Here is a 144,179-nt window from a genome sequence, read left to right as displayed (position 1 = left end):
TAGAATAAGAACTTAGCTGGAAAAACTTCATCACATCATGGTTTGTATCATCATTGCCCACCCTATGCCAAAAAGACTGGCTGTCACTCACCTGAAGGAATTCCTCTTTTTTTGAGAGCACTTGAGGATACCAGTTCCCAGAATTACTCAGAAAATGCCATTTTCCTTGGGTTCCTGGCCTCTTTGCCAAGTCAATCTTCTTGAAACTGTCAGATTTGTTTCAGTTCACCTCAGACAAATTTAAAAATAAAAGCCTTAAGATTTATTCCTACAAAACAAAACATTTTTTCTTGATTATGATACCTAAAACACACTTGAAAACATAAAGCATAAAATAAATTGGTATTTAACACAAACCTGATATAAATGCTTTCTTCCTTTAGACACATTCAGTGGAAGTTCAGCACCTTCTAAAGAAAAGCTGTAGACAAGAGTTTGAACATTTGCAGATCCATCAGAGGCAGTGTCCAAACTACAAACTGAAAAACATTACTCAGAAGAATTGTCTTTCAGATAGGGACCTCTCTGAGTTTTTATTCAGAAACAGAAGCTAAAAGGGCAGCAGCTCAATAACATTAATTATCTGAAACATTTTCATTTCCAGATGACCTAAAAGGTTAGCTTGGAAGTTAGCAATCTATCCTTCATAAATATGCCTTTTTAACTTTTAATATTACTTTAATTTTTCTTGAAGACTATTCCTGTCATACCAGAAAACAGCGATGACAAAGCTGGCCCTTAGGACACTCCCTGTTCTTCTCTGTTAGTCTGGGGAATACAGCTGTCTCCAAAATAGATACCCAGAATGCACAAGCTACTTTCATATTATTGTTTAACTATTTGAAGTATGTTAGGTGATGTATTAGGTACTCAAATGTACTCACATGTCTGACTCTGCCAAACACCATTCTCAAACTAAACTCTTAGTCTTTGCAAACCAAGTATTCACTTCACTTTAAAACTTAAATCCACTGGTCTCAAAGCACTCCTACCAGATTAATCTTCATAAAGAACACAGTGGAGCTTTCATTTTCTCTCATAAGAGCAAACAATGGTATCCCCTATTCTTCTAAGAGCCACAAATGCACACTCAACTCAATCATCTCCTCTGGGGAATTAAAACCCACAACACTTGCTTCTCTGGAGAATCTTCTAACTAATGAGATTTATCTGACCAGCTAAGAGCAAGGACATAAATCAACAAAGAGCAAGGGCATAAATCAATGGCCTAATAAGTTAGGACTCCTGCTCCTGTGCCTGGATTCTAGTAAAGAACATGCCCTCAGCCTCTGAGGAAAACATGGAAAAAGTTTCTGAAGGAAAAAAGAAAAATAAAATCCACCTTTCCCAGCTGAATACTCCTACCAGTATTAGTGAGAGTCATACACCCTGAGATTCTCACCGTTATCAGTTAAAATTCTCCTTTGTAACAGCTGAGAGACAAGGGACAAAGAGCCCTCCACCAGCACCATGGGAGCTGCCAGAGTCACTGTTGTATTGCTTGTGCCACCTCCTGGTTCTGGGCTCCAGCTGAGATGGTGGAAGGGAGGACAGCACAAACCAGTACCAATCTGAACCAGGGATGCAGAAGCAGCAATTCCTTAGATGTCATCACAGCTCTGAGAGTCTGTGCTGCGATTTGCTCTTCTGGAAAGGAGGATTGGGAGAACCAGCTGCTCAGCCCCTGCAAACATAGCTCAAGGCATAAAACCACTTCCTGATCAATACAACTTTGATGCTTTTGTTAACTGTGATCAATCCCATTTTCCCCCAGGTACCTGCTGACAAACCAGACTTTTAGGGAATAAAGCTTGCCAAATTTATTATAGAACAGTATTGCCCTCCTGTGGCCAAAGACTATTCCATAGAAGCAAATCTTATGAGGGTTTCTTGGTATTTATTTATTTGTTACTTTCTTTCTCATACACAGCCTGCTACCCACCTTTCTGAAAGGAACTGACAACTGGGAGACTCACCTGCAAGCCTCTCCAAAACCTAGATCCAAAGCAGCTTTGGGCATGTCAAGGCATAGAAGCTGAACAGAAAAGTAAGAGTAGACATCATCACAGTCCCTCTGGCTCCTGACATTTCACCTGATGATGCTCTTCACATCAGAAATTATTATCTGCATTCATCTTCAGTGGTGATGTTTGATAGTGACAGCATTTCTTTCTGTGCATCTTCTTCTATCTTATATTTACTTCTACCTTGTATTTACTGCCTTTTTAATTATCAAAAAGAAGAATGTGCCCATTTTCAGACTAAGAGAGAATCTATTCCTCCACAAGTACCTGCTTGAACAAGTGTACAAGGGAACAAGTGTGGACCTTCCAGACCTCCCTCAGACCCATGTAAGAAAACCCATTTTCTCTGATTTAAAAATCTTTCAGATCAGGTCCTGAATGACTTAGCAAACACAATGTAAGAGTTTGCAGACACTCACAGCAGTAACAGAGACTACAATGGGACTGACACATCTCCACACAACACCCAAGTCCCCAGGCTACAGAACTGATGTGCAAAGCAGATGAGATCATCCCACCCTTGAATACATAAAGTTCTTTCTGAAATCCCCATAACTTAGCCAACAAAAGTATAGCTTAACCAATAAAATTATATTTTTTTCTTGGATTAAACACTTGGAGATAATAAAAACCTGTTAAATACTGAGCAGTCACACACCTGAGAAAACACTGTTGCAATAAAGGATTTACATAAATGAAGGGACAAATGTAGCTTAAAGCAGTATAAATTTTTCACCATTATGTCAAAGTGTTGAAAACCAAGATACAGTTTCTGTGGAGATTAATTTCACTGAACATATTTCATGGAATGGGTTTGGCCCAATCTATTTTACCTGCCAACAGTCAGTTAATATGACTCAGCTTTTCTGCCCAGCTGTCGAAGGCTGAAAATATCAGGATAAGCAGCTCCATCTTCCTTTTCTGATTGCCAGCTATGCAGTACAAGAATGATTTATCTTTCCTTTTCACAAGATGTGTGTCTTTAATCAAGGCTCATTTCAATTTATACATATGTTCCAGTATCTTCTACTGGATTTTTGTGTTGCTCCATTCAAATTAAAGAAACCAGTCACAAATAATCCATATAGCAAGAGAAAGTTTGGGAATACATCTGTGCTCAAAATATGCAGAAATACTGTAAGTTATTTCTGGAAAAAAAACAGCCCAAAATAGGGGACAAGTTGGAATCCTTTGTTGGGCCACAACAAAGTTCCTTAGACACAGCCACAGTTTTTCAATGCACTGGAATGCAGCTAACAATGCCCACTTGAAAAAAGAACTTTGTTCTGGTTAAAATAAAAAGCCCTTCTTACTTACTTAACTTCAGGTAAGTACTGACAGCAAATTTTAGTTGCTGCCTAATTTACAAACAATTAATTTTAATAATCATCTCAAGAGAAACAGCATCTGTTTAGGATTAGGTTCCAGAATGGTCTGTAGAATGTGATGAGAAATGAGGACTTCATACCTAGCTGAGTACATAGAGACAGGGACAGCAGGATAAGGAATAATTCTCAATCTCTTGGAAGTATCTGAAAAGGTTTTTTTACCTATGATTCCCTTCCAAGAACATTTTGTACAGACCAAGCAGTGGAACTGCAGTCTGTAAGGAAGGAGAATATTTGAAAAGATTTTATCCACAAGATGACAGTGAACATAGCTCCACTGCTGATGAATTCTGTGTACTGAAGGTTAAGAGTCACAGACTTGCTAGCATTTGGTTTAACTGGGCAGAGCAACTGTCTTCTGGATGGAGGTACAAAAAACAACAGCATTTTTCCAGCTCAAGCTCCACCGTAGTCTTGTGGTAAGGATGTGCACTGGCCACACCTTTCAGCCAAGTGTCCTGTAGGTCAGGTGAAGAAGGACACCAGATTTCTTCTAGGAACCCTGGAGACATTTCCTTTTGTGTACCTTCTTCCTAACCCTATGACAATGAACAGCCACATTTGGATGTTGCTACTCACTCCCAAGCGCAGTAAATTTTTGAGTGTTCATTTTAATTTTCTATCTTTTCTGATCAGTTTTTATTTTGGAAGCTATATAGAAAAACAAAAATTAGTAAGTGGCTCATATTTAGATTCCCATTTATTTTTGGCTGCTGGATTTGTCATCTGTAGTGCTCAATATTAGTTATGCCACATGTAACACTCTCCAGAATCATTCTTTTCATTTAACCACATATGCCCAGAAAACAATTTTCTTGACAATTACCCTGATTTATTTTCTTATGGTTGCCCATCTTGCAGAAGCAACAGAATCCAACTGAAAAAGTGAGGATAACAGGAGGCCACAAGCTAGTGCAGGCTTTCCTGCCTTTCCTCTTGCCTTCTGACCCAGACTATGGCAAAGAAAGTCAGTTCATCATCCCTCCCATAGCACACACTCACCATTTCTCTTCTATTTGTAAGCTCAGTACTCCTTGCTGTGCTGTAAAACCCTGCCAGCTCTCCTTTGCAGCACGTCTCTACCTGGACAGTGTGTACTTCAGGCAAGGAACAAATCTCTTCTTCTAAGAAGGACTCCTGAGTCCTTTCTCCTGTTGTACACAGGAACATACAAATCTATGACAATTGCTCCCATTCCTGAGAATGGTATGACCTCATCTCCCTCTACAATTATTGTCCTTTTGGGTTCATTCCTCTTGACCAGATGTCCAGCCACTGCTGCTCAGGCTTTGTACATCTGAATGTCTCATAGCTGATAAGGACAACAAAATACCCTGAAATCAGTGTTTGGCTGGTGAAGTCCTTCTAACTCAACTGCAGTCTCTCCCTCCTCGAGGAATTCTCTGTGATGCCCACTAGGAAGCACTAAGATCTCAGATATAGCAAGGGATGTAGCTTTTTTCCTAGCTGAGATCCTCCCTTTGAACCTTCAATAGGAAGAGTAGTTATTCCAGCTGGACTGGAAGAATCCATCTGCTTATTTGCTCCGTTTGCTACCGTTTCCATGACCCTTTTTCTGCCTAAATAGCTGAAAATTCAGGAACAGTAATGAGAATGAAATGTAATGAGAATGAAAACTACTCCTTTTAACATTCTCAAGTGTTAATGCCGGAGCTTGTAATCCTCTAAAACCACTGCTGAAGGTTGTTCCCCAAACATTAAATTCCCCATATAACAGTAAGTTGAAAAATATTGCTGTTTCTCTTCACAAATTCTGATAACAAACATGCCAGAAAATAGGGATGTTTCTGTATGTCTCAACAGATATAAAAAAAAGATACTGAGCTACATCTCATATATATAATAATGCAAACTGCAACATACAACTCTTCCTTGCACATCTAGGAAAAGAGAGCCGGGAGTTTTGAAAGATAGAGGTGTTTGGTGAAGTTTGAAAGCTGTATATACAATGGAAAAAGAATGGGAGAAAAATAATGTACCAATTATGAATATAAACTTAGAAGGCCATGATGTCAACACTAAAGGGAAAAAATGAAGGGAGCTCATGAAAGTATGTAACCAAGGAATAGCATGACCTAAGGGAGATAGGAATGGGAAGAAGAAGAAAGTAAGCAAAGCAGAGAAGCAATAGGCAAAAATTATTCAAGGCATCAGGACACAACAGGTACACCTGCTGAAGGCTTCCTACTGTCACAGCTCATCGTGAAAATCAGCACAGCAGAAGCCATTGGCATTGCTGTCCTATATTTTTGAGGAGAAATGGGGACCAAGTGAAACTGCAACCATACTTGGAAGGAGCCCTTAACTAAATTCCTGACAAAAAGGACACAATTGCTCTGACAGAAAACTGATGTAAAGGAGCACATCTGCCTGGTTTGCTTCTATACTGCACTGTCAAATTCCAGAAAGGATGATTCAGGAGGAATGGAGTTACAATCAATTATCTATAATAGGATGATGAGAGAAAAATACAGCACTTAAGTACATGGTTTTCAAGGAGATAGCATTGACATTCTTCAGAATACTTTTTGTTATTTCATGTTCTGTTCTACTGAACAGCTCTTGCATTCTTTTTTTTAACTAGACCCAACCATTAATTTTTTTTATTAGACCCAACCATTAATTCCACTGATGGGCTTCATCTCAGACAGGAGCAGCATTTTACAAGCAGGTAAGATACCTGTTAGCAATTCATTTGTTTATTTTACATGCACTGTTTATTTTATACTAATAATCTACAGCCCAAATTCTATTCAAAAATTGCCTATATACTTCTATTAAAAATGCAAGTGGTCTCACAACAGTACAGTTCATGGATTATAAAACATTAGTGCCAGAATTATAAATCAAAGATGCTTTCTGGGATTCTGAGTTCTTGAGAAACCATCTCTCATTTCAAATCTTATTCACATTCAGTATCTAACTACTGAACATATTCAGTACCTAAACTCCATCTCATTGAAACAAGTCAAGATTCTACCCAAAAAATCCTTATTCCCTGCGCACTTATGAAAAAAAAGGGAAAAAAAAGAGCCTTTAAAACATGTGTTGAGAATTGGATAGAAAGGAAAGATGGATTCACCTCTGAAGCCAAAAGTCATCTAAAGCTTCAGTCAGGAACACTAAAACAAAGATCCAAGAATGCCACTGAGTTCTTTGGTTCTTCTCAAAACCAGTCATGGTTCACTTTAATCAGCTGCAAAGATCATTTTTGAAAGGGCAGAATTGATGAGTTAGTTTTCATGCACTTATCTTCAGCATCAGGCTTAAACAATTCAGCTGAGGAAGTAATTTCAGAAGGAAAACAGCAATAGTAAGCTGTTATAACTTCTGAAAATTAACTACTCGTGAGGGATGTTTTGTAATAATATAATACCAACACTTGCTTTTTTCTTCCACTAAAATTAGGTGCATAGAGGAAATCATCCACTTTATGAGAATACATATTTTAAAATAAATTCCAAACTGGTTAGTTCTCTCTGATGTTCCAGTAATTCACATTAAAGACATAGGTAAGAAGGGAATGTAAAAACAAGCATTTCCCTAGTTCATCTTTTCAGCATGTTATGCAATTCATTTTCTTCAGTCTGACATTGTTTAACTTTCTTCTTGAATGCACAGAATTAAATCCAAGGAAAATAAAAAAGCTATTTCAGAAAAAGAAAACAGTTACATAATTAACTTAATTTAAATGCACGAAAAATGTCTCATTCACACTAAAACAGATTAGTTTTCCTGCAATTCATACCTGGAACAAAGCAGACACAAAACTACAGATTCTGGAAAAGGACACATTCTTTGGGTTTGATTGGGCAGGACAGGGACCCTGCAAAGAATCATGGAGACAGGAGCTGTGTTGCAGCCTGCTCTTCTGTGAGCTGAAAATGGAGTTTTCCCAGAGAAGGCAATGTCCTGTGTACAGATGTCAGCCTCTGGGCCGCTGAGGGATGGGCATGGAAAGTGCTTTTAAGACAACTGTGACTTTCCATACCAGTGAGCTATTGCAGATGCCTTAAGGGAATATCAGAGGAATCCAGGTCCTTTTAGCCCTGCTGAAGCAGTCAAAATTGATATCTAAAAGCTGATTCTGACCTTGGTCTGAGATTTACAGAACAGCACACAGTGAAAGAAAAGGTTTAATCCCTTGACAAACAGGATTGTGTCTTCAGTGAGAGAGCTCAGCTCAATTATTCCAGATACATATCTTCGTCCTGGAAAACTTAAAGCACATCTGAATAAATTCTCTTTAAGGTGAATTCAAGTACAAGGAACTACGTACCTCTCTAAAAAAATCAATGTGTAAGAACCACAAAGATGCCCTCTCTCTTATCTCTGAAAGAAATTAAAAGAAATCGTTTCCCTCCTTGTTTACAAAACCATACTGAGAGATGGATGCCAGGCACAGAGAATGTTTTGTGTCACCAAGTAAAGACAACCAGGCATCTCCAAAGCCATCTTGATTTATAAAGCTCCTGTGTTATCAATTCCTAGCATTAACCCAGGAGAGTTTGTCAAGAATGAACCTGGATCTGTATGGAGCCAAAGAGCCTTCAAACTATTAATACCTAATCTGAAATATAGAAAATCCCTGCAGGTGCAAGTAGAGCCAGTAGGATTACACACAGTGTTATGGCATCTTTGTGGCTCTTCACAAGACCAGGCTGTAGCTCACTGCTGAGTGAGTTCAGTTTGTTCATCCTGGAGAAGAAAATGCTCTTGGGGAATCTTACAGCAGCTTCCAGTACCTAGAGAGGTCCTGTAGGGGGACTCTTAATCAAGGGAGTTTAGCAATAGATAAAATTGCTACTCCCTGCTTTTCTTCCCTTTTGACAGTCTTTCCCTGATTTTCCTCAGCGCTTTTGTTATGAGCCAGCCTGGTTCTTGGCAGGTTTAGGTTCTGACCAGTCCATGCCAGGGACCCAATGGAATCTGAAAGTCACAACATGGTGGCTGGTGCTTCCCCTTTTGTGGTTTCCTTGCCCTCACCAGCTCAACAAATCTGGGTACTTCTGACAATGTCCTTGTTATGATGCACTCATTTTCTTTCCATTTCCCCATTATGATGCTCTTATTTTCTTAAAGTTTCCCCATCTGAGGCCCATCTATGTGATCCCAGCACTGCTGAGTCCTCTCAGAAGCCAGGTATGCTCTCCCTTCCCAGAAGATAGCCCCATCCCCATTGACGAGACCCCAAAGTCCACACGCAGAGCTGGGAGTGGGTGCTGCCAGAGCAGCAGGTGAGATACTCCCGTGCACCTCTCCCCCACAGAAATAAAGCATCAGGTCCCCAAGTAGGAAGGTGAGTGCAGAACATCCCCCTGAGCACCTGCCAGAACAGATTTTAGCTGGTGCCCATCTGTGCAAGCAGAGGCCCCTGAACTGTGGAAGGTGCTTTGGCCTGTCCCTCCTCCAGTTCCTGGTATTAACCCCCCAGGCACCCCAGCAGAGTTCTGGGGGTGACACTGGGGCTGTCTCCCAGCATTGTTCAGGTTGTGCCAGCGAGCTGGCAGCAAGGTCACTGTGCCAGCAGGACAGGCTCAGTGTCCACAAGAACGGATTGGTGAGTCCCCAGAGCTGACACTCCATGGCCCCTAGCACCACATCTCCAACAGTCCCTGGCACATACCCTCTTTTCCACTCCTGCAGTATCAGACCAGAAAGCTGAACCAGACAGGGACCAATGAAGAGGGATTCTACAACTTTCTCCTGATAACCAGCAGGAGCTGGCAAAGTTGGCAAAGAAGGTGAGGTTAGAGGTGCTCATGCCCCATGTCTGGCAGTGCACTGGCCAACAACCCACCAGGGATGCTCTGGCAGCCAGCTGTAAACTACCCACCAGACCCTCATTTACCAAAAAATGGCTCATTTCTGCTGAAGTTAAGATATTTTGAGAGGGTACATGATTTTATCAGTGGTTTCTGTGGCCAGTGGTTCTCACTAGCCAGACAGCCAGCAGTGGGCAAGAAGTAACCAGGCTCCCCAGGGCAGTGTGGCACTGACACCAGCTGCCTCTGTGCCATCCCCTCAAGGGTTGCACCTGCACCTGGGGGAGGGGGGGGCACCTCGGTCACACCACTACAGCAAAATTCTTGCTTGACAAAGATAGGATATAATCAATTCCCAAGGACCCCAACAGTGCACACTCAGAAAGCAAGCTACAAAAATTGCTACTTCCTCTTTCTTTTCCTATGTCTGGCTTTGTTCTGGTTTTCCTCAGAACTCTGGCCAGTGAATTTCATGTCCCAGCCTGGCTCTTAACCAACAGGTTGGGACATTGCAGCAGTAGCAGGGCTCATGTCACGGGGGCTTGGGCTCTGGCCATTCCCATCAGACACTCAAATGGAATCTGAAAGTCGCAGATCTGTGGCCAGCACTTCCCCTTCTGTGGTTTTCTTGATCTCTCCAGCTCATCAAAATTGGAAAATCTTGGCATAATTTCCCTGTCATCATGCACTCATTTTCTCTCCTTGAAACTCTGGGTGAATAGGAGGGAAGTAGCAGCAGGGACTGAGCAATGTGTAGAGGAAAACCCTGCAGCCACCCCAGCTCCAGCTATGCTTGTGTTCCCTCAGCACCATGAAGTTCACAGAAACAAACTGTAGGATCATTTATGTTGGAAAAGATCTTTAAGATCATCAAGTCCAATGTTAACCCAGTATTGCAAAGTCCAGGACTAAACTATGTCCCTAAGCATCACATTTACACATCTTTTAAATGTCTTTAGGGATGGTGACTCCACCACTTCCCCTGGCAACCTGTTCCAGTGCTGGACAACCACCTCAGAGAAGAACATTTTCATAGCATGCCCTGGTTCAATGTGATGCCATTTCATCTCACCCTGTCACTTGTTACCTGAGAGAAGAAAGCAACCTCCAGCTCACTACAGCCCTCCTTTCAAGAAGTTGCAGAGAGTAGTAAGGTTCTCCCTCAGGGGGGGCCTCCCTTTTTACTGTCAAACAAACCCAGCTCTTCATAAGACTTACTCTCTCTAATCTGAAAATAACAGCCCTGTGACTGGCAGTTCCCTTTCTGCAGTTTCTTTGCCTTATGTAATTTTCCTGGAATGATACACTCATTTTCTTTCTTGAAACCCTGTGCCCACCCAGTAGTGGGGGCATAAAAGGAGATCAGCAGGAGCAGGGGCTACCGTGCAGAGGAGAGCCCGACAGACACCCCAGCTCCAGCCTCGCTCGTGGCTCCCTCAGCCCTCCCAGCATCATGAGAGTCCTTGCAGCCACCCTGGCTGGTCTGTTCCTTGTGGCCATCTGCTCCCTGGCTGAGGCTGATGGCAGAGTCTCCAGGAATGCTGCACTTTCCAAGAACGGTAGGCTTTCCTTCCCCAGGAGAGAGCCCCTTCCCCACTGATGAGTCCCTCATGGCCATGGAGAAGGCTGGGAGCAGATGGCCATCACCAATGCAGGGACTAAGCCTCAGAGACGGAAGTTTTCAGGGGGTGTGCCTGGAGGACAGGTGATGGCAAATCTCCTGGGAGCCACAGGCAGAGTCTCTGCTGCAGTGTGGGGTCTCACTGGGCCCATCTTTCTGCCTCACAGAAGCCACCTCCTGCTGCCTGATGTACACTTCACGCCCCATCCCACGGCGCATGATCCACTCTGCCTACAGGACCAACACCAGGTGCCCAATGCAAGCCGTGGTGTAAGTACCCAACATTACCAGGGTCTAGGGTGCACAAGCCAGGCCAGCACACCAAGGGTGTCCAAGGACAGGGAAGGGCATGGACAGGGACAACCAGGGTGCTACGAGCAGGACCTAGTGCAGGCACCCTGATGCCCTGGCTGAGTGCCTCAACACTATTTTTTTCCCCAACAGCCTGGTCACCAGGAAGGGGAGGGAGGTGTGTGCAAATCCCGAGGCTCTCTGGGTGCAGAAATACCTGGAGGACTTGGAGCTTCTGGAGCACTGACTCTTCCCTGCTTCTGCCCCTGGGCAGTGGGCTCAGCCCCCAGCACGAGGCGGGCAATGAGTGCTTGAGCTGCATCCTTCTTCAAAGGGAAAATTAATTACAATTGCCATACACTTGTTTGACCAAATTTTGTTTGCCTCAATGCTTGAATAAACTGGCTTGTCAAATCCTTTGGGTGTCTCTGAAGTCCCTGCTGGAGCTCTAACATGACAGAAAGGACCCTTGGGGAGCATCCTGCCCTCGCCACTCCCTGTTTTGCTACCCACTGTGCAGAGTGGTCCCATGACAGCTCCCACAGTACTTCCCTCTCCCCAGCCTGGACTCAGCTTCTGCATCCCAGCATGACCCAGACATACCTGTAGGGTGACACTGGAATCTCATCTATTTCTTGGTGCCCTTCCCACACAGCACATGTGGAGTTCAGTAACAAACCCCCTGGGCAAGGCAGCATTGCTGGGCTTCTGTGTCCAGCTCTTTGACATATTTTCCCCAAAGACTAGAGGATTGGGACAGTCTTTGACTACCCGACATCCCCACTCCCAGCCCCCTCCTACCTTACAGCCCCCTGCACTGGTGGAGCTGAGGTCCCAGTGCTCCTAGGTGCTGCTGTCCCCACACACACAAACTGTGCCACAGTGCTGCCAGAGGAGCAGGCAGGAGCAGGCAGCATTGTCCCCACCACTGACACCACCTCTGTACTCACACCACTGCCCAGCACTGGGGACACGAGTGGGACATCTCTGCATCTCTGTCACCATACCAGCTCTGCCCCTGAGCCACGCTCTGCCCTGCACCACTTCTGCTTGGGCCAGAATACACAGAACTATTCCAAAAACTGGTCACTTGAGGTCACAGAAGTGAGGGCACTGGAGAATGCTATCCAACAAGCCAAGCTAAGCAAACGAATGGTGCTGCAGCCCCTCTCTGTATATAAATATATATTAAATAAATATATATATATTATATGAATATAAAATTTTATATTACTTAAAAGGCAAAAATGACAGTCCAGTAAAAATCCTCCCTGGGGCACTGTTTTCACAAAGTTCATTATAGTTTAGGCAATCTATTTGTTCTTATATATACACCAACCCTGGATTAAATACTGTGCATTTTCACAGCATTGTGGAACTCTTTTCTTAATACAACTTGACTTAAACCCCTCCCAAAACTGCCTGTTGACCAGTGCACTCTTTGCCCAGCTCCTTGAGGACACACTGAGGTAGGAGGTTGGGACTCTCCTGCCCAAGAGGTGCACTCTGAGCACACACCACCCAGCCTAGAGCCATTCCCACACCTCATCCCTCAATATCAACCCAACCTCTGTGTCCCTGCCTTTCTCACATCTCTCCTGCCCTCACCACCATCCATCCTGTCAGGAAAATTAATCCATAAACACCAGAAGTTTGTATCCAAAAAGGAGACAAAGGAGTCCTTTTTGCTTTATTTAAATAAAGGGAGAAGCCATGGGGCATCCCCTGGGATCTCTCAAATTTTTGGAGGACACAGCCTCCCCTTTTTCCTGTTTTCCCGGCCGCATTTCCCTCTCTCTTTCCCCATGGGCTGAGGTACTTGAGAGGTACAGAGTTCCCGGAACACCTGATACCTGGGATTCCCCTCTAACGTATAATCCTCCGTTTTAATTTTTAATTCTTATAGAATTCATCGCTTTTTCCCCATCGCTTCTTTCATCTTTCAATATCCAGTTTCATTTACCAGCAAACCTACAGTTTGTTTGTAAAGGCAAATATCTTTTCCCATTCATCAATCAGTGGAATCCATCCCATTGCTAGTTTTATCTCTCAGTGCTAGTCTTATCTGCCAGCAGACCCACAGCTCGTCTGTAAAGACAAATCCGACAATGCTCTCAATCCCTCCGCGCTATCCTGGGTACAGGTGTCCTTCTCTGCCACCGCCAAGGAACCACGGGGGAACCGCTCCACACTCTTGCCTTCCGTCCTCCCCGAGCTGCTTTTGTCTCTTTCTGTGAGCACTCGGACACTATGTTGGTATCTGAAAACTTTGCTGGTGAGAGCAGCGGCGCTCGAACCCACCGCGGCCCCTTGTTCTCGCACAGCTGACATCAACACCGAGTGTTGGGGGCCGAACTACCCACCAAACGCGCCACGTTCAGCATATTTTGTGAAGCAAGCACTGAGGAGAGCGGCAGGAAGACAAACAGCTCAAACCGAACCCTTCTGACGCTCCCCAGACCCCAGCCCACACTCTGGATTTCCGACCCTACCGGCCTGGGCCCGGCCCCAGCAGCCCCGACGGCCCCGGCCCGGCCCGGCCCTGCCGCACGGCATCTCGGGAGTTGTAGTTCCCCGCGCGCCGCGACATGGCGGCCATGCGGGCGCTGCCGGCCCTCACCGCCGCGCTGCTCCTGGCTGCCGCCGGCCAGGCCAGCAAGTACTCCCGGGAGGCCAACGAGGGGCTGGCGGCCGGCGGCGGCAAGCGGCGGGAGGCCGGGGAGTTCCGGGTGGTGAAGCTGAACCAGGTCTGGGAGAAGGCGCAGCGGGTGAGTGGCGCGGGGCGATGGCGGTGCGCGGAGGGGGCTCCCAGGTCGGGCCCGGCCGCTTCAGACACTCATTGCTCGTCAGGGAGATGGGGAGGAGCGGGGACCTGTGTGCGGGGAGACACCGGGGCTGTCTGGCCGCGGCTCGGGGCTGCGGCGGCTTTTGTTGCGTTCTCGGGCACGGCTGTTCCCCGTCACAGCTCAGGGCGGCTGGCCCTCCTCCCGGGACGGGGATGCGTGCCTGAGTCCTGCAGCTGTTTAAATCCAGCGGCTCAAGCACATGCCCAGGAAGGGGGAGAGACAGGGAAGCCCCTGGTGCCTGGAGGATCTGCGGCTGGCTCCAGAGCTCGCTGGCTGACTCTTTAGCCGTGCTGCTCAGGACTGCGGTGCTCTCGGCTGTCCGAAGGCCGTGGCCTCGGTTCCTGCCCTGCACAGGACAGAAGTTCACTGCAGGAGAAGAGGGAATCCTCCGTCCTGGCGGTTGTGTCGCCTGCATTCACATCAAGTGATGTAGACAAATGCAAGAGGACCAGCAAAAGGCTATCACCGTTCTTAGATGAAAGCCTTAATTTTGACAGCGATACTTGAGTTTCTCTCACAAAAAAAATATTTTATTAGAGTGAAAATACAATCAAATTATTTCATTACAATTTCATTACATTTACTTAGAACTAAAAAGAACAGCTCCAACAGGAGGAGAAGAATGCATTGCACATATCCCCTGAATATTGTGGATCATGGGAATTAGGGTCATGACTGGCAAAGGTTCAGTTCTTTCAGGCAAAGAAATATAGTTAATATTAACTTGGGATCTTCTGCATCCTGAATAGTCTTAGCTATTGAATTGGAAGTAAGGCACCCCTGTACGTGATCAAGCTTTTTCTTTTACTTTAGCACATACTAAGAGCCATAAATAAAGTGGTTCCTTCTAAGTGCTTTGTTCTGTAAAGCAGTTCCCCAAAAGGAGATGGTAAAGAAGACAACAGGGACACTACTTTGCTTTAGTATTAGAGGGATCAGAAGTTTTAATGTGTTCTATAAGTATTACATTTACCTGTGATTCTAACTACTCTAGATTTTAGTCATTTCAGTAAGCAAAGTACAAAATGCAGAGAAAAAAATAGTTTAAAAATCAAAATAATTATATGTGGTGGCACAAGATTAATTAATAGGACAGCCTGTGATGGAAGCATAAACAGTAATGTAGATAGTTTCCTAAATTCCTGTCAATAGGAAGTGCATTAGCTCAAAGTAATGACACTTTTCCTAGTTACTTAAAAATAACCTACTGACACACAAAGGAGCAGCTGAATCTTTTCAGTATCATTCTGGTGTTTAAAAACACTACTGAGTTCTGAGTTTGTGTTTATTAAACATGCCACTGAAAATGAGAATTTTTATAATCTGTAAGCTGGTTTTAATGATTAAAAAAACCTCCAATACATAAACTTGTCCTAGGACTGGCGAGCCCAGGTGGTCTCAAGCTAGATCTGAGCTCCCAGTAGTTGGAGAGGTTTTATCACCTCTGGGCTTCTCCTCACCTCACCTTCTGTTGATGTGCACGTAGACACAGACAAAAGTAGTTCTGAAGTATTAAGATGGTTTGTTACATTTCTTTGTTTTAAACTGAATAACTAAGGTTAAAATCTGGAAGTTCAGGATGAACTCACAGCGGTGATGCTTGCCCAGCCACCTATTAGTCATTGTTCCTGTTTTATCTGTAGCTCACAAAATTTCAAGCTGACCTAGCATTCATTTAAACTAATGTTTGGGTTTTTTCCTATCTTCAGCCTCATTGTCTTACCTTTTTTTTCTAGTGTGTCAGACAGGAATACCTCTAGGTTTTGTATGTTTTAATGCACATAAACCATATTAATACGTTATCTGAGATTTTATTTTTTTTTATTTTGATCATAGTAAAAATTGTGGCTCTTTGACCTGCAAGGCCATCATCAGTAACCTGATAGACTTAAAAACTGTACTAACCAATAAAGTTTTTCAACTGTATGGTTGGAAGATGGTCCACAAGAAAGCACATGTGGTGTCAATAGCATGTTGTTTGAGAAGAATTGCTGTGCTGTACTGGTTGTTGTATATCTGTACTGGTTCCTGAGGTAGCTCTGAATCAAAAGGGGAGTCCACAAAACTAAATACAAACCTTTCTCTGTTCTTGGTAGCTCCATCTCTCTGCTGTGAAACTGGCAGAGTTGCACAGTGATCTAAAAATACAAGAAAAGGACGAGCTAAGCTGGAAAAAACTGAAGGCTGAAGGGCTGGATGAAGATGGAGAGAAGGAAGCCAAGCTCAGACGCAACTTAAATGGTAAAGTCTGCCTTGGAAAGAAAGGGTTTAAACTTTGCATCAGACACATGAATGGTTAGACACTCGTGTTTAAACTATTAAATAACAGGTTGTCATTCTGGATAGAGTACACAACAAGTTCTGTGGAGGTCAGCAGGGGAGCTGCAGGAGCCTAACAGAGTCCTTTGGTCCCAGTAATTTCCGAAGAGGTCATTGAACCTGGGACCACTGTGTCTTGAGCTGTTAGCTTTTCCTCCATGAGCTGCAAAGTCCAGCTCTGCAAGTCACAGGTGTAGCCCATCTCTCACCTTCCATATATCCATAGCTGGTTCTCATGTTTCTGTATCTTCTATTCCCTTGCAGTCATTATGACTAAATATGGAATGAATGGGAAGAAAGACTCTCAACTAGTTGATACCAACTACATTAAAGATGGCACAGAAAGTGACACACTAGATGATCCAAGACTGGAAAAATTATGGAGCAAGGTGAGATTTTCAGGAACTGGAGTGTAGGAAATCAGTATTTCTTCACTGAACTCTTAGCTGTGTCTTCTGAGAGCACTCAGACTTGGAAATAGTTTTACTTCTCTTGGTCAAGTACTGACCAAGCTGCCTTGCTCTGTAGCTCGCATCTTCGTGCCCTGAGGGCACTCCACCTGCATTCAGACCATCCAGCTGTGGCAGGTTGTCTTGGGCAAATAAAATACCCACATTAATCTAAAGGGTGGAGCCTCGGTCCCCTGAGGTCAAAGAGAGTATTTCCTCACATTTGCCTGACCTCATGACTTCCTTAGTGTGATTGTCATACTGTGTGGTAGTATATATATGGTGTTTTTCCCAGTTTTCTTATTGTTGTATATGGATGTTTTTAAAAAGATGCATTTAAAATAGAACCATTTTGAAGACCTGCCTAGAAGTGAAATGTATTGTGGAGAAAGGTTTTAAATAAGGACTTTCTCAACCTAGTATTTAACTGAAAATTTCCAGGATTTGCATTCATGCATAAAAAGTGGAATATGTACTGTCAAGTTTAGGCAGTTAAAACTGGCAAAGTCATAATCTTCAGAAATTAAATAATTCAAATTTTAAGAAGCAGCTAGACAGGTAAACCTAAAGAATTCTCCCATGAGTCTACTGCAGTGGTAATAAAGCAGAAAAAAAAATATTCCCTGGATTTTAAAATGTTACTGTAGCTAGATACAGCTCTGGCAAAGAGCATGATGTCCTGTGCTTTGGGAAACAGTAAAATGCAATAGGAGAAATATTCTCTAAGCAATAAAAAAAAGGGATCTGCATAGGTTTCAAAAACATCCACTTTTGATCAGGCATTGCAGCAACTATGCCACCAGATTTGGTGGACAGTGCCTCAGCTGTGTGAGCAGTGATTCCTTAATAGTTAGAGAGCAAGTGCACAGCAGTGATAAAATCTTCATATGCCAGTGGAGTGAGGTGAAGTAAAGACTGTGTTTAATATCAGGCTGCATCCCTCATGCAGATGATTCCCTTACAGTTGTCTATGGAGCTCCATGGCCCTTATTTCTGTATTAATTTTTTCCCATGGAATAGAAATGCCAGACACCTTTCACTGAGTAGTCCATAGCAGGTCCAGTTTTATAAGTCTGAAGCAAACTTCTTTTGACTTGATTAAGGGCATCTTATCCATCAGCATCTAAATCCTGACCACATACAAATATTAAGAGAATTAAAAAAAAAAAAAGATCTAAAGAAATGCTGCACTTAATAATTTTCTAAATGTGCTGAGAAGTGGGAAGATGTTTTGGCAGTTGAGGGCACTTGAAAGCACTTGACCTGGAAAGCATAATAAGCTCATGTTTCTTTCAGGCCAAGACCTCTGGGAAGTTCTCTGATGAGGAGCTGGATAAGCTTTGGCGAGAATTTAAGCATCACAAAGAAAAGATTCGTGAATACAATATTCTGCTGGAGACTGTGAGCAGAACAGAAGGTGCCTGAACATTTGTCTGACAAGATCAGTACAACTCTTTTTCTCTGCCCATTGTTTCCATTGCTTCCAAATTTCTTTGAAACTCCTGACATTTCTATCAGAACCACTTGCAGATCCTGGCATTTTCAGATACTTCCTGGGTTTAGTTGCATTAGCTGCCAAAATTCTTGCCGACTAATGAAAATGTTGCCATTTTGGTTTTCTGATTCTGCCTGCATTTCATGCAGGGAAGATGCCATCAGATTAACAATGATGGCTGTTGTAGTTTACAAGAAATTATGTAGCAAACATAAATCCAATGCTGCAAAATGGGGTTCCGAGGTCTGCAGAACATGCATGTTTTATCTCACCAGCAGGGAGCACAAGAGGAGATATTTGTCTTAGCCACAAAGCCTGAAGTTTATTAGAGCATCAAGGATCTGAACCCAGCTTGCTATACTAATCCGAGCTAAAATTGTAGAGCTGAAAAATTCTAAAGCTGACAGTTTGATGTTTGCATTACACAGTCCAATCTGGAAGCTGCTGAAATTCATTTCACCATCAGATGTCTTGGTTCATGAAATGTCTAGGGAAGAACTCATTAAACGTCCTTTTCCCATTTTCTTGGGATATTGCTAACCTGGGAAAATAAGAGCATTTCCTTACTATAATTGGATGGCTAGTAGGGTTTATAAGGCATTTCTGTAACATCATCCTCCAGAGCACCAAGGAACATTGATCTGAGTACTGACCTGCAAAAGGAATTACTTCATAAAAGTCTGGTTTTGATGTGTTATTTGCACTCAAATCCCAAGAACTTAGCATCTTTTATTCACCTCAGATTTGGGGGACTTCTGGAGTTTTTGACCTATTAAGATTTGGCCCACAATCAATAACCCTTACTTGTTCTTCAACAGATATCCACAAAAATCTTATCAATCCGTCTGAGGAGAACCTGGTGAAAGAAGAAATCTTACACAACAAACACAGAGAGCTCAAGGAGAGGTTAAGAAGCATCAATCAGGGGTTTGAGCGTTTGCGTAAAGTCAGTCACCAGGGGTATGACACGACCAGTGGTATGTTACAGTGGGGTTTGTGCTTATTTGGGATTCATTTTCTTTTAAAAAATTAAAATCAGTGGGCAAGTAAAAGGGTACAGTCACAGTGTTACAGTGCTTTGTGTACCACAGTGGGCTGAAGAGGTACAGCCAGCCAGTGCTATTTAGAACCAAACCCTGGAAGCCTAATGGAAGGATACAGTCAGTGTGTTAAGAGGATAGCTCTGTCTTCCATGCCCCCATGAGAGGGGATATTGTCACAGGAGGGCAAGTAAATGAGACAACATGCAGGGCAAGCAATGCCTTTATCCAGTTCCTTGAGTTTTTTTTTTTTCTTTCAAAAACCTACTTGTTTTACCTAGTACTAGTATCTGGCTTTATCCTGTACTTGGATACTTCTCCCTTTTCATCTAAATAGATCTATTAGAAATGCAGTGTTTAATGTCTCTGTTCCTAATATCCATATATATGTGAGAAAGCATCTCTTCATCTTTCATAGAAGTTGGGCATTAAAAGCATTGTGTCCAGATTTTCATTTAGTTATATGTTTGTTTAGAATTTGAAGAACCAAGAGTGATTGATTTGTGGGACATGGCCAAATCAGCTAATTTCACTGAGAAAGAACTTGAATCTTTTCGGGTAAGCAGAATTCCAGTGACTTCTCTTGCAGAAAATTATTTTGCCACATAAAGAAACACTCAGTGTTACTCTGATTGCAGCCACTTCTGTATTATCCTCCAGATACCATTAAACAAAAGTCATGCTGCCTTTTTAATACTTCGAATGTACATGTGTGTAACTAATCATATGCTGGTTCTGTTACAATCAGCAGAATGAAAATTCTGAATCATCTCAAAACAAGTGTTGCATATTTTGAATATGAAAGACCAGGCCCTTCTTTTTTGTTGTCAATACACCAGATTTACCCCTCTTACCCAATGTCTTAATTATGTCCTTGGGAAGCACTGTAATCTGTATACCCAGCACTTTTCCTCTCATGCCTATTTCTTCTACTCTTAACTTCCCGTGTTGGAGCTGTGTTGAGCTGACACAAAACTATTGTGATAAAGAGTGCTTTTCAAGGAAATAATAGAAATTCAGTCCTATGCACTTCATGCCACTTTTATTCAATTCAAGTTGTATAGAGAAAAGATTTGATTTTTTTTTTATCTGACTCTGCCTGTTTATCAGATTTTAAAAAGATTTTTTTAAAAAATTTGTCTCTCTCCTCTCAGTCTACTGTTCTTATGCCTGAAGTTTTACATGGTGTTCACTGCTCTCATCTGGTAGCACCTCACAGCCACCCATAGTCTCCTTTGGAAGACTCTGCAGTGGGTCATTTTCAGGACCTGCTTTCAAAATCATTAGTCTGGTGGTGATGGTAATGGATTGTCCAGACATTCTTAAGAAGCAGGGAACTGAACAAACTTTCTGTGCCTGACTTAGTTAAAGTTTATCATTAGGAGTGTCTTGGCAAGAGAAAGGGAGGCTTGGAAGGAAGCTCCTCTGAAGTTGTGTGTATTTGTTATCTTAGGAGGAGCTGAAACATTTTGAAGCAAAAATTGAAAAGCACCATCATTACCAGAAACAATTAGAGATTTCACAGCAGAAACTGAAGCACGTAGAGGGAACTGGAGACAAGGATCATCTGAACAGAAACAGAGAGAAATATGCCATGCTGCAAGAAAAGACAAAAGAACTAGGATATAAGGTCTGTATAAATCCAGTGTTACATAGATGTTGAAAGTTAACTCAGTAGCAGAGGGGAAGTAGATTATCCAGTGCTGATTTTTCATGCAAGCTGAATGGCTTCCAGAAGGGGTGTTCAAGGCACATCTGTTCTCCATGTTTAGTACAGCATACACATAATTGTGCAAAATTCTAAAAGGCCTGAAATCTTCCTGTTTTCTACTCTTTCTGTTGTTACAAATACTCTTAGCAAAATCTGAATATATTACTATATTGACAATTTATTGTTATCCTGAAATTTGTTTCATATGTTTTGTTTTCCTGGTAGGTAAAGAAGCACTTGCAAGATTTATCCAGCAGAATCTCTCAAGGTCTTCAACACAATGAACTATAAAAATTTGTTCTGCTTCATCTGAGCAGTCTATTAGCAATTAACATGGATTTTTGAACAGGACTTACCAAGGAATCCTTCTGAAATAGTAAGGATTGAACAGATGTGTTCTGTAAGAATTTGTCTACTTAATTACCAATTTTTATTTGCACTACAAAATTAAATGATTAGATTAAAAATTTAGGTTGCACATCTTGGATCGTATAAATCTTACATCTGAATCAAGTAGCAGCCTTTGAAATAATCAGTTTTGTCAAAAGGAAAAAATATGTGAACTCTTCAAAGGATTCCTGCTAGTAAAAAATGACTAATCTTATAGTCAGATAAGGTATTCTGATCAATGAAAGCAAACACTGAGGTACAGGAAGATTAAACAGAAGCCAGAAAAGTCTTTATTTCAATGCTTGGCCTGTTACATTTCCTACTTAAGGTAACAAAAATATTTTTACTGACTTGGAGCAGTGGCTCAGAGCTGCCCTGCTGCACTGTGTATGAATCTTTCATGTGAGAGGGGGAGGAAGAGTAAGGAGGGAACAAGTACTGAGGTCAATTTGTACAGTTTAGTTATTGACTATCACACGTGTGTACGATTATTGTGTTCATGGTTGCTTTGGTTTTGCTACACTTGGTCATTAAAAAAATCAAAACAAAGTACTTCTGAGGTGTTTTTTTTATACCTTCCCTTTCATATAGCGAGAAGTAAGCAGACCTGGTTTTTGAGCATGTTGCTAATTCTTGTGATGTTCATTCACACATCAGTTTTTAAGAGAGGAGGGGTAGCTTTGCACCACAAGGATGTGTTTCTGCATTCTGAATAGGCCAAAGGATTTCTAAAGCATCTTATCTCTGAGCATATATTCCAGCACAGTGTCCAGTAAAGATTATTATCACTTCCCTTTTCAAGACCAGATTTTTCTGGTCAGAGCTTTGGTAGACATCAGACACCTGGGTTGAAATTGTCCATAATAACAATGCTGACCCTTTATTTCAAATTAAACTGTTCCAGGAACAAGGCCAAGACCAAGGTCCAGTGTGGGTGAATGATTACTGCTGCTAGGTTGAGGATCTCTATCACTCACAGATGGCAGTGCTGAGGTATGCTGGATCAGGCAGGTGTCCTCAAGCCTTGCTTTCCCTGCCTGTTGCATGAGAAATGCTGAAGAGACCCATTCAGTCAGAACAGGCCACCCGTCCTGGGTCATCAGGAATTAAAAGTAACGTGATTCTTTACTTAAAAACTGTATCTTCATGTGTAAGTGATCTGAACCAAAACTGTGGTAGCAGTCTTGAGATTTTATTTGAAGCCAGAATCTTTTTTTTTTTCTTTTTTTACTTTTTAAATTTAATGTTAGCTGAGAGTTATTTATATTCCAGAGAATCACTGTCCATCATAATAACAGGCCACCACTAATATTAGCAGTCTCCTCAGAGACAGTTCTCTTCATGTAGTTTATGGTATACCTTTGGTTGGCAAGCTAAAAAAAGTAAATCAAAAAATAGCTACAAGCCATTTAGGAGAAAACTGCTTTGTTTTTTTGTTTTTTTTTATTTTTAATGTTGCATGCTATTTTACACACTATTTCTTCCGCAGACTATGGCTTTAAGGGCTGTTCAGCTTATGTATCAGAGCAGTAGCTGTATTATCTCATGAGTCTGTCTTAATCAATTCCCTGTGATTGCAGAATAGTAATGTATTCTACATTATGTTAGAAAGCAAAGGCTTCACTCTGTCCTTCAGTTTCCCCTCCGACAGGGGTGAGAACTCAGTCTGTGAGCCACAGGTCAGACAGGTGTCTAGTGTGGGTGTGGAGGGTCCCATGTTGAGATGGGCTGGACTGGCATCACCACCAGTCCCTTATTAGAAAACTCTTTGTGCCTTCTTTCAGTGTACTTCTTTCTGACTTGGACTCCTTCCCTTACAGGCAGCTTCACACAGCACTGACTCCTCTCCTCTCTGCAAGTTGCCTTCTGTATAACCGGCTAAGCCTTAACCTGTCCCTTTCCCAGCTGCCTAGCCCTGTCTGTCCCTTACACAGCATCTTACCTTTATCTGTCCCTTGCACAGCCACATGTCCCTTCCTCCTTACAGCACAGCCAGCAGACTCTCAGTCTCTAACTCAAACTGCAGCTGTAACTAGTAGCCAGCTAACCTACTCTTTTTGTAACACCCAAAACTCATTGGGCAGGTACATCTGTTCCCACTCCTCAGCAATTAGTACAGCTGTAATTCAGCGGGAGAGATTCCCTTCTGTACTATCCTGCCAATCTTCCTACAGTTCCACAGCAGTGGTCCCTGGGTGAAGAATTTGGACATGTGCAATAGATGCATCAGCAGAGGAGAGGAGCTACACAGAGCACTGAGCCACTGCTGCTGAGCAGTCCTGGCTGGGTTGTAGGGAATGGAGCAGTTTCATGGAGCACATTCAGATCCTGCTGCTGAGGGGGACGTGCTGCCCACAGGAAAGCAGCATATCTCAGGCTGCAATGAAGGCAGGCACAGCAGCTGTGTGCTCCACACAAGAGGGCACAGCACAAAGCTGCGTTTCTTCTTCAGTGTGTACCTGAAGTAGAAAATGCTTATCCAAGAATTTCTGAAGAAGCAGAAGGTGCTGGATTCATGGAATGAATAACCAAGGTCTGATGAGTTACTGAAAAATAGCAGAGGTGCTTCAGCAGAGGCTTTAAAGTGGCCATGGCTGAACCAGGCAGTGGCTGTACTGTGTCTTTACCTACTGCATCATGACAGTAATTGGGCTCAAAGGCCAGGTGGGCTCAAGCAGAGAGGAATGCTTGGCAACTGCTGCAGAGCACAAGAGGCTAATAAAATACTTGTATGTCACAGTAATTTAAAACTGGGAACAAGTCACAGCTCATCAGAGGCAAAGGTTGGAGACTGGGGTCAGCACAGTCACCTCAGTTCAGTTAGTGAACAGAGCTGTTAATGAGTCATAGGGCCCAAAGACTGGGCCCACAAACCTAGAGAACAAAAATGAAAAGGCTGTTGCTGCCCCTGCACCCAACTTCCCCCTGAAATTGTCTGTGGCTGAGTTAGTCTACAACAGCATAAGGGAAAAACATGAGCAATAGTCTCTGTTCCTGTCAAAGCTCCTCAGGGCTTTCCCTCCTTTTTTAAGATTTGGGACAGGCTAGGGAGGTATAAAGTCTGATTCCACTCTAGTTTCTATGGTGTGCACCTCACATGCATCAATATATGCCCAATTCAGTTCATTGTTGCAGTTTTAATCCTCCAAAGATTGTTCATATGGTCAAAATAACAAGAGTGGATAATGTTTGAGACATTAAAGGTTAAAAACTAACTTGAGTCACCACTCCTGTGTTTCTGTAAATAGCAACAAAAATTCAAAGACAAGAAAAAAGGTATAAAAGAGATATACCTACAGTTCTGTACCCTGTGAGAGGTGAATAATGGAGTTCATAGGTTGCATTGAAGAGGCATCTGGAAAGAACTAACACTTTTATACAGTGGTTCAATCTTCCTTAATAGGTGTTCTATCTGATCCTTTTATAATTTTTCAAATTATCAAGTTTTTAACCTACTCTGAGAAACAATTTGAAATACAAAAGTATGAGCCAAAGGAAAGGAGAAAATAACTGCATTTCTCAGGAAAAGAAATCAGAACATTTCATATTTTATAGTTGGTCAAATTCTGCCCTGGCAAGAACCTCAATGTAAGTAAACATGTCAGTGACTTCATGTAGGACAGATTTTATTTGTTAAAAAGGGGGGTGGAAGGTGAGGGAAATAAATACATAAGGCATTAAATGCAACAAAAATAACCAAGTCTTTCTTTAAAAAAGTACATCCTACATGTTGGTACAGCAGCTAAGATGGCATCATTCTACCAAGACAGATAAGGAACAGCACTGTAGCATATTTATTGCTGCAATCATTTCCCCTCTCTCCTCCCATGGGATCCTAATAAATGATAGATCTGGCAGTAGCAGGAGTATTTAAATTCACCAAGTAGAGATAATTTATATTTTGTCAGGTGAAGTGCCATCTGCCTTTTCAGATCCTGTTTCTGCAGGTAGGGATCCTTGTGCTCAGAAGCTGGTGGGAGCAGGATCCTTGGCTGGGCTCTCCTGCTTGCTGTGTGTCCAGTTCTCCCTGTGAGGCTCCCTCAAGCCAGGGTTAATGCAGATTAAGGTAAAAAGCAAGAGACAGAGAAATCACCTTAGCTTCCAGAACATGCTGCTTCAACAGCTGGTCTTGACTGAGCATTTACCAGTAAGTAGTACACAGAAAGTTCTAAAATACTTTTTTTTTTCATTTTATAGCATTTAATGATAATAGAAAAAATAAAGTAAATTAAATCAATAAATAGAATGGATTATTGTTTTCAATACAAACAGACCTACCTTCATAATGGAGAGCTGGGTGCTGTATTTTCTGTATGCATTATGTTATCTAACACAGTGCTTCTAAATACCAGAACCAACATTTCCAAGTTCATCATACAGTTAACATGTATTTCAGTCCATTCACCTGGTGCCCGTTGAGAAAGAGAAAGAAAGAAAAAGTCTGCATGGATTTCTTTTACTGGTATCTACTGGCATAAAATGGAAGCATTCATAAAATCTGTCCAGTAGAGCCAAAATAAATTCATAAGTTTTCTTCCACAGTAAATATTTCAAGCTGAGCCATATTTGATATAGCAACAATTGCAACCCAAGTGCTTTTATCAATAGCCCTTAAAGCATTTTCATATCCAAGTGTTCAAGTATATTATCCTGCCACTCAACAAAAGCACTCTCCTAAATCAGAAAGAGTGCACAGATATTGATGCCTAATATGTGAACTTTGTTCCTTCACTGATGCATTAATTTATCACAAAAGGTGTCCATTTTAATAAAACTAACCATTTCAGTCTCAAAGGTTGCCTCTCAATAACTGGTCTACTGTAACTTAAACCTGCCAATTTCTATAGGCGAACTGAGCGTTAAATCACTTTGAAATAAGTCTCCTACTAAAATAAAGCACTGTTTAATGTTCTACAGTTGTAATTTTCCAGACACTTTAAAGAGAGGAGGGAGCTACACTATTTTAAAAATAAACACACTGAGAACTGAGTGTGAGAACTGGAACCTCACATATGAAAACCAATAATTTACAGTGCCTGGCATTGGATCCTTTAGTCCAACCTCAAAATTTAAATTCAAGAAGACATCTGAACCAAAACCATTAACTAAATGGTCCTTCAGTGGGGAAAGAGTCCATTTTCCAACCATTTCAGATCCAAGTTCTGGGTCTCACATGTACAATTGTGATGGTTATGTCTTAAACAATATTTGCATTAGCCTCAGTTTGCTGGTGTCACTAAACCATTGCCACCAGTTTGTTGTTTCAGGCCTTGTACAAACTGATCCTCATTCTTTGCAGAACTGCAAAGAACTGCAAAACAAAGTTTTTATTTATTATTATTAACTCAGGACAGGAGCACGATTTTCCAGAGATGTTCTTAGGAACGCCATATGTACAAACAGCTGTACTAGAATTTTTGAAAGAACAAAACAGCCAGTGTAACCAAATAGGACAGTCAGAATTCCAAATCAAAGTGCTGCCACAGTACATGACTAGGATTACAGAAGGAACAGGAGTGACTGTTTGGCCACAAGCATACCATGAGAAAAACATGAATTTTTATTAGCTCCTTCCAACCTAGGAACAGAGCAACTCACCCTGTTCAGCTCTGACCGCTTACAGCAGAGACAGAGCAGGGTGCAGTTAGTTTGGCAGTGTTGCTGCTTGGCCACCAGGTTTTCTGTTCTCCAGTTTTCTGTCTCTTCCTGCAGTGCTCAAGGCAAGCTCCGTGCTGATGGACAGAGCAGGGCTTCCATCACAGTCCACACTGCAGATGTGGCCAGCTGCAGGCTGTAACTTGAACCTTGGCAATTCCCCAGCCTGAGCAACAACAAGGAGGGTCTAAGCTGAAATGTTGCCTCTGTAAAGGAGAGCTTGTCCAGAGGAAGACATGCTGAACAGTCTGCTGTCTGTAGAGCTCCAGACCAGCACACTGGGGGCTGTCACTGCAGGAAAGGCATTCCCACTATCACTTAGGGTCACTTATGGTCATTTATGGTCACTACTGTCATGCATTCACCATAGAAAGCACAGAGACAGCAAATCCAAAATCAAGTCTGGGCTTTCTGAAGACTGATCTGTCTCCACCAAACACCTCAGCCACTGCAAACGACACTGCTGCAGCTGAACACAGAATCAGGGGCACCCTTCTCTCAGGTCACGGTGCTCTCTGTTTCACAGTACTTTATGCTCTTTACGTCTTCTGGTGCTGCCCTTCTGCCAGTGGACAGCTGCTGCTTTCCGGCTCTCTGCTGACACCTACCTACTTCATCAAATTCTCAGGAAGATACTTTTCTGTGCTCCAGTTTGTGACCAGTACTGCTGGCTGTTGGCAGTAAAAGGCCAAAGTGTTACAGCAGCCAAAGGCAGGCCATGGGGTACATCCTCCAAATGTGGCAGAGACATGGGGGAATCTCTGTGATTCATTACATAATGAAACTCCAGCATCCAAAGACCAGGTTCCCTTCTGAACATCTAATCAGCTCTATTTTCTCTATATGGACTATCCATAAATTGCCAGCTCAGCCCACAGATGAGTAAAATTTAACTTATACAATAGCAGATGCTAGGGCTTTTTATTTATTTATTTTTCTTTTTAAGGATTTCACAACTATATAATGTAGAGAAAAATTACTGTCATGCTAAATCTGCTTTCTGATCCCATCCCCTCCCCCAACTGCACATTCCTCAAATAAGTTGACATGTATTATTTCAGTAAAATGGTGATGTTACATACGCCTCTGTGTACACAGTGGGATAATAAATTTGAATTATTTCTAGATACTCTGATGCAGGCGAATGCTTGAAAGTATGTGTTTCAAAGTTCACTCACCCTCAAGTTTTTATGAAATTCGAAGTTCACATGGCAGCTGCACTTTCCTAAACCTACTTACTGTCTTACAAAGCTGTTCCTCGTGTAAGAATCCAGGCCAAGATTACGTGTATTGCATGTGTTTCCAGCCTTTCAGAGAAACTTGAGACTGATTTAGCAATAGCCAACTGATATCACTCACAGTGAGGCTTCTCTGAAGCCTGTCATAGATGGGATGGGAAGAATAGAATAGAATAGAATAGAATAGAATAGAATAGAATAGAATAGAATAGAATAGAATAGAATAGAATAGAATAATTTCAACTGGGAGGGAGCAGTATCAACCAACTAATCCCTCTGCCTGACCAATTCAGGGCTGACCAAAAGTTAAAGCATGTTATTAAGGGTATTTTCCAAATGCCTCTTAAGCACTGACAGGCCTAGGGCAAGAATCACCTCTCTGGGAAGCCTATTCCAGTGTCTGACCAGCCTCTTGGTAAAGAAATGCTTCCCAAAGTCCATTCTAAACCTCCCATGGTGCAGTTTTGAACCATTCCTATCTGGATACCAGCAAGAAGAGCTCAGCACCTTCTCTGCTTGCTGTTAGGAAGCTGCAGAGAGCAATGAGCCCTTTTGCTCCAAACACAAACCCAGAGCCTTCAGCCTCCCCTCACAGCACTGCCAGCCCTTTCACCAGCTTTGCTGTTCTCTGGACACATTCAGGGACCTTCCCTTGCTTCTTAAATTGTGGGGCCAAGCACTGCACACAGCACTCAAGATAAGGCTGTACCAAAGCTCAACACACATTCACCTCTTTTTCCCAGCTGTTTGTGCTGTGTTTGGTGCAGACCTGCTCCTTACAAAAATTCCTTTCAATTACTTTTAACTCTCCCAGCCTTACTCTGCTTTGCTTGTTCTAAGTGCTCTATGAGATTACATTAATATTTCCTTTCAACCTAGATTGTAGAACATTGTTTGTATGACTGCTCAAATGAGAGCTCAGGTTCTTCCCAAAGAAAAGATGACATAAAAATGTAACAGCATTGTCAGCTTAAAACGAAAAAACAAAAACCAAAAAAACACCACAACATAATTTTAACAGCAATTAATAAAATACTGTGTCTTCCTCCCATGGTTATTTTAGCAAGTATGTGCCTTCCAGACAAACTAGAAGAGAAACTTACCAAAGGCTGCATGTTTCAGCATCTCACAAAAAGTGTAATCACTCAAATTTCAAATTCAAATATAGTTTACCAAGTTACACTAAGTAACACTGTTTTGTTTAGAGCAGAAAGGAAAAATGAGAATTTTTTTTCCAAGCTGTTTGCTAAAAACAACTCTCAGGGCAGATTTTCACAAACATTTACATGCCTAAAGACACCTACTGGCATTTTCCACAATTAGGTACCGGACTGCTATTAAAACCCAGACAATTATTTGCATTGTTGGGAAATTAAATCCCTCCAAACTCTAGCCCTCCATCCTGCAGCGTGTTACCTTGGAGAAAATTCCATCACCCAAATATTTGCATATAAAACTGCTCCATAGCAGCTTATAAACAATGCCATTAGCCCCACTGAGGCAGCAGTTACATTTGGCAGTAGGTCTGTCAGGAAGAGGCACATACACAGCACACCAATGCTTATGCCCAAACAACTGCACACACTGACAGATTTTTCTTGTCATCAAGAGCACTTCTGCCACAATAAAGCTCTTCAAGAATACCTTACAAAAGTATCAGCCACATTAGATTGTTTTGTTCTTCTGGTAATTAATACTTTGTACTCCTGGTAAAAACAGGAGGAGATCTGACTCTGATAGAATGCTAAATTAAAATTAGAAAATCCTTCTTTTGATTGTCAGAAGTTACAAGTTGCATTTATTTCCAAAAGTGGTAAACTTTTGATTTTTGATATTTTAATTTTTTTTTTTTTTTTTTTTTTTTTTTTTTTTTTGCAAAGAGCTGGATTCATCCTATAGAAATCACAAACTGTATTTTAGATCACTCATCCACATGTTTTATGCAAGGTGTGTGAACAAGCACAAGACTGCTCGTAGGACTATGGTTTGATGTTCTTTGCCCCCAGTTCACCAGTGGAAGTTGAAGGCACATGATTTTATTTATTTAGGAATAAAGGTTTCCATTTCTGTGAGCTCCTGTTTTTTATATGAGAAAGCTCTAATTTCTTCAACAGAAATGTCAAGCCTATAACCTGACAGGGATGTACAACCTGCAAGGTACTACCAAAACAGCAACAAATTATTGTTAATAGATGCAACAGCATGGTTTGGCCTCCTAGTTCAGATCTTAATATAACTTAGTGCATGAGAATATAAAGTGAATTTTAAAACTAAGTGAAAGTCATCTGTTCAATTTGTCCTATTCAAGTGAAGAAAAAATAATTTAAAAGAAACTGAAATTACTATGACATACACAAACACATGTGCACAGAGAACTATGTGTATAGTCATAGATTCATAGCCCTGCTCAACCTGAAAAATACATTTTTTTAAATTGTGATTCCTCTGTGAGGCCAGCAGCAATGTGATGACCTTTACTATTGTGTCAAATCCTTACCCATACTACAAGTCCCAGATTTAATGCAAGCAACATTCAGAAAGGCAGCCTTTGTAGAGACCTTGGGTAATACATTTTCCTGGTAAAGAGATTTTTGCAATAGAAATATTGTCATTTCATTATACATTGTAATGGAAAACACTGCATTTCCATGCATCAGTCAAGCTATGCTCATCCTAAATATTAAATAGTCATAAAACAAGAGATTAAACCTTGCAAGTCCTCCAGTGGAGGATCCTTGACTGAAGAACAGTCAGATAAACCCGGCCCCAGGAAGCCCAGGCCATTCCAGTTGTACTGAAATTTAAAAAGCACTGTCCACTTGTCAAAGAAAAATCTTTTAAACTCAGAATCTCATAAGAAATATATCTTTTCCCTTCAGAAATATGCTAGGTGCTAGGTGGGTGGATCAACAGAAAAATACATCTGAACACGGGACAGATAGGAATGGGAATTGTCAACTCTCAAACACTTTTTCTTTTTTTTGAGAGAGATTTCTGATATTTTACATTACTATTGAGGCTACATTCAAATAAATTTATAGGTTAAATTCTGCCTCAAAAACAAAACCCCACCTCTCTTTTTAAGTCACTTAGTGAAACCCTCACTGGCACAGAACTTCCACCAACCAATATAAATTATAATGCATATCTAGGAAACAGAAATTGGCTGTATTATTGGATCTTAAGAGGACACGATCAAAAAATCATAAAACCCAAGATATCAAGAAATATTCTGGAAGCCAAAGCTGATATGTTATCAGAAAAAAAATTGTTTTCTTCATAAGTACATTCCTTTGTTAGTCTAGTGTCATTGACATACATTTAATATAATACTTTATTTAAATAACATATGAGGACAAGAAAAAGAACAGAGGAATTACATAGACAACACAATATGGGAAACTAAGTTTTGAATCATAAAATCTCACTGTACAAAAGCAAGAGGTGGAAGACTTGTGGTTAAGCCTATTTTACAAGATAAAATCCTGTTGTGCCTCAATTCTGTAGCATTTCTGGAGACATCATTCTCTTACACTGAACCGGTTTTATGCTACTTAGGGACAGTAGAGAATTTTTCAATAAAACTTTAGATTTAAGGTGGATTCTGGTTTTACATTAGGAATAGTTTTTGTGACATAAAGGACTCAATTTTGAAAAGTGAATGTTTCTTTAAAATACTTTGGTTTTAAAATATGGTGCATGAGAAAACTGAGACCTGATTTTCAATGTGATACATATGTTCAACTCCAGGAAAATTTATAAGAATTACAGGTATCCAGCAACTATAAAATCCAAGTCATGGTTTTACCTAGGCTTTTTAAGAACAGAAGCACCCAAGTGCCCCTTCACATTACTTTGGTTTATAGACATAATTAAATAACTTGTTCATGTGCTCTTGTCCATTTGCATGCACATGTGCATCCCTGACACTACAGCTTTTACATCTGAGCAACTTTAGCCAAAGCTGCAGGACTTGGTGAGGTATAAAACTGAATTACCCATAGGTATAGTTGAGCGTGTTCATAAATAAGCACATAAATTGAAAAAAAAAACGTACCTGCAAAAAGAGCAGGCACTGAATTTTCTTGCTTTTGTAAGAGTCCATCGATATATTGATAGAGGTTCCAAATATTTTATACACTCAGATATATACATATATCAGTTATGTGTGCTTACATACAGACACATGCAAACATGTGTACACTTACAACACACACACTCACATTCCCTATCTACACACATTCAAGTTCTTTATTTTCAAAGAAAATGCCACCATTTAATAAACACTGAAATTGGTTCCAGGTTTGCCATGAATTTAGAGTTATAGAAAAAGTTAAGTTACATCTGCCATTACATATGACAAAAAAATCTGGACTTTACAACCAAATTAAAATAAAAGGAAAGAGCAAACACACCCCTCATGCCACCAGCTTTCCAATTAGGAATCAAGATATCGGAATGAATCTCGTATAACTGCAAGAAGCAATGGCAGCGTTTTGTGTGAGTGGTTTTTTTACAATAAATGTGAATCTTTTGGAAGGTGAATTAGTATGAATTTGTGGTGAGCACAAAGTTCTTTCCTAGACAGGTCACTGCTGGGCTCCTTTCTTCTTCTGCTCCAGCTCCTGCAGGCGTTCCTCGCGACACTGCGCGTGCTGCGTCCCCACTTTGTGCGCGGTCTCGGTGGCTGCAATGTCAATCTGGACATAACGGGATGATCCACCCCCTGAAACAGCAAACAGAATCCTGTAGAAGACTACACCCTCACATATTCCTGAATAAAAAGCTGTTGTGACACTTCCTCCACAGATATCCTGGATTATATTTGTTCAGTCTTAGAGAAAGCTGTATAAAGGGAGTAAGGGGTGTCTTGGGTTGCAATACAGGATGTGACCAGGGCTGTGCATTCTATCACCATCTGTTAAAACCAGGTGAGACATTGTTCTTTATCTTTTCCACAACCCATCCTTCCTCCAGGGAGATATCTTCTGTTAATGTGCCATTGAGTCCCACTGCATCACTGATAAAATTACATCATCCCATTGGGAGATGCTCTGCCCACGGGGAGGAGCCAAGCATTTCCTACCTAGATAAAATCTGAGATTTAGAACATCAGAGCAGCCTTTTCCCACTGGATTCCAATGGAAAACCAGATCCTTCTACATCAACACTGGACCTTTGGCAGAAAACTGCACCCTTCTACAGGACCACTGCTCCAAGAGAACCACATCTGTCACTGCAGGAGGACTGCAGCCACCATTTAATGGGACTGCTACCAACACCCTGACTGATGGGGTGTTTGATTGTATTCTGACTCTGTCAGTGTTCTGGGTTTGCTCTTTGTAATACTGTTTTTCTATTTTAATTTTCTTAGTAAAGAACTGTTATTCCTATTGTCATATTTTTGCCCGAGAGCCCCTTAATTTCAAAATTACAGTAATTTGAAGGGAGGGGGTTTATATCCTCCATTTCAAAAAGAGGCTCCTGCCCTTCTTAGCAGACAACTGTCTTTCAAACCAAGACAGGGGAAAACCACCTCTAAAACAAAACACCTCGAAAGCTTTGTTATCTGCCTGTTCTAGTTGTCTGGCTTTCCTCAATAAGCAAATGAACCACTTGCATTTCTGCCCCAGTTTCAAATCTGCACCCCTGATCTCGGCTCTCCCTCTTCTGGGAGGCTTCCTCCCCAGGCTACGAATCAGGAATTGAACAACACCTGATACCTGAACAGAAAACCCTTATGGCAGCTGACACTGTTCTTTGTCTGGATTAGGCACCCTATGAACGTTTATCAGACCACCCACCTTCAGCCTCACACAGAATGACACCTCAGCTCACTTTTCTTGGCAATGGGGGAGGCAGAAGCCACTCAGTCTGTTAGGCAGTAAAATACTTCCCTAAGGCTAGAGGCTGGGAAAACTTTAATAAGAAAAAATAAAATCTTTATGATCATTACAGTCACTTTGAAAGTTACACAATTTGAGATCGGGGAGGAAGTTGGCATTTTAGGAAAATTTATAGCATTTAACTTTTCATTTTTAATGCCTTGGTTCATTGTCTTTAAAATTAAGAGAAAATATTGCTTTTACATTTCAACACAATGTTGTAAAGAGAACTACATTAGGTCTGGGAGAAGCTTAGAATTACATAATGAAAACCATAAAAACGTTTTAAAAGCAACAGGGAAAGTGCTAGCATTTCAAAGTTAATAAAATTGCTGAAATTAGAAATATAAAAATGAAAATCTTTATAGCTGAGAAGTATACGTGGAAAACCCATCAATATCAAATTCTAGCAATTAAATGCCAGATTCTGATGAGGGTCTTGCTGTAGCAAGGACTGCATCTCTAAATGACAGCATTTGGCAGATCTTTTGCATATTTATGTGCTAATTGCCCAAGGTAAGCATTAGAAGTAAAATATCCAATCCAAACAAAATTAATTTTTAAAAAACCAACAAAAACATTAAAAATTTAAATCATTTGCTTTCTGTCTGTAGCACTTCCACATGTCCTCATGGAGAGCAGATAGAAGAACATTCTGTTCTGTACTGAACCATTTGCTGCATGGCTCCAGAGCCAGTATCTTCAGGAGCAAGCCCTGTACACCCACACCCGTTTCTGAAGCCAAGAAAGAAAAATGAGGTAAGTGTAGTCCTAATATGCAATGAAAATCCTGAGAACAGAAGAAAATTACTGTCTTTCAAACTCCAGAGTTTGAAATGTTCACTTTAGAAGGAATGCACATGCAATCACCTGTCAAAGGGATGCAACATCTTATAGAAATTCATTACTCAAAAATCTTTTCCACGTAGAGATGCCAATTTAAATAATTGCCTCAGAAACATAACAGGGATCAACTCCTCTGTTAGCAGAAACCTGTGGGTAGATCATGGAATCATTAAGGTTGGAGAAGACCTCCAAATCAAGTCCAAGCTTTGACCAAGCACCACCATCAACTAAGCCATAGCACTAAGTGCCACAGCCAGTCATTTCTTGAACAGTTCCAGGAACTCCATCACTTCCCTGGGAGGCCTGTTCCAATGCCTGACCATCCTGTCAGTGAAAAAATTCTTCCTGACTGATGTCCAACCTGAACCTCCCCTTGGGCAGCTTGAGGCCATCCATGTCCTCTCCTTTCACTGCTGCCTGGGAGAAGAGGCTGACCCCCACGCAGCTACAACCTCCTTTCAGGTAGTTGTAAGAGTGATAAGGTCCCCCCAAGCCTCCTTCTCTCCAGGCTGAACACCCCCAGGTCCCTCATCTGCTCCCTATATGAAATCAGGATTCCACATAGCCCCATGCATTCTGCATATTCTTTGCTGTTTAAAAGTATCATAGACTTCCTTACCTCTTATGCTTGTGCTAGATTCTTGAAGTTCCAGTTCCATGTAGTGAAGCTGTTTTTTGGAAGTAGGGCTGACAGGAATATTAACATAAGTGGCTGTCTCACTGTGGGGTCGATCTGGTGTGGGGACATCAGCTGAATAACCTACAGCCCCTTCTGAAATGAGTAACAGGTCATAACAGGGCTGTTTGCAGTGATCCAGTTCACACAGGCACACTGAAAGCAAACACTGAGCAGCAATAACTCTGCTTGCCAAACTGCACATTCCTCAGTGGTAGATGGGACATGAGAAAACTACATCTTCTACTTCAAATATCCTGAGACAATGATCACGTCAGGATGTATGCAGAAGGCCACAGACCACAGACAGGGATCTTTCTGTGTTGTGACAGAAGGCAAACACTGCAGATATTTCTAACAGCAGCACTATCTCACAAGGCTTCCAGCTCTACCTTAGGTTAGTAAAGCTTTATATGAAATAGTTTGTTCTAGGAAGATGTGAGGTACTGCAAGACAGAAAGCAAAATCAGTAGAGGTTCTTAAAGCATGTCCCAAAAACTGTTTTTGACTGAAGAATTGTGTCAAGAAAAGGGATGGCAAACTTGAGGATACAACGTTGACAGCTTCCCTGTGCAGGACTGAAAAAGATAGGAATTATGCCAAGTGAGGACAACAAGGTATTAAAGGACTTTCATTGAAGGAAAAAAATAGTGGGAAAACCCTTCTAAATAGCAAAGATCACAAGAACTTTAGAGAAAATCCCGCAGAGTTTTCTAGAAATTTCTAAAATTAGACATAGACTAACACCTACTAGGGCACAGTTCCTATAAAACAATTTTTACTTAAAAACAACTTTTTTGGTCTACTGGTTTAATCCTCAAGAGCTCATCTTGCCCTGCTTACAATTATTTTAATCTTGTCTGCCTGTTCAGTCCAGTTGGAGTCCTTAGCCTTAAAGACTTTGTACTCTTAAATCAGTTTGAGACAGAGAAATGCAGAGGGAAAATAGTATCATTTTGAGGTTCTCCTTTTTCAAGAAGGTCTCCTCTTAAGCCCTTCCTTGTCCCCACAAAGAACTCATATTAAATCTTTTTTTTGGTCCAAGCCACTGCTTTTCATTTTTGCCCATTTAGGCACTACTGAGAAGTGAATGGAGAGGCAGTAGGATATCAAGACATTTTGGAGCATAGAGAATAATTACTTCTTACATCCAGACAATAGCAGCAGTGAATAACCATTGAGAGAAACTTTTTCATCTTCTTGGAAGTATAATGAGTAGCAGATATAACTTATACAATGTTCGGCAACAGTATCGGTATGTTCCAGGATAATGGAATCTCTCCAGGCTTAAGCTGTTTAAATCAAAGGAGTCTAGTATACAGTCCAAAAATCGAAAAGACTGGAAATCTGGCAAATTTCCTCACAAATTTTCATTTAAAAAACATAGGAAAATCCGAAAAGTGTACAAACATTTTTCTGTCAGTCAGACTTCAAGTTGTGGTTGCAAAGCAAGACGTTAAGAACAAAATGACAAAATCAATGGAGAACCAAATGCAGAAGGAATTTTTTATACTGTCATGAAAATCATTCTCAGAAATTATTTTCAATTATTGTGTCCAAAGTACTGCAAAGGAATTTGGCCTGATTGAGCAAAAGGGGACTCAGAAAAATCATAGCATTGAAAACCTGCAGAATTTGCAAGTGACAATCTTAAGTACAGAGTCACGAACAGTCATGAAGGAAAAGATAATTTTTGGTCTTTCTGTGTGCTGTTGAAGTGATGTAACAGAAGTGCTAAGTGAAGCATCCTCAAAGTTAGCTAGCATGAAAACTTGCAAGATCCCCTACAGAACTGAACAGTTAACAGGTTTAAGAAGGCTGAATATCATACCTGTTGCAAACAAGCCAAGTGATTTTCCTGAGAACTAAAAAGCTACATATAGAGATTTGGTAGGGTTTTGTGCAAGAAAAGCAAAAGAAACACACAGAGGAGAAAAAAAAAAAGCTGGCAACAGTTGAATATTCTTCTCAAAACAGGAAGTAGAAGAATAAAAAATAAAAAACAAAAAATTAAAAAACCAGTTGAGCAAACTGGAACGGAAGGAAAGGAAAAGCCTTCCATTGTTCAGTCAGTGGCATCTCAATAGAAACTGCACATTCTTTGCAAACATAGGAATGCTTGGTTTTCATTTTTCCTTTAAAAAAAACAAACAAACAAACAAAAATCTTTATTAGGCACTGAAAACTGGCTTTTATTTGTTTGAAGAGAAGGGTTTGTTTAAAAAGCACAAAACACTGAAATGTTCCTACTAATGAAAACATGGTGCACAGAGTGAGCCATGGATAGCGCTTTGGGTGCTTTTTCCCTTCTGGGTGGACAGAGGCAGGAGGTGCTTCAAGAGGGGTCAGTGGGCCAGTATTTGAGAACATTGGGAAAGGAGCATTTGAGAGAAAAACAGACCACAATGCATGGTTACAGCATCCTGAAAGAATTGCTAGAATATCATGATTGCTTGGAGAGAAAGGGGGAAACTCTAGGAATCAAAAAAGATACTCAAGCAAGTATCAAGAGAAGAGTGAAAATGCAATGGCCCTCAACTGAGGGGAAAAGAAAGGAAAAGATTATAACTGGGGAGGGAAGAAGAAAGTTATATATTTGAAACTGGTGTTGCAGTCTTTCTTTCAGCAAGTGTTAGTTATTAATATTTTCTACCCAATATAGGCACTGTTCTCAGGAATGAACGATAAATCACACAGAAAGAAAGCAGCACTATAAATACAGCCCAAAGATAAATGTGTTAGCATGCATGTAAAGCTGACATGTTCAAAGGGCAACACTTCAAAAATTACACTTAGAAGAGATCGCAGCAATTTAAAGAAAAATAAAAATAAAAAAGGAAAATGTAAAAGAAACAAGAGGTGTTAGTGACCTCTGACACAAAAATCTGTACTCACCAGGTTCCTCAGAACTAGTTGGAGTTCCAGGTTCTGAAGGAAGTGGTAACATCTCATACCCACCTTTAGGACCTAGAATTCAGGAACACTGTTAATGGCTTTGGATTTAGGAATTTGTACAATACAATCAAAGCCTATGATTTGCTGGTTTTGAGTTGCAGCCTTTTAAACTAAATCATACTGAATAATATCAGAAAGCACAAACAGCAGCTAGTGCTGGCTTTTCTCTAACAGTGATGTCAGCATTTCTTCATGAACATAACATCAAAGAAATAAAATTTAGGACACTTTTACAACTATTCACACTGAAGGCCACTGAAGTCAACAGCAGTGCATCAGTGTGGGAGCAGAGGTATCTTGCATGCATGAATCAGGGAGCAATGCGTGGGTGATCTTGGGAGCATCTGGAAGACTCTTGTTAAAATTCCACCTCCAGCATGATGGATAACTTCTTGATTTCTGAAAAACCATTGAAAATGCTTAAACTAGCCCTTACAAAGATAACTTGGCTTTCCAAGTGCAAATCGCCATCTTCACAAAGAAGCCAGGCTGCACATCACTGGCCTTCCCCAAGCATGAAGCTGACAAGAGATGCCCACATTTCTTCACAATCTCAGACTCCATCTCAGTTAAAACCAGGCAAGTAAAAATGCTGTGTCCATAGAATGAACATATTGCAATTAATTTTGAATGACAGACACACATAATTCTATCTGCTGGGAGTGCTTTTTTCCTCCATTTTCATGAAGAAGTATATTTAAATGTGGTGGGTCTTTTTTCCCAGCATATCATTGTTAGAGTACAGGACTTCTCATGGCCTGAGGTGAATTTTTTTTGGTGGGTGCCCTTTGTTAAAGTGATGGCAGCATTTTACTGCTGTGAATAAGATTACTGCTTATACTCTGTCACTTATCTCATCTGTCACTGCCTCTTCTAAACTTATCCCATCTGTCAATGCCTTTCTGACAAAAACTACTCAAAGCAAAAAACCCAAAGAAATAGGTAAGCCTTACAATAGTGAATCAAATCATACCTTACCTTTAATATTTTCTGAAGTTTAAAATAATTTAAGTTTAATTTAGTTTCAATTTACATGCACACACATATCTCATGATTACTTTTACCTACCAGCTTGGAGACTGTGCCCTCTATGCACTTTCAAAGACCCAGAAGCTGCCATGACAGAAGCACCACCTGTTTACAAAGACAGAAATTCACATTAAATCTAAATACCTGTTTCATTTTTAGTAGATGTTTCTGAAATATCTAGAAGAAGAAAAAAATACCCACAAAAAATTACAAGTCATTGTTCTTCATTTAGGCAATTTTAAAAATTGTTAAATTATTTATCCTGAGTTTGTGGGATTAAAATCTAATTTTGTTGTTTTCCTTCTTTAGAGAGGACGGATGCCTTCTGTAAAACCTAAGGATGCTGTCTCTCCCTGTTTGTGGTGAGTACTACCTTCCTCACAGGGAAAGCTGCCTTCAGCTAAGAAGTAAAACGCCAGTGAGAAATGAGTTGGGAGATGCCTTTACAATCCATAATGTGGCTTTAGCAACAAAAAACTTTCAAGTGTTCATTGAAATCTGGTCAGATTGGATCCAAATCTATCTAAGTGAATGAGAAAACTGCCACATTTCAGCAGTCCACCATCCATGTTCAGACATGGATACACCAGGCCAGGGGCAAGGGAACACAAGGGATCTGCTCTATGGGGATTGAATCAAGGTCACAGCACATTGTGAAGCACCCTCCCAGTGTTCCAGCCAGGAAAGCTTTACCATGGACACACCAGGTGGCACAGCCAGCCTCCCTTCCCCAGCCTAATTTTGGTCAGCAGGAAGCTGTACTAGGGAAATTTGAGAAAACAAGAGCCATCAACTCAGAAAGCTGCAGGGTGGTACCCATGCAGCGTGGCTTGTCAGCACACCCACATTCCTTCTTAACCAGCAAACTCAGCAGCAGCAGCATTCCCACGTGTTGGATGCAGGGTTACATCACCCCCATCCAGCCCTGAATCTCTGCTGTTGTCACTGTGGACACCTCAGCAGAGTTGAGTGGCATTTGCTTCCTGGCATGAATAATTGTGAGGGAACTTCTTGTGCAGTAGATGGAACTGAAGAGGAATCGGGTGGGAGGCTGTGGGTATGAGTAACCCTGCCACTGGTGACAGGGAGGCTCTGCCATGTGCTGCAGGATGCTGGGGTTAACATATAAAATTAACACTCTTCCAAGATGATGAATAGTCTCTGAGCAGGTGAGACACTGCTCTGCAAATTGTTTTTAAAATAGTGTGCAAAAATTACCATAGCTCTTATGCAACACAAAGAAATTCTGCAAGATAAATATTCTGAAATATCTAAGAAAACTGCATGGCCTGGGAATCTAAAGAAAATGGCAATTTCTTTTTTCTCCTCTCTCTTTTTTCAGCCCCAGGCTACGTGATTTACTTCTATTTTCACTGTAACTCATCTTCCTTTTTCTTACATTAATTCATCCTCCCTCTGCATTAAAAACATCAGAATTGTTTTATGAAGCCAAAAACCTCACCTTACTTTGAAGAAAGACTGCAGCCTTATGGTAATTCCAGCTTCATCACAAAACCTGTGTGGAGTTGGGTTTTTATTCCCTCAAAAACTTTGCAATTCAGCAGAAATTATTCCAAAGGCATTGTGGATTTTTAAGCAACATTTTTTAGGATTTGTGAAGAACACCCAGGACAGGAAAGGAGATTTGAAACAGTAAGATATTCCAATCCATTTATGGTCAAGTTTAAATTTTCTCATTCAGAGCGTATTTAAAAGAATCATGTTAATGTTTCAGGATTTGACCTGTTGCATTTTCCTCATTTTCAAATCTGGCAACTAAAAAATATTTACATAGTCAAATCTCTCAGGGAATTTTTTTGACGTTTTGAACTGCATCATATAAACACATGTCAACAGAGATCAACCTAGATATTTTCTTCCTTCTTCTTTTCAGCTACTGTATAAACTGGTTTGTTTCTTATTCATGAATTCTAGGATAACACTTGAGGAATGGAAAAAGCAAGTTAGCAAGATAAATTTCTGAGCAAATAAAGTATCCAGCAGGAGACAGACACTCCCTTCCATTATTCTTTTCAAGGGATTTTTAAGATTTTTTTTTTTTCCAGTTTCCTCTGCCATCCAGTTCCGTGTGGCTCACTTGCTCAATTGTTTGCCAGAACTGAGCATCTCTTCAAGAGAGTTACTTCTCTTCTACTTCCCTCAATATTTAAGAGGAAGAAGGTATTCAAAATGTGACAAAATTAAAATAATCTACAGGATATTTTGAATTCCAACATTTGATTAGACTCAAAAGTTTATTGTAGCTCAGTGAAGACAACAATTTGAAATATTTTTCTAACTTCATAATCATTGCATTATGCCCATTCCTCAAAAATAAGGAAGTTTACAGCACATCTGCTTCAAGAAAGAGCCATGAAAAAAAAACAAACCTAAACAGAGGGAAGATGGAACATAAACTATAAACTGAGCCCAGAGAGTTTACATTTTCAAATCTTCTGACCTCTCATTGCATGACCAGTGAGGAGACACACACAGCCCTGCACTGCATTTACCAAGTGACCACTTGTCATTGCCCAGCCTCTACTCTGCCTTCCAGGGGTAGCTCACAAACTCTTCAGGTCTGGGCTATTAAATTTCCTGACACTGAGTCTGGACAGAAGAAAACATCACATTCTGTGCTAAAACCCTGCTTCTTGTTGAATTAAAACTTTATATGGAGAACTTTGACCCACTCACCCAAGCAACGTTCCCATCTCCTCCTCTGAAAACAGATACCTTGCTTAAAACAGCATCCAAAGGCCAAAGTGCCTGATTGACAGGAGAAACACTGCAAGTACACCAGGAGCTTTTTTCATGTAAATGTAATAGGAGACTTCCTGCTGCTGTATATTTGCCCTGCAAAACTTCCCTGTTTGTTCTCTTTGATTTTCAAAGTAATTTAATATATTTTCTGCTATACAAATGGCATTGTCAGCAAGACAAAAAAGCTGAAGGGGATACTTAAGAATGTTTACTTGCTCTACAGATTTCCTCACATTCAGACATACCTCCTGTCTCTCTTTCTTGTCTGCCTGCCTCAAGTCCCTACCCATCTAAGGAAACTTTAATACAGATTCAGTGTTCATAATCAGCATTAAGGTGATATTTTAGCTGAATTTCCATCCACAGCATTGTTTTATGTTTATTCCTTAATTCATCCCCTCAGAACATTTCCCATCAAGCATTGTGTAGGTTTGGTATTGCAAGCAGAGGCTGTCAGAGAACAAGACTGTCTGTTGCAATGCTGACGAATTTGCTCCTATGGAATAAGGGGGGAAATGGAAGAGAGATAATTTACAAGTCAAAAAGCAATATTGAAAGTGCACTGCTTCCCTGGGAGCATATTTGCTACTTGCCCATTCAGCTATGGGCTGTTAGAAAGCCAGAGCCCGTGGCACAGAGGTACAGGGAGATCAGACCTCCCTCCAGGGAAGTTTAATTTGAGTATTGAAACACTCAGGGTTGGGCCTGGCTCATGGGAATGCCCAGGCAACCAGCTCCCCTGTGGGAACTGGGAAAGGATGAAGGTTTCTGAAATATGGTGCACAACTATTCTGCAAGCTATTCCAGCTCCCAGCCTCCCTTCTCTAAATAGGAGTCTTAGGATTCAGTCTGCTCAGCTCATTTGGAAGAGCTTGGCAGTAAGGACAGAAATAGTGGCATTTCCCTATGGACAAAAATAGTGGCATTTCCCCTCCATGCACAACAGCCTCATGGCTTAAACATCATTCGTAAAAGAAGATTGCTGTGACAGACTTCTACTCAACTGAGAAAATACAAATATTTTGAAGGAAACCATTCACCCTTATGAGTAAGAGCTGGAGGCTCCTTATCTAAGGTGTTGCAATGGAATAGAAAGGAGAACAAAATTTAAATGAGGCCTAAATTACAATGAGAAACAGCACAACTGCTAGGAAATAGATTGTGAATGTAAGAATAGCAGAGGACTTTGGATGATTCAAGGTGGATTAAGGATTCTCACTGCAGAACTGAACAAACATCTGTCAGACATACACAGAAGAGCATCCAAACCTCAGGGCAGAGACTCTCTCTTGACAACTGCTTCAGTCCTATTTTTCCTACAGTACTATGGTTTATAGTACCAGAAAGATAATGAATATAATGACAAGCTTTTCAGCTCACCATTCTGGGAAGGAATGTGCAGTCTATTGTTTCACCTCTCAACACTGAATGTGGATCTTATCTCCTTGGATATGTGGATCCCTTAACTCAAAGCATGAAAGCAGTTCCTGAGAAAAAGACCTCCATGCATATCTCTGAAATTACAACCCCCAGATCAAGCTACAGGATTTCTTAAGCAGTCATGAGAGTCTCAATACATGAGAACTGCTCACATAAAATGCACTAAACTTGGGTGTCTCCAGAATCCATCAGTCTCAGGAAATCTGAATCATATTTTTGAACCTCTATGCTATACCCTGAACCTATATGTATCATGGTATTTTGAGGTCCATCATAACTATAAATGCAGTCTATTATACTTAAGAGTACACGTTCACACATGAGGTTACATTACAACTCCAAAGAATCCCTTACCTTTGTCTGTAGTACAAAGCTATGATAACAATGGGAACATTTTCCTCCTACAAACTCAAGTAATCTAATTCAGGCTCTCTTTCTAATCAATATTTACAAAGCTATTTATAACAAAGGCAACCAAATTATTTAAGACAGAATTAAATTATTCACCCCAACTTGTTTTTTTCCATCTAGTAATACAACTTAGAATTGTTGCCATATTTAGAACAATCTTCTGTTTGCCAATAGAATGAAACACAGTTCTCTAAAGTTGCTGAGTCTGTTGCTCAGCATATATAACTAAAAGGAGGAAGAATACCCACACTCTCTACCAATAAATTCAAAAATACACAATTGATCTGTGACTGTTTAATGCTATGTCTTGCTACAGAACTGAGACATTCAAGAGCAAAAATATTGCAGAGAACATGTGGGCACCTGTAACCCAGGAAGGAATGGGTTTGCATTCTACAGCGTATTTGAATGAAAATATGATAAAAATGAAATGTACTTGTGAGTAAGTGAACTGCTATACCAGGAAATTTTATATCTGGGTATTGGGTCATTATGCAATCACTCATGCTAGCAAAGGTATCTTGCCATGTATATGCAGGTTTTGAAAGTAGTTACCTCTAATTAGCGTGCCTTTATTTTATTCTCAACAATGGGCAATAATATCTCATAATAGAAAACCACAGACAAGTTCTAATGCAGTTCCTTTGGTCCAACAGAACAGATTGACTGCTCAGCACCCTGGGAGTGTTAATACCTTGGATTAATACCTTGTTAATAATCCAAGTTAATACCTTGGATTAAATATTCAAATGCTACAGAATTATTTTGAAAGCTTTGCAATGCCAAGTTCAATTATACTTAAAATTTCACACATATGAAAAACAAAACTTTAATATAAAATAATAATAATAAAATAAATATCTAAGGACAATAAAAGTGCTATTTTTATTGGAGACACAGAAAACTTCATCTCTTTTTGTGTTCTGAAAAATAGTTGTAGTACTGAAGAATAAAATTTACTGACATCTTGGAGCATTTGAGAGGTGAAACCCTGCAAAGAAAACTTCAGTCACTGGTTTTAGATGCTGCATTTGCCTAATACATTTATACTTATACCTGCAAGAGTTCTTTTCATAAACTATATTTTCCAAGTGTAGAAGCTAATAAGATGCACCTGCTCAAACTTATTCAGTCTTATACCTTCTTTCTGTTGATATAAAAATCTATCCTGTATTTCTGCAGTTCCAATTTGCTTCGTGATAGGTTTTATCAAAACAGCTAACTCCCTCATATGCATGAATAGTCTAAGTTTTTTGCCAGATATTGTTTGAATCCAAAATTAACTTGACACTGAAATTAGTACAGAAATAACATTCTGCCCACCACATGCAGCAGAAGTTACCTTGTATTCACACACACTTTAATCGTAAGTGTTCTGGTTTCCTTGGTTTGAGTGGAAGACTAGACACTTGAGTACCAGAGGCAAAGATAAAATTAATGATCCAATTTGGGCTTCTACTTACACCTCTATAAATCAAGAGTAATTCCACTGACTTGAGTGGAATAACTAGCAACAAGATCAGCTAAATGCTTCTGGATTTTCTCCTGCTGAGACAGACGAAGGAAGCGAGTTACTTTTAACCTTCTCCAGAGACATCTCCCGATCCTGAGTATCTTACTGGATTTGTTCACACAAGTATCCATCAGTTGCACTGCTTTATACATTTGCCAAGGTTTTTTAAAGTAGTAAAGAAACCCAAGCACAAAGAGCTATTCCATGTCTATTGGAGGTGGGTATCCTATGAAATTTAACCTATCTGATAAATTATCAGTAAACTATTTAAGGAATGGAAAGGCATTTAAGATACTAACCAAATTCTTTGCACAGATCTCTCCAAGGCCTAAGATGGAGAGAAACCACAAAAAACTAAATGCTTATGAAATGTTTTCTTTGACGTAAAATGATAATTCAAAGTTGCCAGACCAGTTTGGCAGCATTAGACAGGGAACTCAGGTGACCAACACATTCTACTGATAGAGAGGCTTACAATGCAAGGATGGTCAGTGCCTTTGCCTAAATAATCTTTCCAGGTCAGATACTCAGTATCCTCTCATTAGTGATTTTGTTGGTCAATCAATAGTTTCATTGACATGAGAGAAGCATCTCCCAGTTGCTTCTAGTCAAGATTCATTCCTGTGATATTGTGTTATTTAGGAAACTGGCTGTACACACTGAACACATAAATCAGGTTTGCCTTTGGTGCTAATACAGCCTAAAAAGAAAAATATATAGCTGTCCTTTGAATATGTAAGTAGAAAAGGTACTAAACAGCTTTTCAAAGAATCTGACAACTTTAAACCTCTTCAGATTAGCAAAAGAAAGGGAAAAACATATATATTAATCTTTTCAACCAAAATTATTACAGATGCCAGTCATGAACTGCAGCAGCAAAACCAACCACAAACAGGACACCTCTCAATATAGTATTTAGCTCTGCTTCCATAAATCTTTTGTTTCTCTTATCACAATTTAGGACTTAAACATCATTGTTAAATAACGCAAATAACTAAATGGCTCCTACCTGATATAGATGGTAAGACTCCAGACTGTAATACTGCTGTTCCCTAAAGAAAACAGAAAATTTTAGAATGAAAAATCTTTACAAGAAGTAGCAACTTGATAGCATATAGGAAGTATATAGAAGTAGAAGGGAGGAGGGGAAGAAATCAGAAATGTGGCCAAGATTTCATTTTTTAAAAAGAAAAATCATCCCATAGCATTTCAGAAAATATTAGATTATTTTGGCAAATATGCAAATATGCCAACAGAAGCTTGATGTGTGAAATTACATCAGATGTGGGATACAGTTAAAGTATCATAGAAATTATAGAAAGACAACAAATAACTAAAAGAATCAGCTTTGATTAGACATAGAAATGAGCCTGAGATAATTAAAAAAATAAAAACAGTGTTTTAAGCTATTTTTTCAGTATTTACGACTGTCTTCATTTCCCTTTTCAGAACATCATATTCCATTATTTCTGCAACTCTGAGGCCTCCTGCTGCAATCCTCTGTAAGGCAGAGACTTCACTCACATTGGTAACTGCAAAGGCAACTTAGCAGAAAGAACAATAGAGAGACATAAAATCTACCTTTTATAATTCTACAAAACACAGCAAAACATGTTTTTGCCTGTAGGAGAACCTTTTTAAATTATTATGGCATCATGTACATTGTTAAGTGCATGGTTTTCAAATGCACAGCATAATGCAGATCTCAACCCACCCAACGATTACATCAAAGGAGAAAAAGGTTAAGTGATCTCACTCAAATTATATGCCTTTGTTACAGCTGCAAAACTAACATGACTATCTACAGCCTGCATGCCTCATAGTATCACTCATAAATATAAGTTAAATAACCATATATAAAGATAAAATCTTTGTGGCCCAGGAGCTGAATGCTGGGGTCTGTGATGCACAGCTCTTGGTTCCAGCCACCCCACCACTACAACACCCACAGTAAGCAGATCTGCACCATTTGTGTATCACACACCATGAGCTGCACGGCCAGGGCTATTTTAGCTCTGGTAGTGAGCTGGCTGCTATCAGATGACATTCATTTTTTTATGTTCTGCTTCCAAATATCTTGGGTAGAGTTCAATGATAGATGTTAGGAGAACCCACTGGTTTGATATGCTGGGTCGTTATTCACAGATTAGCTCGGTTGCCCTAAAGAGCTAAACAGAACTTAAGTCTGGCATTTATTTCTATGTGTACAAATAACCACCATGACACATAATCCTTTTCACAATCAAAATGGGATTTTCTTTTCCCCCTTCTGTGTATATTTGGAATAACTTTGCCTTCCTCTCACTTTTTTGTTTTTTTTCTTTTAAAGTTTCATTATTATATTCAAACTTTCACTCACTTCAAGTTTCATGAAAGTGTGATTGATCACACCAGTTCTCATTAAAAATCCCAAAATCAGCAGCTAAAAATATTGTCCCATATGAAGAGGAGAAGGCTTACCCATCTCTGTACAACTTTTCAATAATTACATACCTAATCCTGCTCTGGTGCTGCTTATGGGAGTTTTAGTCTGTGGGTCCAAGATAAGGCCAAAAAGTCCAGATCATCTAATATAACCTCCACAGCATGGAGCAAAGACACTGTACTGTACAGTTTCCTGGCTATAGAAATTTTGCCAGATTCATAGTGACAAAAAGCACCAGAACAGCTTTGCGAGCTCACCTGCATGGCATAAAAAGGAGCCAGAATCTTGCAAGTTAGGTGGGTAGAAATAAAAAAAGGAAAATATTGTCTTAAAAATAATTCTTCGCATTATTGATTATGATGGATAGCTGATCAATATTAACCAATCATTTTCACAGAGCCAAAATATTTTTATTTCTTATTTTGCCTCCTAAAAAGGAGTAACCCACACTTCCAAGAAAAAGCAGACTAGTTTTGGTGGGTTTCAATGCTGAGCAGGGCTCTATCATCACTGGCAAGAGGAATGAAATGCCAGTCACCTGATAACTGTGTCAACATTTCAGAAACACCTCATCAGCCACAGTTTATGTAATTCCCTTTGTGTATCTTTAGAAATAAAGCTTTTTTTTTTCAGCTCATCTAAGTCTGGCAGCTTTTTATAGCTCCATTATTCTGTGCCTACTGAGAGTTAGAGTTCTCAGCACAGGAAAGATGAACCTCTTGGAGCAGCTCCAGAGGATGGACAGAAAATGATAGAAGGGCCCCATGGAGAACCTCTCCTTTGAGGAAAGGCTGAGAGAGTTGGGATTGTCCAGCCCTTCACTACTTACAAGGCATTATAAGTAAGATGGGGTCAGACTTTTTAGCAGACTGTGTTGGACAAAGGGTAATGGTTTTAAAATAAAAGAGGATAGATTTAAACTAGATATAAGGAATAAATTTCTTACTATGACGGTGGTGAAACACTGGCACAGGTCACCCAGAGAAGCTGTGGATGCCCCATCCCTGAAAACATTCAAGATTAGGCTGTATGGGGCTCAGAGGAACCCGCCCTAGTGAAAAGTGTCCCTACTCACTGCAGAGGGGGTAAACCAGGTGACCTTCAAAGGTCCCTTCCAGCACAAAATACTCAACATTTTGTGGGTCTCTTGATTTAGCCCAAGTATATATATGAAGTTTTGTCCCAGTCTGAGTCCTCAGACTGGAAGAAGAAAGGCTCAACATAAATGAGAGTCTGCCAAATTCTTCTTGTTATGAAACAGGACTTTGTACTTGACAGTAATAGATGCAAATATTTGCATTGTGAGATTTTTATTCTGCACATACCAAAAATGCACTCATAAACAGAGGCTTGACTGCAACATTGGTCAAATGCTTAATTTTCGCAGAGATGATCTAGATTGTTTTTTCTTCTTTCCTTTCCTTTATTTTAAAACTATTATGTAGTAACAAGGCTATGCAAAATACCCAGTTTTTCAAGAGGAAACCATGAAAATCATGACTCAAAATTCCCGAGTCCCTGAAAAGCAGGAACTGTGAAGCAGACTTCTCCAACAAGGAACAATCTCCTCCCTGCTGTGTGTAGCTGTGGCATATCACAATCCTCTGACTGTTTCACATAGTTTGTGTGTAGAGGGAGGTAGCAGATTACAGTCACATAATATAGCTTATTACAATTAAATTGAACTACCAGAAACTTCACAAAGGAGCAAAGGGCTCAAAGAGAGATCCTGAATGAAGATTTTGAAATCAGCATCACAAAGTTTAAAGTGCTTTTATAAAAATGAAAAAGTATGTCAAATATCCTGCAAAACTCAGATATTTCAGCAGCAAAAAGGAACCAGCTCCTAATGAAACTGACAGTTATAGTACTTTTCTTGTAAGGATTAAAGACTATGACTTATTCTATTATGCTAAATTACCGTAAGGTTTAAAGCTTGAATGCTTAGGCTGCCACAAGAGAAACAAAGTTCCCAGGAAAGGTCAATAAATACAGGCACATGGAAAACCTTTAAAGGTCTTCTGCCTTGATGAACCAAACTGCTTGTTTCACCCAGCAGTTGGTCAGGCTCAGAACAAAAGATACAATTTTTTTTTAACTCTATGATCCTTCCTAACAATTCTAAATGAAACCAACTCCTGCTCACAGCATGTTTCAGGTGCAGGGCTCCAATTTCACAAACTCTTGATTACTCAGCTTCATCTGTCGCAAGCCTCCCTACAGAAAAGATTGCTGAAGTCAGTTCAGAAACATCTCCACTTGCTCAGCCAAGCCCAAACATCAGCTATTTTATAAGGCATGAAGCTGGCAAATTCAGTGGCACTGGTAAGCCATGGGCTGTGCCACATTAAAATACACCCCTTAAAATACATCCCTATGGGATAATCAAGCTCCACTCATCTACAAGTTACAAGTCTTGTTTAAAAAGCAAGAGGTGAGGAACAACCAAAAGTATTGTTTAATTCTAGTCCAGATTTGTGTCACTATCTTCTCTTTCTCATGGTTTTTACAGAGGCCTCTGCAGCTGTGACTCTTATGTGCTTCTGTTGGGAGGTGCCTCCTCCTGGTTCTGGGCTTCCCAGCTCTCTGCAGCCAGGAGCCACTTGTCACACAACCATTTACATCAGAACAGGATCATTACCTCCAAAAATGACACAACTTTCCTATAGCATATTCTGAAGATGTCCACTCATGGGAGAGAAAGAAAAACTGGGCTGAGTTCCCCACCACAAAAGCCAGTAGCTGAATCCATCTGCCAGGCAGCAGAAATTCAGATGATGGAATCTCAGTTGCAACACTGAAGGGTCAGATTTCAAGCTCTGCTATGATAATATATGAACCCAGGGGGAAACTGCAGCAACCAGGCACATGATTTGTTCTTGTATTTTGCTTTTCAAAACCAGGCCTAGAATTACTGCCCACCGGACAGTCACACTAGGAGTGTGCTGAACTGGACTGTAATGCAATTACATGGTCACATACCAATTTTTCCATGGGACAGCTGTCTCACTCACTGCACGACAGAGACACATGTGTGAGTACAATCAGGATGGCATGAGCAATGGTAAATCTGTCAATTCCTGAACAGTGAGGAGCTTAACTTTTCAACCTAAACAACATCCTTTTAACATCACACACGCCTCATTATGCACAGAAGTATTCAGACAGAATTCTAGAGGAAGCAACTATGCAATACCATCCAAGGCATATAAAATACCTGGTGTAAACACATCAGTGATGTTTGTGTCTGTCTCCAGGCATTGCTACAAGCCAAGCTTGCATACTTGCTAGACAAAAATATAAGTCAGGAGAATGTACAGCTGGCCCAAAGCAGTAACTCTCACTCCAAGTCAATAGCACAATCTGAAGGCACACAACACCAAACCCTCCTAAACTGTCCTGCCATCAGTATCAGCTAGACAGCTTGTGATTACAGAGGCATGCTCAAATCTACAAGTTATAACACATAAATGAAATAAAGACACTCTGCCACCTCCATCAAACTGAGGGTTTGGGTTTGTCTTACCATTTCTTACTGATTTCATGTGGTTCCTCAAAGATTGGTATGATGGCTCCAGATCAAAGAAAATTATTTAATATTTCTGTGAATTTGAGGGTCTCTTCTCTTTAACCACAGGTAAAATTCAGAAGCACTGGTTTCTATACAGTAGAAGCACTTCATTATTTCATAGAGATTTTGTAGGGATAAATACAGTGACAATCTGCAGAGAGAGAGGCTGCAGTAGCAAACCCTCTAGGGAGAGCTGTATGAAAACTGTAAGCTTTAAGAAAGCTGAGCTTTAAGAACTTAAGAGCTTTAAGAACTTTCTTCACAGCTTGAGCTGTAAGAAACTCAAATGGAAAGATGGACACTAATGATTATGAATATTGCTGAAGAGATGAGCTCATCTAAGATTTTGTAGACTCCACACAGGACAAAGACACTGAAGTACAGAGAACACTTCACTCCTGGTTCATGATACAGGAGGACTTTTCGCAGCAGGAGCCAGGACTAGCCTGAAGAATATTCCACCAGCCAGAGGAAATGGCTACACAAGACATAGCAAGTTGCCTCTGAAATAAATTTTAATCCAATGTATTTGATAAACACATCCAGAATGGTGGAGGAGTTAGAAGACAGGAACTAAAAATGATTATTCATGAAAAATAAAAACACCATATGCAAATGTTACAGGATATATTCCTCAAACTTAACAGTGGGGTCACAGCATCTCCTGATTTCAGGGCACAGAACCCTGAACAAATATGCCTGTGAATTGATGCTAGGTACATAATACAACGTATTCAGCCTTCACTCCCTTATCTTTCATCAGGTATCTCATAATAATCATTCTACCATTCAGGGCATTAAAGACTCTTTACACAATTGCCATTAAAGTAAACCACACTCAGCTCAGAAACAATAAATGCTTTCTCTCCAAATGTGAGATCTAAGAATGAAGGCAAATACCCCAATATAATCAGAAGTTCTGTATGTCATACATTCTTAAGGCCAAACTAAAGACAACCAATTCTTCCAGGTAATTAGAATCATCTACATTATTCCCCCAACTCCTCAGCTGAGCTGTCCTGATTTACAGTAGCAGATGATGTTCTGCAGTTCTATCAAAATGAACAATTTTAATTTAAGCATTAAGACACAGTAAATTTTCCAATTCAAAACAGTGTTGTCAGCTTTTAGAGATGTTTTCATAGAAACATTACATTCCATTTTCCCCTTCCCAGAGCCTTGTTCAGCTCAGTTCCTGTTAATCCACCTCTCCTAAGGCACAGACAGAAACTCCTGCTGCATTGCTCATGCACAAGACCAAACACACACTTTTCTAGACTGCCTAATGTCCAGCAGTGCATCCACAGCATTGCCTTGGCCAGTTCCATTTCCACAGGTGAACACAAGTGCTCTTCCTCAGCTTGAATCACTGTAAACACTGTAGCTTTAGCCATGCAGAGAGGCTGCACCTCTCTTTTAGAAGTTACAAAGCCTTTATTGAAGAAAGGTTTGTGAACAATAAAATTCGACATTAATAGGTTATAGATTTGCATTCTTACAGAAAGACAGTAAAATGACAGGCATCTGTGCCTGCAGCTGTATTTTTCCATGAAAGAATATTTTAAATTTAATTCAGTGTTGATAACTGGTAGGGAAAAACTTTCCTATTTATGTTTAAAAAATACTTTTTTTTTTAGAGCAACTGGCACTTCTAAAGTCTTGTCAAGTGCGATGGAAACAAAGTCATGTACACAAAGTCAGAGGCTTCAATTCTATGTATTCTGGTTTATGTTTCATATATCCCAAATTCCAACAGGGGGTAGCATTACACTTCTGCAAGCACATTTGTTATTTACAATACACTCAGTTTCCCCACATTTGATAGTCTGAGCTTCCTTGTACAACAGATCTGTTAATTTCCATTCATTCTGCACCCAAGGAAACCACATAAGGCAGACACTCCAGCAAAACTCCCCTAACCCTGAAAGTGAGGCTCAGATGGGCCCAAACAGGTATGAAAAACAGCACATTTGACTACTGTGCAAATAATCAGTGTGTGATTCTCAGCTCATTCTTCTTGCTCAGCACATAACACAAATAGGAGAGGCAAGGTGCTCACAGATGGGGTGCAACACCTCATATGACCCACTACCTTTACATTTTAAAGCTCACAAGACTGACTGTGACCCCACTGAGCATCTCAGTACTGCAGAAACACCTGTGAAAACCTGACCAATGGGAAGCACTGTTGTGCATTTTCTCAGAGCAGCACAGCCCAATAGAAACCACAGAATTCTGAGTCAGATCATGAACCCCTTTCAAAATAGTCAAAGTCAGTACAAAAGTGCAGAGCAGGAAGCTTGGAGAGACTGAAAATAAACAAGAAAGACCATCATTTACATATGGACCTTTGGACTCATGCTCACAAAGGGATTCAGGTGGCCTTGCTTTTGGGACTAGCAAAGTAGCAATTTATGGAAAATGGAAAATACACAAAAGTGCATGAAGTATCCTCTTTACCCAAGTTTTCTGCTTACAGCAAGATTTAAAATCCAAGTAAGCTGTTCATGAAGAAAAGGGATCCCTGTTTTGCAAATAAAGAGTTCAACTACAACTCTACAGCTGCAGTGACAGACAGTAAATAGAGAAGGTCTCAAATGAAAACATTTGAAAAGCTGGAAAAGTGAAATCTCAGATCTTAGAGGCAAATTAAACCTGCCCCCATGGGTTCTCTAGAGATGGAGAAAGTTAATGTTAAGATTTAATTACCATTTTGAAACATTCATCTGGGGAAAGCCCTAAGAAAAGTATTTTTCTTCCTCTACTTCCCCAAACACTGTTGCTCCACAGTGTGAGTTTAGCTCCTGATGGCACTAAAAATACACTAGTGCCTGTCTTGTAGCTGATGGAACTATGCCAATTTACATTAGACGAGTTACTTGATTCCTTCCTTCCAGCCCATTCCACATAAAGACACAGAGAAAGGAATCCTTGTTATAACCTGTGCATCCTGTTCCGCAGAGAGAGAACTAGAGTGGGCTTAATTATGGGCCTATGAAGAATAAAAATGAAAGCCTTGCAATATGATCTTCACATTAATTTTCCTCCTTTTTCAACCTCACCTTTAGAGCTATAGTTAGTCAACTTCTCCCAGAAAAAAATTATTAACAAGATAATCAGTGATCATCAGAAGAAAGAAATGGATGGAAGGAGAAGGACAAATAAGGGAGGAAAAGCTCAAAATAGTAAAATTAAGACAAGTGTTTTTCTTTATCCCTGGCCCATCACTGAAATTATGGATTGTCAGAAGTAATGAAACTATAATTAAGTTGCACAGCTTCAAAGGATACAGATAGTTAACTATGCATGGGGGCTGCTCCCAGGCTTCTTCTGTATCAGAGAGCAGTGCAATAAATTATTAGGCACAATTATATCTCTAGTTTTTTTCCAAAGCCTCCTATAGTGGTTATCTCTATAGCATATGTGTTCTGCTTGACTTTGTCTCTCCAGGAATGAGATGAATCGGCAAACTTCATCTGGAAATGTTTTCCTTGTGCTACAGGGGATTCAAGTATACAGTTACTAGCCCTGATATAGCCCACTTAGCACTTCTCTGTCCTTCTAATAAACCAGATCTGGAAAAGGTTTATATTTCCTTAATATTTTCCAGGCTCAAATTTCTAGTACATCCAAAATTGCTTCCAATCAGTATTGAATTAGCAGAGGATTCCACAGAATCCAGACTGCTGCAGAGGATGTGGCTAGGGGAGAGGGAACACAGCCAGAGTTCATGTCCCACTGAGTCCCAGCTGTTGAAACAGTCATTTTAGTTGACTGACAGCTGGCTGCTGCACTTTATCCTGTGAATAGCCCAATATCCTCATGTGACAAGACTTGGGAGCACAAAGTCAACTTTAAAGCCCCTTTTCCATCTACTCTTTGGACTGTGTGGGGCTGAACTTCTGTAGAGAAAGTCCCAAGGTCTGCTTTCTTTCATCTACCCCATTTTCAGAAAAAAAATTAATGTGGAAAGTCATAAAAGATAACTCCAAGGAAAATATGCAAGCAGAGCTTGCAGTAAAGGCATTTTACTGCAGCCTAGAAGCCCTATATATGACTGGTATTCACTGACCCCATCCTGGTGAGTTTCATTTATCATATTAATCACATTTATTTTGACCTTAACATCCTCATTCCAGCCAAGGAAGCTCAGTCTAACTTTGACACACACATACACACAAATTTTGTGTTGTTATATTTATGCATCAAATTTCCCTACAGCTGAACCAGGGGGGACAGAAAAACAACAGAAGCTCCACATAACATTTTTCCTTACATTTCTGTCCTACACTCATGGGTTGAATCACTGGCTGAAGTAAGATAGTTTTTCAAGGCACAAAATGTTATTATACTAGAAGGGATGGCCAGAATGCAAGGAAGCACTTCCCTCTGCAGTGTCATTTAGGAATGGAACAGAAAAGTTTGCATGCAACTGGTAAAAAGAGCTTTTTCCCACTTTAAAAAACATCTCCTCGATCAGGTGAAATAACTGAGGTTTCACTGTGTCACCCTGGTTCTTACCTAGAGTTCCTACATTTCAAAGCTAAGTTTAGCCATAAGCAAGGGAACTCAATTGGGTTAACTGGCTACCAAACACACTGCTCCAGAAGTTTCCTGTAGTCATCTGCTCTCACGCATCTTAAGAGGGAAGAGCTCAGTTTTACCTAATCTCTGTTGGGGCAAAATAGCTTTTCATCTAATAGAGAAAGTTGGGGGGTGGGGGGGAAATCATTGCATCCAAAAAAATTTGCAAAGTTAGATTTTATGCAATGTGCCTCTCCATAAATATTTTAAACAACAATACATTAAGAAAACAAAAAACCCATATAGTTTTTTTCTTCCCTCTGATGTTATAATTTGGCTTGAAGTTCAGGCATATCCTCAAGCATGTTCTTGATACCTTGCTCCGTTCTAATTGCTAAAAAATCTCTCCACCCTCAGGCTAATCCCATTCTTGGAAAGAACTGATCTTCAACTGCCATGTTCTGAGTCTCAGATTTTCTGAATCAACTGAGTGTAAGGGCTCCCATATTCATAACTTTTTTCTGGTAACTGCCATTCTTGAAAGACACCATTCTTCAAGCTCAATTTCACACACAAAAAAACAAATTCTTGAATGAAATAACTTATTGAGTGCCACTGCTTTGTGGTCTTTCATTAAATAGAAAGCAACTTTTCAACTATTTGTTGAAGTCATAAAAATTAGTGATAAACTTGCCACCATTTTAAAACAAAAATTGTGGAGCAGCTGCTTCATCCTGGCAGGTTGATTTTTATCTTTGGCAACTCTCATTAATGACTTCCTTTTCTGTCCACAGTTCTCTTAAAAGGCAAACAAACTTTGTCTCTCTCACTGCCATGTGGATAACATGGCATTTAATATCATCTGTAGCAATTGGACAGAATTTTCAAGATTCAGCGTCCTGTAGAAACACCATCCCATCAGACAACAGCCTTGGGAAGCAAATACAGATAGCATAGACAGAGTGAGGTAAGCTGGTCACAAGAAAACCCTAACACAAAATCCCTGCATCAGCCCAAATCTCAGGGTTCTTACCTCTCTCTATAAAGTGAGATAAAACACCACTTTGCCATCACAAACTCCTGCCAGGAGCCTGTCTGCTGTAGACAAGCAGCTTTAGAGCATGGTGGGCAGGTTTGTCAAATGCATTCAACACTAGGCCAGGCAGAGCAAGAACACCAGATTTCAGTATGGATTCTTTCTGTATTCCCTGAGGTCCAGAGCAGTCAATTCCACTCTTCTACTATGGGACAGGGTTTGAAATCTGCCTGTTTTAAATATCAAAGATCCATCTTACTTATTTTAACTTGCATGCAGCCCCAGTCCCTAATGAAGGGAACATTTTAGCTGATTTCAGTAGCCTTGCTTCTAGGAGTGTCAGAGGAAAGAAACTGAAGTCCATGCAAGATTTCTGCTGAATTCAGAGGCACATTTTGGTCAGAACTGTACAATTGCAGGAGAGGTAAATTTGACAGTCTTAGCTTCCTTATGGAAGAATTTTTAAAGAATTCCCTCTCCTTTCTCCTTAGATAAGTACCCTGGCATTTCAGCAGAAGCATTCAGAATTTTGCATAATAAAGCAATACATAAAATCTCAAGGAACTTTAAAAACAGTCCATCCTGAAAACTGCTAGGCATTTTTGTATCAGAATAGCTAAAGCACATTTACTACCTTCTTTGCCTATGGGAAGCATTCATTCCGTTCTGAACATATAAATATATTTTAGTGATTCATTCCTCAAATTGGTTTCAGTATAATGAAACCATGAAGCAGATTCAGTGGAACAGGTAATAAACCATTTTCTATTCAGTAGATTTGTTGCCACATATCTTCATGCTAACAAATGCCAAAACTGCATTACCCATATGAAGATGCTGTTACCACATTATTACATTTCACAAACATAATAGCTAGAAAAATTATTTGTTCTTTATGACTAAAGTAATGCAACTTGGAATAGGGTCGAATATGACAAAGTCATAGGATTTACCTACACCATAACGCAACCAATACCTTCAGATATAATCTGATTACAAGTAATTACAATTCATTCTGACATGTTATCAACCACACTGAAAATATTTCCATAGATATCTTGAAGTAATAGGTATATTGGGAATCTTGAATTACCAAAACTAATTCCATTCCTCTGTCTTGTTGTGAGCTGTGGACAAGCTTAAGCAAAGTTTCTCTAATGTCATTGGAACACATTTCACCTTCTAATTTGTATACTTCCAGTTTTAAGTGGCTCTGTCAAAAAAGGATGGTTGGAAAGGTCACACCCCTACAGAGCATCTATTTTCAGTCCTCTCATCTACTCACAGTGAGCTGCTGTCAGCCCTCCAGACATCCCATCTAAATGATTGCTATCCTACTGACACTCACCAATTCCTTCTGAGCCATGCAATTACTTTGATATCACTGACTGTTAATCAAAACAAAATATTTCCTGCATAGTCTTTTTAATGTACAACCTTAAAAATAGAATGTTGGCAGACACTACAAACATTTTTCAGAAATCCAAGTCAAGGAATTGAGGTTTCTTGAAAGTAACTTAGTTTATGATCTTCCAGAAGGAAATAAACCATATGGGAATCAAACTTGGGAACCTTCATCCAGGGCTGCTACTGAAGTTATTTGTTTCCCTTGAGTTCAGCTCCACGCAATCTATGCTTTCCTTACATCTTTTTATATTCCCTTCCTCTGAAGGTGAATTTTACTTTCTCGTTTTTAGAAAATGAAGACAGAAAGTGTGTGCTAACACCTTGTAGGATTCTGGGGAATTTTTGAATTTTTCCAGAAATAAATGGATTTCTATTTAAGGGGTGGGGGGAGATAGAAAGAGAAAAAAAAATCCTCCTATTTTCTCATTTTGGCCACATTCCAAGCAATCTGAAAAGTCTCCTTTACAGCTGGATCAAAACCAGAATCCCCAAAAACCCTAAATTCCAAAGGGACTAATTTTTTCCAGCTTTTATTGTCAATGACTCCTCCTTCAAAGCATTTCTTTCTTTCTCTTCAGAAAAGCTACTGTTCCTAACAGAGGAAGAAGTAGGCATTGGTATTAGTATTAATAAATGCTATTATCCAACTTGATTGTATTTAGGGAAGGAAGCCAATTTTCCCATTTGTTCATTGTGATGGGGATAGAAGGCCAATATTGTGGTTTATCAATATCTCCAAGGCTCTCTGACAGAAAAGCAATCCAGCAACCCTTGTGTTTGGTACAGAAGAATTAATTCTGGTGAGTTATGTAGTCTGCATTCCCTCTTGTGAGGAAAGATGCTCTCTTCTCTTGATATTATTATCATTTCACTCACCAGTGCTTCTGTGGCAGGCACTTTTTTTCCCATTACACACCACAAGCTGTTTGCTCCCCTTAATGCCAGATCCCTAGAAGTGCCAACTCTCAGTGTTCCAAATTTAGATTAAAACCCTTATTCTTTGCACGAAAGTTCTGAGGATTCTTTCATGATAGATGGAGAGTACCTTGAGTACAGTTTTTAGATAGAAGATAAGGTAACCTCCTACAGGGCTGAAAGCAAGTCAGATCTGCACTTCCCTGGTAGGATTGGCATGTCTCATGTGTTACTGCGAGATCTCAAATCCAAATTCTTACCCCTTGACCTCCTCCATGCACACCTTTGGAAGAGCCAGATCAACTTATATTAAGCTCTTAGCAGCAACAGCAATTTGGAAAAGGAAGCTGGGTCTCTTCTTGAGCACTTGGGAGTGAAGCCTGCTGCCAAGAAGCATTACAATACTGTACAAGTTAACTGGGGAACGGGGAGGAAAAAAAACCTCTTCCTTTCCTGCAAGCTGACATTAAGCAGTATCTCTACACAGTGCATAAGCAGATCTGGATGGGAGATAAGATCAAGAGGCTGGAGATCATCTCGACAGTAGACTTGGGCTCCTGTCCAAAACTACAAAGAGGAAAACAAAACAAATGTAGCTCTAAGCCTGACACTATATACACCTGTTTTATGCCCCTTTTCTCTCTCACTTTCAACTGGAGAACATACTTTTGCTCATCTTTGACCTGCACAGCACCAGCTGATTTTGTCAGCATAACCAGCTCCAGAAATTACTGCGTTTCATTGTCAAGAGCAGCAATGAGCATGGTTTTCTTCTATTTCAGAAAGCTGCTGTGGAAAAAGTGGTGGGCTTTAAGATGATCTTGAATCTCTGAAAAGTCTGAAGAATAACACTATTTTATTGTAAAAATTTCAGAGCCTTCAGAGCCTTTTACGATAATGGCAATGTAAGTAAGATGCCAGATGGCCAAATCATTGTCCAGTGCAGACACCTCATTTAGTGGTGACACGTGCTAGGAGATGCACATCACTGCTGGCTCATCACAGTCAGGACACACAGAAAAAAACAACTGGAATTAAATACTGAAAGAAAAGAGCACAAAAGCAATATTTCTAATTCATGCAAAAACTCAGCCAGACCGAGATACAGAAACCTCACAAACACATCATTCAGGTCAATAATGACAACTGACTTCCAGGTTCCTCTGAGGTGCAAACTGTTCCTGTTACAGTTCTGGAAGTGTGCTGCCCAACTGCCCAGAGCTCTGAGATTAGAGCAGAAATACAAGCAGAAACAATGCTGTAGATGACAAATGCATCCTTCTCAGCTGAGAATTTAGACTGCTTGTAGCTTTTTTAAAGGTGGGAGGAAGCATAAAATGTTATAGCAGCACACATCAATACTGTAAAAAAAAAATCTTTGAAAAGAGACATAAAAGATGTGCAAATTACAAATAATCATGTTCCTACACTCTCAGAGAAAGCATGGAAATAAACACAGTGCAAGATAAACACATAAGGTTTGCAGTCTCCTGGGGAAAGAGGCAATGACTTCAAACAAAAAAAAAAATATATATATATATATATAAAATGCTAAATTAAGGTTGTAGATAACAATACATTGTGATTTCTTTAGAATCTGTTTTAGTACTACATTAGAAAACTACTTGATTAAAAGCCAAAAAAAATTACAACATTCTCAGTTACAGAGATATGACCATGTAGTCATGCAGCTGCCATTTCTCAGATTTCACTACACAAGTTAACACCTTACAGGCCTCCTCTCTCATCACTTTCAAAAGCAGCATCTACAATGAAAGGAGAAATACCAGCTAACTCTAGGGTTAAGGGGATTGTGCAGGAATTGGAAGATTAAGCCTATATTCCCAAGCCAGTGACAGGCTGCTCATGACCCTGGTGGAATTAGTCCAGGCAAGACAGCAAGAGACCTGACTGTAGGATGCTCTAGAGATCAAGCCCCTTCTCTGCCTGAAGTCACATCAGCTGTGCTTCCTCCTAGACTTAGTCTCTCTCCCTGGACTACAATGCACAAGGGACAAACAGATATTCACGGTTTCTCTAGAACACAGAAACTCTGCACTCACCCAAGGCTGCAGGTGATTAACCAGCTCTGAAAGGGGGATGTGGTGCTGCACGATCGATCAAACACTGGAGTAAAGAGCCAGCTCAAGGATGACAGTAAGGCATGCACATTCCGTCCTGTGGAGTTCTACTGCAAAATAAAGCTCTTTCTACAGGACAGACTAAAAGAGTTAAATATCCTACCACCTAGCCAAGGCAACTCCTCACTTAAACTGAGATCCACGTGCCCCCAAGGCAGGTGCCAGTCTTCCCAATATTGTGTAGGGAAGGGTGCTCAGCCTCTCAGTGCTGTGGATCCTGCTGCCTGGCAAAACCCCTTTTATCCATCAAGACCACAACATTTCTGTATTTCCACTTACTACAGATATTCTGGAGATTCAAAGTTTGAGGCACAGAGTTACTGTGGTAGCAGGAATTATACAAGCATCTCACAGATCATTTGGGTAGATCAGCTCCTAATTTGGGACCAGTGACACCTTGGTATTTTATTAAAATCATCAACTTAAATAGGTGGCTGAATACCAATAGAGATTGATGACAACAGCCACACACAAACTGACAACTTTTCCCCTCTATCATGGCAAGTTAACTACAAAAGCAGTACTCATGACTATATTTCTACATAAATAAGAACTCCCACTGACATAAATATGAGTTTAGCATGAGCTAGACATTTATAAATGTAATTCCTACTAATAGGCACATTTGGAGCTGTCAACAGCGATTTGAGTATATCACTAAGTAGCATGAAGAGACGGTCATAAACACTCCATATTAATTCAACTTGCAAGAAGAAGAAGGTCAGGGGACAAAAAGCAAAGCAAAACAAAACCCAGAACTTGTCATATGGAAAAGGACAAAACCAGTGGGAAAATAATTTTATTTTTCAGACTTCTAAGAAAATTTACAAACAATGGTGGTGTAAAAAAAAAAAAAAAAGGAACACCCTATAAAAAAAAGTTGACATTTCTCAAACTATAGCATCAAAGGAAGTTACAGAGCAACAAGCATACAAGGAAATTCTATTCATCAAATTAGTATTAGTTAAGTAGTTAAAAACGTAGTAAGTCTAATAATAAATCTCTACAGCTTACTCAGAAATTGTAACAATCAATTCTGAGCTTAAATTATACTTACAATAGACAATTAATTCACCTCTGCAATCATCTACAGCACTGAAATCAACTAGGTCAAATTACATAGCAAAGGCACACCTTGGAAATCTGTAAAGGGACATCTTGAGCACAGCACAATTACATACAACAGAAAGCAGATCACCCTGCATGCTTGCTTCTTAGTCACCAGTGTCTAATATGAAATACAATATACAAATAATAGAAGCAATATTTAGTAACTCTTTTCATGCTGGTTCTATTTTTCATGCAGAGTGACAGAAAGGCATCCTTGCCCTGTTTCCTGTTTGAGCCTTGGCACTTTCCCAGGGTCTGTTCTCCCTGTTTTTATCATCATCATCCTTGTCATTAGAGGAGCAGGCAGTTCTTAACAAGTCAATCCCAGTCAGGACCCCCACCATGCCCTCCACATATGTACATCTTCATCCTGCAACCTCCCTCCAGCTCTTCACATGCTGAACTCCAACATGCGCACACAGCATGCCCAGACCTAACTTCCACTTGCCAAACTTTACATACAGGGCACAAAACAAAGAAATGCTTATAGCCCTAATTAGTGCTGCAGACTTTCCTCTACTGGGGTCACTTTAAAAGCCATTAATGCAATTGAATTAACATCTTAACTCAAAATTGCAAGGGAACTCCAAATACTGGCACATTAAAGCTTTTTGAACACAAATTTGAATAAACATGAAAACCTGGTGTTTTTGTCAATTCATAAAACAGCTCTTCCTGGTCCTAACTTAAATATATTCTGTTTAAAGTAGAAGGAATAATAATTATTTTTAGTTACAGCCTATGGATTTGTGCTTTCACTGTGCTCATCAGAAGAAACACCAAAGACAGTGTCCATTAAATACTGCTAAAATAACTCATTCTTGACAGTTCAAGAGAGTGCATCAAACAGTTATTTTTTCTTTCAAAAGTAAAAACAAACCTATGAGTCATTCAATTTAATGAGACTTCTTTTGTGACTGCTTCTAAATGGATTCTTAAAAAAAAAATAGCAGATGTGCATATCTCATACTAAAACAAAAGTTAGTATGAAGGTTGCACCAGTGTTTATCACTGAATTTTTTTAAGTATAGACAATATCAGAAACTCTTGCCAACTTCTCTTATTAGGGAAGCTAGAAACACTGTTAAACCTGACAGCATTTTACAATAAAAGATGCGGGTATTTGTCATTGGGCTCACCAGGCAGTTGTGGTGATACAATTTAGCTTTTCCTGATTTTGAAGACATCCAATGGAATACTCACTTTGAGCTTCCCATCTTCCATAGATATCCAGGGCAAGATCTGATAAGTTCATATCTAAACCAACAATTCAGATCACCCAGAAACATTTAGACCATGTGAGCTAATTGTACCTGAACTACTTCTTTCCTCCTTGCCTATAACAAAGCCAACTTTGAGCTTTCTAAACCCATAGCAGAGCCCTTCCAGAAATCAGTCTTGGTCCAAAATTTTTCCCAAATTCTCCCTAACTACAGGGAGCAGCCACAGGAAGCCAACAGTAGACACATGGCTGTGCACACCACATGCTTCCAGAATTGGGCTGGAGGACTTGTGAGGACCTGTGGTGCAGGTGGCTGGCAAGGGTGGCCTTGAAAGATCATTGATCCTACTGACCACAGCCTTGAAAACTTGTCCCACAAGTGCCTCCCTACCTACCAAGTGCTGCAGGCACATGACACAGTAACATCCAAGGTGCTGTGATGGGGTTGTGCAAGTGTCCCAGGCAGACAGAGCTTTCTAGTTTGCAAATATGTGAAGGCACTCGATGCAAATGCATGAAACACCTCATGAGAAGAAAACAATCCCTCAAATTTATAACCTTTAATTTTTCTTTCATCACCTACTAGGCATTCAAGCCCTTCTCATAGCAGTGGTTTATGTAATCTCACATTTTAATTAAATGCACACACTTCAAAGGCAGTGTTTAATTCCTCATGCAGAAGTCTCTCTTGCTGAATCCTTGCTTCACACATTCCCTAAATTAAGCACTCCCTCTAACTTTCTCAGCCTTTCAACAGATCACTAATACAAGCAGCTTTACCTTCTTCTAGTTTAGCAAACACATTCACAAAAAAAAGAAAAAAACTTCTTCTCCAGCACAGATAAAATCAGATACATTTTCCTGCAATGTATAATTAACGCACAAAGCTTACTGCTATAAAAAGACAAGAATGCAGAGATCGAAAAGAATCTATAAGAATATCAAAGTCTTAGATACTGGCAAATGTGTTTGGAAAGGCAAGTGAACCTCCCCAGTTTAGGAGGGATTTATGGTCACATAAATCTTTATGTGACTGGTGATCAAAAATAAATTTTCCTGCAAAGAAACGGTCCAGTTTGTAGACTGCTAGTGAGTTTTTGTGTACCTGCTCTAAAGTACTTGTCACTGGCCAGTCACATTACTGGATTGCCATGCTGACTTGACTATCTTGTATTTCCCCAGTGAGAAATGGGTCTAACCTGGCTTCTTGTGCAAGACATGTTCAAATTACAGTGACAAAGAAAAGAGAAACATCAATAAAATAAAAGTATGCACTGGGATCTCCTTACGAGCAACACATATTATTTGACCTCCCTTTTTTCTTTGTAAATACCAGCAGCAAGACAGGTCAGTGTCTTTCATGCTTGCTTGCCATTATATGACAAATCCAGTGCCTGCAAAACTTTTCTCTTTCACTTACATGTACCCAAAGCCAAAACTGGCCAATTTAAAAGTAATGATTGTGATCTATATGGTTCAGTGTTTCCTTGACTAGGCACAGATTTTCAGGAAACCATGTGCTAAGCCTTTCCATTTCAGCATAAATAACAGAAAAAGTTATGACCTGCTCAGAGTATAAAGGAAACAGTATTACTTATGACCTACAACTTACGTAACTTGAAATTAATCATGCTATATTAACTAAGGTTCGTTAGCATCCGCTCAGTGTTAGGTATTTACCTTTAGTCCACCACAGATTGGACAAGATGAAAAAAGAGCTCTTGTCATCCCAAGGTGGGGGCTACATGTGTCACAGGGGTCAGCTGAGGCCCCACCAGGTGGTGACAGCTCACTACTTTTGGAGTCTGACACCTGTCCTTGTGGTTTGGTGTCTGACCACCTTGAAACAAAATCCACATATGTCTCATCACTTGAGTCCTTGCTGCTTTCTGTGAGTAAGGATGAAGGCCTCCCTCTGTGCTGGCTGTGCTCAGGTCCCCTCCGTGCCTCCAAGTGTGGTAGTAGCAGTTTTGGGTCACTGGCACCTTGAGCAGGCAGGGCCTGGTCCTTGGGTAGCGTGGAATCTGCACTCTTCAGATGCACTTCTTTAGAAGCTGCCTGTAACACACTCCTGGGTACATCATAAACATGCCTGAGAGAGCTGGGAACCTGATACTCTGATCCCACACCTCTCTGGGACTCACTGTGAGGACAAGTACATAGACTCTGATCTGAAGGAAAGTTCAATGGCAAGCTTAGCAAGGATCCAAACTCATCACCATGGCAAATGTCTAAGCTCCCAGCATAGGAAGAGAAGCTCCCAGAGTAGGAAGAGTGACTACCAGTAGCTATTCCACTGTCAGAAGAACTCTGACGACCTATGTCCTGCAGCTGTCTGGATCGGAGGGGCTTCTGAGGGGGTTTAGTGGTGCCACATGCCCCTTCTGGAAGGGTCTTCTCTGCTCCCAGGTGAATGCCCTTTGCAGCTGCCAGTCCATGGCTCTCCTGAGAGGTGCTGGCTGAAGATTGCTCAGGCCACACTGTCAACCTGCTCCCAACACTGACATCTGAGTGGCTGGTATCTGAAGATGAGCTTGAAATACTCCTATCGTCTCCTAGAAAAGAAGGAAACATATCAACCTATGTTTAAAACACAATTAACAGACTCAAGGATGGCAAGTATGTACAAACAGGAAGGGCCCTGAGATTACATCTGCTTTTTGTAAGTGGAACTGCCATCAGAAAGCCAGAATTCCTGCAATAACTCATAGACTCATGGGAAAAATAAAATGCAACTGTATGTTACCCTGCTGTAATTCTACCACACTGTGGAACATAAAGCATTCAAGGCTAAATTTTTTAAGTTTATGCACTAAGTTTTCCCCTATTCAAACATATTTTACTTTCATACAGTTAATTGGGTTGCTGTACCAAAATACAATCATACATCACTTTACAAATAAAAATAAGAGCAATACTGTTATAAAACTGTTTACTTATCCATGTACAAAAATATCTTGTGATTCATTTATACCCATACTGCAAGATATTTTTCCTCAATTATAGTTGCAATTAAGGCATTTTAAAAGGTAATTACTGCCATCAAAGACAGAATATGAATGAACAAGATTAAACATTGGCATGAAAGGGCACAAGGACAAAACACAAACATCACACAAACAAACAAATTCAAAATCACTTTCTCGTAGCATATACAGAGTCCACAACGTTATTTTCTTTTTTTCTTAATAAAACCAATGTGAAAACAAAGGCAGAAACTGTTTATGAGGTTGGGCAATGATTTCTGATCAGAGGGACTGAATTTAAAAGAAAAACAGGCATGCTTATCCATTAAGTCTCATTTGTTTTCTATCTATTCAGTTAAGTCTAGTAGTTAAGTGCTAATTAAGAAAAACCTCAGGAAGTCTCACTGGAATTCCGTCACAAACCACATTACCCAGCAGTGTCTAGGCCAGAGCAGCCATGGACATGTATATAAGCACATAATTAAGCTACTCACAGGAACATTTTTTAGGCTTGTAGGATTTAATGTCAAGAGCAAAGCACAAGTTTGGATGATCTAACTTCAGCTATTAAACAAGTCAAATGGCAGTTCAGGGCACAGACCCTTTTACAAATCCAATGCTAGACACCAATTCTACTTTGATATACTAACAACTCCAAAAAAGGCACGCACAGATAGCAGAGGAAAGCACAGAAGTCCTATGTTTTACTGCAAAAATCTGCTTTAAGCCTGACGTGTGAACCCTACAAATGAGTCCCTCTTGCAGGCTGCACTGACTATAAGGTACTTAAGCATGTACCAGATTTGATGCAGACGGTTCTTTTTAAGTTTTACATGCAAAAATTCAGTAGGACTCAGCATCCGAAATTGTCTTACTGGGTTAAGAGTGTTTGATTCAAAACTCAGGTTGCTGAATTGAAAACCTCCAATCTACATCAAAGGTCTTCAGACAATGCTATTAAAGAACCGCGTCACAAGAAACATAACAAATCTAATATCTGGACCATTTCTCTATTATTTTTCTTGTAAGTTCCACATCTTATAACACAGGCCATATAACTTTTAAAGCCTGGGCAGGAGGAACATAATGTATTTTTATTTAATTAAAGGTATTTCTTACCTCCACTACCTTGGCGACTTGTATGGGACAGCAAGCTCAAGCGCTTTTCTAACTGCAAAGCTTCATGAGCCAATCTTTCTTCTGAATAGGATGGGTTTGTACTTGGATCTTTAAAAGGAAACAGAAAAGAAATAAAGAAATAAAGGAGGTAACATGGATAATAAATAAAAAATAAGGAAAGAGAAAAAGATACTCTTATGCTTGAAATTGCTGATTGGAAAAACGTATGGGACAATCTGGTTTCAAGTGCATCCTGGACATGTGCTACATAGTAAGTTAGAAGTGTCAAAGATTTTCAGAGATCATAACCAATGTCTGTAATAGTTACCACCAGGGACAGAACACTGAAGAGCCCAGCACCAAAGTCAATAGCTACAGAAATAATTAGCATCCAGCAAGACTAGAGAACTTGAAAGCTAATTTAACCCACATAAAATCTGTCCTGAATTCACTGGATTCACTGAGAATTTTAACATGCAGAAAGACCAAATTTTTCATCCTAGAAATTTACAAATCTACATCATAAAGTCAGAATCACAGTGATTAAACTGACATCTTCCAATCCAGATCATCTATTTACAGAGTCTTTGCTTTCAAGCTGGATGTTCAGAAGGTCATTAAGTTCAGATGTCAGAGATAAAATAAGCAACCTGTTGGCTCTCTGCCTTCATGTTTAATACAAGACAAGTAAGGATGATATAAACCACTTCTAAAATGTACTGTCATGGATTTTCCCCATATGTTTTAGCAAGTTTGCTATTCCAGCTGAGATTATTTCACTGAAGGCAATTCATTATATTCCAAAAAAAAAAAAAAAATAGAAAGACCCAAAGCTAAACAGAATGTGGAAGAAGTCTATCAAACAGGCCAGTTTCCTCTAAATAATTTTATTTTCAGCAGGTACAACAATAAAACCAGATGTTGGAAGTAATCATAATCATTATCCAAAGAGAAACCTTATGGATTCCTTCAAATAGCACTGGTGGGTGTGTCAGGTTCAGCAGCTGCAGAGGATATGAACTTCTTCATCAGAAACTTCAGTAATTCTTATTAATACACAGGAAAAGTAATTAATGACAGTGAAAACAAATTAGCTTCCTCACAACTGCTGCTCTTGTAGATCTGATCAACTGGCCAGTAGAAGCACACCACAAAAACACTGAATCATTTAATAAGAGGGGAAAAAATTACGAAAAAGGCTATACATTGTTGTGATTGAGTTAGCAAGATAAAAACTAGTTGGAAAGACAAAAGAAAAGTTTCATTTTTACCCCAAGTCTTTTAGTTTTAAAAGACTTGGTTTTGATATTGTCAACACAGCAGTCAAAGCAAGGTCATAATCAGGGGAAGGAGCACTGCCAGGTCAGCTGAAGCTCCATGGGAGCTCCCCACATTATCAACTGCCCTGAGAAACAAACTGCCCCATCTCTCCTCCCTAACCATATTCACTTTCTGAACTGTCCTAGGTAGGAACAGAAATGTCATTGATGAACTTTCTAACTTTCTTTCCCATGTCAAGGAGGTTTCCATCTTTAGCAGTCTGCAATCTGGGTAAGATGAGCAGAAAAACCAAGACACAAACAATCCATCCGTAACATACACAGGAACACAAGGGTTTTCTAACAGGGACAAGGCAACAACACCCACAACAAACAGGGTCTGTGACCTCTGTGTCTCTCAGCTCAGACAGTGCTTGAAACACTTCAATCCTAGAACAGAAAACAGGACTGTGATGTGGATTATTTTGTTAGGTGTCCATTCATATTCACACTGCAAGACAGCTTACACTGGGCATTGACTAGTTCAAACCTGTGCAACTGCTTACTCAAACAAAACTGCCAATGCTTCTGTATGGCCCTCTGCCAAAGGAAAACACAACATTTGGCCACCAGCAACCCAGACAGGTCCATGCAAGGATTTGCTCAGTAGCATACAGCATTACAAGCTGCTGTCTTATTTTTTAATGCCCTCTGTTCCAGTTACTCTGCTGTATCTAGTTAAATACCTTATGCCCAAAAAAGGTCCAAGAAAGATGTTCTATGAGAACTTTGAGCATAAAGTTGTCATAACAGATCAGCAAACTGGTCAAACCAAGACGTAAATAGTCACTAACCCTTCTTACACCAAGGAACTGTCAGTAGGAAAGGTCCTTTCACTTTGCTCAGAATATGACTTATTGATAAATGCAGATTTAGGTACTAGGGTACCTACACAATAACTAGTTTTATTAAGTAAATTATGTCCCCCCTCTCACAGACAGCAAAAGATAAAATTTTTAAAAGTAATAAAAAAAATCAAACTGGTTAAACAACTGATCTTGTCTTAAATTGGCTTATAATAAAATACAAGATGAGGTAGGAGGGAAGCTGAAGTCAGAAAGTTTGCACTTCACATGTTCAATTGCTTCCAGAAGCCAAATTCCCTGACAGCTGCACAGCTACAGAACACACCAGGTTTCACCCAAGAACATGAAATCTCTAGGCATACTGTCTTTCCTCAGCAAGTTCTAGGAAACACCTAGAGAAATAACTTCAAAACCTGTCAAACATATATAGAGTCTAAGTTTTAGGTAATTATCTATCAGTCTTACCCAAGTCTCTGTTTCACCTTTAATCTTCTCTGCTAATAAGCCAGACTTATATGGAAAACACACACAATACTAGTCCCCAAAGTAACAGATTCTTATCTCAGTATTTTTGATTCTAATCAGGAAGTTTTCCTCCAGGATCAAACTATGAACTGAAGTCACTGGCAGCCACTTTTTAGGGACCAATCCTTACTGGAGTGCATAACCTATGACCTCCCATGAGTACTGTTGTAATAACCTTTTTCTTAATAAGTTCTTAGGCCAGAATGCTACAAAGTTGGGTTTGTTGGCATCATCCTCAGCCTTTTGCATGCCCAACACAGAGCCTCTAAACAACTGTGGCAATTTACCACATCAGTAACTCAGGGGACAGAAACAGCATGACCCGTACTGAGGCTGCTGTCCACGGAACTTCCAACAGCTTCTGCCCACATAACATCCGAGAGCAGCTTCAGGAACAATTAGTGCCTTCATTTCCCAAACTCTTAACAAATGTACCCTGTCCTGTGAGTTACTCAGGTCCTTCAATTAATAAAATTATCTTTTCCAGTCAAACATGGATCCCTTGCTATGAGGAAAATAACCTCTTATGTGAGGCAGTCATCAAAATCTTCCTAAACACTGCTTTCGGGCAAAGGGGAAAGATTGCATCAAATTTAGCTGGACTAAAAATGCCTCTGCTGGAGATTTTATTTTTACATTACGTTGGTGGGTATTCATTAAAGCCCCATCAGCTGCTCATCGTGGGAGATTTTGCATACTTTGGTAACATACGACTAAAGTGTCACAGTAATTCAAAGCTCCAGGGTTGTTCAATAAGCACCTGTCAGGAAAAAATGTGTTGTATCCAGTTCAGTCAGCAGCTACCTAATTGATTATATGCACCTTTAAAATGTACCACTGGTTAATTACTTTGTTAAATAAAATTGAATAAGTTAGGCTGAAAATCTGTCTTTTCTTTCTTCCTGTGGAATTGTAGGCACATTTGTAAATCAGGCCTGGACCCTCACCTTCTTGCTAACATCTCCACACCTTGTAAGATGTCTGGAGGAATGAAAAGATGTCCTAAAAGTTTGAGGAGGATCCACTTGGTACAGATACTGCAGAAGGCAGCCACAGAGCTGTCTTGCAATGGCCAAAGGTGTATCAAGCTTCAACAAAAAGAAAGAGCATCAGATGGATCCTCAACAGCACTGTACACCCTCCAGTCAGTCACAAAGCAGCCCGAAAAAGCTTCCAAAATTAAGAGAGAGCATCCAGACTACCAACATTACACCTGAGGTCTTTCCAGACTGCAGGACTAGACTGCCACATAATCAGATATAGAGTGCTGGTCTGCCCACTGATCAAAGATATCACTGATGGGCTCTTGGGCCCTTGCTGTGTTCAAGTTTGGCATTCAATGTGAATCTTGCTAGTGAAGAAAAGGAGTTCAACACACACCTGATAAACATTTCTCAGATAATAAGCATGCAGTTCAGTATAGATTACAAACCATGCAATCAGTGATTCATTAATAAGTCCATATCTAGACTTCTGTCAAGATAGAATGTAAAATTCTCTGGACTGTTTCCTAAATATCTCTTCAAGGAAAAAAAAAAAAAAAAAAAAAAAGAGAGAGAGATTGTGCCAGTAGCCAGTTACAGCAGTTCTCTTCCAGCTAGTAGCTGGGGAAAACAAGCCATCCAAAGCCACCACTCAAATGAGTCCTTTATTTAAAATATTACACTTCCTAAAAATATCTAGATACCTATACCTACATGACCTTCACATTCCTGTCTTCTACATCTTTGGGGGGATTTTATGAGACCTGATAATGCAGCTTTCAACAAATCAAAACCTCCAATCTGATAATGGAGATATCAATAGGACTATGTGGGTACAATTTTGAAAAATTAATGGACTCCCAAAAGAAATATAACAAGTAATAAACCATAATGTTATTTTCCTTTTCCAATTTATTTTGGATGTACACATACTGGAATAATTTTTTATCAAGAGAATAGTAATTTGATTCATTTCCAAAACAACACAGAATAATTCAGGTTGGAGGGAATCTCATGAGTTCTCCAGTCTGACCTGCTGCTCAAAGCTGGCCTACTGAGAGATTAGACCAGATTGTGAGACCTTGCAAGGGTAAGTCAAGTTTATGAGTTCCACTACACTGGATTTTTATTGCATATTTTATAGATGACATAATATGTACAGCAATCATATATGCATGTGATAAGAACATCAAGCTTCTAAGGAAATAAGGTATAGTTTTTAAAACTACAATCTTAGGAAGAAGATGTGAATACTGTCCTTGAGCAAATACTCCTTGCACACCCAGTTTACAAATTCCACTTGGATACTGGCTATTTTACATTCATTAAGAATTACTATGGCAAGTAAGAAAACTGGTCTTTCTCAGTCCTCTTCAACCTATTCTCTACCATCTCCTATTAATTTTTTGCTAACACATAAATATTTCAGCACCCCTTTTAACCATACTGTTGATCTGTTTGTACATGAAGCAACTGGCTTCATTCATCTCTTCTACAAAGACAGACTATATTGATTGCATAACATCTATAGATTATATTTGTGCTGTGGGCGGTAGTGGCCAACACTGTCACTGACTATTTTTACCATATTATATTCTTTCTCTGTACATCTGACCTTTGTGTGTTTTCCTTGCTTGAAAATACCACAGTGCTTGAAGCATATTTCATGTTTAAGTTGGAAAGGTACAGGCAAAGGCAAGATGCCCAATTATAGTAGCAAATTGTGAAGAGAAGGTTTTTCTAAAAGCTTTTAAATTCAACAAAAACAGAATATTGCATACAATAAGTACAGTTGAGGCTGTGTAGCATTCTGCACCGTGGTAAATATGAGTTAGACAAGAGGTTTCTTGGTAGAATCCCCTATCTGGAAGTTTTGATCTAGTTACCTGAAGTGTACAGATAACTAATCTGTTTACAAGCTGATGCTTTCAAAGGTTGAGTGAATTTCAATACTTGACACATGGTGCGCAGCTGGCAGATTTGACCTTTTCAAGCAATACAGTACATTCTGTGTAACAACATACTTGATAAGGAAAATTAGTTTATGGATGAATCACCAGAACTGCACATGCGTGAATGCCTTAAACAGATCTGTACAAGTTTCTGCATGGGATAAACAAAGGAGTAAGAAAATATTTTTTTCCCAAGGAATGTGTACATAGGGAGGGATAACAAACTGGAAGAGACAAGGGTAAGATACACAGGAATGAAAGTTTGAGGGCTCAAGGTAACTTGGATAAATAAAGGCAGAGGAGTCTGCAAGTACATGAGCACAATTCTTGACAAAACACTTCTGTCCAGGGAAATGGGATGAAATCAAGTGGATGAGATTTTTAATGGCAAGTACATCAAGCACAGAAGAGAAATGAAGAGACCTCAGGAAAAAGATCTTCTCTTACAAAATACACCAAATACTCCCCAGGACATTCCACATCCCTTCATGCACCTCGGTGAGGTCAGAGCTCCTGAAGGAGAGAAGAGACTGTGGCACAACAACCCACAAACACCAGAAGGGATAACTAACATGTGAAAGCAGATTTACTCCCACTTGCTTCTGAAAACAAATCTTCAAAGATTGTGCTAAAATTAAGATTTAAAATAATAATTAAAAATAAAAGAGAGACAACAGAATAGTTGTTTGTAGACTTAATTTTTCTGGATAGAATTTTTTGTTACACGAAAGATTCAGGGGTGCATATATGTGTGTACATATATACATACACACATAGTTTTAGATATGCAGAAAAATGTGTTCAGTAGCAAAGCTTTAAGTATAAACACTGATTTTTGTGTTTCTGTGGCTGGGTTTTTTCTGTTTGCTTTTTTTTTTTTTTTAAACACTCCAGAAAACATATCACACAAGAAAGACTTGTCTGGTATTCTGCTTGATTATTTAATTTACTTCTTCCTTACAACCATGAGAAAGACAACATGAACTGAGCCTTGTGTTTACTGCATTTACTAATTTTTAACTAATAACTATTTTTTTCATAATTTATTTTCACAAGCTCCATATAGTCTAATGATCTAATAATAAAAAAATCTAATCTTCTCCATCTTTCCTTCCTGCAGTTATCTTAATCTTATAACAGCAATAAAACCTCACTGAACATTTATTAACTGCCTTACACATACACAGAAATTCTAAGTAATCCACAAATCCCAGCTCATCCTTCACCATTCTTTCAACCTATTCCTACTGTATTCCACCACCAAATCACGGACTATTTTCTGTAATCTCATTTCTACACTTTTGTCCTGTTTGACAGAGTCATTCTGACTCAATATTGTATTTCATTTGCTGAAATCAAAAGGCAATGGGCTTTATTATGATGCCATCCAAATTCCTCTTTGAACATTGCAGTACATGCAGCATTTACCATGAAATTGGAAAAGTAATTTAATGCTCACACATCAGGAAAAAAGCTCAAGTTGAAAAACTTAAATGTGATGTGGAGGCCTGACAAAGTTTTCCAAGGCTGACAAGACTTAGAACATTGTGTTTTGGATAAGCTCAAAAGGCTCCAGAAGTTAGTTTTCCATTAAACTATCAAAATAGCAATGCAGACATGGATCCAAGTTAAATGTGTAAGTTTAAAACTAAAAGTTAGGGTTCCTTTCAATTCAAATTGTCATCTTTTAGTACTGTTAAATAAGAGAGGGCTGGAGTTAGCAATACAACCATAAATATGAATGAGCCACAGCAGCAGGGGGAAACTGGGTACATCCAGCTTATAAATCTGGACGGTGACATTTCAGAATGAAAACCACTTTGCACTCTGCACTCCCTCGGTGTCTGCGAGCTGTTCTTACACCAGCAGCAGTGGGTGTGAGACATGACAAGTTCCTACTTCACTTGGTTATTCTATACTTCCTGCATTAACCTGGGAGCACTGGACGCAAACCAAAAGGGCCTTTGGTCGGGGAGATGCCGCGGACGATGCAGTCGAACAGGAAGCTGATCTGCTCCCCTTCAGCACAAGAGAGGAAAAAAACACCAGCCCCTGCAAGAAAGCACAACATAAATATGTATGGTTTTCACCTGGAAACACTAGAAATATATTTAGCTGAAGCTATTTATAACATAGCAATCAGAAGAGTTTTAAGTGCAAGCCATGAAAAGAAGTCAACAAGATGTTCTCCCGGGAAAAGAAACAAAAAAATCAGGTCAGCACACACACACTATACCACAAACAGATATAAATTCAATAGCTGTCTAATAATTTATGTTAATTTTATGACATTCAGGTAGTTAGTGTCCTGGAATCGTTAGAACAGCTTGGGTTGGAAGGAACCTTAAGGATCATCTAGTTCCAATTCCCCCTGAATATCAAAACAGACACTTTCTTCTCAACAGCTATCCAGGTCTTTTATTCTTATTTACACCTAAAATTTTGTAGGTCAACCTTAACTATGCAGGAACTGTCAGGGATCCCTAAAGTGTCTTCAAAAGAATGAACCAAGTTAATTCTACATTTTACCAGTTTTAAGCAAGAGGAGCTTTTTATATACCAACAAATTAGAATTTGGTTATATTGCTGGATAATAGTATAAATTTTCCTAGACTAAGTCCTATGTGTCTATAATTAACAGAATGTAACACAACTCCACAGGTTGTCATCAGATCTTTACCCTTTGCTCTATTCTGATATTTGCTTTCCATTCATTAAGAATAGCCCCAAGCAAAATTAGAATGACAATCACTAAATAAACAAACAAGTTATGAGCTCCATGACACATGGCTACATGAACAACACAAAAAACTAGAAGGGCTCCACAGAACATTTTATAAATTGTCAGTTCAAATATAAATCACACCAGGGAAAAAAAAATTCTTTTCTTAAAACATCAGACAGAAGACCACCCCAGTAAGCAGCAATTTCAGGGAAATAAAACTTCAATACCAGACAAAAGGGAAATTAAATTAGTACATAGACCTTGAAGAAGTGCTGCCACTTCACCAGCACAAATCATACTAGAAAACTCCAATATCAAATCTTAGACCTGCAGTAGGGTTTTGCACATTACCTTCCTTGTGACTCAGGCCCCTAATTTGGACATATGTTTGACTTCTGCGTGTCTCTAGCCAATTCTGAGTTGCATATGTACTTTTTCCCATTTTACTCAAAGAAGCAGAGTTGATCTTGACCAGAATGACTGCATCCCCATCACTTTCTAAACTCATACCCTGTCATATCCAACAGGATACTCTCATTTCACTTAAGCAATGGATACACTTTTGACAACTTGACAAAGGGCTGTGGGATTCAAACAAAAAGGATAATAGAGTGGACCACAAACCACAATACCTATTTGAGTAAATTATTATAACCAGCAAGCTGTAAACTAACCTCTCTAAGAAAAACATGTTCTGGTCCACACTCTTCTGTCATTCTCAATTGATGTCATATCTAGGTCTCTGCCAGTTCTGCTTAAATCTATTCAACACAACATTGTTAGAGGCATCTTCATAACTTGATTTGTCACTCCACCATATTTGCATCTTTTCAGATCTTACCTATCAAGAATTCTTCAGCCAAAGAAACATGAACACACCCTGGCTTCAGGATCAGAGGCCATCTAAGACACTACAACACTAATCACAGAGCCTGGCAGATATGAAGGTTTCTGCTGGTGACTCACTTGTAGTCTTGCCCCATTTCCCCTCCCCAGGAGATGCCAAAGTCAGAGAACTTTGTATTAGGATAGAAAAATTCTGAGTGCAATGTATTCAGGAATTATTTGAAATTCAGCTTTTTGTTTGAGCTGACTTCTCCCTGAACAGAGTACAGAGAGTCTACAGGGACATGACCTCTGCATTCCATGCACCATAAGCAAGCAGGATATAGACACAACATAGCAGAGCACATTCAGGTCTCAAGCACAATGATATACGATGTGACTTGATAATTCAGCAGAATCCTAAACCTCCTTGTCGCCACTCAGGCAAAAAAAAAAGATTCCTCAAATATTTCTGTACATAAAGAATACATCTGGTCCACTTTGCTCTTTTATAACCTTTTTCAAAAGTTAATTAAACTCCTAAGAAGGTCTACAAGCCTTTGACTTTAATGGAAACAAAGAAAGCAAATGTGTGTGTGTGAGCTGGCTGCTTAACTCAAAGGACTTTTTCTGCAAAAACTATCAGTCATTTGGAAATCCCAAAACCAAATGTGATGACCTTTATATAACCAGTCTCAAGAGTGTATGTCCGTGGGCATGTGGATACAAATCCAACATAAAAATACAGTCATCTCTTTGTAGATTCTATTATCCATAAGAGCACCTTAATTGCTGACTGACTCTCACAGGAAGTATTTTCTTTCTAGCTTTGATAGGTAGAACTAGACTGCAAGGGAAGGAAGAAGTCTGAGGGCCCTTGCAAAGAACATAAGTGAGATGAATGAGTGGACAGGGCTTAACTAAAGCATACATAAAAGCAAGCGATTACATTTCTTTTCTACTTTCTTGAGAAAACTGAGAAATTCACTACAAAAAATGACAGATCTCAGTCATGTGTTGGAACAGGTTTGGTGCACAGGCATTTAGAAGCCAAAGAATGTGTGGTACGCATCACTGTAATACCATGCAGCTGTTCACCAGACTGAAGGGCTCACTCATCTCTCTCCATGGGCTATGAGACTTGGTGAAAAGCAGCCTCCAGCCACTTGCACAAGACTGAAACACTCAGCCAGTCCTCTGTGACAGTCAGCACTAAAGCACTGTACAGTCCCTCAAACATTCAGGACAAGTTGCCAATTTCATAAAACTTCCATGTACTACTTAATCTTGCCAGTGTTGATTTTAACTCATCATATTAGAAAAGCAAACCCATGGGCAAACACACTTTCAAAATGGACAATAGACAAAAATTACTTCAATCTCTTTAGTGTGTTTGAAAGCAGGAAGAGTCAATTCTTTCCCATTAATTACTACTCCTAGCAGGTGCCAGACAACACTAGAGCCTGAAGCCTAGCTGCAGGACAGGTAGGAACCACAGCAGCTTATTCCATGAAAATCAGCATGTACATCCCAACACTGGCCTTGAGCAGCCCCCTTCAGAGGGTATCTCACACTGCTCTTCTCTCTGGGGAAAATGGCAAAGAGCATTCCTATTATTACCAACTAAGATATGGGCATGACAACTAACAATAGGTAACTAGAGATAATGTTGATTGTCTGCTGTAGGCCTAAGTAGGAGACAGCACAGAATATTGCATGCAAACAGAAGTTTTAATCTATGCAACTCAGGATTTTTCAAAAAATTCCAGATCTTGCACCAGTATAACCACCCCTACTACTTCTAAATTTCAAATAAATGCAGAAGGGGAAACAAGAATGGAAAGAAGGAAGGAAGTACCAAATTTTATCAAAACGCCAGAACAATCACAGAAATACTGCTTATCCTGCAACTGGCATTTGTTCTTTCAAAGGGCACTAAGGGTCCTTCAAGTCCCTTTCTTCAAGGAGATGTTGTCAGAAAATCTGAGGCATCTTTAAACCAGGCTCTGGCAGCTAATCCTGAAGCACTTGAACATTGGAAAGACTGGATTCTCACAGTGTTAATGTGGCCCTTTTATTACTCTACTTGAATTTTTTCACACTGACCTCCAAATGAAGATTCTCCTGGCAACTGGTCATTTTAACTGGTGCATGCTAATTGAGCTGGGAACTTGGGAAAGTGAGAGGCTCTTTCTTTCCAGCCTGTTCCTCCATGTAAACCTCTCAATCAACTGCTAGGCCAAGACACCTGCTTTTCTGCAAACGGTGTGTGACTAAGCTGCAGTTAAAGAGAGAACAAAATTTTGGCCCAGAAAGTAACTTATTTGCAGCTTTCAGAAGCAGGGGGGGAAAAAAAATTAATCTCTAGCAGTACAACTGTGGTGTTAAGAACAAGAGGAGCTCAGAATGCAAATGCTCTTCTTCCTATTTATGAATAAACTTGTGTGAACCATGTTGAAAATGCACCTAGATTTAATGCTTGAAATCTCAGCATTATCTCAGATGGTTTCCCTCTTCCTGGATTGAGGACCAAAGCCTTTGGAGTTGAAATAAACCTGTACTAAGCAACAGAACATAATGAAGTATTTTCTATTTATAAAAACTTCTGTGAGGAAGCAAGAAACAGAAAGCTAAAATTTAAATCTCCAAATACAAATTCATATTCTTTTAGACCTCAGTTCTATGAGAGATATACCCAAACAGCTCGGCTTCAGTTTGGGCTTAATATGTTTTATTAAGGAGAGGAGCAGCAATTGAACCACAAGATTATTGGTTCTTTTCATTTAGGTATTTATTACACTGATATTTAAACCTTAAATTCACTAATCCTCTGTATACAGAGCTCCACAGATGAATGTGAGCAAAGATATGGTATAACCTGTAGGAAACTAACATTAATAAAAGAGTCTGCATAATATTATATTACACTTGCATGACATGGTAATGGAGAGTGCTTTTGTTTAGGAATTAAAACAACTTCTGTAATAACATATCCATTTTTTTCCTGAACACTACTTGTTTGCTTCAAGAATTCCAGAGGTAAAAGATATCTGAAGAAAGATGGTCTCTTTACCAACACACTTCTGTCAAGAATAACAAGAGTTATATTTTTCTTTAGGTTTTATTTTCAAAAAGTCTTTTCTAAACACTTGATTTAATATTACCACTCTAAGAATAAACACATATTTAAATGTTGTTATGCCTGCGGATATGTTTGACTGCTTAGTTAAGGGCAAGAACTCATTTAACAAGTTCAGCTTGAATTTGTAAAGAGTTCCCAACTGTGGCAGACTATTTTGTACCAAATTGACTATTCTGTTTTTCTCTTTGAATGCACACATGCAGGGGAAAGGCAAAAATATCCCTTCATGGCAACTGACATGTCTCAGCTATCAACACACACATTTTTTTAAGAATGATCCACAAGGTAGTGGGACCCTTTCCAAAGCCCTTTTCTAATCTGTTCACTTGTAACTCTAAAAAAATAATAATTTCATCTTTTTGAAAGCATGCACACAGCAGACATACCGATGACCTCCTGCTTCTTACCAGAACCTATTGTAAGTTTAAGGGAGGAAAAAAAAAAGGAAAAACCGCCACGGATAGTTCAGGTTCCATCACCTACAGTTCCTCATTTCACAGAATCCTTGGGGCTGGAAAAGATCCTGACATGACTGAGTCCAACCTTTGACTGGACACCACCATGGCAACTGAGTGCCATGTCCAGTCATTTCTTAAACACCTTCAGGGATGCTGATTTCACCACCTCTCCAGGAATCTCATTTCAATACTTGACAACTCTTCCTGTGTAGAAATTCCTCTCAAAGCCCAACCTAAACCTCCTCTGGCAAAGCCTGAGGCCAATTCCTCTCAACCCTTGTTGCCTGGGAGAAGACACCAATCCCCACCTGGCCACACCCTATTGTCTGGTCAAAGAGGTCAGGAACTTGGGCTTGCACTCCATGGAAGTATAATAACCAGAATTTACATGCAGAGCAACAGTATGCAAGTCCCAGGAAGAATATATTTGGATTTGGATCAACTCTGAAATCTTCTAATTTTTCAGTTTGTTTATTGAAGAAAGTATGCAAATCAAATAACTTCACATTCAAACTGGTAATCTGCATACCCACCTGTGCTCACAGATCATCAATTCAGCATGGCTTCAAACTCTGCTTATGAAATTGAAACCTTATTAATATACACCTAATGATATGTTATTATACCTGCACATTAACTAATTATCTTTTTCAGATCTTGCATACGTTTTATCTGAAGTGAGAATTTGAGAAGTCCTAAACTGGCCATTGGAACAAGAGATTTATCTCCATATAAAGGTGTATCTTAGCTACTAGGCTATAGAAACTAGCTTCAGCTTTCTTGTTTTCATTTTGACCCCATAAATCATATGGCTCCATCCCATAGTTACAAAACTGCTAACAGGGAAGGGACCAAAGAGTTGTTCTGAATTTTACGAGCAAAAAGTCCTCTATGTGATTTAGAAATTAGCATTTACACAATAAGAACATTGATGCTGCCTGTAACCTCAAAGCTCCATATCACTTTCCCATCAGCAAATAACAAAATAACTAATCATAATTTAATAATCTGAACATTAAGCCATTTTACCTTATCTCTTGCATAACACAAGCCATAAAATTTCATTACCTTATTTTTGCTCTGTGTTCAATAGCAGCTTTTGATTAAACATCTTCTGGAGAACCACAGGGCAATTTTCAGCCCGGACTGCACACAGTCGCATGTCTCCTGAACACCAGGGTTGAAGCCTGCAGAAATCTACTCAGAACAGAACCTCTGACAAGAGGCTGCCTGTTTGATAAAGTAGCACAGCTGGTTCTGCAGTCTCCATTTGGAATGAAAGTGCATTTACATTTCTGCAAAAGGCATCAAGCAACATTTAGAAGACAGATTCCATTTGTACTTACAGAAGCCGCACCTGGTACCCCCTTCAAAGATGAATCCGTTCGGGACAGCTCCGTAGCGGCGCAGATCTGAGAGCTTCCACTGCCCCATGACACTGGGAGGAAGGTCCTTCACAAGGACAAGGATGTCATTGCAGAAATGCAGGGTAGCAGGCCCACTCTCTAGTTTTGTGCCAGGGGCTACAAAGACTTGAAATCTATGAACTATCAAATAAGGGGGAAAAAATTACTACAGAATATACAAGTGTTATGTAAGTCATTCTGTTCAGCTGTGGTACTTGGATCAAACCCTGCCCACACCGTGGGACTCTGGCATAAAGATCTACGTGGAGCCCAAACAGCCACATCTAAGCAGCTGTAAGACCATTACTCCCTATTATGTCAGTTTAGGATTGGAAAAAATCCACTATATCTTGGCCTAATGCTAAAAATTATGAAAGCTGCAATGCTACATTAATTTATGCTAAGTCTTCCAGGCTAATCTCTATCTCACATTAGTCAATCACCCAGCCCAGACTTCACTTACCTCTTCCATCCTTGCATCACTACATGGATTGCTTTCTATCTCCTCCTCTAACCTGTGTCTCTCCTTTCCCACATGCATGCACAAAAATAAAATGGTGCTCAAGGAGCCCAAAAGCTAAGGCTCAAAGAACTAAACAAATCTCTGTCACTGACTCATCTGCAACCTTTAATAAACTGCTTCACTTCCTCCCTAGCAGAAAAATGAGGAAAATTACATTTTTCCACCTTTGTGATTCTTTCATGAATTGGTGATGGTAGATGCCAAGACATTTAAAATGACTAGGAAACTAAGTGACTTATAAGTAACAAACATTTTTGGATGTCAGTTAATTTTTCACATTTCACATCCTGAATTTTAAAAGACTGAAGAAAGAAAAAGAAACACCTATCTCATTCAAGTTTACAGAATCCAGGTTCAAATCCCAATTTCAGTATCGTCTGTATTGCAGTATCCTTACCTAAAGTAGTTGCTCTAGGCTGGTCTCCCATTTTCTCTTCCAGGGCTATTGCATTCTGAATAATAAGTTATTTGGATCACTTCAAGGACTCAAATCTCAGTGTTTCATAGGGAGCAATTTAAGTGAGGAAGCATACAATTCTCAAACAATTGTTTGGACCTCCACTACTGCTCTAGTTTCTTTCATATTGTGATTACACAAAAAAAAACCACCAACCCCAACAAACAAAAACAAAAAAACTCTCAATATTTTTTTCTTAAATAACAAAACAACAATTGTCTTGGTAGAGAGAAGCATCAAGACTCTCATATTTCCAGGAATTTTTTGGTGGTGTTTATCAAGAAGCACATAGATTTGGCTTTTGGTTATGCATCAAAGATCACACAGACTCTGCCTATGAAATCTACAGGGTAACTTCCAGGTACTTTCAGTTCTTACATCCACTCTTCCCTGTTTCCTGCCCATGCTCCTTCAAGCACCATGAATTTCAGCTGGGTCTGATTCTTGCTTCTCATCTAACCGCTTGCTATATTCTTAGTCACGATCCGAGATGTAAGCCAACTCCTCATCTATGACATGCATTTGCTAAGTTCCCTAAGGCTCCAGCAGAATTAGCCACAAAGTCATTCGAGTGAAATGTGCAAGGAGACAGAGATAGATCTAACTAACCACAGCTCTGCTTACAGTTCTGCCAGTGGCACTGCTAGAGAGCAAATCAATAGTCACACCATGTCCCCTTTTGGGCACGCAGTTGTTACGCAACATGCTTAAACATAAGCTATGGAAAAGACAGCAAAACCACTGTGATCAGTAATGCTCAGAAAGGAATCTTCAATGTCATTTGCATTCCTCTGCTCAGTTAACTCTGCCCAGAATTTTGCTGGACATTAAACCATGGCAGAAGCAGCATCAGGATTCTTTCTGCTCCATAACTGAGGAATGAAGCCCACTATTTACATGATCAGTTACAACAGCTGCTGAAAACAAAGAGCTCCAGCTCAAATTCTAGACCACTGTCAAAAGCTGCACAAAGCAAAAGTAAAATGAAAAGCATATTTGAAAATGAAACTTTTTCCATACACTGCTTTCTTGATAAATTGGATTTTTTTCTCAAAATTCTCCCCAGCCATTGAAAAAATTTTGTGAAGACAGAGCTGAGTATATCCCTGAACAAAGGGTACTACTTAAATCCATCACTGTCTTCAGCCCATCCTTTCCTTTGCACAGCTATGCACTGACCTACAGTATGCCAACTTCTCAAAATGAGTTGTGAGCCTGAGCACATTCCAGGAATCACATCCACCTCATCTGCTAAAAACTGAGAGAAAACACTGGGAACTCCAGTGTGAACGCCTCCATTCTGTGGTCCTCATTCAAGAACAGTGTCAGTTCCTTTCACTTTTTTTTTTTTTTTTTTTTTGCTTCCCAGACTCTGAGGTCATCTTCCCTAGCCTATTTTTATCATCCAGCCACCTTATTTTCAAGGCACACAAAGGCACCCTTACTACACTTTAAGAAAAAACACCAGTCACCATCCTCTTCATCTACATCTTCTCTCTTCTCTATTTCTGTCCACTCAAACTAGACTCAGATTGACTTTATTCTCCTAATCAAACATGCACTGAAAGATAAAATTCTGAAAAAAAAAATTCAGTGCTTTGGTTTATTCTCCTTCCCCTAACCATTTTTGCAATTAACTTTATACAAATTATTGTATGTTCAACCAATTACTTGTTTTATTACTTCTGCATTTCTTCACTTCTACACGATCTCTCCCACTTCACCTTTATTCTATGGATGCACATGTCATAATCCAGTAGGCTCTACTCCTATGTCATTCACAGCTTTCCTTGAAAAAACCTCTTTTTGCATATCCTCCAATCCCAACCATAACCCTCATATCCAGACTGAGATTACTCCAGCACTATATCAGTCCAAGATCATAAAAAACAGACCTACTCTGTCATATTCACATACTCCTTCAGCTTTCAGGACAAGTCTATGCTATATATAGATCCCAAATTTAGTTTTTTTTAAAAATAGAACTGGAAGACTTTAGAGCTGTATCATCAAAGCACACCAACCACTCCAGCTACTCATGCTTGTATTGTTCAGCAACCCCTCTAACCTTTCCTGCTATGCAAGGCTTCATGTTTGATAGTCCTGAGAAGTACCTCCAACACATCTCACTTCTGATAGTTCTACATATTTTTACTGTAAAATTTCCAGGCCATCTTTCTACATATGTGCTGCAAAGGAACGAGCCCACAAACCCAACAGATGGCAGAGCATATGTAACAAATGATAAAGATTGCTAATGTGTGTCTCCCACACACCTACCCTCCTTCCCTAGTTATGACTAAACAAACATAAGACAGACACTATGGATTACCAACATTATCACTCTTTGTTCACCATGGCACATTTGAAAATAAAATAGGAGGATGGAGAAAGGTGAAGTTAGCTGGAAAGAATGTGTCTTATGACAGTCTTTATTGCAAAATGTCTCTTTCTGAAATGGCTGACTATCAGCAATGAGAATTACCAATGCAACACCCAGTAGGCAGCTCAGCAAACTGGGCATGAACTGTCAAAGTTTAATTAGGACTTTGCATCTCATAATTCAGGCTCCCTCTGAGGCCTTTTGCCAGAATCCCTGAGCCAGTTGTAGGACCAGAAGTAGAAGTTTGATCACTTTGTTTCAAAGCTACACACCATCAGTGTAAAAATCAAAATCCCAGGTTAAGTTCTGTCATAGCTATCCATCAGTACTGGGTGGTACTGCAGTCAAAACCTATTGTAAGGGATACCTGATATAACATCTAAGGGAGAGAACAGTTTCTTCACTCTCAAATGAGTGACAATCTTGTCCTGAACTGTACTGTTTTATTTGCATTTTAGCTTCATTTTTCTCTGTGTTTTTACCCTGTGGGGTTAAAAAAAAAAAAAAAAAAGTGTGAGAAGACAAAAGGTTACCTTCCCCCAGACTGTAGCGTATTCGTACATCCCAGGCGTACATTGTTTCCTTGTTCTCAAACCCCAGCATCACAACTTGGGAGAGACAGATGATTGCGAGTGTGTGATTCAGGCCCTCATAGGAGAGCCCAGGATCCAAGCCACAGATGTCTTCTAAGGTCATGCTGCTCCTCTCCTTATGCCCTTTTGCTCGTTCAGATTTATCCTTGTACACCAGCATGAGCAAACAGTCTAAAAGGAGCAAAACTGTCAGAGATGATGATGCAGAGCACAGCCCATAACAAACTTCTCAGCACTCTGCTGCAACACAAAGGAGCTTTAGACAGCTGCCGGATCAGCTCAGTGAAGTCAATGTAAAACTCTGATTTCTTTCCCCAACCTCTCCCCAGGTAGTTTATAGTCCTTGTTTTCAGGAAGCAAACACTGAAGGCAAGTTTCAAGGGTAATCTGCAGGCTCAGAAATAAGGAGGCCAGTAATAAATTTTCCCACTTTATTCAAAGTCGAGTGGCATTTCAGATCCTCTCCTAATCTAGTGGGGACTGACTCATTAATTCTGAGCATTAGGAGCTGTGCTAGGAGAGCTGTTCACATTACAGACTAAAGAGGCAATTGTTGTCTGTATTTTCATTAGAACATACTGAACCACAAATGAAATTCTTACAGTAGCTCACAGATTACCTAACCACTAAATAGCAAGCAGACTGCACTGTGAGATAGTTCCTGTCAGCTCAGGTTTCCCAGTTAAATGCTACACAGCAGCCATTGCTAAAAATCATTATGTGGCACACCTACCTTTATTTATTTTTCAGTGTTTGCTTGTGTCATCAGCTGTTATTAGCCCCTTCCCAGAGGTTTTTTATTACACAGTAATTATGCAATGGAAGAAACCAGTTCAAGTGCAACAGCCCCATGGGGAAAGCAAGCATTTCACAAGCAAACCCAAAATTTAAAGGGGAGTGACCTCTCCCACCTTCTGCATTTATGACAAAAGCAGCCCTCTTTTCCCCACATTCCTTTCCTATCACACAGGACTCAGATGCAGATGAAATTAATGGTCAATATCAAAACTTCAACATCCACAGTATAAGCTGAGCTACAAACCACAAAAGACAACAACCCCCATGCATGATTTTATAAATACTGGGGTGGTGCTCCCAGCCCCGCTGAGGTGCCCTCCCACTCTCAGCTGGGCAAAATGTCCATCCACAGAGAGGAAAAATGACTGAAAGACTGAACTGTCTGCTAACTAATGCAGAGCTTTGCATGGATCCCCAATTGTCTTTGCGCACCTGTTGGCAAAAACAGCTGCAGCCACGGTATTTACACGTTCTGCAATACAGTTGTGTGTCTGAAGAATGGTTATGGTTTACACACCAAGAAAAGCAAATCACCAGGGGCTTTTTTAGTAAACCTGGCTAATTTAGCTAGAATACAAGTAGTATTTTTGAGGAATAAGCTACATTATCAGTCAAAGTCCACCACCTACCCCCTTCAAGGCTGGCTTACTCACACTAAAAACTCAGGCCCTTATTCACAGGTCTATATACTAGCTCTACAACCAACAGATGCCCTTTCACACGGGGAGGTTTCAGAGATTTAGATGAGATACAGGTATTTAAAACACTAAAATATTACTGTAACAACTCAGGTAACAAAGAATTACTAATAAGCCTTCAGTCTTTCAGTCAAGAAAGGCTGCCATAAGGCAGATTCACTTTTTCTAAGTGAAGGCAACATTTAGCCCTTGAAAGATGTACTTTTGGGCCCAAATGTTTTCCCTGTTGGGAATAGATGGGGAAACCTGAAGCCTACTTTTCCATCTGCAGCAGTAAAACATCAGCTCTGTGTAACATTTTCAATTTCCCCTTCAGAAGCATGGAAACGATCCTATTTTTTTTTCTTCCTTAATTCAAAATGTCATTTTATTTTTAAATCAAACTGATATTTTCTGTCAAAACACTGATCAAAAATAACTACTGAGCTTACAATGTCAGCTTTTTTTTTTTTTTCCAGCCAGCAATCACCCTGAAGAAATAAGTTACCCCCCACTCCCCGCCAAGAAAAATTAGGAAAAAAAAAAAAAAAAAAAAGAGTGAATTTTGAACGGGCACCAAATCCCATGGCTGTGCCTTGGAAAGTCACTTTTCCCGTTGTTTTTAGTGAGCGCAGGAGCTCGCTCCGAGGCCGGACGCGGCTCCCGGGCCGCGCAGCTCCGGGCCGGCCCTGCCGAGGGCTCTGCGGGCTCTCGCCCTCGGGGGCCGGGCAAGCGTCGGGGCCCCGAGCCCCGTCCACACCGCCGGGCCCCTCTTACCTGCCACCGGGGAGGGCTTGCGCAGCACCAGCCACCTGCTCTTCCACTGCAACGAGAGCAAAGGGACAGGGTTAGCCGGGGCCGGGCAGGGGAGAGCGGGCTCTCTCCCCGCCGGGCAGGGAGGCGGCGGCCGGGGACCCCCGGGGGCCGAAGGGGCGCCGGGAGCGGGGACCTTTTTTCCGTCTCTCAACTTGACGTGACCCTCCACCACCACGGAATCCGTCATCTTCAGTCATGATTCCGGACAGCTGCGCCGGCTCGCTGCGCCCGCCCCGCGCTCCGGCCGCCCGAGGGGTCACTTCCAAAATAGCTTCGTGAGGGCCCCGCGCGGGCGGCCAGCGCGGCACTGCCCGGCCCCCGACCTGCCGCCGGGGGAAAGGGGGTCTGCGGACCGGCTCGGTTATTCTTTGTTCACGTGTTTTACTTCTGGGTTGGCGATCTTTGTGGTGTTTTTTGCTTGGTTTGGTTTTTTTTTCCCCCCAGGGTTTCAGAGCGCGGGGCGCGGGCCGGAGCACCCGGAGCGCCGCGGACCCGCTCCGGGCGCGACCACCGCCGCGATCCGGCTCCGGACTTTGCCGCTGACCGCAGGGGCTGCCCCGCGCCCGGGCGGCCGCAAAGCCCGCAGCGGATTCACTGCGTGGACCGGGGCCCGCCTCTGGCCGGCCAAAACGCCCCCTTCCCGCACCTTCCGTATAATGCCCAATTTTCACTGATCAGAAGTATAATTACAGCTCTCCTTAGCTCCGAGAAGACACTGCCAACCCCCCCAGATAAAAATACTCTTCTCACGGTTTTTTTCCCTCTTTGCAATGCAACAGTCACGAGATAACAACCCGCTTACACCAAACCCGAAACAGCTACAGTTAATAGAATAAGATGTGTTAATGATGTCCTCAGATTTATTTCCACGAGTAATGGACTAATTAGAGTCCATTATTCCAAAAATACTCGTGTTGCATCTTATTTGATGGTAATTAGTTCTTCAGCTTTTTAAAAAAAAATCAGAACTACAGCCCTTTTTTCTTTCAGCAGCATAATAGAAGGGGTTTTTTTAGATGTTTGCATTTCTTTCTTCCATTTAAATCAGTCAGTTTGCATGGAATAACATACAATTAATAAAGCCATCTTTTGAGTGTGTTTCATAATGAATTAGGAAAGTGTCTGTTCAACTGGCTTTGCATTCTAATTCAATTTCAATATAGCGTTAGGAAAAATATCACATACAATTTCACTAGTACATTTGACTTTGGTTTTCATTTTAACCAAAGCAATAATCACTTAACTGAGGTGAAAATTATGGAGAATTAGTTTCCATGGGGTAATGCTCAACAGAAAGGCAGGAGGCAGATGCTGGAGTGCCGCATAGGAATGTGAATAATGTCAGGGTGTGAGAGGTCAGGACATCTCACAGAACCTGGATCTCTCCTTGCCACTCCTCCTCTGTGCTTGTAATACCATGCTAGTCACCTCACAGCTGATGCTCAAATTATTTTCATTTAGTTCCACCAAGTCAATGCAGTCACAGTGGATAAACAGGCTGCTTTGAAAGCCACAAATTAATTTTAATGCATTCAAAGTATTCTAATTAGTATCAGCTGGAGATTTGTCATTCAGACCTTTGAGGGCAGAAGACAGACCACTCAATATATATTTTTTAAAGTTCATTATTGTTTGTACTGGTGTTGCTATGTACTGATAAAAGCAGCCTATAGATTTTGAAAACAGGACAGCCAAAAAAACTACACAAATTTTCAGAAACACCAGTCTAAAACCTTTCCTATCAAACAGCCACCTTCTTTACTGCAAGAGAAGACCAAGAGAGTATATACAACAGGAAACTGCAGGATCTAAACTGTGCGTAGTATGGATAGATATAAATTTCTACGTGAAACTGAAGTCACAGTACAGATACAGACATTCAGAACAGCTTCATCTTTGAGTGGAAACCTGTTCCTGATGAATCCCTTCCAAAGAAGAGCAAATAGTTCCTTCTTGCTCATGCAGTACCTGTCTCAGCAGCAGGTACAGTTATTCCTGTACCTCACATTGTCACATTCATTTTAGGACATTAAGCAAGCCAGATTCATACTGCAAATGGCCAGGGATGCAGAGCCACACAAGAATTTTCAGCTTGTTCTGAAATCAAGATCCCAGAAGTGGATATCAGTTTTTCAAGCTAGTGTTTAGTACCTCAGAAAAACAAACTAAATGTTTAATCTTGGGGTTCACAGTATCAACAGCTGAAAAACATGACCAGGTGCTTACATCTGCCTACTGGAAATGTGTATGACACTTGTATTAAACTGGGAGCACCACCAGCTGAAATTGACCCTTAAAGAGAGATTTTTGGATGCCTTCCAGCACAAAGTGTTATTTCATCTTTCTACCAGCTCTCAACCTGTAGAACAGCCTGTACAGGAATTCAAAGATCTTACTGTAACTTTATACATAACAGACTAAGTTCAAGAAACAGCAGGTAAATGTTTTTATTAAACAGTTTACATAATTTTCTAGATTAGCATTGTTGTATGTTTGTACTTACACAGATGCAGGTTTTGGTTATTTTTCCTTAAAAAATCTATTTTACCTGCAGATAACATTCACCACAACTAAGAAACCCATGAGGACACTGCAAGTACTATAAAACAAAATATGCATCTGAATATCTAGGCACCCCTTTAAAATTCTATTACTTTAAAAAAACAACTTTCTCTAAAAAACTTAAGAGAGTTCATAAATGTTCACTGTCAGGGAAGAAATACATTTCATATCAACACTTAAATGTACACATCTGATATGGCAAAAGATTCCCTGTGATAGGAAAAAAAGAATTTTCCATTCTTTGTCAGACTTCTTCTGTTGAATAATTTTCTACCTGTTTTTGCTAATACAGCTGAGTCCACTGCCTCTAAACAGCTGTATATTGTAATAATTGCTTTGATTGTTCCCATAACAACTCCATAGACCATGACAGTAAAGCCCGTGGTTTATGGTATTACTAAATCCCTAAAGAAAATGTCAAGCTGCACCCCAGCCATCCATTTGAAAAACCTGTTAAAAGAAACCTCCTTTCTAAATTATCTAAATAGTTGAACAACTTGTTAGTACAAAATCTAAGACATCCTCAAAACACTGTCAAATTAAAGGAACGTTCAGGGATTTATAATCCAGGTGAAGTATTTCCATTGCTATCCTCAGGGCAAGGAGCAGATCACAGTCTATAAAAGGTCCTGGCTATATCCACCTAAATCAGCTGCTCCAACTTCCAACATTTTTCAGCGAAAGACTTTGAGCTCTCAGGAGGTGTTGTGTTAACATTGCTGGAAAATTGCACACCAGATTCAGCAGAGCTCTGAGGCACATTCCTGATTTTACGTCAGTGGAACATAGAAATCTGTTTATATAAAATATGCTTATGTGTTTGGTTGAAACAAAACCTAAACCCTCTGGTTTCTTTCCCCAGAACTGTTGTTGCAGCTAGGTGAGGAGCAGCTTTGCCTACACTGTTCTCTTACTGTCTCTTGCCCTGAGCTTCAAGAGATCATTTCTCATGGAGAGGGAATTTCACTTTTGATTCTCCTGTTTATTTTTTTATTTCAGCTGAGAATACAAGGACAATATTGTTGTGGGTTAGTTTTGGGGATGGCAGCTCCACCAGAAACTGCAAAACACATCAAATCACTTTTTATGTAATTCACCAAGCAGACATAGACTTGTAGATTTTGTGCGCTGTCTCGATAAGTTTGGGATTTTTTTATTAAGATAAATAAAGGCAGTCATGTGTGTTGAACAATCCACAGCCCTAGAATGCTAGATCAAGGCAATTGGAATCAGATTGAGCAGGCCTGCTTTTGGTGGTCTGGCTTGGAACTGTTAAGAATTACCATGAAAGTTTTCATACCACCTTATAATAAAGTACTTATTAATATTTATATATTAATATATATAGCATATTTATAATATTTAATAAAACAAAAAGACTCCTGAACCCTGCTTCAAATGTTAGTTTATTTAACTGTTCAACTAGCTTTTCGGGGGGCTATTTTCTCATTAATCCATTTTACATAGTTTGTCACTCTTGTATATACTCCAGGTTTGTTGACTCTGCCACAGCCGTCTCCCCAGCTGATAATTCCATAGAGGTAAGAGATGTCATTTTCCTCACAAGCCAGAGGTCCACCAGAATCTCCCTGCATCAAAAATAACTAAAGGTTATCTAATTTGATAGAAAGCAGTCAGAAGATCAGTTTGGGAAAACCATAAAACAGGAATGTTTGCACATGAGATTTAAACAAACAAAAAAAAAAAGGTGTTTTTAGTCACACTCAAATGTAATGGTGGATTTTTTAAATTAATCATTAAACAAAATTATCAAGATACCATGTCTTTTTAAAAAAATGAATTTTTTAGATACAGACACCTACTGAAAAACATGGTTGATTTAGATCATTTTCAATGGAAGTGAACAAGCCTTTGAAGTTGGCACAGTGTTGTAATATCAGCACTGCATGGAGGGGTTATATGGGTGCATTTAGAGTTTCTTGATGCAGTTTACTGCAACTTTCAGAGAACATGACAGTTTTCAAAGAAAGGTGTTGCATACAGTCACACTTTGTGACAGTGGGATGCTGTAATTTTATGTAGCATATGGGGTTTTGCATGTGTTTGAATTTGTTACTGAGTATTTACCTTGTCATTAAACCATAAACCAAAAAGCAGCCCAAACTACAGTACAGCAAGGGTTAATTTTGAACATTTCTACATATTTTAAACCTTGAAAATATTGATTATGATTATGATTATTACTGTTACTCTTAGATTGACTTTCTAGAGAAATGTAAGTGTTAGAAATTAAAAATATTACTTAGTAAATGGTACTGGTGAAAGCAGACATCACTCTAATTATTTCAGACTATTATTTTCCTATGCAAAATACATAGGAAAATTGTGTTGGCTTTATACTAAAGATTTCTGTATTAAGTGAGGGACATCAGATGAAGTCTTGCTTGTTTGTGTAGTTTTGACAATTAGTCTAAGTGATTGCAATTTTGGCATCAGTGCACTGATGAAATGAAAAAAGTTTCCAAGGAAATATTTTTAAAATAATCAAGGAAACTACATTGTCTGTTTGAAGTTTCTTGGTCTTGGAATAGTTTTATAACTGATGGTTTACAGGTTAATATCCTAAGTGTACATTAAGAAAACCCAGAGGTCAGCTACATCTGTTGTTACATTAAGAGGTCTACGTTATTTCTCCTCAGACCCCACTGCAAGCCTGACAATAGGGAAAAATGAATTATTGATTCACTAGTAATGGTTTCATGTCACGAGCACTGTTCTTCAGCAACACCTATGACTCTAAATCACTGTTTCTCAGACTTTGTAATTCTCTCCAGACCACTTGTCTTCGTACAACTCCTTTCTCCTTCCCTTCACTTTCTTTTCTCCTTCTCATTCCCGATTTCTGTTTTCCCAGGATAGGGAGAGAGAATCAGCTGTAATGCTGTCTTGTGTGTTTGCACTTCCTGGGAAAGGCAAGGGGAGCTGGGCAGGCAGGGTAGTTTCCATCTCTCTGGCTCGTGTGAACCCTTGCAGTCTCAGTCTCAGCCCTGGCCTTGAGCCGCTGCAGGCTGCTGCCATTTCACTCTTGACACCTTTCTTTGGACATTTTTATGACCTCTGTGGGGCTTCCAGCACACAGTATACATGTTGTTCTTTCCTCCACTTACACTGCCAGCTATTAGCTATGTGCTGCCTTTTCACTTATTTATGTTAAGAGAGTAAAACCCTGCTACTTCAAAATGAGCTATAGATGAAATATGAAGTTTTATGTAAGGAATAATCTGATCCTTCATTTTTTAGAAGTCTCATCTATCACCACAACAATTCTGCATCCTTATTCAGAGCCGAGGTGCGCCATAACTGAAAGTAGTAAGAGCATGAGGTCATTCCATGAAAGACTGAGGTTACGTAACAGTTTCCAATTGACTGACATTCTACACCATTCAGTGACATCCACTATAGAAACCTCAGCTCCCTCCTCCAAGCCTCACCACTGCTCCACACCTCCTACCCAGGTGTCCTTATTTTCCCTCAGGCAAGAGGCAGCAGCTCTGGGATTTGTCCTCACACAGGTTCATGCTGGTTTTCCCACCAGCACATCCCTGCCAGCTGGGCAGAAATCCATTACCATCACCTGCAGCTAGAGCAGCACACCCTCCAGTGCACAGCCACTGCCTTATGTGAAGGTAGGAGGAATGTAATACCCTGGAACCCTTCTGTAGAGCTTAATTGACATTGAACATGGTAAAAAAAATGAAGATGGAAGCATTCACATAAGGTTATTTTCTTTAGGAACACTATAAAATCAAAAGTAAGAATTTCAACACTGCATCATTTCTGACCAAAATACATTTCCATCACCTGCCTTGAGAGGACACCCAGCATTACCTGACAAGCATCAGATTTGCTGTCGAAGTAGCCAGCACAGAACATATTTTCTGTGAGTTCTGTTCCATAAATTTCAGGACTTCTGCACTTCTCCTCTGGAATAAGTGGAACTAGTGTTTCTTGCAGGACATCTGAATAACCAGATATATCTTTAAAAAATTGCCAGAGAGGAAAAGAAAGTAATTTTTATAGAATGTCAAGAGCATAACAGGAAAACACAAGGCACAGTACAAAACATTTAACACTTAATAAGCACATTTAACACCTCTCAGCAAAATTCATGGTATGGATATCTTTAAAATAAAATATTTTTTATAGTGATCACTTTCTGATCCTCCAGTCAGACTCCCTAAAATAACAGTATTGCAATGTCCAGCCATTAATCCGCTTTGGCTTCTCTCATTTTCTAGGGACTCAGGAACAATACCTCAGCACTCCTGTCCTCACCTCTTTCTACATGTGATAATAAATCATCCATTTTTCAAACACTCCATTATTTCTTTTTGTCTTTACACTACACATTTAGACTGGGATGTTTGCTCATACTGTATCTGTCACCAAAATTTACTAACTAGATCCTCAATCCTTCTCATCTACCTACATAGGTCTTTGCTATCTCAACATTGAAGCAGCATGGTCCAGCCATGTATTTCTGAAATTCCTCATCTGAAAGAATGGGGTGATTTTCTCCACCTTTCTCAAGATGGGTGTAAACATTTCTGAGTCCAAAGTCTATCTGGCCTTCTGTCGACATTTTCAAAGTTTCTTAATGGTGAAGTTAAAAATTTCTACCTGGAGATATCAGGGGAAGAATTCACTTTACTAAAATTCCAGGTGTTGGCACTCCAATGAGATACTTTCTCCCCTGCCAGTCCACTGAGATCTAGCTAGCTCATAGCTCATTCCATCCTGAAATTGGTGCAAACATTTGGTCAAGGGAACCACACTCCAAATTCCAAGGCCTATAAAGGAAGTTCAGGGCAACTACTTCAGATGTAAAAGTTGTAAAAGGTTAGGTAACAAGAATCCCACCAGAAGTCCCTTGCAAAATATTTTACCAAACTCTCAGTTGTATGATGTATACCTGAACATTATGTTTTTATTATCATCATTTTTTTTCTACAGACATCAGCTCTTGTTCTACTCACTCTCATGCTTGTGTCCCCATCCAGAAATCTGACATTTCAACTGGTCAGGGAAAGCAGTGTTACTTTCAGGCAGGCAGATGGGCTGAACAAACTGGGACTTGACTGCACAACGTTGGCCATTCTTCTTCAGCTTAATCAAAGCTGCAGAACAGAAAATGCAGGAGGAAGAAGGTGACTGTTCCCTTTCTTTAATGGGATTGGCAGTAATGGGTCTCAGATACAAATTTAATTATCCCCTAAGCCTCTCTTAATTAAGATATTTCAATCAAAGACAGACAGACTCATCTCAACAGCACCTGATTTCACAGCAAATTGAAGGCTGAAACATTCAGCTACTCCCCTTGTGGGAATATTTATTTTATGCTATGCTCACTGAGCAGATTTTGCTTCACTGCCTCTGCAGAGAAGGAGGAAGATAGAAAATACTTGTGTCTCCTCCCACCTCATAGTTAAATAACAGTGACATATCCCCAACTTTCAGCTGAAATAAGTGGGATGTGCAAATACTCACTTCTTCTGAAAGCCTGGCCACTGGCCTAATTCCAATTTCATTAAAAAATTAATTACTCTAAGAGCTGGTGTATTTCATGTCCTGTTATCACTGAGTTCAGCAAAATTCAAGATCTTTAAAATTAAGGAATAAAACCTCAGGATACTTCAAAACCAACCTTCTTGAAGCTGCAAGGCATTACATTAATTCACACAATCTTTACTAATCTTTACTAGTCATGGGGCTGAAAAGAGTGTAAATACATAGCTGTGCAGCATCATGAGATTGATACTGAAAGATTTCAAAAATTGGCTCCCCTGTAGAAAATCTCTTTCGTTTGACTGTAAAGCAGCAAAGAGGGCTTTGTACTGGGTGGAACAAGGGCAGCATGTTAGTTTGGCCACACCACTCAAAGAGAACAGAGCTGAGGTAATGTGGACACACCTATTAAACCTTCTCATCAGCCCTTTTGGAAGCTCAAAGTTTTGTGAGCACAGCTGTATGGAAAGCAAGTGACCTTACTGGACAGTCTTATTTCTCTACTAGTTACAGATTTTGGCCTTAGTGGAACATAGGAGCAGTATCTCACTGCCTGGGAAGCCCTCACAAACCTTGCTCCCACACTCAGCAGCTTGCTCTTCCTCACCTTGCTCCTCTTCCCCACTAACTCAACCTGCTTCTGAATCCCTCAGATTTCCTAGCAAACACTCATGTGATAGTTGTTTCCTTTAGAAAGGTATTTTCACCAGGGCATAACTCTTCTGTTGCATCAGTAGAAATCACTGACTGGACAGAACAAGCACCTGCACCTTCCCCCCAAAACACACTTTCTGCCTTCTCATTTATTTTTGCAATTGGACTTCTCTTAGGCACCCCATGTTCAGCTCTCCCTAGATTTGGACACAGCAAACTGGTGAGGCATGTCTACCTAATTTCAGAGTAATTAAAAAAAGCTATGAGATCTCAAAGTGTCATGGGTGGTTTTCATTGGGATATTTCAGAACAGAGTAATGCCTCAAATCTAGTCTGTGACAGAGCTCCCACCAACACAGAACTTGAATGCTCCTTGCTATGGAGTAGAAAATTTTTACCATCTGGGAGCAAAAAAAGCCAGTACGTGCCTGACCTGAAATATTCCCAAATGTCAGGCTATTAAATAGTCTCACAGACAAAGTGCTCACACAGCTTGATGCCCTGAGGTGACATGACAACTTTCACAAGAGCAGATCAGAAAATAAGAAATAAGTTGCTGCTCCATTGTCATTCTGACTATTATAAGGTCAATCAGAAGGGCATTTAACTCTGACTGATAAGACAGCTGATTTTTAAAACTCAGTGTAAAAAATGGTTCTTAGTACCACAGATTTTCAGAGCAGATGGGGTTATTACATTCATCTAGTCAGATCCTTTATACAATACAGACAATAGAATTTTACAAAGTAATTCCTGCATCAAGCCTACAGTTTCTGGTTCAGTTGAAAAAATGCCTAATCTCACAAAGGCTTGAAGTGATGATGAATCTGCCACACATCTTGGTAAATTGCTCCAAAGGCTAATTATCATAATTATTTAAAATTTGCAATTTATTTTTCATCTGAATTTGTCTAGCTTTCAGATGCTGTTATAACTCTGATAGAATTAAGAATCCTCTGCATTCAAAAGCCTCTCCTAGTACCTATGATTTTTCCACACTAAAGGCAGTTTAACTGACCATCTGGACTTAAAACTAGGTCAAGTAAATGGAAAATAAAACTGTCTGAACAAAAATACTCACCAATATCATGGTCAGTAGGATTGAACACAGAGTACTGAGGATGCAAGATGTATTTCTCTATTTCAAATGTCTGTGTTACATCAGTCGTTTTATTAAATATTTGTTGACCCAGAACTACCCTAATAGTGGATTTTAGTGGACTGTAATACAAAAAGAGAGACAAGCAGTTCTGTGATTAGTGGGACAAATCCAGCTGATTTTCCAGTGGCTGGATATCCTATGAGCCATTATAACCTCAGCCTCCCACCATGTCCATTGTTTACCCTCTCATAATGCCTTTATCTGTTTCCCAGGCTTCCTGCCTACAGAGGGCAAGGGAAAAAATGTTACAGTGAGACCCTGGCTCTGTGGGTCCTGATTAGACTATTTAAAGGCTGCTGCTTCTTGAAAGAAGGAAAAGGCCAGCACAGACACTGCTGCCCAGCTACTGTTTGGCTAACAAGCATCTCTGGGGAGTGTAAACACCTCTTCTAGAAATTTAACTGAGTCAACTTAAACTCAACTTTGCCAATGATTACTAAAAACTGCTCAGAAAGAATTGAAGGATCAAAAGATGAGTCAGTGGTGGATATCTCATTTCTCTGGGAAACCAGTCTCCTGAAAAAAATTACAGTCATGGTCCAAGATTTAAAGGTGGTGGCACATTGACAATTCAGGAACATCTGGTAAGCTTCCACCTAAAAGATATCACCAGTTCTTAGATTTGCTTATCTGTGTTAGATCCTTTTTTCAGAATAAAAAGCAACCTGATGAAGTCCCAAAAGCACATGGATTTAATGGGAAACTTCACATCCAGAGAAGAACACAGTATTTGCAATTCACACCATCTTTTCCAACTATCAGTTTTTTACTTTAAGAAGACCACTGTCCTCTGATATCCAGTGTCCTAGGAAAGAAAAGTAATGAGTACAGCAACTGGGAAGTAAGGGACATTTGGGAATAATCAGGAAGTGTTTAGGAAAGGCAATATATTCCCTAGCTTTGAAAGCAACAGAATTCACATTTCACTCTTGCTCTAAAACCAATTCAATCTGCATAAGTCTGAATTTAGTTAGCAAGTGTCTTCAACATTGGAGCACTCCTATGTTTTGTTATCCAGTGCAGGAGAAGAAATTATCTGGTGTCACACATCATGCACAGATGCAGAGTGATTTGCATCACTGCAGTTTCCCTGGTTTCATTCCTGTGCCCGTCAGGTACAAAAGCACCACAGAACCTCCCCTGGTACTGAGTGCACAGAAATGACAAGCAGCCATGGACTCAGAGGCAAGAGAATCTGGGCAATTGCAATGCAGAGAGACAGCAGCAACTCTGCTACAGCTATGCTTAAGGTCAACAAAGGAAAGGGCAACGTATTCTGTATTACTGGAATACAAGAAGACAATAGAATGTTCTTCAATCGACATGTAAGGCCATGATTTTCTCAGTATTTTTGCAGTAGTAAATCAACCTCTCTGAAAATCAAATTTTGGGCCTGTAAAACAGTGGAAGTTCACTTTCTGGAACAGTATTTAGAATAATTTTAGAATCTCTGAATGGTTCTACTATGACTTACAGATGGTTCATTCAGGAAAAGAAATAAACAAGAGGTGTTGCAGAAAAGAAAATAGAAATAATTGGGCTGCACAGGTATCTATTGTCGCCTAGTGGGAAACAGTTGGAATTGTGACTACCAGAGGTACTAAACAAACAGAAGAGTGCAAATTACAATGCAGTAATTATGGAAAATCTGTACATACCAAACGACCAGCTGGAAGTGGGTGGAAATGTCCTGAACAGCTGCCAAAGTTAGTAGCTATTTCACAACATTTGAAAAACAAATGCATTGTGGCTTGAGCTCCAAATGCTTCAGTACAGCTTTCACAGTGGTATTATTAGCTCTACAAGCTATCAGTGTCTATATTCTGGCAAAAGGTTTTCTGTTTCTCTTGGCTTCTCTACTGTGCAAAGGAACAATGGGTATCAAATGATGTAATATTTTTCCCTTCAATGTGATCAAACTGAAATCAGGGAAAGTGTTGAACATTTGTAGGAAATTAAGTATTTAGAATAAAGTAAGAGCATCCTAAAATCAATATTTTCTCCTGTGTCCCACAGGAAAAAAAAATTCTCTAAAGAAAATCAGCTGCAGAACTTTGACAGTTTACTTCTTCCATGTGGCTTTTTGTAAAGCTCAGCCCACTCTATTTGTGTCAACCAACAGTAATTTATCATCTCCAATAAATCATTGCTGGCTGTCTCAGCCTTTCTGAACAAAACACAGCAGTGAGCATAGTCATTTCTGTTATATCTCAAAACAGGCATAAACATTCAGAAAGGTAACCAAGAGGAACATAAATACTTGTATTCCCCTGCAGATCACTGCACTGGTGATGCCCCATTCTATGTGCTGCTTCACCCTACCTTATTCCTTTAGTCAGAGTGTTTAGATTCTTTGAGACTCCTTAGAAACAAGATAAAGGTTTATGAGATTATAGTAGCCCAAGCCATTTGTTAGGCCATGAAGAATATTCAAATTGCCAGAAATTCCTTTTGACACATTGGTCTTTTATAATCTCATCCTCTTTCTTGTTTCAGTTCAGGTTTGTTGTGAGGACCCACTGTCACACTAAGGGGTGAGTTTACCTGTTAGCAAAGCAGTGTGCTGCTGACACAACCCAGCAGGTCTGAACCAGGCTTCCACCACAGAAACTGTCTCCAATATATATAGCTGCTGTCCAGGGGTGAGATCCAGGCAGAGATGAAGATCCCCCAACAATCCTAGGTCTCACAAAACTTCTTTTTTTATGTCTTCTTCCACATGGTCTTTTGGTACTTGCAGAAGTATCTACTTTGTCTGGAACTGGTGGCCTCCTTTCCCTGCTTGCTGAGATAAAAAGGGATATGGCATCAGACTACCAGAATCTTTATGTTTTGGAATTAAACACCATGTCTCATACATCTTCAGGATGTAGAGCTGTCATTGCCCACAGAGGACCATCCCCTTTTCTGGTCCTGTAATTCCCAGGGTGATGACAATTTTTACCAAAGCATCAGTCATTTCTGGCACCTTGCACATTCTAGCAGAAAATCTGGGGATATTGGCATGCTTGTGACCAAAACAGTAGTATAACACTGCTGCTATTTCAGGACAAGAATCACAGATTGCATCACAACTCCAAAAAATGCAAAATAAGCCCATTGTTTACTGGAAATGGTAAAATATTCAACGCTCCTGGGAACAGTAGAACATACAAAATCATACAGTAAAACCTTGTTGTAATATCCGTAAATCTTCATTCATTCATAACATGGATTTTAAGAAAGCCTTTACATACCACAAGTTGGAATGTCACAATATGCCCAAGACAAACTGTTGTCCTTCATGATGTAACACCAGGGTTTATCATCATCATCTGGATTTCTAGTTAATTCAGGGGAAGAGGGAATTACAAGCATTAACCACAGTGTTGTTCCAAGCTTCCCAAAGGTTTTCTGCATTTTCCTCTTGCACCATGCAGAGGACTGGCAGGACTCTCAGATTTTGAGCCACCTGACAAAGTGCTCACCTACAAAGGTAAGCAGCCTTTCAATATAATTCTTCTTCTTAAAACTAACCAAGACCAAGGTTCTCTAGTACCTGAAATACAGACATGACTGAACACCTGTAAAACTTGCCTACAAGTATTTGGATGAGCACATTCACAGCATTTAACTACAGCCCACACTGAAGTACTTTCACAGGTATCAGCTCAGCTATTTTCAGATCTAAATCCCATGGCAGAGATTCCTGTTTTAGGTTATTTTTTAGGCAAGGAGATTCCAATACAGGTGGAATCATAGAAAATCCATAACAAGAATAGCTAGCAAAAATTAATTTGCAAATCTCAGGTTCACATACCCTGGAGAGTCTGAGGAAATGAAAGACTATTTCAAGAAAAAATTGTATTCCTCAAAAAGGTTAAAAAAAAAAAAAGGACTCATGGAAACTGTATAGCCTTTTGTTACCTTGGTGTTAAACAGATTTGGGATTGATTCCATTAGAGTTTCTCTGTGGTACAGCCTGTCTTTATCAGTGCATTATTAGTAACCAGAAATCTGCCCAGTTTACACTTCCAAGAATATAGGGAGACTTTGAAGACCCAGAAAGATCTTTATTAGACAAAGAAATATAGACAAGGTAATTCAGAGCTCCAGATAAGCAATAATTCTAATTTCAGTGGGATTTATCACAAGCGCTGTTATTGTAAGGTTCTTCGATTATTTTTTTCTTTTTCAATCTGACTGCTCTTCAGAAAAAGATTAGAGCACTTTCACATTCTCAGAACTGAAGAAGCAACACAGATTGAGTCATCTTCCGCCAACAATGTTTCTAAATTAGACTATTGGAAGAAGATATCTGCAGGATTATATAGTACAGCAGAGATATCCCCAGAAATTGTAACAAGCTGACAAAAGAGTGAAAAGCTTTTTTCTCAGCTCTGCAGAACACGAGCACATCAGCTCCTACACCATTTTGTTCTCTGCATTTCTAATCTGAAAGTGAATATTGGGCATAAATGATGTAAATCAAAGGCTCAAGTTTTATCAAAGCACAAAACATGTGCCTGATAAATTGCCACACTGTACTGGTACACCATAATTCAAATACTGAAATGTTTGCAGAGGACCCAGCCCTGGAAATCAAGGTGGGGGGTTTTAAAGGACAGGGTAGGAATTGTTCATTGTTAGTTTGTGTTAGATAGAGGAGAGCTACTTTCAGCATGCATGCATGCTTTTATCACCAAATAAATTAGGAAATGCAGTACATGCTGATTTTCCTGAACTACTGGTCTAAGTTCCATTTAAAAAAAAAAGAAACAAAACCAAACAAAAACACACACACACAAAAATAAGCAATCAAGCAAACAACATCTTGGGTATCAACCAGTAATTTATGGAGAAACATCTACAGTTTGGCAGGTTTAGCATTTGCTCATCTCCAGGATGAGAATTGTTCTCTCTAAATAGAAACATTTACTTTAATTGTGGATATCCATTGAGCTCATGGAGAACTCAGAAACAGGGGGAACATAAAGTGACTGAGGAGAAAGCACAAACCTACATAGCATAAGCTATTTTCATTATAGCTTTACAGAAAACTTCAGAAATGTAGTTTATCACTATGTGGTGCAATCAAAATTGAAATGTGGGGAAATCTTCTTTGGCAATAGTTTTCCTTTGTAAGAAATCCAAAAAAATAAATTTGACATCCCATTTCAATCTTATTTAAATATAGTGCTTTGATTTTTCATTTTCAAATAACTTTTCTCTTTTGAAAATATTTCTTTCTGGTGTCTTCCACAAGCAAAAAATAAGAAATTAAATTTAGCCATTTCAGTTTAGCTGAAATGATTGATTTCTCCTTATGGGTAAGCATTAATGAACTATTTCAAAGGTTTTGCATTATGCTCTCATTTGAAAAATAACCCATTACCCAGGTGAAAAGAAGGACCTGGAATTTCTAACATTATTTTGTGTCTGAGCTTCTCTCAGCAGACCCAGCTGTAGATTGAGCCTATCTACCAGATCTTGTCTTCACTCTTGTGAGGCTGAATGATTACTAAAGTCAGTCTAGTTTTTCTGAGACAGGCATTACACCTGCTTTGAGATCCCTGGCCCTTCTTATTTCCACAGCACATCCACCTCTTGGTGTACAGATACAGGACAAACAGAACTTCCCTCACCTGCAGTAAGGAAACGGCCCCAGGCCAAGCTGCACTGCTTTCCCAATGCTGTCAACATGAAGCTCTTGGTAAAGCAGGTCTGAATTCCAAGGCAAGCAGCTGTGTCCAGAAATGGTTGTCTTGGCTGTACCTCTGTAATCTGTGCCATTGCCAATGTAGCACCGTTGGCTTGGGACTGGCAGAGGGAGAGACTGGTCAGGAAACAATGCTGATTGCATGTTAAATACTCACTTCACAGCTGAGGTCCCAAATGAGAGCCAGAGGGACCAACTCTGTAGTGCCTTTCACCTTGAACAGGACCTGAACGCACCAAACAAGGATTTTTTTAATAAAGAAAAAAAGGAACCCATTAAGTTTAAACCTCTGCTTAAAATCAGTAGTAAGTTAACCTCATTTTACACCAGAGCAAGAGACAGAATGGCAGAAAATTAGACCTAAAATTTGTACTGTGTATGGAAGATTTAAATCAGCAATCTGCAGCAAAGTCAGCAATATGGCTGGGATTCCTCTGGTCTAATTTTAGACACACTGAGCTCATCTCTGGAGTCTCCTTTTTTAGTTAATGAAGAGAAACAGAGATTTCTAGTGCCAAACCGATCCAGCCTGTCTGAGGTAACTTTTTTAAGATGAGGTGGACCCATACACTCATGTTCACATTAACTTAATCTCCATTGAAAATACAGGGTGCTTAAGGCAACCACCTCAAACAAAGATATAGTACTGAAAATAATCCTGCTCTGCAAGTGCTTCAAAGGACTGATTTTTGAAATACTTCTTTTAATGGTCTCATATGTACCTATATATTTATATATATATATATATATATATATACACACACACTATACACATGTATTTCACAAATATGTAGCTACATGTTGCAGAAGCATCAATTTTGCAAAATTCTGACTAATAGGTTGAATTTTCTTATTCAAAACACACGTCTTCGCCACCTGCATATGGGGTATTTCTTCAGATAGGTCTGACACATACATATTCTATGACCTGTATACTCAGCTGCCAAGATCTATCAACATCACATACCAGCATTATGGCTGAAAAACATATGGGGATACATTTGTATACAAATAGCTACCCTGAGCAGAAAGCCTACACCTCAAAACACAGCAAGGAGTATCCCAAAGGAAACACAAAACCATCTAATGCACAAAGAGGATTAATTGTGACCAAGCCTCAGAGGGTTTCTTGCCCCAGCCATGTCAACAAGACATGTCCTTGACATGTCACAAGACTGGTAGAATCTTCTTCTAAACTTATAGACATACTTAGAGATATAACATCATTGACCAACTGTTGAAAAACACCCTCTGAGGATAATCCATCACACCACACAGTGCAGACAGCTATTGACAAAGATCTGTTTATTTTGACAGAATAAGGTGACATATGAATCAGGGCACATAACCAGGACTGAAATAATGAACCACAGTACTGAACTGCTGCTGTTAATTACCCTGCCAAGTCATCAGTGTAGTGACAGACCTCAAAACCACAAGCAAGCCTATGGCATAAATTTGGGAGATGAAGGTCAAGAAGTATGGTGGAAGAACATTAGTTAGCATACAAACACTTAGTTAAACTCACTTTCCAGCCTGCCCTGGAAGACACTTCTAATATGCCAAGACCACATTTTCTCCTACCATCAACCTGAATCAAATTCTCTTAATTCAATGACTATGAATATAACATTAAATCAAACTCATATTTTAACAGCCATAATCTAGGGCCTCACAGAAAATAGTTTGTCTATCATTTGTAATGTTAGCACGGGAAGCCATTTCTTGGCAAACCTGCCATTTATTTTCTAAGCAAGTCGCAAGTTACACTGCTTTGTTTGCCTGAAACAGTATCATGAAAATACCATAGTCATGCTGTATGCTAATTTTTTTGGCTTATGCCAGGTACTGTGTTTACTTGTACTGTATTTATTGCATTCAAAACAATTTAGAGTGACTACTTCATGAGAATGAAACAGGAGATTGTATTTCAGTACAGACCCAGGACCATATTCTGCAATACCAATGGTCTGGACATCTTGCAGATGGTGTTTACAAGTTGTGCTTGTTCTTGTCAGGCTTAAAATCCAATGTATCTCTGTTTCATCAGGTCTGCTAGTCATTGCTAAAGCTGGCAGCATATTTTAACTGGAAGAATTTGACTACTTTCTAAATCATCCCTCACATTCTCCTTCTGTAGCTAAGAAGTTCAGATTACATCTTGCACTTGTTGATGGGAACACTAATATCTCTCAATAATTTTTTTGTTTCTTTTTGGTTTTATAAGGAGTATTTAGGACACAGGCGTAACTTGAGTTAATCTGCTGTCTTGTGGAGAGGCTTCTGAGGTGAAACATTTCTTTCATTAGTAACTTTCCATTGGTTTGTGCTCCACTCCAGAAACCTTTACCTGACTGGTTGGCAGCAGCCCCATGGTACCCACTAACGCCATGAGAAGCATCTGCAAAGCTTTATACATTTAATCACCTAAAATTCAGGAAAGAAACAGTTTTAGAAAATATCTCTGCAATTATTGCAGTCATATCGATCTTGTGCCTCTAATTCTCTTTTTTTGAACTATTACAGCACTGAAAAACTCTTTTTTCCCTCTTTGTCAGAAACAGTGTGTAGGTGGTCTGCTTTCAGCAGCTCTTAATGGATTGCTCTGTCTGGGAATTGTTCAGTCCCAAATCCATACAGCTTCCACAATGTCTCATAACTCTGAAACATATTTATTTTCTTATGTGGAAGAAAGTGATGGAGGATATAATACATGTTTTCTTGTTCATTCACTTCCCTGTACTACCACCAATCACTGCTAAGAGTAGAAATTACCTAAACTTTCAGATTATGAAAGTTTTGATGCAAATACAGATTCAACTTACTCTGCAGAACACTCCTGTTCACTTCCTTTCAGAAAAAAAAAATTATTTAAATTTAAAACTAGAAATAATTTCTAGCTGCATTTTATTTTTTAAAATCCAAGGTATTTCAATAGCTCATGTAAAATATTCCACAAGTGTTAATATTTTATGTTTTATAGCAAGTCACAACAAATCTTTGCCTTTTCCGATCAGTTTTGGATCTTTAAATTAACAGCAGCCTGAAATAGCTGTTATCCAACCAATTTTAATTGCTAACTTCCTGAAAGCATTTCACAATTTTTGGGAAAGTTTTGTCTCCTGATCTTCTTTCAAGTCCTATAGCTACGTACCTGAACATTTTTAGGAGTTTCTTTTGAAAGTCTCTCTGCAGAAAACAGTGAATCTTTCACATTTTCTTTTCCCCAAAACACCTTCACCATCAATTTTCCTGATGTTTTTGAGCTTTGAATGTATTCTTTTTCCAGATACACATAAGCTGTTCCATTCTATTTATAAAAGTGTGTTTTACCACCAATGGTTCTGGGTGGTTTAAAGTAACCCTTTCATTCAGCAATGCTTTTGATTTATCCCTAACCAACATGCAATGATTTTATTAAATATAATGTTGGGTTAATTTTCTGTATTGCTCTATATAAACTGATGACAGGAACAGAGAGGGGGGAAGAGAGAAAGGACATATCCAGCCTAAACCTTCCCTGACTCAGCTTCTTGCTGTTTCCTGGAGATGAACAGTAATGAGCAATGACGTTTTATGCCTCTGCATAAATTTGTTGCTTTCATGGCCCCAGTATTACAGGATGTTCTTCAAGCCATCCTTTGCAAGGGTATAAGCCAAATTTCTTTTGTACACGAGTTCAGACTCATTGGATGCCTGCAGAAGGGTTTGTCTTTTCTTTATTCAGCCAGAATTTCCTTGATCTCCTCTCCTGGGTAGCTGTGAGATACAATCAGAGATGAAAGGTGTGAAAGCCTTTGATTTCAGGGAGCTGCACTCCCCCTGCTGCCAACCACTACTCTGGGCTGGCAACAAAGGTGTGAGAGAAAGGAGTCTCCAGTACTCAAGGAGATTGCTCTTACAGGCATCCCATTTCATCAAATTATGCACTGAAACACAACACACACAGACACACACACCCTGCCAGGTGTTCTGGAAGCAATAAGGCAAATATTTCTGTGCTAAATGAAACAAACACCATGAAGAGAACTTTGAAAGACATCCACATGAACCTAGTAGTGCTTCCAAAGGATGATTTGACTGATCTTCCAGTCAAAGTCTACCTATGCCACTGAAAATCTCTGTAAATATCTAGGAAGGTGCCTGAGTGGGCACCAGACTCCACTGAAGAAATCAGTTGCCATTTTTTTCACTCTTCAATGACGAGAATGTGAAGTCTGATGGCGTGGGGCAGAGGATTATATGGCAGCAGCACCAGGACTGGACTGTTCCTGGCTTGAAACAAATTCCTTCACATTTTCCTGCCTGACTGTGAATGTGAGGAGTAACAGCACCCACTGTGGCTTTCAGAGTTTAAAAATTAATGAACACATACCACAAGTGAAATATAAGGGGACCTATGTATCTGTATTTCAATATAATTCAATCATACTGTAATAATATTTACCTAGATTTCAGTATTTCTGTTTGGGGCCATGAGCAGCAGATTGCACATATATATAACAAATAATTGATTCAAATAATTTTGCCACTTTTTTGGTTTGTTGGATATCAGTAAAACCTCTGGACTAACAGCACCTAACACTGGAATGAATCCCCACTGAAACTGCAGCCCAATTATGACACAAATGATCTGTCTGAGCTAAAAGCTATGCAGAAAGGTGGAAAAAATGGCATCTTTCTGTAATAAATAAATCTAACAGAAAATTACTGTGTAAAACAAGGATGGATTTAAGTCTGTGGGGAAAAATTATTTACATGCACAAAAAAAAATCTCTTTAAGTTGCATCCTGACATAAGGATGGCATACTGCATTTACTGAAACTAGACTTATTTTTTAATATGTTTCTTCTTCAAAGTTACCAATTTCATATTTCACACTTGCCAATGCTTAGATCATTTGAGGTAAAATTGAAGAGATTTATATCTGTTATAAAAGCTAATGTACAAAGCTACCTTCTGAATAAGTTGAATTATTTAATATAAAAGTTTAAATCCAGAAATCTATAAACTCTGCCAGTATTTTCTTATAGCTAAGGAAAGTAATATCCTAGATAAGAGGAAGGACTGGCTCTTTTTCCATTTCATTTTTCTTCCCATTTCATTTATTACTTTCAATTCTAGTACAATAATTATGATTTACAGAGTCATAAATGGAATCCAATAGGTAAGTATATAAAGCTAATAGGAGCAATGTATTTAGGAAAGAGGTTGCCAAGAGATAGGGAAAAGAATTTCTGGCTACAAGAAGCCAATATCAGTGCTATATTAATTTGACAGTTGTACAGACCGCCACACAGGATTTTCAAGAATATCTGAGTGCCCAATTCATAGTGAAAGCTTTCATTCTTTTGAATATACCTGTAGGTCCTTAGAGTATGAGCTAAAATAGCTCTTTGGGCAGGAAAAGAAACAGACTGTGTAGCAGTCAATGATGGTCAGCAGAGGAGCAGCTGCTCTGCAGAGAGACTGTAATGAGAAGGGGGGGTCTCTTGAGCCCCCAAATCATCCAGAGTGGGCTGAGAGAAGAAAGCAGGAGATGGAAAAAAAGAGACAATACAGTAATCCAAAGATGAGCTGCATCACATCTTCCCTTCAACCACCTTCCTAGCTGACAATTACACAGGACAACAGATTGCATGGATTAAGAGATGTCAGTTCCCTTGCTCTTCAAGAGATGTCCCCTCTATAAAACATAATGAACTGAAACAGCTGTCACATCTCAAATAAATCAAAAATAGGATTACAAACACCCTAATGGCTTTCAATTAACCAGCACCCAGTAACACTGCTGCCAAGTCAGGCACTCTCACAAGAGTAAGGACTAAACAGCTGCTTCATACTGGCAACTTCCAATATTAATCACATTAGTTTATACTAGGATTACAACAAAGAGTTGTCATCTAAAATGCAACACTGTACAAATACAGAGCAAAACACGGGAAGTTTGGTGCCCACCAGCATCTGGAAAATGCACATCTATGTAAAAATAAAGAATCCTCTGTGGATCCTGAACCTTCTCCTATCTCTGACCTGTGAAATTTTTTCCCTCTTCTTTGGTATCTGCCTTATCTCTCAAACCTTACAGAGCTAGTCGTTGCTCTATGCCATGCTGCTACCAGCATAGCTCATTAGCTCTCCTCTTTAGCCCACATTTTCCAAGGTGTCAAGCATAAATTACTAATCATAACCTCCATGCAAACAGTAATTCCTTCTTCATTTTTGTTTTTCTCTGTATTAGTCAAAAACTTTATTATGGTCCTAAAGTTATAAAGAAGACTGCTAGATAAGAAGAGCCTATCATTGCTCACATCTCTCACTTCCATAAATGACATGGAATGGTTGTTTTGCAAAGCCACAGCTGTCTCTGTGTCTAGACCATGCCCTAGAGTGGCACTCTCTCAGTGCTACGATCAGAGGTGGGGTCTTAGTGGACAATGCCATAGTCACCCATTTCTTCATCTTCCAATGCCTCCTACTGTTGATCATTGTGGGCAGCAGTCTACTGGGCATAGTTTTTATCCTGTTAATAATTCAAAATCTGATATAAATCCAACCCACCATAACTATTTCTACAGTGAAAGCTCTAGGCTTTCTCTTCATTATCCTTGCATTATTAACCCATGCCTTCCTCTCATTCAAATTCTATGGTGACCTATAAATCTTGTCCAGTGCAAACAACATAATCTCCTCTCCAAGCCATATTAATACATAATTTTGCTTTTTTTATCAGCTGTTTCATCTGTTTTTCCACAACTGTGGAGAGATGTCTTTATTCTTTTTCCACCTAGTTTGATTACTAAGCCTAGTGCTCTGTACATACAAGCAACAAAAATCTTCTCAGCCTCACTTAGAAATCCTTTTCAAGTCTTACTTCCAGATCTATTTGTCCAAGTTCAGTGGAGGACTGACTGACAGGTTAAATGCCCAATGCCCATTTATCATTGTCAGCCAACTGACCTTGTTATTATAATTCACCCTCTTTCCCCCTGCATTTCTAGAAAGCAAAAAATTAAACATTAATCCAAAAACATTCTAGTACAGGGTAAATGCAAACCAGAATGTTAAAATTCATTATCTTCTGTCTTCTTCAGAAAAAAAAATATTTAAAACTTTCCTTCCAGCTTCCAGAGCTGAAATTTCCTTTCCTAAAGTATTTTTTTTTAGTAGAAAACTCCAACACACTATTTCAGTAAAAGAACCACTAAATAAGTGAGTTTGCTGTCACTTTCTAATTCTATTACCTCAAACTCCCCCAGTTTAACCCCCAAAGATGTGGCCAAGAAGGTTTTTTTTTTTCCTGTATGTAATTATATATTCAGCTATTTGATCATCTTCCTTTTCTGAAAATCCTCAACCTACTTCTGACATACAGCACATCTCCTTACATAACCAGAAACCTGCCACAATTAGCATTGCAACTCATGTTTTCTTTAAAGCTATGGTACCCCCCCTAATTCCATAATCCATAGCCTAATGAGGAAAATACCCCAAACACTACGAAGCAAAGTTTTCAAAAATACCTTCACCAGCTTCACATTTTGTCATGACCAAAATATAATCAAAACCATTATGGCTACCTAAACCTTAATTAAAAAAAACCTCAAAATGTATAATCCTCTGCGCCGTGCTCCCAATATGCTCAAACCTAGTGCAACCCACAATCACAGTGAGCAAATGCTTCAGGAAAAGTCCTGTTGACTAAGTAAACTGAATAACAATATCCACTAACATATCAGAATATAAATAAAGAATAAATAAAGAATAAATTTAAAATACAAATAAGTACCCCAAAGTTACTAACAACTGTCATCCAACCAACAGTAACAAAGCAGTGGTAAGAAAAAGGAAGTGCTTTCACATGGAAGTCTGGCCAAGTATATATTCATTTCCATTCCATATGTTATCAACTAAAGCAGAAAGTGCGAATGTAATGGTGGGGTTTCAACCACAGAAACATAAAGGCACTAACCCCCTGCAAAAACAATTCTACATCTCGTTCCTTTACCCTTTAACCCCGTTTAATTTCTCCATAAATGCATATTATAATGAATTATTTGTACTCTGTCCAGAGTTATCTATAACTCCTTCTCTGTCTTTAGCTGTGTATCCCTTTGCATTCATCCAACATCTCCACCATGGCTCCTATCTGTTCAAAGAAACGTAAAATGTCCAAGTAATTTTACAATTGCATATTTAAAACTCTTTGTCATCAGTCATAACCTCCAGTGAAGCTAAATATTTCTGAAGTTAATTATCTACCAAATAAATTCACTCTCCATTCCCTATGCCAACCTGGGTTAGAGATAATATATTCCAATTACATCTTTTTCAGGTTTCACTCCTTGCCCACATTTACCACTGCTAAAGTGGTTGAATTTGGGCCCTTTTGGTAACTTTCTGTGTACAGTGAGACAACCATTGCTCCTCATGATTGGGCAATTGATTCTGAATCTTCACCTAGAGCCTGGATTTAGAGCTGTCTCAGCAAGAGCTGTTTCCAAAGAGAATGCAGCTACACTTTTAGCACAAGATCCTTAGTTCTGAATATAGGTGCATATTTAAGGGCAATTATTATGAATTTATCTTAATTAAACATGGGTCCTTGAACAATTTTAAACAGCATCTGTTTGGGGAAAGATTTGTTGGCAATGTACCTAATTTCCTTCGAAATTAAACTTGACTGAAATCCTATACATTTAATTATATGCATATGCTTCAGAACAGTTTTTAAAATGGTTGTTCTTTCTTTAGTACTGAAAATTTCCTCTATAAGAAGAAAATAATATATTAGAACAAAGAATAGAAATCTATATTAGAAACTGTCTTTTGTATATCAATCTCCTTTGTTATGGATATCTCCTCTGTTACTTTTGTCACCTCTCTTTTTTTTTCTTTAAGTCAGCTCATAATTTTCCAGTAGCTATACGGCATTTTCCTAGTAGCTATATGGTCATTTATGATAATGGGCTAGAAATAAATAAATAAATTAATATATAATATATAATATATAATATATAATATATAATATATAATATATAATATATAATATATAATATATAATATATAATATATAATATATAATATGTATCCATGCATACACACATACATGATGATTGTTTGCAAGAGAATTTTAAGACTGAAGATGAGTTTTGAGTACTGACAGGAACACTGTAGTCCAAAAAGTAATGGACAGATAAATAGGTATCTTTAAAATCACAAAAGTTATTATTCTGTTACTCACTGTTCAAAGGGGAAGAATAAAATTACCAGGCAGTAGATTTATTTTTTGTTGTTTTTTTGGGTGGGGGGGGGGGTGGTTTCTTGGGTTTGGGATTTTTTTTTTGTTAACAACAGAAAATACTTCTTTTCATCACATCTATTTAAATTCTGGAACTTCTTGACATGGAATGCTGTGAAAGGGAAAAGCATAAAGGAGTACTAAAAAGTTTAGACAAATTCATGGAAAACAGGTAAAGGTCTGTCACATATGATAGTCCAAACATCTGCTAAGCAAGTCCTCAGCCAAGAGAAGTGTCTCTCAGTACTTTTGTGCTGTTTTTACTCCTCAGTCTACTGTACCAATGCTTGAGTCACAGTAGTACTTAGCCTTGTGATCTGACGGATGAAGGGTGGTTCATTTATTAATGAATTTATTAATATTTGTTGTGTATAATGTTAAGATAAATTTGCTGGTTTTCCATTAGACAGATATGAAGGCTGGTTATTCTTTGTGTAAATCAAGGGCAGAGGACATCAGAGATACATCAAACACATTGCAGTTCAATAAAAGTCTGGGCTTCCTGTTTATTAAATTGTATTATTGCTGCTTTAAAAAAAAATAATTATAAGAAGACATTTTTCCATCACACCTTGGCTTTAAGGTTGCCTCTTTAACTGATAATTCAGAATAAAGTACACTTTGGAGAGGAAATACTGTAACACTTTCTCTGAATCAAGCATTATAGCCACCAGCTATTCCAACTAAAGGGTAACTTCACAAGTGCATGCTGTCAGACAAGGGAAACCATACAAGACAGTAAAAAGGAAGCAAAGAAAAATGCCATTTCTGTTCACTGCATCAAATTGAAGGGTCAAAGAAAAAATTAATAAAAAAAATTAAAATAATTTCTGAGTGCTGAGAGAATACAAGCCTGTAGCACTTCCACCAGAATGCCTTTGCCCTACTGTGGTGATACTACCAAGTCTACAGACCTGAAGACTCGTTTATTTGCATTAATTTAGAATGACTATATCCTGACAAAAAGATTTTTCTTTTTTAAGACTCTTTGCAAGGTCCTGACACATAAACACAATCCTTCAGTTCCTGTTCTGTGTAGGGGTGATAGGCAGCTGAATGAAGATGGATTGTAAGCATCCAAAGCCACTTGTTTAGCAAACCAAATTGCTTTATTATTTTCAAGTAATCAAAGAGCACCTGCTTATTTCTTGTTCTAAGCTAGTCAGGAAGAAACTGGTATGACAGCTATAACACTGCAATCCTGATAGCTATGGTCCAGGCCCTGCTGGGTGGATCTCTGTGCACCATTGGTGCTTTGGGCAGGGGAAGCTGATAATAAAACAGGCATTGGAAAAGAAGTTTAATGTGAAAATGAGCAGAGTGCAGCCCTGCCCTGAGCTCCAGGGCACACGTGTGCTGTGCAGCCCCTCACCCAGATCCTGCAGCAGCATTCCCAAAGCCTGGGACAATCTCTCCAGGGTAACTAAGGGACAAAACAACTGAGCTAAAACAGCGCTCCTTATGAAGAACTTAAAAGAGTCACAAACCCATTTTGGATGGTTTATCAGGTACCTGGTGAGTGAACGTTCAGGACCAGCTCATACACTGTCCATTCACCCATTCACTCCTGCTATTTGCTATTCCAGCTGTAGTGCTGGTCTCCCAAATGGATTTATTTTTTTTCCCCCAGCTAGAATAGTTGGCTACACCATTTGTTAAGTATCAGAGTAATAAAAAGAACACCAGACACTCATTAACTGGTGTTTTTACCCCACTGCCCATGTGGATTAAGAAAGTGCCCACCAGAGCTACTGGGAGTCATGTCCTCAGTTTTGATGAGCCGTGGGATTCATGCACTCAGAAAGACACAGCAAGATTCATGCACTCAGAAAGACAACAACTGATGGGGTCACAGGATGGTGTGACTGAAGGTCTGTTAAAATTTATGCCTAAAACACACATTTATTTTAAAAGTAGTCAATGGCATAACTTGCAGATATAGCATGCAAGCAAGCTTTGCAAGCAGATTTAGCCCCTGCAGGGATAAATGGTAAGTCTTCTGGAGGAAAGTTGTATCAAAACTATGTAGCATCTAAAATGCAAAAACAGGACTAACACATAGATACCGAAAAGCAGATTTCTTTGCCCTGACCCACCAGAGAAAGGAAGGGTTATGTATAATCTGTACTGGGCTAAATGTGCTATTAACTGAAAGTGTAAGGTAACCCAAAGGGTGAGCATTTTCTTTGTCCCACAGTCATTTAGTGCTACCAAAGAATGGCTGCTAGACTTTGTCAGAAGTAAATCCCTGCTTTATGAGAGAATGTGTGGATCTGTAGGGTGGCAGTAGCTCTAGAGTACAACTCTGTGACTGATTCTACAGAAGGAAAGCATGCACTTATTTCATTGGCATGTGTAATTTGATTAAAATTTCTATGTTTGATTTTCTATAAAGTAAAGGGCATGAAAAAATATATTTAGAATCAGTCTCAGTGATGAAATGTGTGTTATGTTTTACATGGCAGAAATCCATTAAACCCTTGTTCTGTGTGACTGACTCTTCAGTTGTTACAAGAAATGTCCTAAAATGCAGAATACAACAGAGCCAAACCCACCAGCCTTACACCCAGATGAAAACTCCTTATTCTGTCTGCCTGAAGGTTGTTATACTTACCAATATTGCAATACTTCCCTGCATAATTTTCTTTGCAATCACATACTGTTTTCCCAGTGGAGGGAACCATCTTGCATTCTCCACCATTCATGCAAGGATTGTGAAGACAACCTACAAGAAAACACAACCAAAGATCAAACCAAAGGTACAAATTATTCAGGAGAACCAGTCCATTTTGACTTACTCTAGTGCATCTCCTCTGTGCATATGCATTTGGGGGAAGTTTTTCATTTTTGCTTATCTCAGACCTACACTTGTGATAAATTAAAGGAAACTCGACTAATTTCTGCCCACTAAGTTCTGCCTCATTGTTTTTACTGCTATTGGATAATGTCAGCTATTGGATAATGTCAGCTATTGGATAATGTCAGCTATTGAAAGATACTATCAATGAACAATAGGTAAAATGGGGGTGGTGATTATTATTACTAGTGGTGATGGTATTAACACTTCTTTCCCTACAGAGGGTTCTCCCAGTTCCAGACTTGGCATGGAGCCCTATTAGAATTGATAATAACGTATCTAGTAGAGAGCTCAGTTAAGATCTGTGATTAAGTCCTATCAAATTTCTCAATTCTCACATGGACTCTCAATGCCCTAGAAAGCCACTGACTCTCCATACTTTAGTTTCCAGTTACATAAGGTGGGAATAAAAGCACCTGCATATTTCAGAGGGCTTTTATGAAACTTATTTGTAATGTGTCTTACTTGTGGGCAGGGTAAAAGTTATCCAGACTGAGTAACAGAATAGCCATACCAGAGCACAGATAAACATGAGGGACATGGTTTACTTCCCAACATCTCTCCTCCAAATGAAAGGGGATGTGCTGGCTTCTTTAGATGGGTGACAACCCAAAGTGCATAACCTGTGCTGGCTGGCCAGGGTGTTGGGTTCCTGGCAGCCCCAAAACAAGGAAGAGGCTTCATAATGTAAGCATCCCCCTGCCAGGAATGGGCCAAAAATCATGAGGACTCTGGGGCCAATGCAGGCCTTGTGGGATCTTGGAGGTGGATAAAATTTACATGCTGGCAGTTTAAGAGTGGGATGGCCTTGGGAAGAAACACAGACACAAAACAGTAATATGCAGTGATCATTGGTGTGCAGGGTGTGCCTCTCAGGTAGGTTATCGTTTTGGAGAAAGAATTTTTCCATTTCTATTATATAACCTGTTGGGAATTCTTACATGCTGCAGATCAGGGTTTCATCCCTCTTGAAGAAAACACTGACATCTGTCCATAAAATGCATCCTAATGCATATAGTTGCTTCCTCAAATAAGGATGGACACACTGAAGGGATTTCCTGGGTCAGTATAACCACTCACTCTTGGATGGGAAAACAAAAATACTGTATTTTAGAGAGGGCACACGAGCTGCAAGGGCAGCACTAGGGTGTGTAACTGCTCAGGCTTTGATATCATCACTGTCCTGTATCCCCATTCCATGCAGACCTACGGCTGTGGTACAAAATAGTGCCTTACTTTTGTGTTCCACAGGCCCACACTCAATCTGGCTGTTCACACACATGCACTGCTCCACTACTCCTTGTTGGACTCTTGACCAGCTCACACCCACATCAAAGAATTTGTAGAGACTGTTGTCAAAACATTTCTCTGAAACAAAGTTTTACAAACAAGACAAGCTTTTAGATCCTATTTCTTGCAAGACATGGCACCACAATCTCTATCATCATTCCCTTTTTTCCTATTGAGCAGATCCATGTTTGTTGACAGTGCTTCTCAAGCTAGCCAGCCTCCATAGTGTGGAGGTGCTGAGCCAGTAGAGCAGCAGTTCCAGGAACCTCAGGACAGAGGTGGTTTTCTCCTAAAGGCCTGTGAGCAGGACAGCATCACTGTACCCAGTACGTGCATATACATAAGGGATAAGGCATCATCTGAAACTGTGCTGCTTTTTCATGTCTCTGTTCATTGCCTATTAGATACTAGTAATTTCCAAACATGTAAGGGATATTTAAATCTTAAAAACAGCAAAGGAAGGGGAAGAAGCTTTTTCTGTTTCCAATGCTCAGAACAAACTTGGATTTATAATTGTACAGTCAAGCTACTTTCACTTGTCCTGTCAGGAATGGATTGTCTGTCATAATCATTTGAAAATCCACCTACACAAACATTCATGTTGCAGTGGTCTCTCCCACCACAACAGCACTACCTTTTCATTAAGAAAGCATTAATGAGCTCTACTTACTATTCATATTTCATGTTGTAACACTCATGGTAGAGGATACTTACTCAGCTGACAGTCCTCGCCTGTGAATTCCTCAGGACAGGTACAGTGGTACATCCTATGGCTATGAGTGAGAGAACAGGTCCCTCCATTTTGGCAGGGGTTGTCTGCACAGTGATCTAGAGGGGCCACACAAGGTGTTGTTGTTAATAAGTATGGCATAAGTCATACTTTCTCATTTTGGCTCCATGTGCCGTTTTGGTTCAATGCTCAGTGGGTTTAATACCATTTATTATTGTAAAACAAAGTTTGTCCAACCAATTGGCAGTGGGTTTATTTATCCAGCTTTTAAAAACCATATGGTAAATCTCTGAGTTGAAACTTCACCCCCCAGACTAAGTTGTCTGAAGGGGTAGGTCCAGGCACACCTGAAGCCACCAGAGATGGCACTGTGGTGAGGAAGAAGACGGGACAGGTGCCCACAAGATGGAGCTGTGCCTTTACACTGGAGAGGGAGGAAGGCTTCCTGCCCTGCAGCCCTCCATTGCCACATCCACCACGGGATCACGCATCTCCTTCAAAGCGCACAAAGGACAGCCCTCGACAGAAGAACTTGCAATGGGATTTTGGGTTATGCCTAAAACAAATGGACATCTGGAATCAAAGGAAAAATTATAAAGCAAACCACAAAGCATATCCAAGTAAATCATGCCAAGAAAGATGAAAACTGGACCAGACTAGCATATCTCCATTTACTAGGGAATTTTCTGAATGATGGGGAAATGTGGTGGGAGAGGAGGTAGGTGCCAGGACAACTCCTGAAATTGAAGCTTTACTTGGCAATGTGCAATGCAAAAGCAGTAAGTAATAAGTTGCTGGTCAGGCAGTGTTTCTGATTTCAGGCAGTGCTGAGGGATGTATCTCCCCTGAAGTTAACCAACAGCATGTTTACACCTGCTCCAGAGCTGGCCCAACAGCTTGTCTACATTCAAATCTTCCTTTTTAATGCTACTCAAGCTCGGCTAGGCCATCTCCAGGGTTACTCAATCCAGGTTCTTCTTCAGCTAGACAGTGTGTCCTGAGCATGGGATTCAACATGTAGAGACACAGGCACATACGAGCGGGGCTGAAGTGAAGCACAAAGGGTGCATCCTGAAGGTTGCTACAGAAGTGTAAATGTGAGGTTCCCCTGCAGGGATCAAAATATTTACTTCAGAAGAGAGTGATGTAATTCCTATCAGATAGCAGGTCTGGGTGTATTCACTGGTAGTTTCAATCCAGGATAACATCAAGGGAAAGAAAGTCAAGTCAGTGACATTCCTACTCTTCCTGCTGTTGATAGTTATGAAACACCTAGTGCCATAATGTTTCCTCAAAGGAAAATAGTGTATTTCCTATTCCCACTACATCCAAACCATGACCTGATCTCTAAGCCATCTTCTGCTGTAACAAATGCTCATGAAATTTTTGTGCCCTTGTTAAATCTGCAAAAAGCCCTTCCACTCATTCATTTCTTTCTCAATCTGTCCGTAACTATATCCCACCCACCACTCCAGTCTGACCTTCCAGGCATGTTCTGTGTTGCTCCACAACACAGTGTTGTGTCCTAGAGTCCAGGAACAACTTCTGTTCATAAGCAGATGGACACATCTCAGTTCCCAGTGGGGAATCCTGCCCACTATTAACTATCTATTAACTGGGCAGTGCCAAGTCTAAAGCAGTGTCTAAAGCACCCTCACAGGTAAAACACTCCATGCTTGCTAGCTCTCACCTTGACTGCATCTTCACCTCTCTGAGTCTCTGCTGATTGAGCAGTACCTTGTGTCACCTTTCTGCCTGCATTTCCCAACAAAAACTTTGTGTTTCTGCCAGCTACCTTCCTAAGAGCTCCTCCTGGGATGATGTCTCATCCTCTTGCCTGCACAGCCCACACCACTCTACTACTTCTTCCCATATCAGTCCAGAGGGATCTTAAAAATGTTGTCTGGAAATTTTCTCCCCCATGTTTGGGTTCTCCCTGAGGTTTTGACCATTTGTCCAAGATTTCTAGACATTCAGAGAAGTAGTCCTACCAGACTGTCAAAAATCTGGAAGTCCCACCTACAGGGGCATTTCACATTTAGGGATATTTGAACATGTATGTGAGCTATGCATGCACAGCTCAACTGGCCCATGTGCATGCAGTACTAATTCCTCCCTCCAGCAGAAACCTCCTACCCAAGCTTCACTTCTTCCTAAAGCTAAAGGCTTCTTGGTTAAACATTCCCTTGAATTTGACAGACGTATCTTTCTGGATCAAAGCCTTCAGTGCTTGCTTAACATTGATTTGTAAGCAACTCCAACGTCTTGAAGTTGACTTGTCACATACATGTGGTATTCCTGGCCTGGAGAGAGTTTGTGCTTCAACCTTTGCTCTAAAGAAGCTCCTTCCATGCCAATGGATACACTGCTCACCAACCTCTTATGGCAGGAGAATACTGTCCCTGAAATTCCTTCTTTTTTTTTGTTTTTCAAGTAGAAAACACCCAAAAAATTAATACTTTAGTGGATTAAAAAAAATAAAAAGTATTATTTTACACATTTTAAAGATCAGCATTGTTCAGTTTGACAGCTTATTTCTTCCACAGCAGGCAAACTTTCCTTCTTTTTCTTCAAATTCCCTTCATCCATTATGTTGCTTTTCCTCTCACCCTCTTCATAAGCCTGCTCTCTTTAAGCTATGGTTAATGATCTGTTAAACATTTCCCAAGCCCAAATACAGCGCTTGCTGCTTAAAAAAACACTAAGTAGACTTAACGTTTATAGATAAAATAACAGCCAAAACCTTTTTATTTAAATTTTTTTTCAAATTCTAAATGCTTCCAGAAATAAAGGGGTTATCTTTTATTTTGCAACAGCCAGCAGTGATCTCTTCCAGCTACCTTATCCTTTTTTCTCTTTCCTCTCCTACACATATAATTCTTTTTTGGTTGGTTGGTTTGGTTTTGTTTCTTATTTTTGTTTGTTTGTTTCTTTTTTTTTTTCTGGAGGAAAACCAGTAGCCAGGAAAAGCCCTCACTGGTGCTAGGGTACATCAACAGAGATACCCTGGCAGGCAGACAGAGCAGCTTTCTTGTTCCAACCCACTGTTACCCACTGTTGTGGGTAACAGGCAAAAATGAGCCAGGAAGCCCAAAAAGACCTGCAGGCAGCCAGCTGTCTGGCAAGATAGTGGTGATGGGCAGACAGAGGGACAGAGGTGGCACAAGGCACCCCCAGATGTGTAACACTAGGCTTGGACAGCTCTTTCAGCTCCTGGAAGAGTCTCCTTGGGTCATTGAGCTGTCACCATCACAGTGAGTGTTTCACTGGAGGATTAAAGCAGTCACTAGTCACAGCTACCAACATTTTAAGCTTTCGGAAGCCACTGATGAATAACTAAGCGCAGCTCTCATAACCTGACTCTTGTAAGCATGAACTACCCATAAGGTCTATGTTCTTGTCTAGCACACTTGCATCACAAAGTTGTATACATTTCTGGGGCTAGGTCACTGGCCTCTGATCTACTCTTAATCTGTTTTAAAGCCAGGCTGGAGAATAATTTAAAGTAGTTAAATTAAAAAAGGTGATGTTATGCACTGCTTAATTTTAGACTGTCAGCGTGATTCAGCTAACTTGGCTTTTCAAGTGCTCTGGGAGATTGCAATCAGGTTGGCAATAAGACTCCTGACACTGTGAAGAACTCCCTGAAAGGTGCTGGTGGAAAAAGCCCTTCATTTGAAGGTGGAAGTGAATATCTAAGGCTATTGGTCATGTCCTGCAGACTAAATAAGATGTGTCTCATTTGAAAAGAGTGAGATGGCAGAAAGAGGATCATGATCAGTATTTAGACAACAATCCAAAAAAGGCCTCAGGGGCATCAAGTTCAACCAGTGCAACACCTGATTTTTCAGGCTTGTCTGTGGCTGTATGAAATGGGAATTTATATATATTCCTTTTAAAGTGGAATTCCCCAGCATCCAGCTTATGAAGCATAGATCTAGGGATACAGAGATAAGCAAAGGCCAGTCACTGAGGGACTGCTGAGGACAGGGATGCATATTCCCAGGTGAACTTTCACCCAGTGTGTCAATTAAAGTGACTTTTATATATTAAGGTGACTTTGCCACAGATCTTGACTTCCCCTTTTAGACAGACCTTTGCAATGGGGTAATTGCAGCACTGGAGTGTGGTGACCACATGAAGCCACAGAGCTGCTCAGCTCCTCCTTTCATTATCCCTCAAGACTCCTGCAATGAACATCTCTGGTCTCTTGTCTTCTCTGACACAGCCCAAAGCTCAAGGAAGTCTGGGTTTGAGATCTGCTCTTTTCTCATGAGATCTCAAGAAAGGAAAGCTGGAAGTGATGGCTGTGTGTTGTACAGGGTGTCTAATGTTTCTGCGCCTCCTAAAAAATTAACTGGTCAAACAGACAGAAAATGCAGCTGTGTAAACAAAGGGAAAGCTAAAAGGCACATCCAAGCCATGAGGGAGGAGAAGATGATCACCTTTTCTTTTGGCTACAGCAGGAGTTTGGATTTCCATGCTGGCATTACCATAATTTCTCTCCATGGCTTTGAGTTAGTCAGCAGAGAGTGAATTAAAGACTGTGTGATATTCACAGTCTAATGCTATGGTTGTGCAGCATCACAGAGAGATGATGGAAACAGCTGATGTGAAGGCTTGCTTCAAAATAAATACACAAATGAAAGCTGCACTTAAGGCACTGTCCCTCCTCCCTGCAGGTGGCAAAGTCGGAGCCAGGTGTCTGGAGCAACTCAGCAATGTCTTGCCTTACCTGAGTGGTCTCTGGGCAACAAATCACAGTGTCCCCATCTCCTGTCCCGGTCAAAGTTATGTGTTGTTGAACACCTGAAATGAAACAAAGGTGCAGCTCAGTGCAGTTTTAAACAACCTGGATGTTTGCACTGAAACTACAAGACCTTAACTCTGGCAACCTGGAAATTCATGTTTGTTTGTTTGTTTGTTTCTAATTAGCATCAGTTACATTCAAATTCTTTTAAGAGCAGAGGAAAAAATATGCTTTCTTTTGGTAAAGTTGCTCTGCTCCTCTCAGATTAAAAACAGATGAAAAATAAGATGCAAATGCAGGACCTGGGATTTCAATGAATCCTTCAGAAGAACCCAACATTCTTTCTATTTCTGGGATTAGAAAATGAAAGACATAAATAAAAAACAAAACCAAAACAAATAAATTATTTCTTCTCTATTTATTACAAAACAAGCAAAACAGGACCCAGCCCATTTCTGATGCCTGACAGTTATTGTAATAATCTGCAGAGGCAGGAGACTGTCCACAAAGGGATTTTTCCCTGACTTTCAGTGACTAGCATATTTCACTGTTTTCAGACTCAGTTCCTTTAAGCATTCTTATTTTAGAACTTGCAAGATGAAATGAGGAAATAAAAGACACAGTGGTGTTTTCCAAAGGCACAGATAAAACCTCTCCTTTTTTTCAGAGCAGGGGACTGAGTCCTGCACACCCTCACTGGTGCTCTGCCATCTCAGTCTGTTTTCTGAGGCTCAGAGCACTCCAAGGAGCACTGAGCTGCTATTCCTCTTCTGCAGGAGTAGATTTGGAGGCTTCCCAAGGGACACACAGTGAGCACTGAACTGAGGCTGAATCTTGGACGTCCACATCCTGTCCCAGTGCACATTCCACCAAAACATCTTCCCTCGCCAGTTATAATGCAGAATAATCGATATCAGCTACATGACATTAGAAGACACTGGGGTTAATTTAATGTGCCTGATGATCTATTTGCATTATGCAAATTTTTATCATTCTTTGAGCAGTTGTGTGATCAAATTCTTCACCCTAGGATGTCACAAGTTAGATTGAAATTTTATTGTAGCCCATGTCTACATTTTAACTGCCCTATTTTCCTTCTTAATTAGATGCTATGTGGTATTAAAAATGCATAATTCCTATGGAGCATCTGAATAGGCCATATATATTAAGTTTGGTGGCCTCAATTATAAAAGGTGCACTAAAAGAGGTGCTTGGTAGTCTGGTGCACATTAACATGGCACATACTTGAAGAGGCTGTTCACTCACAGGAATTAAGGCTGATGCAACTGCTGGGAGTTGATGGAAACTCCTCAAAGATCCTTTGGTGTGAAGTGGGTTGTGCTTTCTTTAAAGGGTGGTCTAGTATGCATGAGAATGAAGATGAAAAATGAGTTAAAATTGTCCTCAGCACTGCTTGTGTCACTGTCCAGCGGCAGCCAAGTTCTAAGCAAAGAGGAATCTCAATTTTTTTCATCTTAAAATATTTTTTTTGTTGTCAGAGACCCTGACCCCAGCTCTCCACAAACCACTGGTCCTCCCACTCGATGCTCTCCACAGCCTGTCCTTCCCTATTGCCTTGCAGTGACTACAACGAGGTGTGTCCTCCCTTGTGATGCCAAGCTGCCTCCTTGGTGTCAAGCTTTTCCACAGTGACACAATCCTCTTATATTTTCCACCACAGATCTCACTGTCTGTGAGAACCTCAGCTCATCCTCAAACATATTTCACTTGTTTCCTTCCTTTTCTTTCAAAAATGTTTTGTCTGATTGGAGGCTTACCAAAAATGTGGTGACATTTCAGTCTTGTAGAATAATACCTCCAGCAGCCAAACCAACTCAATGGCCTTATTATTTCTTTATGCTATTAGCAAATATGCCCACAGTCAAAATTTATGGGATTGCAAATATTTTTACATCAGCTTGTCATTTAAAATTGTTAACGTGAAAGTGAAAACATAAAGACAGAGATACTGAACTAGCTATATTAGAAAAGTCCACTACAAGAGGTTGATTTAAATAACATTTTAAGTCCATACGTAGTAAATAACATGGGAATGGATAAACAAAAGGGTGTGTCACAGATGATGCCTAACTGGCAGGCAGGATAAATGGAAAGCAGGCTGTTTATCCGACCAGGGGCACAGGGAGCTGTAACAATAGGATGTTTTGGAGAGTAAACAAAGCCCCAGGCCAGAGGCAGACAGGTGCAAGGAAAGAGCTTTGCCTTCACATCTGGAGTTGTCACTATGTTTGAGATTTGGAGGTTGCCTGAGACCTTTTTAGGTGTTGTCCTGACCATGAGACATGGCCAGACTTTGCCTGACAACACCAGACCAACCACTACCAGCTCCAGGAAACTTCAGAGCCTGATGCTTGACATCTCCCAGCTCAGCCCATGGGTACTTCTCCTTTCCAGGACTGTCATAAACTCCCCATCTCGTAATTCAGCTGGCCAAAAAATCTGTCCTCTGTACTGTTTTCAGTCTGTGGCCAACATATCAAAAGCCATCTTCTTGTTTCCAGGGAAGATGATAAGATCATGTCCTTCCTACACAGACTTAAGCTCACCCTTGCACAGGGGCCCCACCCATCCAGAACTCAAGCACAGGATAAGGCTTCTGCAGGGTATGACTCAACACCTTCCACTTTATAGCCAAAATCTCAGGCAAGGTCTGCTCCTGCCATGCCCCTTGAGCAGAATGTGAGGAGCTCATCCCACCCTGGGACACAGGGACAGGGTGCTGGCAGCTTCCCTACAGCCACAGCTTGGTCCAGTACAGACCACCCTCCCCTTTTGCTCTCACAAGTGTTCACTGCACCCCCATTTTGTCTGTCCCTACACTGCTCTGTCTTTTTGGAGGTACCAATGAAAAACAGTAGCAATTCCAGTTTGTTTTTTTTTTTCTCCTCAGAACAAAAAGAAAATTTACATATATCTTTAGCAAGATATAATTTAAGACTTGGTAATAGGCCACTAAATGGAAATTTATCTGCGAAAACAGATTATAATTAAGGTGAAAAGCAATATAGGATTCTGCTAAAGGTAGTCTGTTATTTAAACAGTGCAATTATTTTGTCTTCTTTCCTGTACTTTCAATAAATATTTATAAAGATACAACTTGTTTGTTGCTCTCAAAGAAAGTAGGGAGAGCTTTCTACGGTCAGGAGCAGATTTATGTTGAAACACAGTATCTGTGTCATATGTAGTATGAGAAAACATAAATCTAAAGCCAATTTGAGTGGGGTTTGGCCTGCACTGTGAATTCCTCCCTATAGTCCTGACTCAAAGTATGACTTGAGGACTGAGGACATGAACTCAGCCAGTGCTCTCCTGGTCGGGTTTCCCGGAATTCTACCCTGAAAGAGCATCTTGGACCCAGTCTCCCATCACCCCTTTCTAGCTTGCAGGAGGCAGGGGCAGGAAGGGCACAAGCCTTGCCCTCTCCTGCTGCCCACCAGGTCCCTGGGATCAGTTATTCTATGTAAGTCCAGCCTGGGTTCGTGCCAAGTCACACAAAAAATGCACAGAGCAGGTTTCCCAACTGCTATTCAGGGCTCTTTTCCCGGCATATCTGTGTCTGAAGTCACACATTAAGTTGCTTTTAGCTTATGAGTGATGAGTAAACACTGGTCAGAAGGTCACCCATAGGGTGAAATGGTCTGTCAAATCCAAATAACTCCAGCTGTCCTCCTCTTTGTCTCCCTGCTTGTAAATGGCTTTTAAAAAGTCGGAAGCATAAGAGCAAGTGGTTCAAGGTCAGCTCTAAAGTGTGCTCTAACCTTGGACCCCATCAGTTCACAGGTTTTTCCATTTCTCTGGCCTATCTGGCTAAAAATAAATACGCAGTGTCATGTATTAACAGGATCCCTCTTAAGCATTGCATGAAATTTAGTGGGTACTAAGGTCAAACTCTTTGTGGCTACAGTTCATCAAAGGCAGTAGTCAAACTGGTAAATTATGCCAGCTCCCCTTCTTTAGTTTAAGATGGTCTCAAATTCTTGTTTCCTGGAGGCTTTTATTAGCTGGGTTGTATTGGTGCATACTGGGGAAATTCTGAAGTGGTTTCCTCGCCTGAAGTTTGGTGTCCAATCGTGTAAGCAGGTTTGTGTGGTGTTGTTTACATTACACCAGCACTTACACTTGAAACTGATGTTGTCATCAGAAAGACACCAACAGATCATGAAAAAATTAGACAGTCCAGAATAAAAAATGAGAGTTCTGCCCTGCCTGGGCAAGCAAAATAAACTGTAAAATATTATCTCCATGCTAAAAACAGGCAAGTGTTTGCCTTTCACATGGCTCATCTGGGCATAATTTTCACATTACTGGTACCCACATATTCTCTGCATTGTTGCCTTTGATTTCAGTTAATAAATGCCTATCATATGAGTTTGTCTGCAAAGTTTATCTTTTTTATTCAGGGCTTTAATTCAGTAGGGTTCCCATCTGACTGCCCCGACTCCAAAAACAGACCACAAATGCTTCTAACAGTTTCTGCAAAAGTAGAAAAGTAACCTTTGCCCAAAAGAATGAGACCTGGCCTTAAACACACGAGTAGAATAAATCATTAACCAACAAACAGAAGTAATGCCTCACTTCTTAGTACTGCACTATTCGAAGGGGTTCTGGTGCCAATCTGGATAGAAATTAGAGACATGGGGGTGGGGAGAAAACAGCTTCCCTGTTTCCAGAAATCAGATGGTCTCTGCTGCAGAGCAAGTACAGCCTGCCTCCCTTGACCGAGTGTCCTCTCTTGCAGGTGTCTGTGTCTCTCCTTTCTCCCTCAGCTGAGGGTTTCTACCAGGTCTTTCTATCGGTCCTGCCTTTTCTGTACAAGCCCTTGTCACTCATGTAAGTTGCAGTTCCAATAGGAAGGGCAGCGAGGAAACATTTCTGCAGTGCCTGAGCCTCCTGTGGCTGCAGAAACCCGGTGCCAGGGCTCCCTTCTCCCCGAACATGTCTTGACCCGAGGGCCATGACTATCAGCAGGACTGCACAGCCTCCTTGGGCACAATATCAAGCTCATGTTAATTATTCCAAAAGCAAGATGAAAGCACTAAAAGGATGACATTTCATTTGAATGCTGTTTTCATTTATGAGCTATATCAACTTACCATTTCTTTCTGGAAAATGAATTTGATAAACACGTGTGATAAAACCTTCCACCATACCGGAAAGGAAATTTGCATAAATGCCCATCCTCTGTAAACACTGAAATACAAATACAAAAAACTCATAATGCAGCTGAAAACCAACCCACAAATTATATTATATACTATTATATGAAATTATAAAGATAGATATCTGCAAGTTTTTCAGCTGTACTCGGGACTCTGTGTCTCTGCAATGTCTAGTGCATAAGAAGAAGCTTAAAATCCTACATAATGACTGAATCAACAAAGATTAATGAACTCTGTGGTGGAACAAAGATCTCGGATAATTTCAGTTCAAAATATACTGCCATTTCTGGTACAGCAAATGCCAATTATATTCATTAATTGCAATTATCATTTCTAATTATGTAGTATTGTAATTGCATATTAAAATAATTTCTGAAGTTGTATCCTTTCAGGCTCTATATTGTAATATCTGTTTAAAATAATTAAGGAACCAGACAGTACAAACTGAAATAGAAACAGTCAGAAGGAAGAAGGCTTTAGAGCTTGGGGATAGAGAGAGAATTTTGATCATACCACCTTCCCTTTGGGATAAGCAAATTCCTTACAAGTGGGGAGAAACTGATGGGACCAGTGTCTAAAAAGGGCAAGTTTTATATTTGCCACATCAGTGATGGCAGTCTAAGGAAGGATGGTGGGAGTTTAAGGAAGGCTAGTGGGAATCTATCAGAAAAAATACTTCAATATGAGTCTTGAGAATGAGAGAAGCTGAAGACAAAAAAGACAATGAAAAACTGTCAGAGCTTATTTAACCATTAAACTAAAAGTAATCTGTTTTGAGATCCCAAAGTCTGAATGGGAAGCCAACCACTTCTGTAAGAGAGAAAAGGGGCACTCAATCAAACTGGCAGCACAGCACATTTCCATTTCTCAGACACAATGTACAACTGCTCCTTGTCCTGAGCTCACCTCTCCCATGATGGCTGAGGCTCCTGCACACCCTTACAATATCTGTTAACTCTCATGAGCCGAGACATCTCAAAGAGCTGTTGAGGTCAGTTATTGGCATTACAGAAAAAAAATAACCTATCCCTGTGGTCCAACCCCTTCTTTACCAGTTGGAATTATGGTCACTCCATCTGCCCTGTCTCCTTCTCTAACAGTGTGAAATAGGCACTGCCATCCCCTTGTCAATCCCAGTTTTCATTCTCTGAACTAATTAAGCAAATGTCCTGATATCAGCTTTGTCTGATACCTCCCAGTATAAGCAGGCAGGAGAGTTGTGAAAATACATCCCCATTCAGAAGATACATTGCATCCCAAAGGCCACTGAAGGCTGTTACAACCTATAAACCACTACTAATGACCAGCACAATAAAAGCTTTAGAAATGGAAACTGCAACACTCTCCTACAGACAGCATGTCTGAGCATTGAGGTGCCACCAGAACAAATGCAACCCAGAAAGCTGCACGCAATTCAAACCCTTCTTCCACGCAGACATCAAGGGCCAGGGTAGAAACTGAACTTGTACATACAAAAAGTTCATGTGCCTGAAAGTTACAGCGCAGCTAAAGCTCTGATTAAAGGTTGTTGCACATCTTCAGCAACCTTGTGAAATAATATAAAGCCGTGCCAGCTCAGACAAACTAAAATCCCATCAGCACCTTCCCATTAATCTGCACCTGAAGGAAAATTATCTGAGATTCCTGAGCTAATTTCAAATTCCCCTTTAAACAAAAATGAATATTGGCATAACCATTCTATAATCCTTATTCATGCTGAAACAAACACAGGCTTCCTGCCAACTTGTACAGCACGGACACAGACAGGCAGACCATTCTTACTGTCATGAATCCTACTGGATTTCACTTGGTACCTTGTGGGCGAATGAACCCATGCTTTGAGCCTCTTCCTGCCCCAGATTTGTAGTGCTATAAAAAGAAAAAGAGAATGTGGATTGAAGACACAAATTCACTCTGGGAACTCTACTACTGGTAAAAACCTACTTTCCAGGGCACCCTGAAATTGCATTTCTCCCAATGCTTCTGAGAAAGTCTTATTTGCTTGTGATTTTTGGTGGGGCATAGTCTGGTGAAAGAGGGTAGATACAGGCTGACTCCTGAAAGTGCCAGCTAAACCAGGAAAACCCAGCACAACACAACAAAGGCAAAAGCTCAGCTCCACTTTATCTTTCTATTGCCAAGGGACACATCTCCTATTTCTCTCAGTGGGAAGCATACATGCACTCTGGAGCCAGTTCACAGTTGCAAATAATATCCCAACATTTGCCTTTTCCTGCTATTTAGCTGTATCTCCTAGGGCATTAGTTACAAAAGCAACTTCTAACTGTATTTGGGTTTGCCAATCAGCAAGCAAAGAGCATTAGGCTGAGCTGATTTTAAGCCACAGGAAATAATAAAAAAAAAGGACAATATGCATAAAGTGCTGCTGCCACCAAAGGTGCTGGCAATTGAACCATAGCAAAAAAATATCAGAAAAGCAAACAAAGAAACACACATCATGAACATAGAACTGGACAGGGGACATAAAAAGTGGGGGTTAAGAAAAAGCTGTTGCTAAGATATATAGAGAGGGCTTGAACAGTTCTGAGGAATGAGCAGTTTTTACACTCTACAAACACTCTGCTGCCACCAGGCAAGGGCTTCAGCCAGGGATGATCTTTACCTAGAACATGAACATTCCTCTCTGCTCCCACATGTAATATCTGAGGACATACTTTCGTACTTCTCTGAGATAGTTAGGATTATAACATCATCTAAGTATATCTGAGTTAGTTTTAACCCAGCTAGAGAAGTAAGGCTGATCTTAAGGCCACAATGCTGACCATAAGGCAGCAGTGACTAACTGTTCTGCTAGTCCATGGTAGATGCCAGGCTGTGATGGGGTTTAAACAAACTAACAAATTTAAACCATCACAGCCTGCTCAGCAGTGCTTGATGTGCTTGGCAGATATACCCCCAAAAAAGACACAAGATCCATAACGCAAAAACACTGAGGGTCTGACATGGAAACAAGAAGTCTGAAAAGAAGAAGATAGCCACCTAAGCTGGCCTGTTAAGTTACCAGACATCAGTAATATCTGGCAGTGGAGCACTCTCCCTCCATGCTACTGCAGCTACCTGCTTGGGTCAACACATTTCTGAGATATATTTTTAAAGGGTTTCAATTTTTGTGGTCCTTCCTCCCCTCCCATATTTCCTCCACAACAAGGCATGGGTGTAAGCAATTGCTGTAAACAGAGAAAGGTATAATACCAGCTGTCCTCAGTGAGCACTGCTGTCAGCCTTCGTCTGGCTAATCCCTTTTGTATTCTCTTTGAATCTCTCTTTCTCTGGTCTGTTGAGTGGCTGTACTCATCCAACCCCAAGGCAACTTGGTCCTGCCAGGCAGCGTGCAGATGATGCATCACTCCAAAAGAGAAGAATCACTTACCATCCTTGCACAGTCACTGCTCAGACTCAGAGCCAAGACAACAGTGAGAGGAGCACAGACTTTCATCTTTGCTCTCCTCTCATGAAGGTTTTGCCTTGCAGACGAAAACTTCCAGGGCTGGGCTGAAGCAGGAGGGTGAATCAGGAACAAGCTTTCACAAGGGACTGTGATTTACTTGACTTTAGGGTATTTTAGTTTTTTAAGTAAGCAGAGCTGTTATCGTTGTTAATCATTAATGTCCTTGTGGGTAGAAGGGAATGCCCCGTAGGGGGACACTCTCCCTAAACTACCAGGAGTGAAGAGTTTACAGAGTGCCTGACCCTTGGAGGTGGTCCCTGGTGTAATCAGCAACCACTGAAGGGCAACTCCAGAGAAGCTGATCCAATGCTGTTTGTAACTAGATCTGATTTATCATCAGGATGTTTCCCTCTTCTTTCTCTTCAGGAGCTAATTAAAAGCATAGTATAGCAACAACAAGGAGCTCCAAGCAAGCCCACTCAGGAACTGGCATTACATTGCAAAATATGGACCAGATCAATGCCAATACCAAGGATTACTCATTAACAGATGGTTACTTGCCCAGCTGTGACTTGCAACAGCAGCCTTCCAGCAACAGATTGGAAAGTTAAAAAGAAAAAAAAATACATATTACTCTGATAACACATTTTGTGTACCAAAAAGCTCCCTTCTGTCAGCACCTGAGCAAAGCCATCTCTGTCTTGAAAGTGCCTGTCTGAGATAGCTGCACTGCAAAATCATTTCTAGTACAGATGCAGAGGGTATTGCTAAAACTCAGATTTCACCAGAGCAGTGTATTTCAGCCCCACCTTGCCCCACAACCAAAATCCACAGGTTTGGTTGGTACAACGGTGTCTGTGCTCGAGGCTTTTGCCATGTCCTGTCAATCAGGGACCACACCTCTTCACACCCAAAATCCCCAGAGCCACAACAACAGAAAGAATAGCTTACTTAAATCCTTGCTTAAGTTGTGTGCTGCCCTTTGAAGTTTCAACAGCACAGCTATGGAAGGGATATGATCTTTTTAAATTTTTTTGACCCAACAAAGCCATGGGAGTAGGGCCCAGTGGTGAAGCAGACCTATCCCTGCACAATTTTGAACTGATGGTTTATTATGGTGCAGGGAATTTGCACACTGCTGTGTCTTTCATCACAGTAATAACTCCTGTTAGTTCAATTAGGCCTATATAGGTTTATGGTCTAATCCTTGTTACTGTGAGCAAGGCTTGGAACAGCAGAAAGCAGGCAAAGTTGGAATTTCCTTCCCAAAATCTAGCAAACAGGCAGAAAAAAAATATTTGCCTATATACATTGCTTATTGCCAGAAGACTTGAAGCAAATAAAGCTTCAGAATAGACTTGTGAAATAGATCTGTCTTATTTTCACTCATTTTGAATCTGGAAATAAAATCTACAGATAGTCTGAACCACCTGAGGACACCTAGCAAAGCTGAAACATAGATTCCTCATTTTTGAGTCTGGCCATCAGGTTTCAAACCAATAATGCCTATTCAATGTCTTGTAGACATCTGCTTACCATCCAGGTTACTGTAATTTTGCAAAGAAATGAAAAATCCAGTACCTGCTATTCCACTCGAGTACCCAAAAGTTTTGTAGAAAGGGAGAAGCAGGGAAGAGGGGAGGAGGGAGATACTTCTTTAAGGCTGTGGAAATACCCTCTTCCACCCATTGCTAGAACAGAGAAGAAGAAAAGAACAGAGAAGAAAAGCAAGGATGCAATCTATTGTCGGTGTGTCTACTCCCAGCTGTTGCAGTTCCTGTTGTAGATCTCCACCAAGAGCTGCAGTGTGTCCTTCTGGGCAGTCACAACTCCAAGCTTTTAGCTCAAACTGATTCCTTAACATGAGAAAAAGGAACAAACACCAACATAGGAGCCACTTCAGCTGATAGGACAGTGCTGGCACAAAGTAAAAGGAAAAGACATCAAAGCCAGGAGTTGCAAAAGCTGCCAGAGAAACCCCACCGTAAAATGGGAATTACCCCTGAGTAAGGTCTGACCAGTGATTTCAGGGTTCAGCTGGATCTGAATCACTAAAAACCCCAAGTGCTCCATGTGCACTGCCTGCCTTTGTTCAGCAGAGAGGTCTGAGCAGGTCTTACAGCCATAGCAAAAAGGCAGAATTTGAGGGGTATTTTTTGCTAAATTATGTTAAATGATCTGTGAATCTTTCAGCTATTTATAAACAGAAGAAACTCTGTCTACCTCCTTGAGGCATTTCATAGAATTGTTAAAATGGGGGGTGGGGGGTTTGAGAAACATTTTATCTCATTGGCAGAAGACTAGTCAGAAAACTACAAACTCGGTTTTGATACTGAATTCTTATAAACTTTACAGGGCTTTGGGCATTTGGGAGTTCATAGGTGCAAAGAGTGTGTTCTGTTCCCATAGTCAGGCTGATGAGCCTACAGAGCTGCTCTCCACCACCTTCTCAAGTCTATTCATCTGTGTCTCACTATTTCCAGCCTAGGGATGGAAACTTCGTACAGAGGGAAATAAGAATCAGGTGTCTATGGAGCTAATAACTTAACAAAAAGAAAAATAACAAGGATATGGAAACAATCAATATGGAATTCAAGATAAATTCCCTAATATTAGGTTTTAGACTTCACCTTGTCCCCATTTCAAATGAGGCTCTGTAAAATACTAAATGGGTATAAATACAGGTGTGTATTTATACACATAAATATAAATATAAATAAGAGGAGAATATCTGGGAAAAGGAGCTAGAGGAAAACCTAACTTTGGAGTAATAAAATATTTGGTAGCTCCAAGGTCTGGAGCATTGCAACTCATCCCATCATTGAAATTCCTGCTAGAGTCCAGCTCTTGTTTTCAAAGAAAATTCCATTTTCCTTTTACAGAAAGGCATATTCTGATTGTTAATTTTGCTGCACATAATACTGAATGTTTCCTGCAGAACACAAAACCCAAATGTATTTTAAGCCATATTCTGCTACTACTGGAGAATGAAAAGTTTCAAAATAAGATAAGGAATTCTTTTTTATGTTTGCAGACTGCAATTATTTTGTATCAAAGGCTAAAATCCATTTATTTCCGCAGTCATTTTCCTCTTTATACTGACATCACGGGAAAAAGAAAAGGCAAATAAACACACAATGACGAGAAAGACACAAAAGTTTTACTGTGTCTGTATAACAGATACTGATAATGCTGCCTCATACATTTTCCTTTTCCCCAGTTCCCACACTGCAATGTTTTTTATTACTTTAAATTTAAAAATAATTAATAAAGTCTCACACTGAGCCCAGCCTTTGAACTATTTAGTAACAATGAAACAATATTAAAAACTACCCTAAATCATTAAATATCAACAAAATGTAAATTAACTGAGTCAGCCACCAATATGAAGTAATAAAATTGCAGAGGGTTTTTTTCATCAATTGACTAGACATAAGTGGAAAAGACAAGTCTAGACACACGAACAAATCCATTTGCATTTATTCCTCTGTACAGTTACCAAGGTAGTGAGAGGGCTGTCTGGTGACTTCACATTCATGTGTTCTCTGATTTTACATTATTTTCTGACCATTGTAAATGCTTCTGAGGAAAAATCCACTCAGCTACTGAAAAGAAAGTAAAAACTACAGCAAAACTGAAGAAAATCTATAAACTTTCCTAATGACTGATTCCCCCTGGATTTTTTGCTAATTTCTAACCTTTTTCATAGTGATAAAGTAACCCAAATTAATGAGGTAATGTTGCCCCCTGAGATGATCTGATTTCATGGCTTTAGCTGACATTATTGCTACAAAGCCCAGACCCAGCTTCCCAGATAAGGAGACGGGTGCAGGAGCATTGATGGCACGAGGAACTAGTGCAGGATCTAAAGCCTCTGCAAGTGTGCTCTGTCCAAGACCTTTGCACAACCTGATGAATGTATGTGAACAGGAAGTAATTAGAACAATTCCTGGCATTAAAAATACAACTTTTGACTTATCTTTCAGGAATGTGTAGGATGCAACCAATCACATGTGGCAATTCTGCTCCTGGTGTGCTAGCAAGGGACTCAGTGCTAACATGAGGGTGATGCACAAACCCAACTAATTCCCTTCTTTTTTCCTCTGGGGGACCAGCAAACCACACTAGAAACCTAGTTCTCCCTGTCAGCTGGGATTTCCTTCATCTCTGCTGCTTGATATCATTCCCATTATCCTGGGAGCCATTACTAAAACTCATAATAATTGAGTTTGAGTCTATGACACTTACTGAATATTCAAATCACTAGAAGTGAGGTCAACACTCATGGGCTAAAAGCGCTGTGACTTTTTTTTAATAAATAAGGCAACACAGCAGCAATGTGAGTGCATGAGAAACCCTTCCTCTTCTCTCCTTCAAACTCCTCAGTTGTCCCAACAGGCAGGGTACAGGTCGCACCCGTCTCAGCAAATGGTGCAACCTCAATCTTGTCACTCACACCCAAAACCAGCATCTTCACCACGGGGTGGCAAGTGAACTTCCACCTACTCTTGTGTCTTCCAGAGTGGTGCCTTGAGAAAAGCCATTGTGTTTCTTTTGCTAAAGCAAAGACAGAAAGCTGAAATAATTTTGCTTGTTCGCTTATTTCAGCAAGGAAAAAGAGATGCTTTGGTTCAAATCAAACTGGACAGTTGAGTTATTTGTATGAGCCTTAAACAGTGTAAAATCCAGCTTCACTGCAACCACTAACATCTCTGTGTGTCATCCCTCTTGTTTTTCTGCGAGCTTCAGAAATCCCAGGGGAAAGAAACGACAGGGTTTTGGCTCTCAGAAAGAGCTGGAGTCCCAGCCTGTCCTCTCCTGCACCAGACTTTGCTGGCCCCAAATTGGGGATAATCTCTGCCATATAAACTCTTTTACCAGTGTCCCTCCCCACTCCTGGAGGCAGCAAGGCTGGGAAAAGCACAGCTGTCAGAGTCTGGCTGCTGAGCAGCTGGGATCCAGCAGACGTGGACTGGGTGCAGCAGCACTAAGCAGATAATCCTGGGACAGAAGGATATGCCTTCAGCCAAATGTTTACTCCTCCTCACCTCCCACACTCCCCAGAAACTCCAGCTCTCCTGGCTTCCCTCACCTGCAAGCTCAAAGCTCTGGGATTTTCTGCAGTGATTTCCTTTCTCTTCTCTCCAGGGACTGAAGCAATTCTCAGGTCTATCGTGTTGTTTCTTCCATCTCACTCACTCCTCACTCTCATCCTCTCTGACATGTTGGTTGTGGATGTCCCATCCTGGCCCATGACCTTTGCCAGCAGCCTCCAACACCTCAGAGAGCACAGCAGCAGAGGGAATGTCATCCTTCTGTGCACAAGATGGTCTCAGGGTGTTACTGGGTATTGCTCCTGCCACTGCCTTCTGCAGGGCTTGGGACATCCTCTGGCAGCTTTGCAGGCTTTCACCTCTCCATCCTTTCCTCGTGGAGATGGATCTGCTCCTGGATTTTCTCCACAGTGATTCCTCCAGCTGGCCTTGCCAGGTTTCTGTCAAACATCACACTTCAGCAAACCCCACGCCCCGGTGTTTATTGGCCTCTTCTGCCCTCTTATCTCACTACTGCCCCTCAGAGAGGACCTCTTTGATCTTGTTCTGCACCAGCACCTTCTCTTCCCACGCTACTGGTCCTGCCCTCAGAGCTGCATCACCCTTCAGCTAAAAGCACCTGACCTTGTGAGTCCCTTTCCAGTGAGAGGTGTCGTGTTCACCTCCCTCCCCAGCCCAGAGCTGCACAGCCTGTCCTCATTGCCTGCATCCCACGGGAGCAGGCACAGCACCCTCCCCAGCCCAGCACCCTGGGCCATTTTTGTAATGGCTTCACATGTACTATTCTGTGAAATCAAAGTTTTGGCCAGATACAGCTGCTGCAGTTGCATCTATATATTGCAAGTATAGATTTTTAATGCCTTTACCTGCTGCTGTCATTATGGATGTTTTTTGATGCATTCAAAAAAACTTTAGTTCCGCTATGAAAAAATAAACCATATCAATATAGCAAAGGAAGAGCTGGGCTTCAGCTGCAGAAACAAAACTGAGCTATGCTTTTACACTCCTAATCACACAAATCTGTGTGTGATTTAAAGCTCTGCTACGATCTGCAATATGCAGAATCTTAATTTATACATCCCAGACCCAGATCTAAACAAGCTTTTAGAAGTCCATTTCAGGATAACACTTAGTTCTGTTACACCCAGATGTCATGATGTATCTAAAATACTATGCCTGCAACTAGTCTAGGGTGTGTTTGCATGAAGAGACTCTTCCTCCTACTGCATGAATAAGAGTGGAAAGTAGGTAACTGTATTTTTCAAGGACTTTGGTATAAACCTTTGCTGATAACCCTGGCTGAAACAGTAGGCCCATATACAGAGGCGTGTGGGTTTTTTTTAGCTGTGTACTCACTGAAAACTGACAAGAAGAGGTGTGGAGGCACCCACCTTCCACCGATGCCAACACATTTAGGTAACTTGAGCACAGGCTGATTTGCAATTGTTAGGCACGTACATTTTTAGCTGTGCTCAAATTCCCGCAATTCCACCCACTTTCTTCATTAGCATATTAGACGCCCCCATGGCATACTTTAAAATGGTCTATAAGTCAGGCATGTGTGAGGGAAGTGGCTCCACTTCTGCAGCTGAAGGCAGCTGAAGTCTTCCCTTTCGAAGGGGAGAGAGCACTAACAAGGAAGGGACAAGCTCATGGGAAGGATGCCAGCCCCACAGCCTGCCTTGACTTTGGGGTGATTTTCTATGGTAGGATGGAGAGCAGAGTTCACAAATAATGCTCCAACTATTCTGATTGCAGGCCTAATAGTACCTGTATGGAAACCTGTATATATATCTGTATATATCTACATTTTCTGTATGTTTTTGATGTGTGTGTGTTTGTGTGTGTGTGTGTGTATAACCAGATGTTTTTTTCTGCTCTGCAAGTAACTCCTCTGCCAAGGGCTGAAGAGCCAGCTGACACCAGCTGATCAGCCTTTTGGCCATGGTGACCAGGCAGGGGAAGCCAGACAAAGAGGGTAAACCCTCTGCTAAACCTGTGCCCTGGGCAGGGAGTGCTCCCATCCCTCAGGGTCACTGAGGCAGCTGCCCAGGGCCAGCAGAACTGCTCGGACACTGATTTTTTCAATATCATCATAAGGAGAGTAATCCTGGATTTGTCTATTTGTGGACCTAGCACAGTGTTTGCCTCGGCTTTCCCTGGGGTTTTTGAATCCCAAATCCAGTGACAAATCTGTAAGAGACTCTTCAAGCTTCTCTCTTCAGTCTCCCTGATGCCAAGGTCTTGTTCCTATGCAGCAAAAGGACCCTGGGATCTCAGTCCCATGCCCTGGGGTGTATTAGGGAGAGCTGATGATGTATCAGGTAGGCAGAGAGATAAGGCTGCCTCCTGGAAGGAGGGACAGAGTGTCCCTTAGCAGGGCTGCCCTCTCACTGCAAACAAACACCCCACTACCAATGCCCCTTTTACCTCCCTCTGCTCTTGCCAGTCCATGGTCTCATCCTGCTGGGGAGTGGTACACACTTTTTTCAACAAATCAAGAGAGATTCTGTCCCTGGCAAAACTCCAGGGCCATTTTTCCTGCACTCCTAAAGGTAAGGTAGGCAGAGATGCCCCAAGAAGAACCTGGGTTCCCTTCTGGTGAGCCACCCTCTCCCCACTGCACAAATCCCAACTTCAGAAATGAGTGTGTACAACTCACATCCTCAAGAACAGGCTTAGACTAAAGATTTCACAAGATGGTCAATATCACTGCTGTATTTCCTTCTCTCTCTTTTTTCACCCCCCCCATTTTCCTGTACTTCCAGTGCCACTCCTTGTAATTGCTGCAGAAATGTAATTGCTGCTCTGTGTAATTGCTGCTGAAACAATCTGAGCTGTCATTGACTTACATTGTTCACAGATCAGGAGGAACTGGCAGATGAGAGTCACCCCACCTAGCTTCAGGGGCCTCCTGCATATGTATTTACATCTGAGGTGGGTATCAAGGCTCACAGATGAGGCAGTGGAGACCTCAAAAATATAGAAGTGTTAAATGTAAGGTGTGAGTCACCTGTACAAATGTGTGTTTCAGCTAAAGGATTAAACAAATCATTCTTTATATACGTGGAAGACATTAAACAAACAATTCTTTATATCCACAGACAGTATTAATTACATCCCTAACAAATGCATGAAGTAACACCCATGTTTAGGATATAAAGGCAGCTTTGGAGTAGACACCTAAAGTTAGGCAAGATCCCCAAGGGGTTCTCCTAAAAGAGAAATCATACCTTTCATATCAGCTCTGCTAAGTGCACTTTGAACTAAACTGGACTCTCTTTTGCAAAAACGAGGCCAAATCCTGTTGACTACAGAGTGTCTAGCAAGCAAAATTACCTCTTATGGCATCACAGAGTGGGTGTTTTAATGGTACAAGCTGATGTCATTGCAATGAATGGCAGCAGAATCTCATACATCTGCATCAGTCCTTTCTCACAAGAGCATAAAACAAACAGGCAGGATGCTATGGGACAGCCAGCTTTTTCCAGGAGATGGAGGCAGTGCAAGACCAGCAGAGCCTCACCATCCAGCACCTTCCCACAGGAGATGAACATCTGCCTCCCTTCACAGTCTTACCAGGGAACAAAGTTGCAGCATCTGTTGCTCTGGATTTTCTAAACACACAAACTTAATCAACACTCAAATGAGAAAGAAGACCAGAGATATGCTCCCACCACCATGGATTATCTCCTGCTTGCAAACAAGTTTCAGCTAACTGCTCTGCTTACAGAGGGCTGATCTCAGCCAGGCATTGCTTCATCCTGCCCATAGCACTGACGCTGGAAATTTTTAAATCATGGAAGAGGTTGAGGTTACATAGCTGTTGGTGGTGAGGGAGTTCATGTTTCTGGTATTCTGGTAAATAATGGCAAAGAGCAACTGAAAAGGATGCATGTGGAAATCTAGAAATAAGGGAGAAGAGTAATTTAAGTAATAGCAATTAAATTTCTCCTCATCACATTAAGAAAGACCCCAGTTAGCTCTTTCAGGAATGGGGAGAAGCATTAATTTAATTTTTGTGCCCTAGCCTAAGAATGTGCCACTCCAAGAGGGATTATCTTTATTCAGATCAACTTCTAGCTGGCCTTTCATTTATTTATCAGCCTGCTCTGGTACTGAGGTGTGAATCTGCACAATAATTGAGTTCTAGACTACTTTGAGATTGTGAGAACTTTGCAAGGAAAGAATGCAAATGGGGAACAGGTTGGTGTTCCCTGGCAAGGCAGACACAAGGTATTTAAGAATACACTGCCCAAACTTGGACTCCAGGACCATCTCCAGGGAGGTGGGTGGATGGCCTTACAGCACCCAACGCTTGCTACAGGCTGTGGGCACCTATGGAAATGCTCCAGAGGCTTTGCAGCTCTGTGTACCTGCAGGGGTGGGATTCACATTTATCACTGGAAACTGGACTGAGATTATCGCAGACAGCAATACAGTGCTGGCATGGACTTGGAAGAGAGGTTTCATCCTACTCCCATCGGTCATTATTTTCCACTATTGGTACTTAGACTTCTGTATTCCTCTTGCTCTGGCACAGATTGTTCCAAGCACAGAGAAGAATGTGGATGAGAAGGGAACCACTGAAGGACTGAAGCACCACTGTGTCTCTGATACAGCTTAGTTTACACAGGTATTGAACCCCTCTTACTAACTTTCTCTTTCTTTCTTTCTTTCTTTCTTTCTTTCTTTTTCTTTCTTTTCTTTCTTTTCTTTCTTTCTCTTCTTTTCTTTCTTTCTTTCTTTCTCTTCTTTTCTTTCTTCCTTTCCTTCTATCTCTCTCTCTCTATCATCTTTATCTCTATCATCTCTATCTCTCTGGTAGAGAGAGCATCTGTACATTTTAGTAGTGCTAGCAGCAAGGGCAGAGCAGTTCTGATGCACTAGTCCCCTCAGACCACCACCCAGAGCTAGACAACACACCAAGGATATGCAGACAAGAAGCCAGAGGAGGATTTCACTGTACCTGGAAAACAGTCGGCTATTCAGGCTTGCAATTCCCTTGTGTTGCTAGAAGAGAGCAAAAGGAAATAATTAAAGGCTAAAAACATACCCTACTATTATTAAATTCCAGAGGATGAGCTATTTTTAAGGTATATAAATATTTGGCAAGAATTTTTAATGATCCTCTTTTAAAGGAATTTCTTTATATAGGCTAGGTTTAAGAAGATATCTTTGCAGAATCTAATAAAATACATGTAAGTTTAATGTTGTCTCATACATCCATTTAAACTGCAATGTCTAAATGGCAGCAGTTCCCAGAATAACTGAAAAAAATATTTTTTGCATCTTTTCCCTACATTGAAATTAAATATCAATTAAACATTAGTGGTATAAAAAAAACTGTAGTGGTATAAATTATTTACTTACTACATACACATTTAACATTTTAATGAGTTTGACACACTTAAGATTTTATAAACATTTTTGTGCAGTACAGGACTTAATACTGTGGGGAGACAAAGTATGAGAAAGAAAACCAATGTGCGTTTTCATATTAGAAACTGACCATACAGATATTTAAAGACAAAACTACAAACAAAAGAAGGATACAACTCAAATTCTGCACAGCAGCATTTTAGACTGTACAACAGCTTTATCAATTGGGACAAAAAATATAAACAATTTTCTTATCTTTCACAGAAATAATTCAGAAAGCACGTTGGTTCACATGCAACATCTTGGATTTGTTAATATTTTGAGTGATGCAAACAAGATTTGCAGATGTGATCATCCAGCACTTCTCAACAGTTCTTTTATTCTGAAAAATATCAAGAGCAACCTGGCTAAAAGTGATAGTTGGTCTACAGAAGGGAAATATTTCAGTAAGATCAGTGAAAGCTTTTCCTGTATTTTAACTGGTACTGGATTAAAGTGGGGTCACAAATCTCACAGTTCTTCATCACCTCACAACACTTAACTTGGGGTGCTTTTCCATGAGCACAAGAGAGAAGCACTTGGATGTGCCACTTGTTTTGCTGCAGGGTAAACACCCACACTATCCACAAGAAAACTCTGTTGTCACGCAGGTTTGCAACAATCCCACAAGGCTTGGAAGTCTGCTGTTCATGCAGAAAATAGGGTCATTTATAAACCCGAGTCACTGAGCTGTGGTTGGGAGCTGGGAGGTGCCTGAGACCTGGTTTGGCTTCTCACACTTCTCGACAAGGACTTGCTGCTGTCTGAGCCTTTGTCTAACTGAGCCTTTGGAAACCTTTCAAAATCTTTGACAAATTATGAAAAGATGCCTCCAGGTGTTTGCATCACACTACCACACACACTCTCCCTGTCTCCCAGCTACCAAGTACCTTAAAAGAGACCATTTTAAATGACAGTATTTGCTGTCGAATCTGTGCTGGAGAGGGCTGGGGTGAGCAGCAGTGCCACTGCTGAGAAACAGCTACTGGCAAGGATTTCAGTTTTGTGGTGAAAATCAAGCTACTTCCAAAAAATAAGAATATGCTCATAAATCCGGGTTATCTCTGCTACAATGAGACAAGGAGGCTGCCAGCTGAGGCACGTCTTCTAGAAGTTTTCTGTTAAGAACATTAAATTCCAGCATCAGAAGAGAAGCAGGAATAATGCAATTCAGGCTACAGCAAAGACACAAAGAAACCAAAACTTGCAGGCAGAGAAGTAGTGCCACAGGGACACAGCATCTTTCAAGGACATTTAAACAGCCCTCAGAAGACTTCCAGGGCATGAGAAATGATCATACAGCCAGGTATTGGCTCCTTCCCACCAAGTAAAGAGTAAAGCTCTTGCAGAGTCTCTTTGCAAACCTGTTTATGTGTCTTCATAGCCCCTTAGTTCTTTGTCACACAGTCCCCCAGAGCTAAACAGGGCAGTGACTTATTTTGCATGTGTGTTATATCACAAACTTGTTGACAAGCCACAGAATTACAATAATCCCATGGGGGAAGTCTCATTGCAAGCTTGCCTATATGTATATTTTCTATTCTTCACAAAGCCTTTAAAATTAAACCACAACAAAAGTGTGACTTGAGGAACCAATAAGCCTGAAACACTACAACTGAAAATCAGATACCATGACAACAAGTGAAATATAAGACAACTGCTACATTAAATAAGATTTAGAATGCTGCAGGATTTTCTGAGTGTTGGGATTGGACTTTTTTATCAATGGTTGTTACAGTTTCAGGTTTGAGTACTGACACAGGTGAGTAGATCCCCCTCTTCCACCTAAAAGGATGGAAAGACACGTTTTATTTATCATCAAGGGATTAGGAAGACAAAAAAGTAATTCTGCACAAGTGGAGTTTCCACACAGAAAAACTAGGAAAAATAAAAGAGAAACAAAGCCAGCTAGAATTCAATTATCTTTAGGAACTTGCTGGCAAGATAAAGGATCAAGTTATCAAGCAGAGCTTCAATTAGACTGATTTTT

The 144,179-nt window shown here is 40.2% G+C and overlaps 4 protein-coding genes across 4 annotated transcripts; 2 read left to right on the top strand and 2 right to left on the bottom strand.

The window, feature by feature from the left end:
* The first annotated feature begins 10,651 nt into the window (after nt 1-10,651).
* Nucleotides 10,652-11,357, top strand: LOC134044392 (C-C motif chemokine 4 homolog). The gene is made up of 3 exons (XM_062493609.1): nt 10,652-10,757; nt 10,987-11,089; nt 11,264-11,357. Exons 1-3 carry the CDS (start codon nt 10,652-10,654, stop codon nt 11,355-11,357), a joined length of 303 nt encoding a protein of 100 aa, XP_062349593.1.
* A 2,341-nt stretch (nt 11,358-13,698) lies between these two features.
* LRPAP1 (LDL receptor related protein associated protein 1) lies at nt 13,699-21,903 on the top strand. The gene is made up of 8 exons (XM_062493349.1): nt 13,699-13,878; nt 16,053-16,197; nt 16,540-16,664; nt 18,021-18,141; nt 19,038-19,196; nt 19,735-19,817; nt 20,713-20,889; nt 21,196-21,903. Exons 1-8 carry the CDS (start codon nt 13,699-13,701, stop codon nt 21,259-21,261), a joined length of 1,056 nt encoding a protein of 351 aa, XP_062349333.1. The 3' UTR covers nt 21,262-21,903.
* Nucleotides 21,904-32,842: 10,939 nt separating this feature from the next.
* DOK7 (docking protein 7) lies at nt 32,843-88,782 on the bottom strand. Its single transcript, XM_062493348.1, is given in 13 exon segments — nt 32,843-32,979; nt 35,604-35,756; nt 38,556-38,627; nt 39,684-39,749; nt 46,781-46,823; nt 65,803-66,677; nt 68,208-68,315; nt 75,725-75,844; nt 82,289-82,489; nt 86,245-86,475; nt 88,557-88,613; nt 88,616-88,676; nt 88,678-88,782. Coding segments are annotated over 13 exon segments (2,229 nt in total).
* A 3,793-nt stretch (nt 88,783-92,575) lies between these two features.
* On the bottom strand, nt 92,576-131,765 carry HGFAC (HGF activator). Its single transcript, XM_062493347.1, has 14 exons — nt 131,697-131,765; nt 130,120-130,174; nt 128,240-128,336; nt 123,111-123,184; nt 118,360-118,473; nt 117,592-117,723; nt 116,113-116,223; nt 104,124-104,298; nt 101,736-101,821; nt 101,044-101,284; nt 98,419-98,558; nt 96,155-96,295; nt 95,007-95,155; nt 92,576-92,746 (listed from the first exon to the last, which is right to left on the bottom strand). Exons 1-14 carry the CDS (start codon nt 131,760-131,762, stop codon nt 92,576-92,578), a joined length of 1,752 nt encoding a protein of 583 aa, XP_062349331.1. The 5' UTR covers nt 131,763-131,765.
* Between the last annotated feature and the right edge of the window lie 12,414 nt (nt 131,766-144,179).

Source organism: Cinclus cinclus, chromosome 5 (assembly GCF_963662255.1).
Source record: "Cinclus cinclus chromosome 5, bCinCin1.1, whole genome shotgun sequence".
In the NCBI taxonomy this organism is placed as follows: domain Eukaryota; kingdom Metazoa; phylum Chordata; class Aves; order Passeriformes; family Cinclidae; genus Cinclus; species Cinclus cinclus.
Note: the sequence above shows the minus strand (reverse complement) of the source record. Positions and strands in the feature narration are given on the sequence as shown.

What these genes read in the sequence shown, in the direction of transcription:
- LOC134044392 (XM_062493609.1), top strand. Translation starts at nt 10,652, where the DNA reads ATGAGAGTCCTTGCAGCCACCCTGGCTGGTCTGTTCCTTGTGGCCATC. An exon ending in TGCTGCACTTTCCAAGAACG is followed by an intron (nt 10,758 to 10,986) that starts GTAGGCTTTCCT and finishes TCTGCCTCACAG; the next exon opens with AAGCCACCTCCTGCTGCCTG. An exon ending in TGCCCAATGCAAGCCGTGGT is followed by an intron (nt 11,090 to 11,263) that starts GTAAGTACCCAA and finishes TTTCCCCAACAG; the next exon opens with CCTGGTCACCAGGAAGGGGA.
- HGFAC (XM_062493347.1), bottom strand. Translation starts at nt 131,762, where the DNA reads ATGAAAGTCTGTGCTCCTCTCACTGTTGTCTTGGCTCTGAGTCTGAGC. An exon ending in GCAGTGACTGTGCAAGGATG is followed by an intron (nt 130,175 to 131,696) that starts GTAAGTGATTCT and finishes TTCTTTTTATAG; the next exon opens with CACTACAAATCTGGGGCAGG. An exon ending in TGGGCCTGTGGAACACAAAA is followed by an intron (nt 116,224 to 117,591) that starts GTAAGGCACTAT and finishes GTTTTCTTGTAG; the next exon opens with GTTGTCTTCACAATCCTTGC.
- LRPAP1 (XM_062493349.1), top strand. Translation starts at nt 13,699, where the DNA reads ATGGCGGCCATGCGGGCGCTGCCGGCCCTCACCGCCGCGCTGCTCCTG. An exon ending in GCTCAGACGCAACTTAAATG is followed by an intron (nt 16,198 to 16,539) that starts GTAAAGTCTGCC and finishes ATTCCCTTGCAG; the next exon opens with TCATTATGACTAAATATGGA. An exon ending in GGGGTATGACACGACCAGTG is followed by an intron (nt 19,197 to 19,734) that starts GTATGTTACAGT and finishes ATGTTTGTTTAG; the next exon opens with AATTTGAAGAACCAAGAGTG.